General features: G+C 47.3%; 2 protein-coding genes across 3 annotated transcripts; both read left to right on the top strand.

Annotated features, from left to right (window-relative positions):
• The first annotated feature begins 4770 nt into the window (after positions 1-4770).
• Positions 4771-13668, top strand: PDCL2 (phosducin like 2). 2 transcript variants are annotated; one of them, XM_038769306.1, is made up of 6 exons: positions 4771-4872; positions 7329-7449; positions 7972-8062; positions 8693-8836; positions 11626-11834; positions 13392-13668. In XM_038769306.1, exons 1-6 carry the CDS (start codon positions 4867-4869, stop codon positions 13586-13588), a joined length of 768 nt encoding a protein of 255 aa, XP_038625234.1. In that variant the 5' UTR covers positions 4771-4866; the 3' UTR covers positions 13589-13668. The 2 variants fall into 2 exon arrangements, with proteins under 2 accessions (XP_038625234.1, XP_038625235.1); XM_038769307.1 differs by having other exon boundaries at positions 4777-4872; positions 7326-7449.
• Positions 13669-25421: 11753 nt separating this feature from the next.
• Positions 25422-115779, top strand: CLOCK (clock circadian regulator). The gene is made up of 24 exons (XM_038769294.1): positions 25422-25490; positions 46982-47076; positions 52933-53108; positions 62050-62174; positions 72684-72774; positions 76715-76774; positions 78605-78753; positions 81303-81394; positions 83692-83781; positions 86076-86196; positions 88897-89010; positions 89167-89285; positions 90750-90832; positions 91477-91583; positions 95779-95926; positions 98160-98235; positions 101048-101189; positions 107089-107189; positions 107653-107742; positions 110015-110173; positions 111321-111521; positions 112087-112292; positions 114926-115163; positions 115602-115779. The coding sequence occupies exons 5-24, from the start codon at positions 72728-72730 to the stop codon at positions 115761-115763; spliced, it is 2505 nt and encodes an 834-aa protein (XP_038625222.1). The 5' UTR covers positions 25422-25490; positions 46982-47076; positions 52933-53108; positions 62050-62174; positions 72684-72727; the 3' UTR covers positions 115764-115779.
• The last annotated feature ends 7240 nt before the right edge of the window (positions 115780-123019 follow it).

The following is a 123019-nucleotide window of genomic DNA, read 5'->3' as shown; positions in this document are numbered from 1 at the left end:
GTGGAAACAGCCCTGACGTGGGTGTCGGAGGACCTGGGTTCTAATCCTGGCTCTGCCACTTACCTGCTGTGTGACCTTGGTCAAGTCGCTTAACTTCTCAGTGCCTCCATTTCCCCAACTGTAAAACGGAGATTCAAAACCCATTCTCCCTCCTACTAAGATTGCGAGCCCCGTGTGGGACAGGGACTGTGTCTGACCACATTAACTTCTATTTATCCCAGTGCTTGACAAATACCATCCACACAAAAAAACAACCTACTGTTTTTGACTGAAAAACCACCAGAAAATAGGAGCAGTGAGTACTGTAGCAGCTACCAAGGCAATCGCCCGCTGGCTTATATCACAGCACTGGCATTCTGCTGCGGTCACTTGGGCAGTTGATGGGTTTCGTACTTAAAATTCACATGTGCGATTCACAATGTGCAGGATCTCTGGCCTAGCAAGAACAAGACCGTCGAGGGATGAGAGATTTGCAAGTGACATTGTGCAAGCCTCTAGAACCACACCATAATAATAATAATAATGGCATTTATTAAGTGCTTACTATGTGCAAAGCACTGTTCTAAGCGCTGGGGAGGTTACAAGGAGATCAGGTTGTCCCACAGGGGGCTCACAGTCTTAATCCCCATTTTACAGATGAGGGAACTGAGGCACAGAGAAGTGAAGTGACTTGCCCAAAGTCACACAGCTGACAATTGGCAGAGCAGGGATTCGAACCCATGACCCCTGACTCCAAAGCCCGGGCTCTTTCCACTGAGCCACGCTGCTTCATGTGGGTTCTAGTCCAGAAGTCTTAATTTTTAAGTCTACCTGTCATTAAGTCTACCCCTCTCCATCCCCCCCTTTCCTCCTTCCCCTCCCCACAGCACCTGTATATATGTATATATGTTTGTATGTATTTATTACTCTATTTTATTTGTGCATATTCTATTCATTTTATTTTGTTAATATGTTTTGTTTTGTTGTCTGTCTCCCCCGTCTAGACTGTGAGCCCACTGTTGGGTAGGGACCGTCTCTAGATGTTGCCAACTTGGACTTCCCGAGTGCTTAGTGCAGCGCTCCGCACGCAGTAAGCGCTCAATAAATACGACGGAATGAATGAATTTACATCATGAGCTTTTCATTACTACGCTCCAAGCGTCCGGGAAGGTGCCAGATAATCAGATCTGGCTCACACTCTGCCCACTCCTAAGAGGGTGGGAGAGTGGGTGTCTTCATCCCCATTTTAGAGATGGGGAAACAACTTGCTACTTTCCCAAGGTCACACAATGGGTCACAGCAGAAGTGGAACTAGTAGTAGTAGAAATAGTATTATGTGCTTTCTATGTGCAGAGCACCGTACTATTTCCTCCGCCAAGCTCGCTCTCTTCCTCCCTTCAAGGCCCTACTGAAAGCTCACCTCCTCCAGGAGGCCTTCCCAGACTGAGCCCCTTCTTTCCTCTCCCCCTCGTCCCCCTCTCCATCCCCCCCGTCTTACCTCCTTCCCTTCCCCACAGCACCTGTATATATGTATATATGGTTGTACATATTTATTACTCTATTTATTTATTTATTTATTTTACTTGTACATTTCTATCCTATTTATTTTATTTTGTTGGTATGTTTGGTTCTGTTCTCTGTCTCCCCCTTTTAGACTGTGAGCCCACTGTTGGGTAGGGACTGTCTCTATGTGTTGCCAATTTGTACTTCCCAAGCGCTTAGTACAGTGCTCTGCACATAGTAAGCGTTCAATAAATACGATTGATTGATTGATTGATTGATTCATTCATTCATTCAATTGTATTTATTGAGCACTCACTATGTGCAGAGCACTATACAACAATAAACAGACACATTCCCTGCCCACAACAAGCTGACAGTCTGGACGGGGGAAACAGCTTGGCCTAGTGGCTAGAAAACAGGCCTGTGAGTCAGAAGGACCTGCGTTCTAATCCTTGCTCCACCACTGGTCTGCTGTGTGACCTCGGGGAAGTCACTTAACGTCTCTGGGCTTCAGTGACCTCCTCAGTAAAATGGGGATTAAGATTGTGAGCCCCAACGGGACTGTAACCAACCTGATTAGCTTGTATCTACCCCAGCACTTAGAATGGTGCTTGACACATAAGTGCTAAACAAATACTATTATTACGTTATTATTATTATTATTACATTATTAGTAGTAGGAGTAGGGATAGTATAAGTTGCTTTCAGTGTGCAGAGCACGGATCCAAGTGCTGGGAAAGAGTACACAGATGGGAAATAAACACAGACTGGAATATAGGCGTCTTTCCTGTCAGTCCCGTGCTCCTGGTTGGGGGAACTGGATGGGAATTGCACACAGTAAGCGCTCAATAAATACCACTGAATGAATGGGGGGTGGAGGAGGGTTTTTTTTTTGTGTGTGTGTGTGTGTGTGTTGTTCAGCTCTGCGGAGCTGCAAAGGGCAAGAGCCTATTTTATGCCGTCTTCAGGATGGGTGGTCCATTATTTCCTGCAGAAGCTTAAATTTAATAGAGAATAGGTAAAATAGTGAAGGGGAGGATGGAATGGGGCAGGGTAAAGCTTTTTTCCCCCACCTCAGGAGTGCAAATGAGAGAGGATTGGGCACCACCACATTTATTAATAATAATAACTACGGTATTTAAGCAGCACTTACTATGCGCCAGGCACTGTACTAAGCGCTGAGGTGGCCACAAACAAATGGGGTAGGACACAGTCCCTGTGGGGCTCACACTCTCAATCCCCATTTTACAGAGGAGGGAACTGAGGCCCAGAGAAGTAAAGTGTCTTGCCCAGGGTCACACGGCAGACATGCGCGGAGCCGGAATTAGAAACTTGGCTTAGCGGAAAGAGCCCGGACTTGGGAGTCAAAGGTCATGGGTTCTAATCCCGGCTCTGTCGCTTGTCAGCTGTGTGACCTTGGACCAGTCACTTAACTTCTCTGTGCCTCAGTTACCTCATCTGGAAAATGGAGATAATAATAATAATAATAATGGCATTTATTAAGCACTTACTATGTGCAAAGCACTGTTCTAAGCACCGGGGAGGTTATAAGGTGATCAGGTTGTCCCACGGGGGGCTCACAATCTTAATCCCCATTTTACAGATGAGGTAACTGAGGCACAGAGAAGTTAAGTGATCTGCCCAAAGTCACACAGCTGACAGTTGGCGGAGCCAGGATTCGAACCCATGACCTCTGACTCCAAAGCCCGCGCTCTTTCCACTGAGCCACGCTGCTTCATCTGCTCACAGATGAAGACTGTGAGCCCTATGTGGGATAACCTGATTACCTTGTATCTACCCCAGTGCTTAGAACAGTGCTTGGAACATAGTAAGCCCTTAACAAATACATTATTATCATCATCATCAATCGTATTTATTGAGCGCTTACTATGTGCAGAGCACTGGACTAAGCGCTTGGGAAGTACAAATTGGCAACATATAGAGACGGTCCCTACCCAACAGTGGGCTCACAGTCTGAAAGGGGGAGACAGAGAATAAAACCAAACATACTAACAAAATAAAATAAATAGGATAGATATGTACAAGTAAAATAAATAAATAAATAGAGTAATAAATATGTACAAACATATACACATATACACAGGTGCTGTGGGGAAGGGAAGGAGGCAAGATGGGGGGGATGGAGAGGGGGATGAGGGGGAGAGGAAGGAAGGGGCTCAGCCTGGGAAGGCCTCCCGGAGGAGGTGAGCTCCCAGCAGGGCCTCGAAGGGAGGAAGAGAGCTAGCCTGGCGGATGGGCAGAGGGAGGGCATTCCAGGCCCGGGGGATGACGTGGGCCGGGGGTCGATGGCGGGACAGGCGAGAACGTTATTATTATTATTATTATTATTAACCCATGACCTGTGACTCCCAAGTTCTATCCATTTAGCCATGATACTTCTCATGGTAGGAAAAAACCCGACAAGGCCAAAAACCCCTATCAGGTAGAACAGGTAGCTAGGGACGAGCCTGCTGGAGTAACACAACCAGTAGGAACTGCGCATGCGACAGGTGTAGACGGGACAAGGTGTGGACGGGACATCATCATCATCATCAATCGTATTTATTGAGCGCTTACTATGTGCAGAGCACTGTACTAAGCGCTTGGGAAGTACAAATTGGCAACATATAGAGACAGTCCCTACCCAACAGTGGGCTCACATGGTGTGGACGGGACAAGCCAGGTGGTACATCCCGCCCGGAGCCCGGATTGACTCCTTGTCCCCCAGAAGGCACGTGACCCAGGCCGCGAGCACCTGTCCTGCGCCTAGTGTGACTTGCCCAAGGTCACACGGCAGACAAGGGGCAGAGCCGGGATTGGAACCCACGTCCTCTGAATCCAGGGCCCCGTGCTCTTCCACTAGGCCGCACATTTGGCTTCTGACGTGTGGTGTTTAAACGCGGAAACGAGATTTGAAACAGCGCCTGGGGACGCTTCTTAAAAGTTTCGCGCCTCTGGCCAAGGTCTGGCCAGGCGAAGCAGCGTGGCTCGGTGGAAAGAGGCCGGGCTTGGGAGACAGAGGTCATGGGTTCTAATCCCGGCTCCGCCAACTGTCAGCTCTGTGACTTTGGGAAGTCACTTCACTACTCTGTGCCTCAGTTTCCCCATCTGTAAAATGGGGATTAAGACTGTGAGCCCCACGTGGGACAACCTGATTACCCTGTATCTCCTCCAGTGCTTAGAACGGTGCTCGGCACATAGTAAGCGCTTAACAAATACCGTCATTATTATTATTAGCGCGTGCCTTCCACCCACCCACTGTTTTCCTGACAATTCTAAACGGTTTTAAACGGTTGAGGCCTTAGGGTTTCTCGCTTGCCTCAACCTCACCATTTCCAGCGGGGAAGGGGCGGCTGGAGACCCTCCTTGTCAGAGACCGGGACGATGCAGGTGACGGCCCTGGCCTGGGGCGGACAAGGACCCGTCGTGCCCCACGTTCTCAGGGGTTTGGGGGGAAAGAGGGATGATCCCCTTTGGTACGAGGTGTGAGGGGAGAGGAGCAAGGCAAGGGAAGAGTATTCTGCTTTTAATGGGTTCTAATTAGAAGGTCATGGGTTCTAATTCCACTTGTCTGCTGTGTGAGCTTGGGTGGGTGACTTCACCTCTCTGGGCCTCAGTACCCTCCTCTGTCAAACGGGGATTGAGACTGTGAGCCCCACGTGGGGCAATGGACTGTGTCCAACCCAATTTGCTTGTGTCCACCTCAGTATTTAGTGCAATGCCTGGCATATAGGAAGTGCTTAATCAATCAATCAATCAATCAATCGTATTTATTGAGCACTTACTGTGTGCAGAGCACTGTACTAAGCTAGAGACAGTCCCTACCCAACAGTGGGCTCACAGTCTAAAAGGGGGAGACAGAGAACAAAACCAAACATACTAACAAAATAAAATGAATAGATATGTAAATAAATAGAGTAATAAATATGTACAAACATATATACATATATACAGGTGCTGTGGGGAAGGGAAGGAGGTAAGATGAGGGGGATGGAGAGGAAGGAAGGGGCTCAGTCTGGGAAGGCCTCCTGGAGGAGGTGAGCTCTCAGTAGGGCCTTGAAGGGAGGATACCATCATTATTATTATTTAATTGAAAAATCGGACCCACCCATCTATCTCCCCGGGACCCCAACACTGCCCTAACTAATCATAATAACAAGGAAGAATTAGAGTTGTAGTGTTTGGAGTTTTTCTTCACCTCTACAAAAATAATAATAATAATAATATAGTATTTGTTAAGTGCTTACTATGTGCCAAGCACTGTTCTAAGCACTGGATAGATACAAGTGAATCAGGTTGGACACAGTTCCTGTCCCACATGGAGCTCACAGTCTTCATTCCCGTTTTCCAGATGAGGTAACCGAAGCCCATCATCATCATCATCAATCGTATTTATTGAGCGCTTACTGTGTGCAGAGCACTGTACTAAGCGCTTGGGAAGTACAAGTTGGCAACATATAGAGACAGTCCCTACCCAACAGTGGGCTCACAGTCTAAAAAGAAGTGAAGTGAAGTGACTTGAACAAGGCCACACAACAGACAATTGGCAGAGCTGGGATTAGAATCCCTGGCCTCCTGATTCCCGAGCCCAGGCTCTATCCATTAATCCGTGCTGCTTCCCTTCCTCTAGGCTGTAAACTCATTGCGGGCATGGAATATGTGTACCAACAATTATACTGTACTCTCCCAAGAGCTTGATACAGTGCTCTGCATGCAGAAAGCCCTCAATAAATACTCTTTATTGATTTGTAAGCGATTACTATATGCCAAGCACTGTGGTAAGCATTTGAGTGGTGTCAGGATAATCAGATCAGATAAAATCCCTGCCCAAGTGGGGCACACAATCTAAGTGGAAGAAGGAGAATAGGCATTTCATCCTCATTTTACAGATGAAGAAACTGATACCAAGAGCAGTTTTGTGACTTGCCCAAGGTCACACTGCAGGCAAGCGGTCAAACCAGGATTATTTATTTATTTTATTTTGTTAATGTGTTTTGTTCTCTGTCTCCCCCTTCTAGATTGTGAGCCCACTGTTGGGTAGGGACCGTCTCTATATGTTGCCAACTTGTACTTCCCAAGCACTTAGTACAGTGCTCTGTACACAGTAAGCGCTCAATAAATACGATTGATTGATTGATTGATTGATTTGACTTTTACCAAGGCCAAGGGCCTAACCTACACCCCTTTAAGAAGCCTCGAACAAAGCGAAATGAAATAGTTGCCTCGTTTGTAAAATGGCGCTATGATCCTTGAGCACCTTCCCTTTTTGATTGTGAGCCCTGGATTATCTTGGATCTCTCCCTGTGCTTAGCCCATAGTATGGGTCTAGTAAATTCCAAAATTATTATTATTATCAGGTTATCTAGTAAAGTTGTGGTTGATTAGAACCATGCCTGGGTTTGCTAGGAGGGAGGGGAAGAGAAATTAGAAGAAATGGAAAAGGAATAGGACATAGTTTGGGCGGGAGGGGGTTGGAGGGGTATTACTGGAAGGAGCAACTGATAGTATCACTATCAATGAATATATCATTTCTCTTGCTGTGAAATTGTAAAAAATTAGTTTGTATATTTTAAAAAATAAGTACTATTTTTTAAAGATATTTTTGATATTTAAGATATTTAAGAAATATTTAAGATATTTTTGTGTGCTAATCGACATTTAGAGAGAATAAATGTAAACAAAACCCCCTGTTTTTGATTGGTAAAGCATTTAAAATGCTAAAATTATGTTTTAACTGTTGCTAAAAGGAGTACTTTGGTAGTTTCAAATCAGCTGAGCCCCATGGGGGAGAAAGTCTTAATCTGCACTGGATCAATCAGGTGATAGCTTTTTCATTTTCAAAGTAGGATCCCAATGAAGATACAGAGTGGAACGATGTATTAAGAAACTTTGGGATCCTTCCCCCTAAAGAAGAAACAAAGGACGAAACGGAAGAAATGGTTTTACGTTTACAGAAGGAAGCAATGGGTACAGTCGAATTGCTTGAACGCCCAGTTTTCCCTTAGAACGTGAGAGTTGTCTTTCCTGCAAAACCCCGCATGAAGGGAGACCCAGCTGACATATTCACTTCAACAATGTTTCCTTCGAAAGGAAGGAAAAAGGGTCTCCTCTGATTTGGATGAATACTCTGTAAATTCCCTAAAAAGAACTTAATTCTACTCAGATACCAAATCATTATGATCATTCCATATGTTTTGAGCTTATTATACAGTTGTGATCTTTTCTCCCAAATATGGATCGCATTAGCCATCCATGGTTATGGGACAAGAATGCTCTGAAGCATTTTTTAGGCTGGGTGGAGCAGGCAAAAGTAAGCCTGGCAGATTAGAGTTATGCCCCTTTGGGCACTGTTTTCTGCACCTAATAATGATGGCATTTATTAAGCGCTGGATACCACCGCATACTTGCCGTGGGATGGGCGTGAGATCTGGCTCCCTCTTGGTCTAATTGGGGATTAACCTATTTTCTTTTGGCTTGTCACACATCCAGTTAAACCCTATGAAAGAATGTCCTTAACGCAGTTAGAAGAAGCGGAAGATGAATTCGATGAGGAAGATATGAAAGCACTTGAAGTGTATAGGTACAGTAAGGCTCTCTTTCTGTGTTTACAGCAGAACCTAGGCTGGTTTTCAGGCGGGTCTGGGGAGGGAGTGAAAGGCAAATCTAAGCAAACCCTCATGGCCCCACTGTTGGGTAGGGACTGTCTCTATATGTTGCCAATTTGTACTTCCCAAGCGCTTAGTACAGTGCTCTGCACATAGTAAGCGCTCAATAAATACGATTGATGATGATTGATGATGGCCCAGTGCAGTACATCTAGCACTTATCTTCCTAGCTTCATCTTCCCACTAAAATCTCTCCTGCATTTGAAACCCATTCCTTTGTTCTTCAATTTGCCCTCCCTCAGTGGAAATGAAAAACATGCTCACCATCATGTGTATAATCACCCTCATAAGGCAGTTACTTTGTTTCCCTGGGGCCCAAATACTTATATTCCTCTAAAAACCATACTGTCTTCGCCATCATAAAATGCTTTCTGACACAGCGCACCGTTTTAACCTAAAAGCAGGTTAAAATGAAGCCAGGCCTGGTAAGATCATGTTAGTAAACACTTAGTTCTTAGTTATTTTTTAAAATGTTTAGTCATGAAGTCAGAGAATCTTCTGAGCAGGATTGTAATAGTTACTTTACGCTTCCATTGGTTCATTAGACAAAGAAGGATGCAAGAGTGGAAAGCTCTTCAGAAAAGACAAAAATTTGGGGAACTGAGAGAGATTTCAGGCAATCAGTATGTCAGAGAAGTCACAAATGCCGAAAGTGATCTGTGGGTCGTGATTCATCTGTATCGGACAAGGTAATTACTATTCTATTGATATTCACTGATTCCTCCCAGTTTCCTTTCATTCTTGAGGGAACACGAGGGTGGGAAAATGAAATCAATTGATTTTAGATTTAGGATACATATTGTGTTTTAAGAAAGATCTGTTTGCTTGTAAACAACAACAAAACCCCCCTAACTTTACTATAGACAATCCATGTTGAAATTCCTGCCCAGAAGCAAAATGTTTTGTGACAGATTTCCTTGAAGGGCAGATGCAAATTTTGAACCTATCGGGTTTATCAGTGGAAAAAAAAATAGAAACATAAAGCCCAGCAGATTGTTTCCCGAGACTCTTTTCAGTCACCTCACGACTTGAAACCTAAATGTGGCAGTGCCCCTTCAGCAGAAAAATCAGAATGTCAAACAACCGGCTGCCGTTTTTGAGAAACCAGATGTGTAGCCCGAACGCACGCTTGAGCGGGGCTTCAAGTCGCAGTCCGTTTGTTCCCCCGCTGTTGGAAGACGAGTGATCCGCACCCAGATCGGCCCAGGATCAAACCCCAAGGTTTTAATGGGCGGCCAGATCCACGATATCCCTTTCTTTCCATTGCACCACCCCTCTCCTACCGGGCCCCAAGCTCTAACTGGCACAAAGCACAGCTCTGCTTTTCAGACAGCTGGCAGAGTGGCAGCCCCACAGAGGTAAAAGAACATCCACTTAATAACTCTGGTATTGTTAAGTGGCCACTAAGTGCTAAGCATGGGGTAGATACGATATAATCAGTGGAGACTCAATCCCTGAGCTACATGGGGGCTTCCCATCTATTTTTACATTTGAAGAAACGGAGGCACAGGAGGCCCGTGGTAGAGCTCTGCAACCTAGTCCCCTACGCATTTCAAATTGTACTTCCCAAGTGCTTAGTACAGTGCTCTGCACATAGTAAGCGCTCAATAAATACGATTGATTGATTGATTGACTGATTTCACTAGGCCAGGTGGTCTCCGCATCTCCCGACATATTTTCTTTTCCCTCCCCTCTGCCCCTCTACCTGGCCTTCCTCGGTCCCTGACACCCTTAATCTGTCGCAGTTCTCAGTGAAATGTGCCACCCACCTTGATGTTCTTTGGTGCTTGGGGAAGACCCGGGGATTCCTGGCTGTCCCGCACCCTAGGGTGAGGGCACCCGTTTGGGTCAGGCCCTCTGCAAATTCAGGGAGACCCAACAGGAGAAGGGCAGTTTCAAGGACTTTGGCCACCAATTGGTTGCGACCAACTCTCTCCCATCCCTCTCCAGCATATGGAGCCCAGTCCCCTCTGGCCTCTCGGCCTCCAGCGGAGTGGCCAGTCCAGTGCTATGGAGTCTGGTAGTGGCCCTCGCCCTGAAGAGCTGGCCAGTCCGGGGCCGATGGCTAGCGGGAAGTTTCCAATCGGAGGGAGGAGGGGCAGAGAAGCACAGGGATGGTGGTATCATTGGGCCCAGCTGGAAGCCCCCCTGCCTGGAAGGGAAACGGGAGGACCCTTAGAGGCCAGGAACAGTAACCAAGCGGAATCCTGGAATAGGGTTGGCAGAAGAAGGGTGACCCCGGGGACCGCAGAGCTCGGGCATCCAGCCGGGGAAGAAGGTTGGAGCCAGCCAGGGAGAGAGAGGGGGGAAAACCCAGCCGGCTGAGAAGCAGCATGGGTTAGTGGATAAAGCATGAGCTTGGGAGTTAGAAGGTCACGGGTTCTAATCCCAGCTCCGCACTTGTCTGCTGTGTGACCTTGGACAAGTCACTTTGCTTCTCTGGACCTCAGTTACCTCAGCTGTCAATTGGGGAACAAGACCGTGAGCCCCACATGAGACAGGGACTGTGCCCAACCCGATTTGCTCGTCTCTACCCCAGCACTTAGTACAGTGCCTGGTGCTTAACAAATACCATAATTTTTACCATCCTGGCATCCGGTCATTTGTAGAGTTTTCCGGCCTGTCTTCCACTCTCCAAACGTGGGCCATCCCCTCCGCCAGGGTCCAGGGCTGTTTTCCGAACCACTGGGGTGTGGGTGGAGAGATGGGGTGGCAAGTGGAAAGGGGAATGGGGGTGGTGCTCACGTGGCACTGACTTCCAAAAAGAAACAGAAAGAGCTGGAGCGTGGTTGGGGGAGAGGGGACAGTGGAGAAATGGGAGGTGGATCCCTGCTCAGAAAGGGAGGGGGAAAGGTGGCAGGGAGGAACTTGATTTACCTGCAGCGAAGGGGTGAAACATCGGGGTTGGGGTTTGTGGAGCTTGGTGTCCATAGCAGATAATGCCAGACTTCTCCCTGGGGTCCACATAATAATAATAATAATAATAATAATAATAATAATAATAATAATAATAATAATAATAATAATAATAACAATAGCATTTATTAAGCACTTACTATATGCAAAGCACTGTTCTAAGCGCTGGGGTAGATACAAGGTAATCAAGTTGCCCCACGTGGGCTCACAGACTTAACCCCCATTTTCCAGATGAGGTAACTGAGGCACAGAGAAGTGAAGTGACTTGCCCAAAGTCACACAGCTAAGTGGCGGAGCCGGGATTTGAACCCATGACCTCTGACTCCAAAGCCCGGGGTCTTTCCACTGAGCCACACTGCACATCTTTTGGGGATGGGGTGCGGTCTGTAAACCACCCCCATACTGAGATATTCACTTTGGGGACTTACTGGAAGTACTTTGAATCCCTTTAGAGATTATTCTTTTTTAAGTGCTCAAGTAACTTTTTCTAAGCTTTGTTTTCACAAGGTTTCCGCTTTTTTTGCATAATGCCGAGTTGTTCTTTTGCATCTGTCGTTTTTAGCATCCCCATGTGTTCGTTGCTTAATCAGCACCTCAGTCTCCTAGCAAGAAAGTTTCCAGAAACCAAATTTCTTAAAGCCATCGTGGATAGCTGTATTGAACACTACCATGACACCTGCTTACCCACAATTTTCATCTATAAAAATGGTCAGATCAAAGGCAAGTTCATTGGCATTAATGAATGTGGAGGAATAAATCTCAAACTAGAAGGTAATGCTGATGAAAATGTGTGTGAAAGCATTATTTTTAAAATGTCATTTCTCATTCGGGTGTAAAAAAAAGTACTGGGTTCTTTTTTGTTTTTGTTTTAATGTAGTAATGTCTCGGTTACTGCCCGATAATGCTCCTTGGGACCCCAGAATGATTTACGACACAGCCCTTTTCCATCAGGATGAAAACGACTACACTAAATATACATTTTGCCATGCTGGCACGTACTTGAAAAGGAACCGTTCGGCGGGTTGAATTGATTTATTTGACAGTTGTGTGGTTGGCTGGAAAAATCAACCGTGTCGTTTTTATTGGAAGTTTTTCAAAGACGATTGGGCTCCCTGGCCGGGATGAACGCTCACTCAACCTCCTTGTTTATTCATTCACTTTGTCAACGCTCCTCCGAGGCCAGCCGCAGCGGCCAGTGATTTGATCGGGATGAGGAGGCTGGAGTTGGGAATGGTAGAAAGAGTGGGGGAGGAAAGGACGGACTCCTCTCCTTTCCTCATTCTTCTTCCTCTGTCTCCTCTTCCTGGTTTTTATTCTCATTATAAATTCAGCAGCAGGGGCATGTCTGGGATATTGGAGAGCCATACCTAATCCCTTGGAGAGCCGTCTGGTTCCCCAAAGGAGTTGAATGGAGGTTATGAGTTCATCGGGCAGAGGACTCTTGGATTTTAAATTCAATATGATGCCCAGCCCATCAGTTTTCATTAACTGTTAACTAATAATAGCAACTCGGACACAAGTTGGGGCAGGCCAGCCCAAAGGGAAGCAGAATCGGCCATTATCTAATGAACCCGGGCTGGGGAAACAGCCAATTTGGATCATTCCTAAATTACCTAGATGATCTTTTAGGCTGGGTAGAGATAGCCTGTTGGTAATGGAACTTGTAATTTTTCCCTGTCTCTGTTCTTAATTACAATGCCATAGTCTAGTGGATTACTGCCTACTGGTTGCTCATGTCCTCTGGAAAGTGAAATTTAAAGCAGACAATTATGTAGGAAAAATGGATGCAAAAACAAGCCTCTAACTATAACAATTTCAAATAGTGTGCATTAATAAAGTGAGGTGGGAATTGAACTGCTATTCTTATCCCCACAGCACCTGTATATATGTTTGTATATTTATTACTCTATTTATTTATTTATTTTACTTGTATATATCTATTCTATTTATTTTATTTTGTTAATATGTTTTGTTCTGTTCTCTGTCTCCCCCTTCTAGACTGTGAGCCCACTGTTGGGTAGGGAACGTCTCTATATGTTGCCAACTTGTACTTCCCCAGCGCTTCGTACAGTGCTCTGCACACAGTAAGTGCTCAATAAATACGATTGATTGATTGATTGATTGATCATGAGGATCTGGGCAAATAATTTCCTTGCTTACTGCAAGATCAGTATATTTCTTCCCAGCTGAATTCCAGTATAGCCTTAGATATGTTACCCCATGCCAAATGTAATCTTTGACATTTTTATTGTATTTTTCATCTGGTTTATTTCTGGGTATATTATTCATCTGAGTATGTACATACGAAGATATTATTTGTTGTTACAGAACTTGAGTGGAAACTAGCAGAAGTCGAAGCGATCCAAAGTGATTTGAAAGAGAACCCCAGAAAGGATTTGAAAAAAAACTTTCAACAGGATTTTGAAGAGGTGTTATCGTCAATTAGAACCACTTCTATTTGTGATGACAGCAATAGCTCGAGCAGTGAAGATGACACCAAATGTTACTTCGGCAGAAATATTTAATAAATGCTTTGTGGCTTTATTATGTGAAATTAAAAGTACACAGCAAGCTCCAGGTCATATCAGTGCAAGCAGAGCTGTATTTCTTTTTCTCTTCGTATTTATATGCTCAACTCAAAGTGTCATTGACCTAATGAAACTATTTGTAGGGGAGGGTCCAAAAAATTCTTCACACCAGGAAAGCCGTTCAATGTCCTGCTCAATTTATGTTGGTTTCCTGATGCTTCTAGTGACATTCCCTCCCTTCTCTCACCTCCACAAATAAGAGAATCCCCCTGCACCAGGACTCAAAAAGCAGGAAAAGTTTATTAAGTTTTAATTAAAGATCATCTGAGGCCTGATGGTCATTTGCTGTAATTCATGAAATGTGAAAAAAACACAGTACTGGGAGTCAGGGGATCTGGGTTCTAGTGCTGGCTACACTACTCGCCTGCTGGTTGACCTTGGGCAAGTCATTGAACTTTTCTTTCCCTCAGTTGGCTCATCTGTAAAATGGGGATAAAATAGCTGCCTTCCCTTCTGCTTAGGATGGGAACAAATTGTCGTCCAGGGACTGTGTCTGTTCCGATTATTTTGACTCTCCCCCAGTGCTTGGCACAGAGTAGACACTTACTAAATACAACCATTATTACCCATTATCTACTTAAGTGTAGAGGGAGCCATGATTTTTTTTTGACCATCCTTCTCAAAAACATCTTTATCCTGTAATCATAAAATGCAGTCTGAAATAGCTAAAAGTGAGAGTTACCGTCCCCGACTTAAAGTCTCACTGCAGGACTGTTGTGGGGGCAGAGGACACAAAGGTGAGCCCGCTGTTGGGTAGGGACCGTCTCTGTATGTTGCCAACTTGTACTTCCCAAGCGCTTAGTACAGTGCTCTGCACACAGTAAGCGCTCAATGAATACGCTTGAATGAATAAAAGCGTAAGCAAGTTCTTCACCTCTTTGCGTCCTATCCAGGCAGAGGTGTTTTCAATCAAGAATACTTCAATCAAGAGTACTTATTGAGCTATTATGCACAGACCATCATCATCATCATCAATCGTATTTATTGAGCGCTTACTATGTGCAGAGCACTGTACTAAGTGCTTGGGAAGTACAAATTGGCAACGTATAGAGACAGTCCCTACCCAACAAAGGCTTGGGAGAGTAGAATATAACAGATTTCTCTATATGTTGCCAATTTGTACTTCCCAAGCGCTTAGTACAGTGCTCTGCACATAGTAAGCGCTCAATAAATACGATTGATGATGATGATGATTTGGTAGCCATGTTCCCTGCCCACAGTGAGCTCACAGTCTAGGGGGGCTTGCTGTAGCATTTTAAGTCACGGAGTGAAAACACACATTAAGGCAGGCCGGCCTAATGGGACCACGAGTCAAGAGACCTAGGTTCATTCATTCAGTCGTATTTATTGAGCACTTAATGTGTGCAAAGCACTGTACTGAGTGCTCAAGAGAGTATTATATAACAATAGACACAGTCTCTGCCCACAGCACTTCTACAGTGTAGAGTTCTAGTGCTCTGCACACAGTAAGCGCTCAATAAATACGATTGATCGATTGATTGATTCTAGTCCCAGGGATGCCACTGGTCTAACAACTTCCCCGGGCCTATTTCCTCATCTGCAAAATGGGGATAAAGACCCCTGTCCTCCCGACTTCTTAAAGTATGAGTCACGTGTGGGACGGGGATTGTGTCCATTCTGATTGTCTTGTGTATGCCACAGTGCTTAGTACAGCGCTTTGGCCCAAGGAAATAACAATGATATGAACTATATGTGAAGCCTTTTTGCCTCTCCCTGTTTTACTCCCAACTTTGGTGAACCATCTTCCTCTGTCTTCTCCCTCTCAGCTGGACGTGAACCTCAGGAAACAGGTTCTGAATATCTTTTTGCCAATAGAGGTGTGAGGTTTCCTTCCTACTGTATTTCAAGGAAAAAAACAACCTAGAAAGAGTATGCAGAGATAAAAAAAAAAAAACTGGGCAGGCATCTGGTTCAGAATTCCCTAATTATATAACTGTAGCCCCATCTACTGCTCTATCTGAATGAATCAGCTTTATTTTACCAACCGATTGAGTTCTTACAGAAAAGATCGCATTATTATTGTTGTTATTATAGTATTTGTTAAGCGCTTACTATGTGTCAAGCACTGTTCTAAAGCGCTGGGGTAGATACAAGATAGTCAGGTTGACACAGTCCCACAGGGGACTCGCAGTTTAATCAATCAATCAATCAATCAATCGTATTTATTGAGCGCTTACTGTGCGCAGAGCACTGTACTAAGTGCTTGGGAAGTCCAAGTTGGCAACACATAGAGACAGTCCCTACCCAACAGCGGGCTCACAGCCTAGAAGGGGGAGACAGAGAACAAAACCAAACATACTAACAAAATCATCATCATCATCAATCGTATTTATTGAGCGCTTACTATGTGCAGAGCACTGTACTAAGCGCTTGGGAAGTACAAATTGGCAACACATAGAGACAGTGGCTACCCAACAGTGGGCTCACAGTCTAAAAGGGGGAGACAGAGAACAAAACCAAGCATACTAACAAAATAAAATAAATAGAATAGATATGTACAAATAAAATAAATAAATAAATAGGGTAATAAATATGTACAAACATATATACATATATACAGGTGCTGTGGGGAGGGGAAGGAGGTAAGATGGAGGGGATGGAGATGGGGAATAGAATAGATATCTACAAGTAAGATAAATAAATAAATTTAAGTAAGAAGGGGAACCGGTATTTAGGCCCCATTCGTAGTTGAGGAAACTGAGGCCAGAGAAATTAAGTGACTTGCCCAAGGTCACACAGCAAGCAAAAGGCAAAGCTGGGATGCATATCCTACTGAAGGGAAACCTTTCTAATGGGAAATGTAGTGATTTCCCCCTTCTTTCGCACATCTAGGGAGGTGTGATGTTTGCCATGGATTGTTCTTGCACAGAAAGGAGTTGAATTATAGCAGATCTTAGCAAATTTGAAGAGGTGGAAGTTGGCCTAGTGTCCGGATTTCCATCAACAGTGCTCTGCGGCGCGAGCACCGGAGTGAAAGAAGGGAGCCATGAAGGTGGTACGAGATCAACGGAGGGATGGGGTGAGGTTGATGGAGAGAGAGATGAACAGGGTGTGGATTTGTGCCTCAAAAAGAGAGTTGGCAGGGAGTCTAGGTGGGGCATGGCGACTGGGGTTAAATGAAGCGCTCTGCACATAGTAAGTACAGTGCTCTACACACAGTAAACGCTCAATAACCATGAATGAATTAATGGAGGGAGGGGTGGTCTAGAGATCAGAGTCATCTGTTTGGAGCGTGAACAGTTTTGCAAGTCCTCTTGACTGTAAGCTCACTGTGGGCAGAAAACGTGTCTACCAACTCTGTTATTTTCTTCCAAGTGCTTAGTACAGTGCTCTGCACATAGCACTCAATAAATTTGATAGATGGAGGAGTTTTATGGTATTCATTACAGCGCTTATTATGTGCCAATCAATCAATCATATTTATTGAGCGCTTACTGTGTGCAGAGCACTGTACTAAGCACTTGGGAAGTACAAGCTGGCAACATATAGAGACAGTCCCTACCCAACAGCGGGCTCACAGTCTAAAAGGGGGAGACAGAGAACAAAACCAAACATACTAACAAAATAAAATAAATAGAATAGATAGGTACAAGTAAAATAAATAAAGGAATAAATAGAGTATTAAATATGTACAAGCGCCAGATACTGTACTAAGTGCTGGGGTAGATACAAGCCAATCAGATTGGACACAGTCCATGTCCCACATGGGGCCCACAGTCCTAATCCCCATTTTGCAGATGAAGGAACTGAGGCACAGAGAAGTGAAGTGACTTGCACAAGGTCACCCAGGAGACCAGGGGCAGAGCTGAGATTGAAACTCAGGTTCTTCTGAGTCCCGGGTTGTGAATGCTGAAACGGTGGCAGGATGCTGTGGTCAGAGTGGTATTTTGGAATGAAGTAGGACATTTTACAATGAATTGTGATGATGAGATCCAGTGAGTGTCCAAAGTGTCAAGTGAGTGAGGTGGGGTGGAGAGAGAGGTCAGCAGTGCCTGGCATATAGTAAGCGCTTAACAAATGAGTCAAGAGTTTCTGTACATTCATTCATTCATTCAATCATATTTATTGAGCGCTTACTGTGTGCAGAGCACTGGACTAAGCACTTGGGAAGTACAAGTTGGCAACATAAGGAGACGGTCCCTACCCAACAAGGGGCTCACAGTCTGGAAGGGGGAGACAGACGACAAAACAAAACATATTAACAAAATAAAATAAATAGAATAGTAAATATGTACAAGTAAAATAAATAGAGTAATAAATCTGTACAGATATATATACAGGTGCTGTGGGGAAGGGAAGGAGGTAGGGCGGGGAGGTGGGAAGGGGGAGAGGAAGGTGGGGGGGCTCAGTCTGGGAAGGCCTCCTGGAGGAGGTGAGCTCTCAGTAGGAGGCCTTCTAAATCTACATCTACATCTAAATGTTTATGTGGGCCCTGTATATATGTATATATGTTTGTACATATTTGTTACTCTCTTTATTTATTTATTTATTTATTTTACTTGTACATATCTATTCTATTTATTTTATTTTGTTAGTATGTTTGGTTTTGTTCTCTGTCTCCCCCTTTTAGACTGTGAGCCCACTGTTGGGTAGGGACTGTCTCTCTATGTTGCCAACTTGGACTTCCCAAGCGCTTAGTACAGTGCTCTGCACACAGTAAGTGCTCAATAAATACGATTGATGATGATGATGATACAGCCTTGCACAGTATTGATGAGGGATTTCCCCATATTTAGTTTCTTTGCAAAAGCATCAGAGAACTATCAGCAGAGGAGAAGCAGTGTGGTCTAGTGGAAAGAGCACAGGCCTGGGAATCAGAGTTGCCGAGTTCTAATCCTGGCTCGTCCACGTTCCTGCTGGGTGACCTGGGAAAAGTGACTTAACTTCTCTGGGCTTAAGTTCCTCATCTGTAAAGTGGGGATTCAATGCTCGTTCTCCCTCCACCCTGTGGATGCTGTGTCCTGATTGTCTTGGTTACTCCAGCTCTTAATGCAGTGCTTGGCACACAGTAATCAATCAATCAATCAATCAATCGTATTTATTGAGCGCTTACTATGTGCAGAGCACTGTACTAAGCACTTGGGAAGTACAAATTGGCAATACATAGAGACAGTCCCTACCCAACAGTGGGCTCACAGTCTAAAAGGGGGAGACAGAGAAGAAAACCAAACATACCAACAAAATAAAATAAATAGGATAGAAATGTACAAGCAAAATAAATAAATAAATAAATAAATAAATAAATAAATAAATAAATAAATAAATAGAGTAATAATAATAATAATAATGATGATGGTATTTGTTAAGCACTTACTTTGTGCCAGGCACTGTACTAAACAGTGGAGTTGGTTACAAGCTAATCAGGATGGACACAGTTCCTGTCCCATGTGGGGCTCACAGTCTCCATCCCCATTTTACAGATGAGATAACTGAGGCCCAGAGAAATGAAGTAACTTGTCCAAGGCCACACAGCAGACAAGCGGCAGAGGCGAGATTAGAACCCATGACCTTCTGGTTCCCGGGCCCGTGCTCTGTCATCATCATCATCAATCGTATTTATTGAGCGCTTACTGTGTGCAGCGCACTGTACTAAGTGCTTGGAAAGTACAAATTGGCAACATATAGAGACAGTCCCTACCCAACGGTGGGCTCACAGTCTAAAAGGGGGAGACAAAACCAAACATACTAACAAAATAAAATAAATAGAATAGATATGAACAAGTAAAATAAATAAATAGAGTAATAAATATGTACAAACATATATACATATAACATACATATATATCTGTCCCACTATGCCATGCTGTTTCCCCTTAACAAATGCCACAATCATTATTATTATTATCAGCTAATTACCCGAGTCCTATTGTTTAAACACAAATCAAAACACAAACCCATGTTTAAAGACATACTGTACCTAAAAGGTCCTTACTGTTTAGATAAGAATTAAGCTAATGCTCCACCTTTCTCCTTTTTAATATGTGAATACTCCTAAACACACAAACACACCTCTTTTTTATGGTATTAAGTGCATCCTATGTGCCAAGCACCACTCTAAGCTCTGGGTAGAGACTTTAACTTGTCTCTACTGTGCTAAGCACAGTGCTATGTGCTATGTACTGTGCTATGCATGTATGTATGCACACAAATATATACATACACAGAGTCTCCAGATCATATGACATCCAAGGGCACAGGGTGTGTAACTTCAATGCATTCACCACTTTATTGGCTCACACTTCTCCATTTCTCTCCCTGGGCGTCTTCCTCCTGCCCCTACCTCTCTACTATCTGTCTTTCGACCATGATTAGTTTGAGGGACAAAAGAATTTAGGCTCAACGTTTTATAGAATGATTTTGAGCTCTTCAATTAAAGTTCTTCGCCTTTGAGGAAATTTTCGAGCACTGATGTGGACAGGCTCTTAAGATGTTCTGCACGGTGCTCCTAATCTCCTCTTTTGAAAATCTTTTTATTTTCATCTGAAGGAAATGTGAGACAGGGAGGATGGAGGTGATAGGTAGAGGCGGGGAGATGAGGGATGGCAGTCAGTGGGTGAGGTTAAAAGAAGTGAAAAGGAGGCGAGAGAAAAGAAATATCACAAACAAGTAGAAATCTAGGCCACGCTCATCTCCAAATTCACCCCAGAGTCTTACTGTGCCAAGTATGTTTTACTCTGAATGCTTCCCTTTTTATTATTTAAAAAAGGGCAGTCACCGAATGGAATGTGTTTTAAAATTAGGCTATTCATTCACGGGGATTGATCAGTGCTCCGTTGTCATTAAAGTCAGGAAGTATGCCTTCCGCAGTAGTCAAGATGAATTCCTGCCTGAGATAAATAATGGTAATTTAAAGATCTTTAATCCTTTGCAGATGCCGGTTCACAACATAAAACCACAACATCGTTCAACCCAATAGGAAGTTTACCCTCAATAGAGACCTTCCGGTAAAATAATAGAGATGTGGAAACAGAAGGGTACGAATACAGCACAAAATGTACCATTGCTAACATCTATCTAGTTCCTCGCACCTACACGTTCACAAGTGCAGAAAACCCAACTGAATATGAAAAATACCGCGTTTGAGTCTTCCACTCATAGAAGGGAGATCAAATTGCATAAAGCAAGTCTCCCCAACTGTCGGGCCTCCTTAGGTCCCTGCAAGAGAACAGATAAGGAAGCTCACTTACCTTTGCTTTCTTTTAGGGATCCGAGGGCCCTCTGCATACAGGAAAATATGTTGCTCATACACACACATCTTCTGCACGTGCAGAGATTTATTTATGTGGTCTGGAACAAATACAGTCGGGTGCGCTTCTGCAACTGAATGCTGGATGATAAATAAATAATATACAATAAATAATAATAATAATAATAATAGTAATAATAATATAATAATAAACAATAATAATAATAGTGCCTGATAAGCGCTTTCTATGTGTCAAACACTGTTCTAAGCTCTTACAAGTTGATTAAACTGGACCCAGTCCCTGTCCCCCATGGGGCTCCCGCTCTTAATCCCCCATTTTACAGATGAGGTAACCGAGGCACAGAGATCTCTGAGCTCGAGATGTGGCAGGGGTGATGACGGTTTGCACCGAACCATTCACACTCCTTGACTGGTCCCTCCGTGCAGGAAATAAGCAAATAAAATCGCTTTCAGGGGAACATATTCCCCCATATGTTTGTAGTATATTCCACTTAAGGCAATAATTGTGATATTATTCTAATCCTCACATAATCTAATCTATCCCTTCCCCACAGCACCTGTATATATGTATATATGTTTGTACATATTTATTACTCTATTTATTTATTTATTTATTTATTTTACTTGTACATATCTATCCTATTTATTTTATTTTGTTAGTATGTTTGGTTTTGTTCTCTGTCTCCCCCTTTTAGACTGTGAGCCCACTGTTGGGTAGGGACTGTCTCTATATGTTGCCAATTTGTACTTCCCAAGCGCTTAGTACAGTGCTCTGCACATAGTAAGCACTCAATAAATACGATTGATGATGATGATGATGATAAAAACTTCATCTCAGCGCCCGCGAAAAATCCAGGAATCAGGAGGTCTCGGTGTTTAACATGGAGTTCAAAGGGAAGCAGCGAAACAGCTTCGCCTAGTGAATAAATTCAGAGTAAATTCAGGCCCCATCTTACCTCCTTCCCTTCCCCACAGCACCTGTATATAGGTATATATGTTTGTACATATTTATTATTCTATTTATTTATTCAATAGAGCACAGGCCTGGGATTCAGGCCCCATCTTACCTCCTTCCCTTCCCCACAGCACCTGTATATAGGTATATATGTTTGTACATATTTATTATTCTATTTATTTATTCAATAGAGCACAGGCCTGGGATTCAGGCCCCATCTTACCTCCTTCCCTTCCCCACAGCACCTGTATATATGTATATATGTTTGTACATATTTATTACTCTATTTATTTATTTGACTTGCACCTATCTATTCTATTTATTTTATTTTGTTAGTATGTTTGGTTTTGTTCTCTGTCTCCCCCTTCGAGACTGTGAGCCCACTGTTGGGTAGGGACCGTCTCTCTATGTTGCCAGCTTGTACTTCCCAAGCGCTTAGTATAGTGCTCTGCATCATCATCATCATCATCAATCGTATTTATTGAGCGCTTACTGTGTGCAGAGCACTGGACTAAGCGCTTGGGAAGTACAAGTTGGCAACATATAGAGACAGTCCCTACCCAACAGTGGGCTCACAGTCTAAAAGGTTGGCAACATATAGAGACAGTCCCTACCCAACAGTGGGCTCACAGTCTAAAAGGGGGAGACGCACACAGTAAGCGCTCAATAAATATGATTGATTGATTGATTGATTGATTGACTGATTGATTCAGAAGGACCTGGGTTTTAATTCCGGCTCCGCCACTTGTCTGTCCACCTTCACTTCTCTGGGCCTCCGTGACCTCATCCATAAATGGGAATTAAACTGTGAGCCCCATGTGGGACGGGGACTGTGTCCAACCTGATTAGTTTGTATCTACTCTGTCACCCAGTACAGTGCCTGGCACACTGTAGGCGCTTAAGAAATACCATTAAAAAAAAAAAAGGTCACATTCTCTTTAGGGGAACACGGCCTGCCCTTGGACAGAGCTTTCACCCTGTCAGGATGAGAGAATCAAGAGCTCAACATGTCTCCCCCTTCTAGACCGTGAGCCCACTGTTGGGTAGGGACCGTCTCTATATGTTGCCAACTTGGACTTCCCAAGCGCTTAGTACAGTGCTCTGCACACAGTTAGCGCTCAATAAATACGATTGAATGAATGAATTCTCCTCCGGTCACGTACTCGGACCCCAGAAAAATCTCCCAGCCTCCACCTAAGCTGCACCCCCTCTCTCAAAATTAGAATCAAGGAGCTCCTCTAGACTGTAAGTTTACTGAAGGCAGGGAAAATGTCTACTATCTCTGTTATACTGTACTCTCCCAAGCACTTAGTACGCTGCCCTAAGACTGTGAGCCACCCGTGGGACAACCTGATCACCTTGTAACCTCCCCAGTGCTTAGAACAGTGCTTTGCACATAGTAAGTGCTTAATAAATGCCATTATTATTATTATTCTCTGTGCCTCAGTTCCCTCATCTGTAAAATGGTGATTAAGACTGTGAGGCCCCCGTTGGACAATCTGATCTCCTTGTAATCTCCCCAGTGCTTAGAACAGTGCTTTGCACATAGTAAGTGCTTAATAAGTGCCATTATTATTATTATTATTATTATTCTCTGTGCCTCAATTCCCTCATCTGTAAAATGGGGATTAAGACTGCGAGCCCCCCATGGGACAACCTGATCTCCTTGTAATCTCCCCAGCGTTTAGAACAGTGCTTTGCACATAGTGAGCACTTAATAAATGCCATCATCATTATTATTCTCTGTGCCTCAGTTCCCTCATCTGTAAAATGGGGATTAATCAATCGTATTTATTGAGCGCTGTGTGCAGAGCACTGTACTAAGTGCTTGGGAAGTACAAGTTGGCAACATGTCTCTAATCCAACAGTGGGCTGATCTCCTTGTAATCTCCCCAGCGTTTAGAACAGTGCTTTGCACATAGTAAGCGCTTAATAAGTGCCATCATCATCATTATTATTCTTCTCTATGCCTCAGTTCCCTCATCTGTAAAATGGGGATTAATCAATCGTATTTATTGAGCGCTTACTGTGTGCAGAGCACTGTACTAAGCGCTTGGGAAGGACAAGTTGGCAACATATCTCTAATCCAACAATGGGCTGATCTCCTTGTAATCTCCCCAGCGCTTAGAACAGTGCTTTGCACATAGTAAGCGCTTAATAAATGCCATCATTATTATTATTATTATTCTCTGTGCCTCAGTTCCCCCATCTGTAAAATGGGGACTAAGACTGTGAGCCCCCCGTGGGACAACCTGATCACCTTGTAACCTCCCCAGCGCTTAGAACAGTGCTTTGCACATAGTAAACGCTTAATAAGTGCCATCATCATCATTATTGTCATTCTCTGTGCCTCAGTTCCCTCATCTGTAAAATGGGGATGAAGACTGTGAGCCCCCCGTGGGACAACCTGATCTCCTTGTAACCTCCCCAGCGCTTAGAACAGTGCTTTGCACATAGTAAGCGCTTAATAAGTGCCATCATCATCATTATTATTATTCTCTGTGCCTCAGTTCCCTCATCTGTAAAATTGGGATGAAGACTGTGAGCCCCCCGTGGGACAACCTGATCTCCTTGTAATCTCACCAGCGCTTAGAACAGTGCTTTGCACATAGTAAGCGCTTAATAAGTGCCATCATCATTATTATTATTATTCTCTGTGCCTCAGTTCCCTCATCTGTAAAATAGGGATGAAGACTGTGAGCCCCCCCGTGGGACAACCTGATCTCCTTGTAATCTCACCAGCGCTTAGAACAGTGCTTTGCACATAGTAAGCGCTTAATAAGTGCCATCATCATTATTATTATTATTCTCTGTGCCTCAATTCCCTCATCTGTAAAATGGGGATGAAGACTGTGAGCCCCCCGTGGGACAACCTGATCACCTTGTAACCTCCCCAGCGCTTAGAACAGTGCTTTGCACATAGTAAACGCTTAATAAGTGCCATCATCATCATTATTGTCATTCTCTGTGCCTCAGTTACCTCATCTGTCAAATGGGGATGAAGACTGTGAGGCCCCCGTGGGACAACCTGATCTCCTTGTAACCTCCCCAGCGCTTAGAACAGTGCTTTGCACATAGTAAGCGCTTAATAAGTGCCATCATCCTTATTATTATTATTCTCTGTGCCTCAGTTCCCTCATCTGTAAAATGGGGATGAAGACTGTGAGCCCCCCGTGGGACAACCTGATCTCCTTGTAACCTCCCCAGCGCTTAGAACAGTGCTTTGCACATAGTAAGCGCTTAATAAATCTTATTATTATTATTATTCTCTGTGCCTCAGTTCCCTCATCCCACAATTATTATTATGGCCTCCCCCCCGCCTGACAGGACGAGGCCTCGGCAGCCGGCCGTTGCTCGCGCATGCGCATCCCCCCCTCCCGGTTTCGTGAAGGACGCATGCGCACGGTGGAGGACGGGTGGGGGGGAGGATGGCGCACGCGCAGTGGGCGAGGCAGCCACCTCGCGCTCGGCCTGCGATTTAAAAAAAAAAAAAGAGAGAGCGGCTCCCTTCGGCGGCGCGTGCGCACTGGCGGGTGCGCGCATGCGCGGAGGAGGAGGAGCGGGATGAGGCGGGAAGGGACGGGAAGGGACGGGACGAGGCCAACAGGGAGGCGGGGCGGGGGCGGGAAGAAGCCGGAGGAGCCGCGAGGCGCACGGTGAGGGAAGGCGCCGGACGGGAAGGAGGGAGGGAAGGAGGGAAGGAGGGAGGGAGGGAGGGAGCCGCCGAGTCAGGGAAAACCAGCAGGGGCTGAGGCGGAAGGTCGGGCCATGGCGAGGTCGGGGGGCAGGCGAGCGGCAGGCCACCACTTCTCCTCAGGAACACGCTAGGCCCCGGACCCCACCCCCGGGGACCATGTAAGCCTCGCACACCGGAGGCGCCCAATAAATACCAACGGATCCGAGGGCTCTGTATAGACGCAGAGATGGATTACTCTGTTTTACTCCCACATATCTACTTTATTCTGTTAATATGTTTGGTTCAGTTGTCTGTGTCCCCCTTCTAGAGTGTGAGCCCGCTGTTGGGTAGGGGCCGGCTCTAGGTGTTGCCAACTTCCCAAGCGCCTAGTAATAATAATAATAATAATGGCATTTGTTAAGCGCTTACTATGTCTAAGCGGGATGTATTTATTACTCTATTTTACTTGTACATATCCACTTTATTCTGTTAATATGTTTGGTTCAGTTGTCTGTCTCCCCCTTCTAGGCTGTGAGCCCGCTGTTGGGTAGGGACCCGCTCTAGATGTTGCCAACTTCCCAAGCGCCTAGTAATAATAATAATGATGATGACATTTGTTAAGCGCTTACTATGTCTAAGCGGGGTGTATTTATTACTCTATTTTACTTGTACATATCCACTTTATTCTGTTAATATGTTCTGTTCTGTTGTCTGTCTCCCCCTTCCAGACTGTGAGCCCGCTGTTGGGTAGGGACCGGCTGTAGATGTTGCCAACTTCCCAAGCGCCTAGTAATAATAATAATAATGATGGCATTTGTTAAGCGCTTACTATGTCTAAGCGGGATGTATTTATTACTCTATTTTACTTGTACATATCCACTTTATTCTGTTAATATGTTTGGTTCAGTTGTCTGTCTCCCCCTTCTAGACTGTGAGCCCGCCGTTGGGTAGGGACCGGCTCTAGATGTTGCCAACTTCCCTAGCGTCTAGTAATAATAATAATAATAATAATAATAATGGCATTTGTTAAGCGCTTACTATGTCTAAGCGGGATGTATTTATTACTCTATTTTACTTGCACATATTTACTTTATTCTGTTAATATGTTTTGTTCAGTTGTCTGTCTCCCCCGGCTAGACAGTGAGCCCGCTGTTGGGTAGGGACCGGCTCTAGATGTTGCCAACTTGGACCGTAGGCGTCCAATAAATAGGAACGGATCGGAGGGCTCTATAAACGCAGGGATGCATTACTGTATTATTTTACTTTCTCATATTTACTTTATTCTGTTAATATGTTTTGTTCAGTTGTCTGTCTCTCCCTTCTAGAGTGTGAGCCCGCTGTTGGGTAGGGAACGGCTCTAGATGTTGCCAACTTCCCTAGCGTCTAGTACTACTACTACTACTACTACTACTACTAATAATAATAATAATGATGATGGCATTTGTTAAGCGCTTACTATGTCTAAGCGGGATGTATTTTACTTGTACATATCTACTTTATTCTGTTAATATGTTTGGTTCAGTTGTCTGTGTCCCCCTTCTAGACAGTGAGCCCGCCGTTGGGTAGGGACCGGCTCTAGATGGTGCCAACTTCCCAAGCGTCTAGTAATAATAATCATAATAATAGTAATAATAATGGCATTTGTTAAGCGCTTACTATGTCTAAGCGGGATGTATTTGTTACTCTATTTTACTTGTACATATCTACTTTATTCTGTTAATATGTTTGGTTCAGTCGTCTGTCTCCCCCTTCTAGGCTGTGAGCCCGCTGTTGGGTAGGGACCGGCTCTAGATGGTGCCAACTTGGACCGTAGGCGCCCAATAAATAGGAACGGATCGGAGGGCTTTATATATGCAGAGATGTATTACTCTGTTTTACTTGCACATATCCACTTTATTCTGTTAGTATGTTCTGTTGTCTGTCTCCCCCTTCTAGGCTGTGAGCCCGCTGTTGGGTAGGTACCGGCTCTGGATGGTGCCAACTTCCCAAGCGCCTAGTAATAATAATAATAATAATAATAATAATAATAATAATAATAATGATGGCATTTGTTAAGCGCTTACTATGTCTAAGCGGGATGTATTTATTACTCTATTTTACTTGTACATATTTACTTTATTCTGTTAATATGTTTGGTTCAGCTGTCTGTCTCCCCCTTCTAGAGTGTGAGCCCGCTGTTGGGTAGGGACCGGCTCTAGATGTTGCCAACTTCCCAAGTGCCTAATAATAATAATAATAATGATGGCATTTGTTAAGCGCTTACTATGGCTAAGCGGGATGTATTTATTACTCTATTTTACTTGTACATATCTACTTTATTCTGTTAATATGTTTGGTTCAGCTGTCTGTCTCCCCCTTCTAGACTGTGAGCCCGCTGTTGGGTAGGGACCGGTTCTAGATGTTGCCAACTTCCCAAGCGTCTAGTAATAATAATAATAATAATAATAATAATAATGGCATTTGTTAAGCGCTTACTATGTCTAAGCGGGATGTATTTATTACTCTATTTTACTTGTACATATCCAGTTTATTCTGTTAATATGTTTTGTTCTGTCGTCTGTCTCCCCCTTCTAGACTGTTAGCCCGCTGTTGGGTAGGGACCCGCTCTAGATGGTGCCAACTTCCCAAGCGCCTAGTAATAATAATAATGATGATGACATTTGTTAAGCGTTTACTATGTGCAAAGCACTGTTCTAAGCGGGATGTATTTATTACTCTATTTTACTCGCACATATCTACTTTATTCTGTTAATATGTTTGGTTCAGTTGTCTGTGTCCCCCTTCCAGTCTGTGAGCCGCTGTTGGGTAGGGACCGGCTCTAGATGTTTCCAACTTCCCAAGCGCCTAGTAGTAATAATAATAATGATGGCATTTGTTAAGCGCTTACTATGTCTAAGCAGGATGTATTTATTACTCTATTTTACTTGTACATATGTACTTTATTCTGTTAATATGTTCTGTTCTGTTGTCTGTCTCCCCCTTCCAGACTGTGAGCCCGCTTTTGGGTAGGGACCGGCTGTAGATGTTGCCAACTTCCCAAGCGCCTAGTAATAATAATAATAATGATGGCATTTGTTAAGCGCTTACTATGCCTAAGCGGGATGTATTTATTACTCTATTTTACTTGTACATATCTACTTTATTCTGTTAATATGTTTGGTTCAGTTGTCTGTCTCCCCCTTCTAGGCTGTGAGCCCGCTGTTGGGTAGGGACCGGCTCTAGATGGTGCCAACTTGGACCGGAGGCGTCCAATAAATAGGAACGGATCGGAGGGCTCTATAAACGCAGGGATGCATTACTCTATTATTTTACTTTCTCATATTTACTTTATTCTGTTAATATGTTTTGTTCAGATGTCTGTCTCCCCCTTCTAGACAGTGAGCCCGCTGTTGGGTAGGGACCGGCTCGAGATGGTGCCAACTTGGACCTTAGGCGTCCAATAAATAGGAACAGATCGGAGGGCTGTATATAAGGAGGGATGTATTACTCTATTTTACTCGCACATATCTACTTTATTCTGTTAATATGTTTTGTTCAGCTGTCTGTCTCCCCCTTCTAGACAGTGAGCCCGCTGTTGGGTAGGGACCGTCTCTCTATGTTGCCAACTTCCCAAGCGCCTAGTAATAATAATAATAATAATGGTATTTGTTAAGCGCTTACTATGTCTAAGCGGGATGTATTTATTACTCTATTTTACTTGTACATATCCACTTTATTCTGTTAATATGTTTGGTTCAGTTGTCCGTCTCTCCCTTCTAGACTGTGAGCCTGCTGTTGGGTAGGGACCGGCTCTCTATGTTGCCAACTTCCCAAGCGCCTAGTAATAATAATAATAATGGTGATGATGCCATTTGTTAAGTGCTTACTATGTGCAAAGCACTGTTCTAAGCGGGATGTATTTATTACTCTATTTTACTTGCACATATCTACTTTATTCTGTTAATATGTTTTGTTCAGTTGTCTGTCTCCCCCTTCTAGAGTGTGAGCCCGCTGTTGGGTAGGGACCGTCTCTCTATGTTGCCAACTTCCCAAGCGCCTAGTAATAATAATAATAATAATGGCATTTGTTAAGCGCTTACTATGTCTAAGCGGGATATATTTATTACTCTATTTTACTTGTACATATCCACTTTATTCTGTTAATATGTTTTGTTCTGTCGTCTGTCTCCCCCTTCTAGACAGTGAGCCCGCTGTTGGGTAGGGACCGTCTCTCTATGTTGCCAACTTCCCAAGCGCCTAGTAATAATAATAATGGCATTTGTTAAGCGCTTACTATGTCTAAGCGGGATGTATTTATTACTCTATTTTACTTGTACATATCCACTTTATTCTGTTAACATGTTTTGTTCAGTCGTCTGTCTCCCCCTTCTAGACTGTGAGCCCGCCGTTGGGTAGGGACCGGCTCTGGATGGTGCTAACTTGGACCGTAGGCGCCCAATAAATAGGAACGGATCGGAGGGCTGTATAGACGGAGGGATGCATTACTCTATTATTTTACTTTCTCATATTTACTTTATTCTGTTAATATGTTTTGTTCAGTCGTCTGTCTCCCCCGGCTAGACTGTGAGCCCGCTGTTGAGTAGGGACCGGCTCGAGATGGTGCCAACTTGGACCGTAGGCGCCCAATAAATAGGAACGGATCGGAGGGCTCTATATATGCAGAGATGTATTACTCTATTTTACTCGCACATATCTACTTTATTCTGTTAATATGTTTGGTTCAGTTGTCTGTGTCCCCCTTCTAGGCTGTGAGCCCGCTGTTGGGTAGGGACCGGCTCTAGATGGTGCCAACTTGGACCGTAGGCGCCCAATAAATAGGAACGGATCGGAGGGCTCTGTATACGCAGAGATGTATTACTCTCTTTTACTCGCACATATCTACTTTGTTCTGTTAATATGTTTGGTTCAGTTGTCTCCCCCTTCTAGACAGTGAACCCGCTGTTGGGTAGGGACCGGCTCTAGATGGTGCCAGCTTGGACCGTAGGCGCCCAATAAATAGGAACGGATCGGAGGGCTCTATCTATGCAGAGATGTATTACTCTCTTTTACTTGCACATATCTACTTTATTCTGTTAATATGTTTGGTTCAGTTGTCTGTCTCCCCCGGCTAGACTGTGAGCCCGCTGTTGGGTAGGGACCGGCTCTAGATGGTGCCAACTTGGACCGTAGGCGCCCAATAAATAGGAACGGATCGAAGGGCTGTATAGACGGAGGGATGCATTACTCTATTATTTTACTTTCTCATATTTACTTTATTCTGTTAATATGTTTTGTTCAGTTGTCCGTCTCCCCCGGCTAGACTGTGAGCCCGCTGTTGGGTAGGGACCGGCTCTAGATGGTGCCAACTTGGACCGTAGGCGCCCAATAAATATGAACGGATCGGAGGGCTCTATATAAGGAGGGATATATTACTCTATTTTACTTGCACATATTTACTTTATTCTGTTAATATGTTTTGTTCAGTTGTCTGTCTCCCCCGGCTAGATTGTGAGCCCGCTGTTGGGTAGGGACTGGCTCTAGATGTTGCCAACTTCCCAAGCGTCTAGTAATAATAATAATGATGATGGCATTTGTTAAGTGCTTACTATGTGCAAAGCACTGTTCTAAGCGGGATGTATTTATTACTCTATTTTACTTGCACATATTTACTTTATTCTGTTAATATGTTTTGTTCAGCTGTCTGTCTCCCCCTTCTAGACTGTGAGCCCGCTGTTGGGTAGGGACCGGCTCTAGATGTTGCCAACTTCCCTAGCGTCTAGTAATAATAATAATAATAATAATAATAATAATAATAATAATAATAATAATGGCATTTGTTAAGCGCTTACTAGGTCTAAGCGGGATGTATTTATTACTCTATTTTACTTGTACATATCTACTTTATTCTGTTAATATGTTTTGTTCAGTTGTCTGTCTCCCCCTTCTAGACTGTGAGCCCGCTGTTGGGTAGGGACCGGCTCTAGATGGTGCCAACTTGGACCGTGGGCGTCCAATAAATATGAATGGATCAGAGGGCTGTCTATACGGAGGGATGTATTACTCTATTTTACTTGCACATATTTACTTTATTCTGTTAATATGTTTTGTTCAGTTGTCTGTCTCCCCCATCTAGACAGTGAGCCCGCTGTTGGGTAGGGACAGGCTCTAGATGTTGCCAACTTGGACCGTAGGCGCCCAATAAATAGGAACGGATCGGAGGGCTCTATATATGCAGGGATGCATTACTTTATTTTACTTGCACATATTTACTTTATTCTGTTAATATGTTTTGTTCAGTTGTCCGTCTCCCCCTTCTAGACTGTGAGCCCGCTGTTGGGTAGGGACCGGCTCTAGATGTTGCCAACTTGGACCGTAGGCGCCCAATAAATATGAACGGACCGGAGGGCTCTATAGACGCAGGGATGCATTACTCTGTTTTACTTGCACATATTTACTTTGTTAATATGTTTTGTTGTCTGTCTCCCCCGTCTAGACTGTGAGCCCTCTGTTGGGTAGGGACTGACTCTAGATGTTGCCAACTTCCCAAGCATCTAGTAATAATAATAATAATGTTGGCATTTGTTAAGCGCTTAGTATGTCTAAGCGGGATGTATTTATTACTCTATTTTACTTGTACATATTTACTTTATTCTGCTAATATGTTTTGTTCTGTTGTCTGTCTCCCCCGGCTAGACTGTGAGCCCACTGTTGGGTAGGGACTGGCTCCAGGTGTTGCCAACTTGGACTTCAATCAATCAATCAGTCAATCGTATTTATTGAGCGCTTACTGTGTGCAGAGCACTGTACTAAGCGCTTGGGAAGTACAAGCTGGCAACATATAGAGACAGTCCCTGCCCAACAGTGGGCTCCCAAGTGCCTAGTAATAATAATAATAATGATGGCATTTGTTAAGCGCATACTATGTGCAAAGCACTGTTCTAAGCGGGATGTATTTATTACTCTATTTTACTTGTACATATTTACTTTATTCTGTTAATATGTTTTGTTCTGTTGTCTGTCTCCCCCTTCTAGACTGTGAGCCCGCTGTTTGGTAGGGACCGGCTCTAGATGTTGCCAACTTGGATTTCCCAAGCGCCTAGTAATAATAATAATAATGATGGCATTTGTTAAGCACTTACTATGTGCAAAGCACTGTTCTAAGCGGGATGTATTTATTACTCTATTTTACTTGTACATATCTACTTTATTCTGTTAATATGTTTTGTTCAGTTGTCTGTCTGCCCCTTCTAGACTGTGAGCCTGCTGTTGGGTAGGGACCGGCTCTAGATGTTGCCAACTTGGACTTCCCAAGCACCTAGTAATAATAATAATAATAATAATGGCATTTATTAAGCGCTTACTGTGTGCTAAGCGCTGGGGAGGTTACAAGGTGATCAGGTTGTCCCCCGTGGGGCTCACAATCTTCATCCCCATTTTCCATTCATTCATTCATTCAATCATATTTATTGAGCGCTTACTGTGTGCAGAGCACTGTACTAAGCGCTTGGGAAGTCCAAGTTGGCTACATCTAGAGACGGTGCCTACCCAACAGCGGGCTCACAGTCTAGAAGTCCAGTCCTGTAGTCCTGTATATATGTATATATTTTTGTACATATTTATTACTCTATTTTACTTGTACATATCTATTCTATTTATTTTATTTTGTTAATATGTTTGGTTTTGTTCTCTGTCTCCCCCTTCTAGACTGTGAGCCCACTGTTGGGTAGGGATGGTCTCTATATGTTGCCAACTTGTACTTCCCAAGCGCTGAGTACAGTGCTCTCTCTGCACACAGTAAGCGCTCAATAAATACGATTGATTGATTAGAAGGGGGAGACAGACAACAAAACAAAACGTGAGGGAACTGAGGCCCAGTGAAGTGACTTGCCCAAAGTCACACAGCTGGCAAGTGGCACACAGTAAACGCCCAGTGAATACGATTGAATGAGTGAATGAATATGTTACCAACTTGTACTTCCCAAGCACTTAGTATAGTGTTCTGCACACAGTAGGCGCTCAATAAATACGATTGAATGAATGAATGAATATGTTACCAACTTGTACTTCCCAAGCGCTTAGTACAGTGCTCTGCACACAGTAAGCGCTCAATAAATGCCATTGAGTGAATGAATGAATGAATTGGGGTCCCCAAAAATCAGACCATTATCCTTTCAGCTTTCGGGGCATCAGTCGGGTCGGGCTTTGGTTTTGTTTCGGGACATCTGACGGTTCCGTAGCTTCTTTAGTTTGCCCCCACTCTAGGCTTCTGTGTCTCCCCCCACGAATCTAAAGGCTGCTCTTAAAAACAAAAAATGGGTGCTGCTTTTTTTTTTACTAAAATGGGACTTCTGTGATTTGGCCGTTGTGTGGTCTGGTTGAGAAACTTGTTGGGTTGAAAAGGAACAACCTGACGTCCCCTACAACATGGGAACCGTTAGCTGGAGAAAAGACGGGCCCCCAAGACCGGTCGGAATAAAGTTTGAAAGTTGGATTCCGCTGTCTTGGTTTCTTCAGCATTTGGTCGCTTTCTGCCGGCCCCGTTGCATGGAGGATTCCTGTTCACTCTTGGTAGTTTTGATGGCTTTAGAGGAAAAATACGGCCCGTTTGCCCCCTCATGAGGTGTCTGACTATTGCTGAAGGTGGTTAAAGATAGAGAGGGACCTAGGAAGGGGCAGCTCTTGGGCTGTCTGGTGTTTTGAGGGTGTTTCTTCACGGTCAAAATAAGCATATTTTGGTGGAGATGAACTGTCATTTATTGTTCTGCTTTCCTGGGGAGTTATTTTACTAGTTCCTAAAATCGAAGGAAGGGAATCTTACTTCCAGATTCATGATAGATTTTCAAATGGTTGCCGGTTCCTTTGTAAACAGTACATCGCACCCCATTTCTCTTTGCGGGCTGTTTCGTGACCAGATGATTCTCTTGAATTGGTACTAGTGACTGAAAGAGGTTTATATTTAGTATTTAGTTCAACCTATCCTTTCCTCAAGAGTTGTTGTTCTCCGTGCATCATAGGTTGACCTGATCAGACAGGCCTATGTCTGGTCTTTTCTAGATGTGAGGAAATTGATGCCTGGTAAAATGAGTGCCTTTCATAATAAGTCCAGAATTAGAGTATTGCCCAGTTATACTGAAGTTCAGTTTGTGGAATTTAACTGTTTTGTAGCTGATGGATAAAATTGTTAGAAAGTCACATCTGAGCATTACTAAATAGGCTCAGTCAACCAAAGTAACCGTTGGAAAGTTAGTTTTGTTGAGAGAAGCACATTTTACACCAAGGGATGGGTTCAACTTCTGTAAAAATTTTCCACTTAAAGATAGGTTTATGTTGTCACCTCTGCCACCTTGTTCCCTTATTGTGGAATATGGAAAAATAGAATTGATTCCTCTCTACGTGGGAGTTCAACTTTCTCTGGAGGACAGTATGAAATCAGTGCCCACCAGGTCCTGGGCTCTGTGGCTTTTCTGCCTCGGCCTTTAAAAATAAGATCATTTCTAACAGTAATGCGCCCACGAGGTTTTGTTCCAGGCTGAGGTGAGACAGGACCAGAGCTAGAGTTTTGCATCCGTCAGTAGTAGTAATAATAATAATCGTTGCATTTGTTAAGCGCTTACTGTGTGCCAGCCGCTGTACCGGGTGCTGGGCTGGATACAGGCAGATCAGGTTGGACACACGTGGAGCTCACAGTCCCTGTCCCACATGGTGCTCACAGTCTCAATCCCCATTTTAGAGATGAGGGAACTGGGGCTCAGAAGAGTAAAATGACTTGCCCAAGGCCTCACAGTAGACAACTGGCAGAGCCAGGATTAGAGCCCATGTCTTCCGATTCCTGGGCCCGGGCTCTATCCGCTATGCCATGCTGCTTCTCTAGTATTGACTGTCTACTATGTGCAGAGCTCCTTCTAGACTGTGAGCCCACTGTTGGGTAGGGACTGTCTCTATATGTTACCAGCTTGTACTTCCCAAGCGCTTAGTACAGTGCTCTGCACACAGTAAGCATTCAATAAATACGATTGATTGTAGTGGGGGAGTTAGAAGACGTGGTTCCTGCCCTCAGGGAGTTTACAATCTGGGGAATCAGAGTAATCTGGAAGGTCTGTTTCCAGGTCCCCTTAAATCAATCAGTGGTATTTATAAAGTGCTTACTACGCGCAGAACACTTTACTAAGCTCTTGGAAAAGCACAGTACTACGGAGTTAGCACGTTTCCTGCCCACAGTGAGCTTACAGTTTAGAGAAAGAAAATATGTCTGGCATCTGGGAGGACAGGTTGGGTCCAGAGCTTCACTGTGGGTTTAGATATGGGGGTAAGTTGGTTGAGGGCATTAAATACCCCTTTTAATACTCCTCACCTCCTTGAGCAGAACTCACCCCTCAGGGCGGCCCTTTACTTACCTGGAGCCCCTGGCATTCTCTATAATGGCTCTGGAGCCTGGCCCGGGGAGTGGGTGACAAAGCGGGGAGTGCTGGCTACCCAAGAATAAGCTGGGTCTCTGACGCTCAGAGTTGGGGGGTCCTTTGGCCCGGCAGCCCACCAGGTGGTTCATGTCGGTCAAGAGGTTCCCCTGAAAAACAGGTTTAATCAGTCAATCTGTGGTATTTATTGAACAATTACTCTGTACGGAGCACTGTACTAAGCGCTTGGGAGAGTGCAGTACAACAGAATTACAATTAGCAGATACTTTTCCCGCCCTTCACGAGCTTCCAGGATTTTGCCTTCCAAACGTCCTCATCTCACATTACCCTCTCCTTAGATTTTAACGCACACACCGGCAGACAAGCACACTCAGACACAAAGGCAGGCGAAGACAGATAAGACCTGTGTGTGTACGAACACTCACATGGATGTGCAAACACATATCTGTTCACATATGGAGGAAGCCCCTGGCCAACTGGCACACACGGTAGCAGGAGGGCCCTTCTGCCAACTTTCACAGTCTTGCAGCAGTTGGCAAATGTTTGTGTGTGACGGCGGGTAGGAGGGAGTTAGAAAAGAGTGGGAATAGGACTGGGGGGGAAGGAAGAGAGAAGGAGCTACTTTAAGGACTCCCCTTCCTCATCTCCTACCTCAGGCAACCCAGGACCAGGCCAGCAGCATCAGGACAAGATGATGATTGAATCTGAATTTGATTCTTTTTACCCTCCTGCCCCCAAAGCTCTTCACGCTCCCCCAAATCTTGTCAGGGTGGGGTTGCTATCTAAGCCCCTGTGCTTCAGGGTAAAACTGGGCAGAATGGTGTGATGGTGGTCTTTACTGGCCCTTGAAGACCGTTGAACTATTTATCCACCTCTCCTCAGTTGCGGTGATTCAGGGAAAGCTCACGCCCTGTCGAATGAGGGCAGCCCCAACTTTTATCCCTTCAAAGGAAGAGTTACCGGGGTAGAATTTCAGAATACTCAGCGGTGATTTGAGTACCATCTTTTCTGTGTTCTACTCTGCCAGAAAGCTTTTCAGCACCTCTTGGCTGACACTCAAGTCGGATTATTCTTTTATTTCATTGGGCAGACTTTGAAGGTCTGATAATTTGACATTTAATTAACAGTGCAGCGCCAGCTCATATTTTCTCTCCATCAGCCCACCAGCTCTGAAAAGCCCCTACCGACTACCTTTTTTTAATGCTTTGAGAGAGAAAGGTAAACGCAGCTCTGGGGGTATCTTTCAAAAAAAATATAATAAGCAAAATGATCGGTCCAACTCCTGAAAGCTGTGGACTGCTCTCCATTGAACAGGTAGTGGAGAGGCCTTTTTTCACATGGATGGGTTTATGGATGGACTCTCCCATGGGGAATGAGCTCGTCGTGGGCAGGGAATGTGTCTCTCCCAAGCGCTTAATACAGTGCGCTGCACACAGTAAGCCCTCAATAAATGTATGTATATATATATATATCTGTTTGTACATATTTATTACTCTATTTATTTTACTTGTACATATCCTATTTATTTTATTTTGTTAGTATGTTCGGTTTTGTTCTCTGTCTCCCCCTTTTAAACTGTGAGCCCACTGTTGGGCAGGGACTGTCTCTATATGTTGTCAATTTGTACTTCCCAAGCGCTTAGTACAGTGCTCTGCACACAGTAAGCGCTCAATAAATGCGATTGATGATAAATACGGTTGAATGAATGAACGAAGGAACGATGGTAGGCAAGCCCTGGTCGTGAAGTTCTGAACTGCTGCAAAGGCATAGATCCTGGTGCTTCAAGGCTCATGCGATGCCCTTCTCACCCTCATCACCCTGCCAGGCAGAACCACTGGGCAGGGAGGAGAAGGTATTGTATGATGCAGGGATGTTCCTCAGAAGTCACTTCACTTCTCTGAGCCTCAGTTTCCTTATCTGCAAATTGGGGATGAAGTACCCTTCCTTCGTCTCTCTTAGACTGTGAGCCGCACGGGGGACAGGGATTGTTTACACCCACCCTCAAAGCCTTATTAAAGTCACATCTCCTTCCAGAGGCCTTCCCTGATTAAGCCCTCTTTTCTCCAGTTTGCTCTCCCTCCTGTGACCTCGCTGCAGTTGGATCTGTGACCTTTGGGCACTTGATATTCTCCCCAACCCCACAATGCTTATTTATATATCTTTAAATTATGTATTGCAAATTACTTATATTAATGCCAGTATTCCCCTTTAGACTGAAAACTCGTTATGGACAGGGAACATGTCTGCTAATTAAATTTATGCTCCCAAGTGCTTAGTACAGTGCTCTGCACATGGTAAGCACTCAAATATCTTTGATAAGGATGACCTGATTACGTTGTATCTATCCCGGTGGTTAGAGCAATGCCTGGCACAGAGCGCTTAACAGTACCACTCTTATTATTATTCTTCATCCGTCTTGTATTATGCCAAGTCGTCTGACCCATAGCAATGTCATGGACACATATTATTCATTTTTAATTTATGATAATGTGTTTTTGAAGCACTGTAAATTTGCAGAAAGTCTCCCGATGACTATTATTGGGGTATTTTATATTTGTGGGGTGCTTCACAGCGACTTAATCCCTTTTTCAGCCATTTTTAAGGTAGCATTCACTGAGGTGAGCTAGGTTGGTGGCAGGGTGATTCTCAGAATGGAAAATTTTATTGCCAAACCAGGCAATAAAGGACCAGAATTAAGACCAGAATTTAGGTGGATTTTATCTCCTTGACTCCAGCCCACTAAATAAGCTACAGGGTCCCGAACGTTTGTGAACTGCAGTAGCCATATACCCCTTTGTTTTTTAAGTTTTATCAGCAAAACTGTGTAAAACTCAGGGTTATTTGGTTTTTTTTGGTGAATGATTGTTGAGTGCTTTTGATCGCAAGGCTTTATTGGGTGTTATGGTGTCCTAATTAGAGGGTGATTCATGGTTTATTTCACTAGGCACAATTGCATTTAATTGTTCTATTTAGAGTGCTTGAGTAGTAAAAATATGTGCTAATTTTATACCCCCTCAGGCACCTAGGCAAGCAATTGTTTGTGTTGAATTTATGATTCTTAAAGGAGAAAAAAAATCAGGGCAGTGTAAATACAGGTGTTGAAAGTTCTGAGTTTTCTAGGTGATTCAAATAAATATTTCAGTTATTCTACAAGGATTAGAATACTAAGTACTAACGTCAGTCTATTAAAAATGCAGTCATTGACAATCCTGGCTGTTATGTGACTTTGGGCAAGGCATTTAACTTATCTGTGCTCAGTTTCCTCATCTTAAAATAGGGATTAAATACCTGTTCTCCCTCCCTCCTTACAATGTGAGCCCCATGTGAGACAAGGACTGTCTGACCTGAATGTCCTGTATTTACCCCAGTGCTTAGATCAGTGTTTGGCACCTTAACAAAAACCACTATTATTTATTTATTTATTTATTTATTTTACTTGTACATATCTATTCTATTTATTTTATTTTGTTAGTATGTTTGGTTTTGTTCTCTGTCTTCCCCTTTTAGACTGTGAGCCCACTGTTGGGTAGGGACTGTCTCTATATGTTGCCAATTTGTACTTCCCGAGCACTTAGTACAGTGCTCTGCACATAGTAAGCGCTCAATAAATACGATTGATGATGATGATGATGATATTAATAAAATAATCCTTTTCCATGATAGTTCTGAGTGTAGTGCTGGGATTTATTTCATTCATTCAATTGTATTTATTGAGCACTTACTGTGTGCAGAGCACTTGTACTAAGGGCTTGCGAGAGTACATTACAACAATAAACCATCACATTCCCTGCCCTCAGTGAGCTTGCAGTCTAGAGGGGGAGAGACAGACATCAGTACAAATAAATAAATAAAATTACAGTTATATACTTAAGTGCCCTGGGGCTGAAAGAGGGGAAGAGCAAGTCCGTCAGGGTGACGCAGAAGGGAGCGGGGGATGAGGAAAAGAGGTCTGGGAAGGCCTCTTGGAGGAGATGTGCCTTTAATCAGGTTTTGAAGCAGGGGAGAGTAATTGTCTGTCGGATTTGAGGAGGGATTTGAGGAGGGAGGGTGTTCCAGACCAGAGGCAGGATATGGGCCAGGAGTCAGCGGTGAGATAGGTGAGAAGGAGGCACATTGAGTAGGTTAGCACTAGAGGAATGAAGGGTACTGGCTGGGTTATAGAAGGAGAGAAGGGAGGTGAGGTGGTGGACTGTTTTGAAAACCAGTCGTGAGGAGATTTTTTTTTTTATGTGGAGGTGGAGTATTTTGGAGTATAGGATGCTGGAGTATTTTGAGGAGCGGGGTGATGTCTCCCGAACATTTTTGTAGAAAAGTGATCCGGGAAGCAGAGTGAAGTATGGATTGGAGGGAGGAAAGACAGGAGGCTGGAAGGTCAGCAAGGAGGCTGAGGCAGGAATCCAGGTGGGATAGGATGAGCGATTGTATTAACATAGCAGTGGTTTGGTTGGAAAGAAAAGGGTGGGTTTTAGCGATGTTGTGAAGGTGGGACCGACAGGATTTAGTGATGAGTTGAATATGTGGGTTGAATGACAGAGAGGAGTCAAGGATCAATCAATCAATCGTATTTATTGAGCGCTTACTGTGTGTAGAGCACTGTACTAAGCGCTTGGGAAGTTCAAGTTGGCAACATATAGAGACAGTCCCTACCCAACAGTGGGCTCGCAGTCTAAAAAGGGGAGACAGATGCTGCCAAGGCTATGGGCTTGTGAGACAGGAAGGGTGGTGGTATAATCTACAGTGATAGGAAAGTCACGGGAAGGACAGGGTTCAGTTTGAGGTGACAGAACATTCAAATCTACTGAGATTTATGGGGGAAAATACCTTTTCATTAGCAGTGCTAAATAAAATTTTCAAAATCTTAAACTTTATCTTAGAGTATAGAACTTGTACAGCTTTTTCCATAAAAATGGAGGCACCACAAATCCTAAGTATATAGTGTTAACCAAGAATAAAATGTTTGTTATATGTATATTTTATAGAGGGGAAGGGAGGTGACAGTTGTATTCTATTAGTGAAGATCTGCATTCATTCAGTCATTCAGTCATATTTATTGAGTGCTTACTGTGTGCAGAGCACTGTACCAAGCGCTTGGGAAGTACAAGTTGGAATCTTTTTGGACAAGTGCAAGTTGGACATCTGAATGACTGGCAATTTCATCATGTTTTGTTCTCTGTCTCCCCCTTCTAGACTGTGAGCCTGCTGTTGAGTAGGGACCGTCTCTATCTGTCACCAACTTGTACTTCCCAAGCGCTCAGTACGGTGCTCTGTACACAGTAAGCGCTCAATAAATACGATTGATTGAATGAATGAATGAATGGTAGACGGACTAGGTTCTGGGGCTTTTTGGTGATCCCATCTGATAATGGATTAGGCTTGTAGGAAATGCAGAAAAGTGGTGAAGCTGGGATTATACAGACCCAAGCGCCTAGGTGGAAAGAAAAGGGAGGGCGGACAGGTTGAGGAAAGGAGAGGTTAGCCAGAGAAGGCTTCTTGGAGGAGATGTGGTTTTAATAGAGCTTGGAGATGGGGAGAGTAGTCGTCTGTTGTATAAGGAGGGAGAGGATTTCAGGTCAGAGGGAGGATGTGAGCAAGGGGGCTGATGGTGAGAGAAACGAGATCAAGGTGCAGTAAGTAGGTTGACGTTAGAAGAGTGCCTTGTGGGGGCTGGGTTGGAGTGGGAGGTGAGTGAGATCAGGGAGTAGTTGAAAGAGCTGCCAGGTAACTGGTATTTGTTAAGCACTTATTATGTGCCGGGCACTGTTCTAAGTGCTGGGGTAGATACAAGGTAATGGGGTTGGGCACAGGTCCCGTCCCATATAGCGCTCACAGTCTTGATCCCCATTGTAACCCGCATGAGGTTACTGAGGTCCAGAGAAGCCAAGTGACTTTCCCAAGGTCACACAGCAGAAGAGCGGCTGAGCTGGGACTAGAACCCAGGTCCTTCCAACTCCCAGGCCGGTGCTTTATCCACTAGGCCACAGTGCTCATCAAGGGCGAGCAATGTATCTACTAACTCTGTTATTATTGGACTCTCCCAAGTACTTAGTACAGTGCTGTGCTCGTAGTTAGCGCTCAATCAATACAATTGATTGGGGGACAGCCCTCAGCTTTGTGTGATCATCTTTGACCGTGTTTGCGGCTTCCTTGGAGCAGGCTGGTGTGTGACCTCTGACTTGCAGGCTTATCCTCTGGCTTGTAGCTCTTCAATGGCTTTTCCAAATCAATCAATCGTATTTATTGAGCGCTTACTGTGTGCAGAGCACTGTACTAAGCGCTTGGGAAGTACAAGTTGGCAGTCAGCTGCCTGAGTTGCAGGTGTTACGTTCTGTTGCACTGTACTCTCCCAAGCACTTGGTACAACATTCTGCCCATAGTAAGCACTCAATAAATGCCATCGATTAATTGACTGCACTCAGCAATGCCGGGTGACCAACTCCCCCAAGGAATGTGGACGATGTTTGGCAATTCTAAAGGATGGGAAATGGGTCTCATCATCTGTTTCCAGGGCTCAAGTAGCATCTTTAAGCACGGTTGTGTCTAAAAGGCTGAAGAAGCTCTATTCTGTGCCACTGCTTGCTTTATCCTGCCAGTGAATAAGTGGGTCAGTCCGGGTACCTTTGGTTAGAGACTGGGTGTGCAATAGCAGCGTGGCTCAGTGGAAAGAGCACGGGCTTTGGAGTCAGGTCATGGGTTCAAATCCCGGCTCCGCCAGTTGTCAGCTGGGTGACTTTGGGCAAGTCACTTAACTTCTCTGGGCCTCAGTTCCCTCATCTGTAAAATGGGGATTAAGACTGTGAGCCCCACGTGGGACAACCTGAACACCTTGTATCCCCCCGAGTGCTTGGAACAGTGCTTGGCACATAGTGCTTAATAAATGCTATCATTATTATTATTATTATTAATAGTATTCATTCTTAATTTAGTTTGGAATTCAGTGGATGTGATGGAATTGGAAGCAGAAATTTGTACCCTGTATCTTTGCATTGTGGAAATTGCCATCTAAGGTGGAACCATGAGGCGTTGTCTGAATGTTTAGATCCTTATTGGATGTCAGACTAAAAAATCCTCTCAGGGTTCCTCTTGAGCCTTATTTTTTTAGGAAAAGCTGTCTTGATCCCAGAGCACTTTACCTAAAAGTAGAAGCTTTTGCTATCCAGACAAATTTCCAGTTTGGGTAATCTTTTTTTTCTTTACTTTTGCTTATCCAGAATTCCCCCACCTCTTTCAATAGGAAACATTAGCTCACTGCTGTGTTCTGTCATCCCAGAGGTGATCTTTCATTATGGAGGAGTAAATGTGGTACCATCCCTCTGTTTCCAGTGGGTTATAGGTTTGGGTGATGTGGTCCAAATTCGGTGGAATTGGTTGTGAACCATGGTAGATGTGTCCTTGGGGACTTCCATAAAGAGCCCTCATGGAAATTAAACAGGAATGGAAAAGGTTAAGGGCAGTGGTTCTCCAAAGAAGCTGCCGGTAGAGATGGAAACTGGGATGGATGTCAGGGAAGAGGAGGTCTGTGAATTTAAAGAACTTCCTCAAGGAAAGGAAAAAGAGTTGGCAGTTTTCAGCCGCTCCCATTTTCCTTTGCACTAGGCCAGCAGCGTCTTTGGTGAGACCCGAGGAAAACCTGTTGGGAAGCCCAACACCGCATATCACAAAATGCTTCAGTAGGAAACTCATGGGGCCATCGCTCCTGAATTTCCCCCACCTTGTGAAACTCACTGATAAATTCACTCCTTTCCTAGAACAGGAATGAATTGGCAGAGTAGTGTTTATTGGCGAGCTAGTGCAAATTAGAGGCAGGTGTCAGTCTTCACTTGCCGAGAGAATTTTGGCACCGGCAAAATAATATTTGATTAATAGATGGAAGTGAATGTCTCCCCTGAGGGTGTTTGCAGTTCATTAGGCTTGTTGGGTGTTAGGCATGCATAGGGGATGAAGAAATCACTTTGGGACCATGCTGGTCTTGAAAAATATTTGTATTCGAGGCTGCTGGGGTCTGTGGGCTAAAGGTGAGTCAGTTTCTGGAGTCAGCGGAAGGACTGCTGTTCCCTTTTGGATGACCAGGGCTTTTTCTTGAACATCAAAAGGTCAGATCCTGGAGATCAAAAGCACTTCACCTGCTGCTGCTCCTCCTCCCGCCGGTGAAGCGAAATGGGGGAAGGTGTGAGCGTGGTGTGAGATGAAAAGTCGTACTGATAATAACTGTGGTATCTGTTAAGCGCTTACTATGTGCCAGGCACTGTACTAAGTGCCGGGTGGAGACAAGCCAACCGGGTTGGACACAGCCCCTGTCCCACATGGGGCTCACAGTCTCAATCCCCATTTTACAGATGTGGTAACTGAGGCTCAGAGAAGTGAAGTGACTTGCCCAAGGCCACACAGCAGAAAAGTGGTGAAGCTGGGATTAGAACACATGACCTTCTGATTACCAGGCCCGTGGGCTCCCCATTTGACAGATGAGGTGACTGAGGCACAGAGAATAATAATAATAATAATAATGATGGCATTTGTTAAGTGCTTATTATGTGCAAAGCACTGTTCTAAGCGCTGGGGGGGATACAAGGTGATCAAGTTGCCCTGCATGGGGCTCACAGTTATCATCCCCATTTTACAGATGAGGTAACTGAGGCTCCGAGAAGTTAAGTGACTTGCCCCAGATCACACAGCAGACAAGTGGCAGAGCCAGGATTAGAACCCAGGTCCTCCTGACTCCCAGCCCTATGCTGTATCATTATTCATTACCCAAAGTTTTGTGGTGCTTAGTACAGTGCTCTGCACACAGTAAGCGCTCAATAAATACAATTGAATGAATGGTGGAGAGGGGGAGGAGGAGAAATGTTTTCCTGCTCGTGGGCTCCTAAGAGTGAACTGTTTGGTTGAAGAATCTTTAACTCCATTTTGTGTTATCAGTCAAATTAAATATAAGCCAGCTAACTATTTCCATTCACTTTAAAAGAACAAGGCCGGGATGAAGTAGAGGCTGATGTCACAAAAGGAAGACGGCTGTATGAGATATTGTCGGAGCCTCAACCATTTTCTCTTTGTAATACCGATTCCCTCTGGCCGCAATTAAGGGGGTCGGCTTCAACCTACTGGTTGAAATGCGGCAGACGCAATAGAGAAATGGCGAAAATGAGAAAACGTTCAATTCGTGAAGGGATTGTGAACAGGGAAAGGTAATTTATGCCATGGAGTCCAGGCTCGATGAGCTTGGGTGTTTGCGATTGAGGTTTTTATTCATGGTTTTGGTTCTGTTAGTCAATGGTATTGAACAGATGCTGTTTACAGGGCCCCGTCCTGACTGCTTGGGAGGGTACAAAGAGTTATCAGACAAGATACCCGCCTTCAAAAGAATGAACAGTCTACTGTGGGAACAGCACTGAACTGAGCACTTAGGGTACTTCATGAAACTATTATTGCAAAAAAGGCAATGAATTGACCTCCTCCCCGTTCCACTTTTGCTCTTCTTACCCCATCCCTTCTCATCTTCTAAAAACCCTTAAACCCATTCCTCTCCCTCCCAGATGCCATTCCCACTAAAAAACCCTTAAACCTATTCCTCTTCCCTCCCTGACTCCATTCCCACTAAAAACCTTTAAACGTATTTCACTCCCTCCATTCCCCCTAAAAACCCTTAAACCTATTCCTCTTCCCTCCCTGTCTCCATTCCCACTAAAAACCTTTAAACGTATTTCACTCCCTCCCTGACTCCCTTCCCACTCAAAGCTCCTCCTCTAGATTAGAAGCTCCTTGTGGACAGAGATCAACTCCATGGTAGTGTTCTTCCTGAAGCATTTAATCCAGGGCTCTGCCTACAGTAAGCACTCAGTAAATACCACTGATTGATTGGCTGATATCGCGTAGCATTTAATTGACAAGCATTTTGTACACCCCGGGTGTTGGGGCTAGGCAGAGTCTCTGAGAATATGGAAGCAGTCAGTACCAGTACATTCAGTTTTCCTATAATGTGGGTTTTCATTAAATATTTTGGATAGAACTCTAGGTGAATTATTTTGCACACCCCAGGTGTTGGGGCTAGGCAGAGTCTCCGAGAATATGGAAGCAGTCAGTACCAGTACATTCAGTTTTCCTATAATGTGGGTTTTCATTAAATATTTTGGATTAGAACTCCAGGTGAATTAGGGAATGTTGCCCCCCTGCCCCCCAACCCACATGTTTGTGCATAGTAAGCTTGTTTTGAACAGGGAACAAGTCTGCCAACATTGTTGTCTTGTACCCTCCGAAGTGCTTAGTACAGTGGCTCTGCACAGAGTGAGTGCTCAGTAAATACCAATGATGATGGTGATCGGATAATCAGTGCTCAACAAATGCCAGTGATGATGATGATCGGATAATCGGTGTTTTTTGAGTGGTTGTTGTGTATGTGTCCCTGTGCTAAGCGCTTGGAAGAGTACATTAGTTAGAAGACAAGAGACCTGCCCTCAAAGAATACAGCACTGTACTGAGTGCTTGGGAGAATACAATAGAGTTAGAAGACAAGATATCTGCAATCAAAGAATTTACAGTCTGCTGTCGGTATAGCACAGTACTGAGCACGTGGGAGACTTACGATAGAGTAGGTGGGCACGATCTCTGCTCTCAAGGAGTGTTCAATCTAGCGGGTAAATAAAATAAATCAGTTGTGGGGAAAGGACAGGAAGTCACTGTTCTCTCTCTTCATGTACTAGGGAAAAACGTCAGAAAGTTTTTCCCCCACTTTCCCTACTTCCCCCTTTCCCTTCCTTAAAAAGAGCTAAACTCACAATTTGTTAGATAGGGACCCATGATTTCATGACAAAATTTTATTCCTCTGTATTGACACGTGTTAAAAATAACCTGCTTCTTGTCTTTTAACTGAAATCCCCACACTGACTCAGAAGATACTGCTAATCCTTTTGGCATTTTTTGTGTTTTTAATTAGAGTATGTCGGATGTGGGGTAACAGCTTTTGCAAAGCGCTCTCCGTTTTGACAAGTGCTTTTTGTTCCCTTTCATTATTTATTCTCCACAACTGCACTCCAAGGTAAATTAGAGTTATTACTCCTTTAAGGACAGTTTCCCTTTTGTATTGCAGATACTGAAGTTCTCAAGCAGCATTCTTTATCATCCCATTGTAAGGAGCCCCTGGAAAAATTGCTGCGGTGGTAAAGCTTGGAACCTCAGAGCTTGGTGAGTTTCTCTGGATCCTTGAACTTCCGTGGCCAGCTAAGGAGTGTATCCCCTTTTGGGATTTAGTCATTTGATGTTTTTTTTTTTGTTATTGTGGTTTGTTTTTATGGTGTTAAGTGCTGACTTTGTGCCAGGCGCTGTACTAAGTGCTGGGATAGCTGGGGTAGGGGAGACTATGGTCCACTCTCTGTCTCTCCAGGTGGATGGTGTCAAAGTGACAGCTCAAAGTGAGCTCATGGTATTGAAGGGGCCCCCGAGTGCTAATTACAGTAATAAACCCTCGCGGGAGTAAAGTGGAGGGGGAATAATTTATATTAATGGCCACCTCCCCCTCTAGACTGTAATCTCGTTGTAGGCAGGGAATGGGTCTGTTGTATTTTATCCTCTGAAGCTCTTAGTACCCAGTATGCGCTCAATAAATAGGATTGATGGACTGATTACAGCAGGAACCGTGTCCCCATCTTTTTTCCGACGTGCTACATACCACGATGGTATCTGCTCCCAAGACCAGTGACTGTCACATGGCTCAAAGATGCTTTTTGGCAAATCAGCCAAACAGTAGCATTAATTTTTAAATTATAGATTATACATGACCTATATTAATGTCTGTCTCCCCTTCAGGCTCTAAGCTCATTGAGGGCAGGGAATGGGTATAACAACTCTGTGATATTGCACTCTCCCAAGTGCTTAGTATAGTATTCTGCACTCAGTAAGTGCTCAATAAATGCGATTGATTGCTCTGCACATAGTAAGCACTCAGTAACTACTGTTGATAGATTGATTGAGCCCCTGGGGCAGAGGATTGTGCTGAGCCCTTGGGAAAGAAAGACCAAGAGAATCGGTAGACAGTAGCCCTGCGCTCAAGGAGCTTCCAGTGGAAGGGAGCAGGCAGGCCTTGAAAGGCTCGCCTTTGCCCGTTCTCCCCTGGGCCACTGTGCCTCGGGTCCCCTTGCAGCCGCTCTGCCTTGCGGTCGTTGGCTCTCGCCCCAGGCCCACTGGTTTGGGCTTGAACTGTAGCGGCAGAATCCTGAGAGCCCGTCGAGGGCGGGCCCAGGGGTGTTGAAGGATCCTGGCCGTGCCGATGAAACCGCTAAAGTCACCAGAGACCGCCTGTCCTAGCCCACACACTTGGCCCATCTGCCACCAACCTAGTTCTCGAACCCCCGTCTCTTTTCTCTCGCCGTCGACCCCTCGTCCGCATCCTCTCTCCGACGTGATTCCCCTCTCCCCTTCACATTCTACAGACCACCACTCCTCCCATTTTCAAAGGCTTACTGACATCACATCTACTTAGAGAAGCAGCGTGGCCCAGTGGAAAGAGCCCGGGCTTTGGAGTCAGAGGTCGTGGGTTCAAATCCCGGCTCCGCCAATTGTTAGCTGTGTGACTTTGGGCAAGTCACTTAACTTCTCTGGGCCTCAGTTACCTCATCTGTAAAATGGGGATTAAGACTGTGAGCCCCCCGTGGGACAACCTGATCACCTTGTAACCTCCCCAGCGCTTAGAACAGTATGTTGCACATAGTAAGCGCTTAATAAATGCCATCATTATTATTATTACTCGGAGAGGCCTTCCCTCACTAACCTCTCATTTCCCCATCCCTTCTGCGTCACCTGTGCACTTTGTCGCTCACCCCACTCTCACAGCACGTATGTCCATCTCCTTCTACTCTGCCACTTCCCCTGCCTGTCATTTATTTTATTGCCCGTCTCCCCTACTAGACTGTAAGCTTCTTGAGGTCAGGATCGTACCTACCAACTCTGTCCCCAGAAGCGCATAGTACCCTCAGCAAGGGCTCAAAAAATACCGACGATCGATTGATCAGACGGGTTTCGGTTGACTCCACAGGACCAGTCAGCTCATAACATAGTAAATTTAGAATGTGTAAGTTTCTCTGGGCAACAAGATAACGGGCCCCAGAGTACAGCTTTTTACTGGCATGGAGCATTTCCATAAGGTTAGTGACTAATCCTGAGTTTAAGTCTTGGTGCTGTCCTCTGCAGTTCTGACAGACTGAAAATTTATTCCAATGTGTTCAAGAGCACTTGTTCTCACTTAGGGCGAAGTTGGTGTAAAATCTTTGGCTTTTAAAAATAACACCAGTTTTCCTTCCCAAAACACATTTTTGTTACTCTCGAAAAGGAGGGTAGTTTTACATCCAGGAAAGTCACTGGGGTACATTTATTGAATGTTTTTAAAAAACGATTAGACTACCTTTTGTTTTGAAATGGCTCGTGTAAAATGTGTAGCAAATTAAATATTGAAGATCTGGAAAAATCCACTCTGAACAGTAATAATAATGATCGCACTTGATAAGCACTTCATTCAAGTCATTCAATTGTGTCTGAGTGTTTGCTGTGTGCAAAGCACTGTGCTAAGCACTTACTCTATGTCAAGCACTGTTCTAAGCGCTGGAGTAGATGCAAGCTAATCAGGTTGTACACAGTCCCTGTCCCACATGCGGCTCAAAGTTTTAATTCCCATTTTGCAGATGAGTTAACCGAGGCACAGATAGGTGAAGTGACTTGCCCAACGTCACACAGCAGACTTGCGGCCGACCTGGGATTCCTTCCGACTCCCAGTCCCGTGCTCTATCCCTTAGGCCGAGCTGCTTCCCAAGTACAAAGTAGCAGCTTCCTTTGAAGAATAATAGCTGTTGTCTACTTATCACCCAATCCCTGAGTAGTCCAACAGGGAGGGAGAAAAGGGAATAAGTGAGGTAAAGACAAGGCCAAAGAATAACAAGTTCAGATTGCAAATCACCCCAGCAACGATGGAGCAGGTAGAATCTGTATTTCGACCCTCACGACTTTCACTCTGTCCTCTGCCACCTGCTCACAGCTGTTTAGATGGAGGAATTAGAGCAGAATTGTCCCCCTTATCGCATGCTGTCCTTCCTCTATCAAACCGGGGAGTGGACATTGGATTCTGTCAGCTTCACAAGACGTGCAAAGTTGGGCACTCCTAAGGAACGCCGACCAACCCGACACTCAGTAATTAGAAAAGGTGTGTGTGTATATATATATACACGTATATAAAGGTGTCAGGAAGAACCTAGAAATCTAGGGGACAAGACACAAACCGGGCCAGGCCCTGAAAATAGCTGCCGCAGCAAGGATCTAAAGGCCTTTCTGTGTGGAAGGGATTTTGAGTACGCGAAGCTCCACCCACAGATAGCTAATACCAGTGATATTTATAAAGCAAACACCCTTAGCCGGGCGGCATTTCACGTCCACGCGCCTGGCAGCGCCTGAGGTTTGGACACAGCAGCCATCTAAACCCCGCAATCATCCAACCCGGGCTCCTCGGGAACACAGGGGATGGGAAGGGCGACAAGGGAAATGAAACACAGAGGAGCCGGTGGTGGGGAGCGGAGGCTGGGTTGAAGGCAGGAGTGAGTCAGGGTTTGGGAGGGAGGGACCACTGTCTATCCCTTGAACTCTGAAGGCCTAAAAACGGGAAAGTGGAGCATTTTCGAAGGGCAGCAGTGAGCTCTTTTCATTTTAAAATCGAGGAAAGAATGAACTCTGCCGGTTATCCCTGTCGTCATTATTTTCAGGGAGAGAACAGAGTGCTGATTAATCACTCTGGCTCTCGGCGTTTAAACGGTTGGACAGAAAGGAAAGGGAAACGGCAAATTCTGGGAGACAGTGTCCAGTAGCAGCAGGCTGACTAGACTTTTAGACTGTGAGCCCATTGTTGGGTAGGGACTGTCTCTGTATGTTGCCAACTTGTACTTCCCAAGTGCTTAGTACAGTGCTCTGCACACAGTAAGCGCTCAATAAATACGATCGATTGATTAGACTGTTCCCCTCTTTTCCGGAGAAGTTTGGACCGAGGCAGACTGGTCATAGATGCATTCTCCCTTCTGCGTCATCCTTGTTCTTGGACTGGTACATTTTATTCACCCCACCTTCAACCTCGCAGCTCTTATTTCTATATCCATTCATTGATTTATTTCTATTAACGTCCGTCTCCCCCTCAGACTGCAAGCTCCTTACGGGCAGGGAACGTGCCTACCAACTCTGATACGTGGTACCCTCCCAAGCACTCAGTACAGCGCTCCGCACACAGTAAGCGCACAATAATTACAGTTCATTCATTCAGTCGTGTTTATTGAGCGCTTACTGTGTGCAGAGCACTGTACTAAGCGCTTGGAAAGTACAATTAGGCAACAGATAGTGACAACCCCTACCCAACAACGGGCTCACGGTCCAGAAAGGGGGAGACAGACAACGAAACAAGTAGACAGGTGCCAATACCATCAAAATAAATAGAATTATAGGTATATGCACATCATTAGTGAAATGGAGTGATAAATATGTACAAATAGACACCAGTGCTGTGGGGAGGGGAAGGGGGTAGGTCAGAGGGAGGGAGTGGGGGCAATGGGGAGGGGAGGAGGAGCAGAGGAAAAGGGGGGGCTCAGTTTGGGAAGGCCTTCTGGAGGAGGTGTACAGTTGGTGGATTGAGGTGACCGGAGCGATCCGTCACCTAAGCCGCCCCCGAGAGAGTGAATGCTCCGCTCTCTGCTTTTTCGGCCAAGCTCAGTTTCAGCCGCGTTGAACTCGCTTGGCCTATTTGGCTCCCGGAGGAGGTTGGCAGTTTCCCCAAGTTTTAATGGGTCAAAGCAACTGATCCCATTCCTTTTTATAAAGTCAGCACGGTGAGGAGCGCGGCGCTTCTGGCGGAGACGTTCGAACCCGCTCTGTGACCTCCCGGATGAGCGAACTATGGCCATTAAAGCCGAGTTGTGAGTTTGGCCCCGTTGGTTGGAAATCAGCTCCCGAGCCAGTTCCAACCTGCCATCTGTTCATATTTTTACACACCGCCGAACGATCGAGTTTCCAGGCATATCCAGGGGATTTTTCCAGCCCTAGTGGTAATTCTGCACTTTTGTTTGAAAGAGTCGCATCTGTCTGCCTCTCTGTTTCCACGATGCTCCTCACGGACCTAAATAGGCCAGCCACCGCAACCCGCTATTGAGGCTGGGACTGAATTCACCCTCCCCATGTCCCCTCCCGTCCGGCCACGGGGCGTCTTATATGTATATATGTTTGTACATATTTTTTACTCTATTTATTTGTACATATCTATTCTATTTATTTTATTTTGTTAGTATGTTTGGTTTTGTTCTCTGTGAGCCCCATGTGGGACAAGGACTGTCTGACCTGAATGTCCTGTATTTACCCCAGTGCTTAGATCAGTGTTTGGCACCTTAACAAGAACCACTATTATTTATTTATTTATTTATTTTACTTGTACATATCTATTCTATTTATTTTATTTTGTTAGTATGTTTGGTTTTGTTCTCTGTCTCCCCCTTTTAGACTGTGAGCCCGCTGCTGGGTAGGGACTGTCTCTATATGTTGCCAATTTGTACTTCCCAAGCGCCTAGTACAGTGCTGTGCACATAGTAAGCGCTCAATAAATACGATTGATGATGATGATGATGCGTCCATATGTGACAGGGGCCGTCCTGTGAAGACAGTTGCCGAAGGAGGGAAATGTGTCAGTTTTCATTCATCGTGCTGTGAAAGTATGAGGCTCCGGCTATCCCGAAAAGCAACCAGCTGGCATCACCGTCGCCGTTCGGGAAGCAGACTGCCTGATAGGCAGCCCAATTCCTGGGGCATGGGGAAAGCCATAATGACGATTATAATAATTGAATTTTTAAGCGCTTACTATGTGCCAGGCACTGTACTAAGCGCTGGACATCGGACAGGGTCTGCGTCCAACCTGATTTGCTCGTTTCCACCCCAACACTTGTATCCACCCCAGCCTGGTGCAGAGTAAGCACTTAATAATTGTGGTATTTGTTATTATTAGTAGTATTATCATTCGTCCCCGTTTTACAGATGAGGGAACCGAGGCGCAGAGAGGTGACTTGCCCAAGATCACATAGCAGACAAGTGGCCGAGCGGGACTGGAACCCAGATCCTTCTGGCTCCCAGGCCCGTACTCGAGGCCAATGAGTCAGCAACTTGGAAGAGACTGGAAGGGAAAAGAAAACTCGGAAATTCTCGTCTTGTTGGTGAGTATCATATTTATGTGTATATATATATAAAATAGATAGATATACGTGTCTATGTACTAATAACAATAATGGTATTCGTTCAGTGCTTACTATGCGCCAAGCCCTGTTCTAAGCCCTGGGGTAGATATGAGGTAATCAGGTTGTCCCACGTGGGACTCACAGTCTTAATCCCCATTTTACAGATGGGGATATTATCTATATTATGTCTATATTAAGCACTTACTAAGTGCCAGGCACTGTAATAATAATAATAATAATAATGGCATTTATTAAGCGCTTACTATGTGCAAAGCACTGTTCTAAGCGCTGGGGAGGTTACAAGGTGATCAGGTTGTCCCTTGGGGGGCTCACAGTCTTAATCCCCATTTTCCAGATGAGGTAACTGAGGCAAAGAGAAGTTAAGTGACTTGCCCAAAGTCACACAGCTGACAAGGATTTGAACCCATGACCTCTGACTCCAAAACCCGGGTTCTTTCCACTGAGCGACGCTGCTTCTCCTAAGCACAGTAGAAACAAGTTAGATTGGACACAGTCCACACACGGGGCGCACAGTCTTCCCCCCACATTTTACAGAGGAGGGAACTGAGGGCCAAAGAAGCCAAGTGACTTGCCCAAGGTCACACAGCAGGTGAGTGGCGTGGGCAGGATTAGAGCCTGGGTCATCTGGACAGCCCAGGCCCAATCAATCAATCAATCAATCGTATTTGTTGAGCGCTTACTGTGTGCAGAGCACTGGACTAAGCGCGCCTCCATCATCATCATCAATCGTATTTATTGAGCGCTTACTGTGTACAGAGCACTGTACTAAGCGCTTGGTACGCTGTACTAAGCGTGCTAAGCGCCTCCAGGAGAACGGGACCCCCCCCCCCCCCCCTTCTACACTGTGAGCCCACTGTTGGGTAGGGACCGTCTGTAGATGTTGGCAACTTGTCCTTCCCAAGCGCTTAGTCCAGTGCTCTGCACACAGTAAGTGCTCCAGAAGTACGATTGAATGAATGAATGAAGAAGGGGATCAGTCTACTGAGAGCTCACCTCCTCCAGGAGGCCTTCCCACGCTGAGCCTGTATATATGTATATATGTTTGTACATATTTATTACTCTATTTATTTTACTTGTACATATCTATTCTATTTATTTTATTTTGTTAGTATGGTTGGTTTTGTTCTCTGTCTCCCCCTTTTAGACTGTGAGCCCACTGTTGGGTAGGGACTGTCTCTAGATGTTGCCAACTTGGACTTCCCAAGCGCTTAGTCCAGTGCTCTGCACACAGTAAGCGCTCAATAAATACGATTGATTGATTGATTGATCGATCTGACTCCCAGGCTCGGGCTCTCGGCTTTTTGGTAGTTGGCTTTTTGGTCATTTTAACAGCTCACGAGCTTTTTCTCAGCAAACAACTCTCTGTCTCGGAACCAGGCCTCCCTTTCTTCATTTGAACACCACCAGCCTGGACTTTTCTCCAGCAGAAGAGTGATTAGAGAACCCCAGTCAGGCGACGCCCGATGTAAACGATAGCCGTGATTCCTGCCAAGGTCACCGTCAATCGCCCTAGGAAAGGAGAAATGATTTCCAGTGTTAATCACGTGCCACAGAGCACGTATCCACTCATTCAGTCGTATTTATTGGGCGCTTACTGTGTGCAGGGCACCGTACTAAGCGCTTGGAAAGTACAATTCGGCAACATATCGAGAGCGTGTACGTACTCCTGGATAAGCCAAAGGGCTTGGCAAGCAGTAGCCTGCCGGCAGAACAGAGAGTTGTCGTCTCTGCTTTGTACTAGGTAGAACCGACACGGTCGAAACGCGTTTGAAGTGGATTTGCCCGAGACCAGCCTGTCCTTCAGCAGGAGTCAGGATTAGCGAGATGTTTCTACTTACTTACTTACTTACTTACTTACTTACTTACTTATTTATTTATTTTGTTATTCATTTATTTATTTATTATTCATTTATTTATTCATTATTCATTTGTTTATTTATTATTCATTTATTTATTTATTATTCATTTATTCATTCAAGCGCTTAGTACAGTGCTCTGCACATAGTAAGCGCTCAATAAATACGATTGATTGATTGATTATTCATTTATTTATTTATTATTTATTTATTTTTTAATCTATCTATTTTCTTATATTTATTTATTTATTTATTTATTATTTATTATTCATTCATTTATTTATTTGTTCATTCATTCATTTATTCATTATTTATTTATTCATTCATTCATTTATTCATTTATTCATTCATTCATTCATTCATTCATTCATTCATTTATCTATTTATCTATCTATCTATCCATTTACTTATTTATTTATTTATTTATTGCTTTATTTATTTATTTATTACTTTATTTATTTATTTATTTATCTATTTATTTATTTTTTAATCTATCTATCTATTTATATTTATTTATTTATTTATTGTTTATTTATTATTCATTCATTTATTTATTTGTTCATTCATTCATTTATTCATTATTTATTTATTTATTCATTCATTTATTTATTCATTTATTCATTCATTCATTCATTTATCTATTTATCTATCTATCTATCCATTTATTTATTTATTTATTTATTTATTGCTCTATTCATTTATTTATTTATTACTTTATTTATTTATTTATTTATCTATTTATTTATTTATTTTGCTTATGCCTATCTTTTTTAGATACCTTTTAGACTGTGAGCCCACTGTTGGGTAGGGACTGTCTCTGTATGTTGCCAACTTGTACTTCCCAAGCGCTTAGTACAGTGCTCTGCACACAGTAAGCGCTCAATAAGTACGATCGATGATGGTGATATCTATTCTATTTATTTTATTTTGTTAGTATGTTTGGTTTTGTTCTCCGTCTCCCCTTTTTAGACTGTGAGCCCACTGTTGGGTAGGGACTGTCTCTATATCTTGCCAGCTTGGACTTCCCAAGCGCTTAGTACAGTGCTCTGCACACAGTGAGCGCTCAATAAATACGATTGATTGATTGATTGATTGTTTGGAACTCTTTGGATTATTAGTAGGTTGGCGGGTGGGAGTCAGAGGGGAGATATACGTATCTATGTAATAATAACAATAATGGTATTCGTTCAGTGCTTACTATGCGCCAAGCCCTGTTCTAAGCACTGGGGTAGATATGAGGTAATCAGATTGTCCCACGTGGGACTCACAGTCTTAATCCCCGTTTTACAGATGGGGATATTATATCTATATTATGTCTATATTAAGCACTTACTAAGTGCCAGGCACTGTAATAATAATAATAATAATAATGATGGCATTTATTAAGTGCTTACTATGTGCCCCTCGCCTCTTACTGCACACAGTAAGCACTCAATAAATACAGTTGAATGAATGAATTTTTTTTTAAAATTGGAAAGAGAGAAGGACTCGCCCAGCAGGTCTTTTCCGTTGAAGCCTGTAGACCTATGAGATTCAATTCAGGAGTTTTTTGTCTCTCTTTCTTTGCCTCCGCTTTCTTCCCCGGCATTTATTGCTCTCCCTCCCTTGAGACTTTGTGGCCAGAGCCAACTTGACTGTGGGAAGAGCTGTCTCCTCTTAAAACCGAGAAGCGCTTGTTGGCACAGGTGCCATTGGGGAAGCTGATCTAGAAATTAGTCGTGGGTGGTCTGGGTTTGGTCCAGGATTCCCAAGCCATAAAGCAGAGTGGCTACTACAATAAGCGCTTAGTGCTTTGCACTCAGTAAGAGCTCAATAAATATCATTCATTGATTGACTCGGGGAAGATTTGGCTAGTGGCGATAGATGAGCAAGGCACACCAGTAGATATGGTGGGGAGAGGGCTCAGATGGGGTAGCTAGAACAGACTGAGGAGAAGCACCGTAACTTAGTGGATAGAGCCTGTTTCTGGGAGTCAGAAGGACCTGGGTTCTAATCCTGCCTCCGCCACTTGGCTGCTGCGTGGCCATGGGCAAGTCGATTCACTTCTCTAGGTTTCAGTTACCTCATCTGTTAAATGGGGATTAAGACTGTGAGCCCCCCCCTTGTTGGGTAGGGACCGTCTCTTTATGTTGCCAGCTTGTACTTCCCAAGCGCTTAGTACAGTGGTCTGCACACAGTAAGCGCTCAATAAATACGATTGAATGAATGAATGTGGGATAGGGACTGTGGCCAACTTGATTTGTGTGTAGCCTGTTGCTTAGTGCAGTGCTGGAACCATAGTTAACACTAAGCAACTACCACAGAAAAAAGGAGACTCAAAGCAGGGAGAGAAGCCAGGCAGATTTTTTTTTCCTGAATGGTATTTGTTAAGCGCTTATCGCGTGCCGGCCACTTTACCAAGCACCGGGATTGGACACGATCCCTGTCCCACATGGGGCTCACAGTCTGAATCCTCATTTCACAGATGAGGAAACTGAGGCCTAGAGAAGTGGAGTGACTCGTCCAAGTCACGCAGCAGACAAGCGGCGGATCAGGGATTAAAACCCAGGTACTTCTGATTCCCAAGTCCGGGCTTTATCCACGCTGCTTCTCCAGATTTCAATCCTGGGAACAGTTCCTGGGTCGGCACTGCCGTGATATTAATAAGGGACGCCCGTAAGGTTTGGAAAGCTTGGCTCCCTTAGTTTGGTTTCACTTAGGACTTGGGAAGTGCATGTTCTGTTTTCAGAGACAGAATGTTCCTCTGGGAGAGTTTCTTTCCTCTCTGCATCAAAGCGGCATTTGAGTTCTCTTTTGGAAGCCTTCAGAGCCCTCCCAGCCCGTGCTCCATAATCGGTTTCGACCCTACAGAGGTTGGTTGTGAAATTTTCCCCATCACAGCCCTCTGTAAAAACCCGGATGAGGATTTAGTTTCCCAATACAAACGCCGGCCATCCAACTTCCGCCCTCCTCTCCGTACAGACGCATAAACCTAAAGCCCTAAATGATCTCAAATATGATCTGAGCTTTTAAGTAGGTCAGCGGGCCACTGGGTTATTAGACCAAAAAAGAATGAGTCGTCATGGCTGCCTGTCGTCTTATAACCAACTGCGTAGTTTGAGGAATGCCGTTCCTTTGTGTCGTTAATGTTTGAGGCAAAGTCCTCCTCTCCTCTTCTCCCACTTCCTTCTGCTTTGCCCTGACTTGCTCCCTTCATTTATTCCCCCCTTCCAGCCCCACCGCACTTATTCATTCATTCAATCGTATTTATTGAGCGCTTACTGTATCTGTGTGCAGAACACTGTACTAATCAATCAATCGTATTTATTGAGCGTTTACTGTGTGCAGGGCACTGTACTAAGCACTTGGGAAGTACAAGTTGAGCGCTTGGGAAGTACAAGTTGTAGGGACGGTCCCTACCCAACAGTGGGCTCACAGACTAGAAGGGGGAGACAGAGAACAAAACAAAACGTATTAACAAAATAAAATAAATAGAATAAATATGTACAAATTAGAGTAATAAATACATACAAACACATATACATATATACAGGTGCTGTGGGGAGGGGAAGGAGGTAAGGTGGGGGGATGGAGAGGGGGAGGAGGGGGAGAGTTATTCATTCATTCAATTGTATTTATTTAGCGCTTACTGTGTGCAGAGCACTGTACTAAGCACTTGGGAAGTACAATCAATCAATCAATCGTATTTATTGAGCGCTTACTGTGTGCAGAGCACTGTACTAAGCGCTTGGGAAGTACAAGTTGGCAACATATAGAGACAGTCCCTACCCAAAAATGGGCTCACAGTCTAGAAGGGGGAGACAGACCAACAAAACAGAACAAGTAGACAGATGTCAATGCCATCAGAATAAATAGAATTATAGCTATATGCACATCATTAATAAAATAAATAGAATAGTAAATATGTACAAGTAAAATAAATAGAGCAGTAAACCTGTACAAACGTATATACAGGTGCTGTGGGGAGGGGAAGGAGGTAGGGCGGGGGGGATGGGGAGGAGGAGAGGAAAAAGGGGGCTCAGTCTGGGAAGGCCTCTTGGAGGAGGTGAGCTCTCAGTAGGGCTTTGAAGGGAGGAAGAGAGCGAGCTTGGCGGATGTGCGGAGGGAGGGCATTCCAGGCCAGGGGAGGACGTGGGCCGGGGTTCGATGGTGGGACAGGCGAGGACGAGGCCCAGTGAGGAGGTTAGTGGCAGAGGAGTGGAGGGTGCTCTATCTGTAATTTATTTACTAATGTATGTATGTTTATTCGTGTCCGTCCCTCCCCCAACTAGGCTGTGAGCAGGGAATGTGTCTTTTGTTGTAGTGTGTGTACTCTTCCAAGTGCTTAGTACAGTGCTTTGCACACAGGGAGAGCTCAATAAATACGGTTGAATGAAGGAGCGTGTGTCACGTACTCTTTTCCCATGCCCAACCTGTGGGCGTATGAGCAATTTCCACACCCTCCAGCCAACACCGCGCCCCTTGGAAACGGCTCCCCAGTTGTGTCGCCGCACCTCCAGCCGACCATGCGCCCAGGATCGGGACCAGCTGGGTAACGTGGGCCTCGGGGTTCTGAAAACCAGTTTGCGACCTTTTAGACTGTGAGCCCACTGTTGGGTAGGGACCGTCTCTATATGTTGCCAACTTCTGCTTCCCAAGCGCTTAGTCCAGTGCTCTGCACACAGTAAGCACTCAATAAATACGATTGATGATGATGATGACCCCGGGCGAGGCTGCTTCTGAACAGCGGCTCTGCCTGGTGCCATAGTGCAGCAGACATTTCCAGCCGGGAAGGAGCGAGGAACCCCACTTTTTGGATTTTTTTGCTGTACGTCAAGCACTGTTCTAAGCACTGGGCAGGTTGGACACAGTCCTTGTCCCACGTGGGGCTCACAGACTAAGTAGGAGGGAGTAGGATTTAATCCCCGTTGTACAGTTGAGGAAACGGAGGCCCGAAGAAGCGAAATGACTTGCCCAAGGTCACTTAGCTCGCCTGGAGCTGGCTGGCTACCCCGAATTAGTCCGCCTCCGGGAAGTGATCGTTCCCCAGTTTCGTGTGCCGAGCCTTCTGCAGAACGGAATCAGACCCCGCTGTCAGAGTCCTGCTCTGTTCTTCTCTATTTCTACTGTTATTTGTTATTTGAATTTGTTATTCTCTGTTCTCTCTATTACCTTTGAAAACCACGGGGACTTTTCAGCTCCCACTGTAGCTTTGGAAATATCGAGACGCACCCTGGGCGATTCAGAAAGCAAGCAAGTTTCTTATCGCTGTGTCTCTGGTGTCATAATAATAATAATGGCATTTATTAAGCGCTTACTATGTGCAAAGCCCTGTTCTAAGCGCTGGGGGGATACAAGGTGATCAGGTTGCCCCACGGGGGCTCACAGTCAATCACCATTTTACAGATGAGGTAACTGAGGCACAGAGAAGTTAAGTGACTTGCCCAAGGTCACACAGCCGGCAATTGTCGGAGCCGGGATTTGAACCCATGACCACTGACTCCAAAGCCCGGGCTTTTTCCATTGAGACACGCTGCATCTCAGAACCCTGCCAACTATGGCATGTAGGGATGTGTGTGTGTGTCTGTGTATACACATACAATACTGCTTTGACTGGGGTATGGATTTTTAGGGTTTTTCCTGATTTAGCCTGCTTTCTGGCATTTTCTAAACAGATGATCAAACACCCTCCCCGCCCCTCAAATTTGGATTTTAAAAAGTATCGAGTTTTTTTCCCTTAATACTTTTACCAACAGATGATCAAACACCCTTCCCGCCCCTCAAATTTGGATTTTTAAAAGTATCAAGTTTTTTCCCTTAATACTTTTACCGCTGACCCACATATGGGAAAGCACGATCCGACAACTGAAAGATTTGGTGTCTGTAAAATGGGCAGTAAGAGCACAGGCTTGGGAGTTGGAAAGACCTGAGTTCTAATCTGGGTTTCACCCCTTGTCTTCTGTGTGACCTTGAGCAAGTCACTTCACTTCTCTGTCCTTCAGTGACCTCATCCGTAAAATAGGGATTAAAAATGTGATCCCCATGTGGGACAGGGACTTGGTCCAACCTGATTAGTTTGTATCCATCCCAGTGCTCAGAACAGTGCTTGACACACATCATCATCATCAATCGTATTTATTGAGCGCTTACTACGTGCAGAGCACTGTACTAAGCGCTTGGGAAGTACAAATTGGCAACATATAGAGACAGTCCCTGCCCAACAGTGGGCTCACAGTCTAAAAGGGGGAGACTGAGAACAAAACCAAACATACTAACAAAATAAAATAAATAGGATAGATATGTACAAGTAAAATAAATAAATAAATAAATAGAGTAATAAATATGTACAAACATATATACAGGGTACAGGGTATATATATACACAGTAAGCACTTAAGTACCATCATTATTATTATTATTATTATACTTTCTTCCCTCATTTCCCCACACTGGCAAGAGCCTGGAGTTTCTCTGGATAACTCAGAGATCCAGATTCTCAGTATCCTTCTGGGGACAGTATGGAGAAATGGGATTTGCTTGCGGCAGAAGCTGGATTTGGGTCGCTTTGGCATTGCTAAAGTGTGCCGGGAAAGCCTTGGGGTCGAGGGGACGTTTAGCTGTTTGTCCTTCGCCAACGCTAGAAAGCCGTAGATGGAAAAAATGTTGACCGTGCAGATTGATTGCCAGTAAATCCAGAAATGGAAACTCGGATAAAGCCCAGAATTTCTGAAATCTTTGAAACTTGTGTCAGTTTTTACCCAAATTTACAAAAACAACCCTGCATCATTCTTTTTAAGCCCCTCCTTGTAAGAGCCGTGCATTCGATTGCTATCGTCCGTGTGATTTCTTTCTTTTTGGAAGTACAAAACTTCATTTTTCAAGGTACTTTCTCAACTCCAGATACATTGAAGCCTGTGAAAACTACTGTAGCTTCCCCTTTTAACTTTGCATAGTCTATATGCCTGTGGCCATTTCCATCCCAGATAGTAGTGTTTCGGCATGATACCCCTTTGACATTGCCTCTTTGCTAATATTGTTTGCTCTGCTTTTGTTTTCTTTTTTAGGGTATCAGATGTTGATGCTCTGATAGAAAGAAGGCTCCTTGAGCCGACGTGTTTCTGACTCATTAAATTTTAAAATTCAAAAAGTGCAAGAAGAAAGATCCAGTGTGATTATGAGACACAGCTTTGTAAGTAGGCTATCTTTTTTTCTCTACCAAAGAGAAAATTTGTATCATTAAACAGCTTTTCTGTTTGCCATTCAGCCTGTGGAATTTGTTTTTCTAAATATTGTGCAGGCCTGACTGGTAAAAGGCTGGATACAATATAAATTGTATTAAGGAAATATTTGACTCTAGCAGAATCGAGTCTCCCTGCGTTCCTCTTAATTCCTAAATGTACACATTTGAAACCTGCGCCTTGTCATGAACGGAATTTTCCCAAGCTTTGTCAGAGTTCTGTTTTGGTGTTTTTTTTCAGGAAATGAAGAAAGTGTCATGTTTTCTTTAAAACCGTGTGTAGTATTAAGCTTCTTGTTGATTCTGTAGAACTGTGGTAACTCCTTGCACTTGCTGACTTGAGAAAACTGACAGTAGGTTTATTTGATAGCCAGTAGTTGAAACTGCGTGTTGTACAATTTCGCGAGTAAAGAGTGTGACACTGTGAAATTACCTGCCATTTTCCTCATTTACTTAAATATACAGTGTGACTTAAGTAATTAATTACTCCCTCTCACAGCTCAAACGGGATGGTTACTTATATTGGGAGGAGTCTATTAGAAACTCGCCTCGCTCTTGAGATACTGTAATTGGGCACCCTCTAATTTCAAAATGAGCTTTTTAGGGGATGTTATCTGTCATTCCCAATAAGCCGCTCAATCAGTCGTATTTATTGAGTGCTAACTGCAGTGCAGAGCAGTGTACCGAGCACTTGGGAGAGGATAGTATAACAGAGTTCCTTGCCCACAAGGAGTTTACAGCCTGGAGGAAACATTAAACCGTAGAAGTGAAACAATTTTCTGAAACATTGAGCCTATTTCCAGGTTTCAGCATCTTGATGTGACGGAGGACACTCCACAGTGTTCGACAGAATGGCGCTTCAGGTGCTCCCAAAGCAGGGGATGAGCACCTAGGCGGAATATCCCACCCACCACGCAGCTGGGCCCTTTTCTTCCTTCGCCAGCAGTGATGGATAAAGTGCTGTCACTCTGTCTTGACTGTTTCCTTGTCCATTCTGTCTAGATTTTCTCGTCATTTGTTAGCTGCAATCAAGATGTAGGCCGAGATGGAGGGGAAGCAGTGCGGCCTAAAGGGGATAAAGCCCGGGCCTGGGTTCTTATCCCGGCTCTGCCTGCTGTGTGACCGTGATTTCTCTGTGCCTCAGTTTCCTCAGCTGCAAAATGGGGGGTTCGTTGCCTGCTCTCGCTCCTGTTCAGACTCTGATCCGCCAAGCTAGCTCTCTTCCTCCCTTCAAGGCCCTGCTGAGAGCTCACCTCCTCCAGGAGGCCTTCCCAGACTGAGTCCCTTCCTTCCTCTCCCCCTCGTCCCCCTCTCCATCCCCCCCATCTTACCTCCTTCCCTTCCCCACAGCACCTGTATATATGTATATATGTTTGTACATATTTATTACTCTATTTATTTATTTTACTTGTGCATATCTATCCTATTTATTTTATTTTGTTAGTATGTTTGGTCTTGTTCTCTGTCTCCCCCTTCTAGACTGTGAGCCCACTGTTGGGTAGGGACTGTCTCTATATGTTGCCAATTTGTACTTCCCAAGCGCTTAGTACAGTGCTCTGCACATAGTAAGCACTCAATAAATACGATTGATGATGATATTGGACAGTGGCTGTATTCAGGTTAAGGAACTTGTATCTACACCAGGGCATAGAACAGTGCTGATAGCAAATACCGTTAAAAAAAATAATATCTGGGTCTGTTGCCCAAAGAGAAATAATGGAGAATATTTTCACAGCATGAGTCCCGTCTCTTCAGGTTTTGGTCCCTTCTCCTTCTCCCCTGGCTATGAAAAAGCTCCAAATCAGAGCGGAGAGAATCCCACATTGTTCATATATATGTCTGTCTCCCCCTCTAGATTGTAAGCTCGTTGTGGGCAGTGAATGTGTCTGTTTAATGTCTAGTGTACTCTCCCAAGCGCTTAGCACGCAGTAAGCTCTCAATAATATGATTGAATGAATTAATGAATGAAAGTGCACTGCGCAAACCACCAGCACTAGTAGCAACTCTGTCGCACAAGTTCTCTGTCAATCCATCAGTGTCAGTGGTATTTATTCATCATCATCATCATCAATCGTATTTATTGAGCGCTTACAGTGTGCAGAGCACTGTACTAAGCGCTTGGGAAGTACAAATCGGCAACAGTCCCTACCCAACAGTGGGCTCACAGTCTAAAAATTTATTCAGCACCGCCTGTGGTCCAAGCAGTGGATTGAGGGTCCTCGGTCATCTCTTCCTACGGGACCCTCCATGACAGGCATCAAATCAGTCAATTATATTTAGCTGGAGCATACTAAGTAGCTGCCCTCCTCCAGTGTCTTTGAAAACATTGCGAGCCCCTTGGGAGACAGAGTGTCCAACCCAATTTGCTTGTATTTACCCCTAACGGGCCTTAACAAATATCACTACTATAATAATAATAACAATAATAATAATTATTATTATAGTGAAACAGCCACCGACTAAGCTCCTTGAGGGCAGGAATTCGTCCGCCAACCCCGTTGTATTCTTCCAAGCTCTCGGTGCGGTGCTCTTCACTCTGTAAGTGCTCGATAGGTATCACTGATTGATGGAAGTTTGTAATTTAGCAGTATTTTATGAGACTGACTATCCAAGAAGTATTTCTTTCTGTTCATGTGGACCATAGGAAAGAGAAGAATGGGAACCTTGACTTCTGTTATATGTTGCCAACTTGTAGTTCCCAAGCGCTTAGTACAGTGCTCTGCACACAGTAAGTGCTCAATAAATACGATTGATTGATTGATTGATTGTTAGGGTAGAAAAGTTTACTGGTTTACTGATGTGTAAAATTCTTTTTTTTTTTTTTAAAAGGCTGGTGGCAGTATTCCCAGAATGGCTTCCTTGTATTTAACTGTTTACCATTCTCCCAGCTGGCAAGCACTTCACAGATGATCAAAGTTGATGGCTAATTTACAATTTATTGAGGCCTTCAGCATATTCATAGCTTTCCGTAGACAGTTGCCATCATCCGGGAGCTGTAGTTCAGATAATCTTGGGAATTGGGGGGAATTGCTTGCTTATAGGCAAGCAGTTATAGTCCCTGGGTAGGGACTGTCTCTATATGTTGCCAACTTGTACTTGTACAGTGCTCTGCACACAGTAAGCGCTCAATAAATACGATTGATTGATTGATTATAGGCCCGCTTACCCAATCTGCCTGTAAGCTCTAGATCATAAGCTCATTGTGGGCAGGAAACACATCTGCCAACTCCGTTGTAGTGTCCTCACGGGAAGCAACATGCTGCCTGGTGGATAGAGCTCAAGCCTGGAGTCAGAAGGACTTAGGTTCTAAACCCGGCTCTGCCATTGTCCGCCGTGTGACCTTGGGTAAGTCATTTCACTTCTCCATCCTCCTCAGTTACCTCATCTGTAAAATGAGGATTAAGACTCTGAATCCTATGTGCGACAGGGACTGTGTCCAACCCAATTACCTTATATTCATTCAGTCAGTCGTATTTATTGAGCGCTTACTGTGTGCAGAGCACTGGACTAAGCGCTTGAGAAGTCCTAGTTGGCAACACATAGAGACGGTCCCTACCCAACAGCGGGCTCACAGTCTAGAAGGGGGAGACAGACAACGAAACAAAACATATTAACAAAATAAAATAAATAAATAGAATATGCACAAGTAAAATAAATAGAGTAATAAATCCATACAAGCATATATACATATATACAGGTGCTGTGGGTAAGGGAAGGAGGTAAGGCGGGGGAGATGGAGACGGGGAGGAGGGGGAGAGGAAGGAGGGGGAACTGAGGCACAGAGAAGTTCATTCATTCAGTTGTATTTATTGAGTGCTTACTGTGTGCAGAGCACTGGACTAAGCGCTTGGAAAGTCCTAGTTGGCAACACATAGAGACGGTCCCTACCCAACAGCGGGCTCACAGTCTAGAAGGGGGTGACAGACAACAAAACAAAACATTAACAAAATAAATAAATAGAATATGTACAAGTAAAATAAATAAATAGAGTAATAAATCCGTACAAACATATATACAGATGCTGTGGGGAAGGAAAACAAAACATATTAACAAAATAAAATAAATAAATAGAATATGCACAAGTAAAATAAATAAATAGAGTAATAAATCCGTACAAACATATATACAGATGCTGTGGGGAAGGAAAACAAAACATATTAACAAAATAAAATAAATAAATAGAATATGCACAAGTAAAATAAATAAATAGAGTAATAAATCCATACAAACATATATACATATATACAGGTTCTGTGGGTAAGGGAAGGAGGTAAGGCGGGGGAGATGGAGAGGGGGAGGAGGGGGAGAGGAAGGAGGGGGAACTGAGGCACAGAGAAGTTCATTCAGTTGTATTTATTGAGCGCTTACTGTGTGCAGAGCACTGTACTAAGCGCTTGGAAAGTCCAAGTTGGCAACACATAGAGACGGTCCCTACCCGACAGCAGGCTCACAGTCTAGAAGGGGGAGACAGACAACAAAACAAAACGTATTAACAAAATGAAATAAATAAATAGAATATGTACAAGTAAAATAAATAAATAAATGAGTAATAAATACATACCCCAGCCTTTATTACAGTGCCTGGCACATTGTAAGCACTTAAATACACTAATATTATCATCATCATCATCATCATCATTAGTCTTACTCTCAAGGGCTCAGTACAAATGCTCTGCATGCAGTATATGCTCAATAAATAAGATTGATTGATTGCTTGGCAGATAACCTTGATTGCTTGGCAGGGAAGCAGCGTGGCTTAGTGGAAAGAGCCCAGGCTTGGAGGTCAGAGGTCATGGGTTCTAATCCCAGCTCCTCCACTTGTCAGCTGGGTGACTTTGGGCAAGTCACTTAACTTCTCTGTGCCTGTTACCTCATCTGTAAAATGGGCATTAAGACTGTGAGCCCCACGTGGGACAACCTGATTACCTTGTATCTACCCCAGTGCTTAGAACAGTGCTTGGCATGTAGTAAGGTCTTAACAGATACCATCATTATTATTATTATAACCTCCCTTTTTTAAGGTATTTGTTAAGTGCTTACTGTATGCCAGCCACTGTACTAAGCATCATCATCATCATCAATCGTATTTATTGAGCGCTTACTGTGTGCAGAGCACTGTACTAAGCGCTTGGGAAGTACAAATTGGCAACATGTAGGGACAGTCCCTACCCAACAGTGGGCTCACAGTCTAAAAGACTAAAAGCACTGAGGTAGGTCCAAGTTAATCAGGTTGGACACAGCCCCTGGCCCATATGGGGCTCCCATTTTACAGATGAGGTAACTGAGGCACAGACAAGTCATCATCAATCGTATTTATTGAGCGCTTACTGTGTGCAGAGCACTGTACTAAGCGCTTGGGAAGTCCAAGTTGGCAACGTATAGAGACGGTCCCTACCCAACAGTGGGCTCACAGTCTAAAAGGGGGAGACAGAGAACAAAACCAAACATAAAATAAATAGAATAGATATGTACAAGTAAAATAAATAGAGTAATAAATATGTACAAACATATATACAGGTGCTGTGGGGAAGGGAAGGAGGTAAGATGGGGGGGGATGGAGAGGGGGACGAAATGATTTATCCCTCTAGATGCCCTTTATAATGATTTCTGTTTTGCAAATGCATTTGAAAATAGGCCCATGCCCATGAGGTTCAGAAGAGGGTTGGGGCACAGCTTTCCTCCGTTGTCATGAGATCCCAATGTGGGGCATACTCAGCTGGGGAGTTTCTCCCCGGGGTGCTCCAGAGGTCGAGTTTCCGACCCAGATGGGTTTTTAATTCGGAAAAGTAACTTCATCCTTTACGCTCAGGGAACTTTAGGTTCTGGTAACGGAGGACTCCTCTCCTTCCAAGCCTGGAGAGGAATGTTAGCATGCGCTCATCCTCCAATTCCTCCCTGTGACAGTCCTCTGCCCTCACGATGGGGCTTCTTCTCGTGGCCATTTCAGGAGGCTCTGGTTCCAGAATTAGTTTCCTCGTGCGCCCTCGGCCTTTATTTGTATTTGAGAAAATCCCCCGTTGGCTCCGAGGCAGTAGGTTTAGCTGGTGCCCAACTGACCCGCTTTAAGGGACCGGATCCCAGATAGTCCATTTGACCGCCTCTGCTCCGCCGCCCTCCGGGACCATTAGCCGAGGCTCCTACCTGCCAGGAAATGAAAAACAGTCGATTCCGATCCACCCAGCCATCTATCTCCTGATGGGGTTAGCTGTCCTTAACAATCAAAAAGGACGCTCTGGGGGTGCGGGGGTGAGATCTTAGTCACGGGCAGTGACTGAAGAGATAGTTTCTTCCCCGCTGTAAAAATGCACATAAAAATCTCTGCTCAACGAGGATGCCGATGGGGGCTGCTCCCCGCAAGGCATCGCTGCCACTCCCATCATCCAGAGACCAGCTTCATCATCATCATCATCAGTCGTATTTATTGAGCGCTTACTATGTGCAGAGCACTGTACTAAGCGCTTGGGAAGTACAAATTGGCAACACATACAGTCCCCACCCAACAGTGGGCTCACAGTCTAAAAGGGGGAGACAGAGAACAAAACCAAACATACCAACAAAATAAAATAAATAGGATAGATATGTACAAGTAAAATAAATAAATAGAGTAATAAATATGTACAACCGTATATACATATATACAGGTGGCCCGTTGGCCCATTTGGGCCCGTTTGGGTCAGTGGCGGGTTGCCCGGAAGGAAGGGTGGGTCCTTGATTGGCTGCTACAGTGCTACAGTACAGTGTTACAGGGCTCTGCACATAGTAAGCGCTCAATAAATACGATTGATTGATTGCCACCCTAGTGGGGTTGAGCCGCGCTGAACCATCCCCACCCTCTCTCCCCTCCCTCTAATTAATTGATTTCATCATCATCATCAGTCATATTGAGCGCTTACTGTGTGCAGAGCACTGTACTAAGCGCTTGGGAAGTCCAAGTTGGCAACATATAGAGACAGTCCCCACCCACCAGTGGGCTCACAGTCTAAAAGGGGGAGACAGGGAACAAAACCCAACATACTAACAAAATAAAATAAATAGAATAGATATGTACTAGTAAAATAAATATATAAATAGAGTAACAAATATGTACAAACATATATGCAGGTACATATTTTTATTAAGGTCTGCCTCCCCTCTAAGTAAGCTTGCTGTGGGCGGGGAATGTGTCTGTTATATCGTACTCTCCTAGGTGCTCAGTACAGTGGTCTCTGCCCACAGTAAGTGCCCAGTAAATACGATTGACTGACTGACTCCTGCCCCTTGGCCCCCAACACCCATCGTGTCTTCTAGACTGTGAGCCCGCTGTTGGGTAGGGTCTGTCTCTATGTGTTGCCGACTTGGACTTCCCAAGCGCTTAGCACAGCGCTCTGCACACAGTAAGCGCTCAGTAAATACGATTGATTGATTGACTGATTGTGCCAGGCGGCTGGAAGCATTGCGGGCCGGGAAGGTGTCTTGTTATATTGTTGTGTTGTGTTCTCCCAAGTGCTCAGTACAGTGCTCTGCACGCGGTAAGCGCTCAATAAATAGGGCCTGCCGACAGACCGACCGACTGGAAGGGATAGACGGGCTGTGTTTGTGGAACCAAGCCTGTCTGGGTGGTCCGCTCAGCTGCAGCATCACAGGACCCTCCCTTTCTGGAGGAAAATGGACCTCAGAAAGCGTTCTTTTTTGCCAAGCAGAGCAGGCCAACGAGGGGCGCGGGGGATACGGATGCGCCTGGAAACAGACCCACGGATCCCCCTGCCTGGAATAGGCTGGCTCGGAAAACCCAAGAGTTGGGTGAAAAAAGGAGGAAAAGAATCTGGAAAAAAGTGGGGATGCTCTTTGGGAAGGAATTTCGCCTTGGTAGCAATAGGGGAAGCAGCGTGGCTCGGTGGAAAGAGCCCGGGCTTTGGGGTCGGAGGTCAGGGGTTCAAGTCCCGGCTCCGCCAATTGTCAGCTGGGTGACTTTGGGCAAGTCACTCCATCATCATCATCATCATCATCAATCGTATTTATTGAGCGCTTACTGTGTGCAGAGCACTGGACTAAGCGCTTTGGAAGTACAAATTGGCAACATCTAGAGACGGTCCCTACCCAACAGTGGGCTCACAGTCTAAAAGGGGGAGACAGAGAACAAAACCAAACATATTAACAAAATAAAATAAAAAGAATAGATATGTACAAGATAGAGTAATGAATATATAATTAATCAATCAATTAATTAATCAATAATCAATTAACTTCTCCGGGCCTCAGTTACCTCATCTGTCAAATGGGGATGAAGACTGTGAGCCCCAGGTGGGACAACCTGGTCACCTTGTACCTTCCCAGCGCTTAGAACAGTGCTTTGCACATAGTAAGCGCTTAATAAATGCCATCATCATCATCAATTTGCAAGTGGGCAACGCTGACCCCAGGGTAGCTTAGGAAGCAGGGCGGCCTAGTGGAAAGAAGCACGGGCATGGGACTCAGAGGACCTGAGTTCTAATGTGGGCTCTGCCGCTTGTCTGCTGTGTGACCTTGAGCAAGTCATTTCCCTTCTCTGGGCCTCAGTTACCTCATCTGCAGAATGGGGATTCAGCCCCTGTTCTCCCTCCTGCTTTGACTGTGAGCCTCACGTGAGTCCTGATGACCTTGTATCTACCCTAGCGCTTAGTCCAGTGCTTGGCACGTGGCAAGTGGTTAACAAATAAGAAGGGCTACGACATTATCTAGTGGCTAGAGCCCAGGCCTGGAGGTCAGAAGGACCTAGGTTTTAATCTCGGCTCTGCCGCTCGTTTGCTGTGTGACCTAAGGCAAGTCCCTTCACTTCTCTGGGCCTCAGTTACCTCATCTGTAAAATGGGGATTGGTACAGTGAGCCCCACGTGGGACAGGGACTGTGTCCAATCTGATTAGCTTCTATCTACTCCAGAGCTTACTACACTCATTCATTCAGTTGCATTTATTCATCATCATCATCATCAATCGTATTTATTGAGCGCTTACTGTGTGCAGAGCACTGTACTAAGCGCTTGGGAAGTACAAGTTGGCAACGTATAGAGACAGTCCCTACCCAACAGTGGGCTCACAGTCTACAATGCCGGGCACAGAGAAAGCACGTAACAAGTACCATCAAAAAAAAATCATCATCCTTATTATTATTTTTAGCCTGTAGAGTGGAGGCATGACAATGGAGCACTAGTTCAGCGGGCATCCTGCAGGAAGCATAGTGTATCATCCCGACAATGTGCCTGGACTAGTGTGATCAATCAATCAATCAATCGTATTTATTGAGCGCTTACTGTGGGCAGGGCACTGTACTAAGCGCTTGATGTGTGTTGTTTCACATGAATCGTTCCCCCATCCTGGGCCCCCAGGAGGAGAAATTTTCCTTTTAAAGGGGGCCATGCTTTTCATTCTTCAAGTTCTCTCTTTCTCCCCTTCTTTTTTAAATTACACCATTTAGTTAAGTTCCTCTGAGCCCTTTTCTGATTGAGCTCAGTAATCTTTTCTTGGTGTACATGAATGCTTTGATCTTAATCTTTAAAGGGGGCAATCCAAGCTTTTTTCTTCTTCTCTGCAGAAAATGTCAAAGTACTTTTTGTTTCTTCGGAACGTATTATTGACGACTCGCTACACTTCCCAGATTGCCCTTCCCAGCCATTGCGGTTCTTTGCCGTTTGGCTTCCGATGCCTTCATTATTTTTTTTTTCCCTGCTTAAACTTAAAAAGAAACTGGGTTTGAGTCAGGGCATCTCATCAGTGACTACTCATGGAGGTTGAGGCAGTTAAACATCTTCTAACTTGTGACTCTGGAGCATTAAAAACATTTCTCCCATGGGATGCAGTGACCTGCAAGAGGGTTTGTAAGGCAGATAGGCCAGCGCTTAGAACAGTGCTTTGCACATAGTAAGCACTTAACAAATGCCATTATTATTATTATTATAGGTGGTGTTATAGGAACAGTTACTGGCTGGTAGGTCATTCTGGCATCTCGCGTTTTCAGAGAGACAAACATTTATTTGGAGCTTGGGGGTCACTACAGCAGAGGGGATCTTGCCATCTTCCCTTTTAGACTGTGAGCCCACTGTTGGGTAGGGACTGTCTCTATATATTGCCAATTTGTACTTCCCAAGCGCTTAGTACAGTGCTCCGCACATAGTAAGCGCTCAATAAATCCGATTGATGATATTTTTAGTGAGCCGGGTTACTAGAAAAGGGTTTTTTATTGTTGTTCCTGAACAGTGAGAAATAGTCATCTTAGTACCTGAAATCAGAACTCTTCTAGAATCTGCATCCTAGCAGAATGGCCGGTTTGTAGCACCAGTGTGAGAAAATGATTTTTCTACTCTTCAGTTACAGATGGGAAAAAAAAAATAACAAATCCTTTTTAAATGTGGATTAGTAAATGGTAGGGAGAAGGTAACTTTTACTCTGCAACATTGAACGTATTAAAAAAAAACTAACGCCTGTCTCTCTTGTTTCTGTTCTCATCCAGGCGGACGTACAAATGTCTACCACAAGATTAAAGTGCCGCATGGTATGTTCTCTACCGTGAGCTGTCGTAAAATGAGCTCAATTGCAGACAGGTAGGTCGCAAGACGTGATTTGCCCTACGTCGGATTGTTTGTGGATTTCGGTAGTTAAGAATCAGAGGAAGAATTTAAGACTTTTGATATATTGTCCTCTCCCAAGCGCTTTGGACAGAGCCGCACACAGTAAGCACTCAGTAAATACGATTGATTGATCGACTTACCAGCCCTCTGGTAAGCGTGATGGAAAGCTGGCAAAATTGATTTTATTTTTAATCCCAGTATTTGGGGGGTCTTGGGTGCCAGTTTTCTGTGGGTTCAGCCCATTGCTATTCTGTCTTTCTTTCCCTCATTAAAGCGAGACTCTCTAAAGAATCCATAACAAGTGAAGAGCTATGGGAGCATTTGCCGGCGGAAGACCTGGGATTTCCCAAAACGGGCAGGTCACCGCATTGGGAAGGAATCTTTTAGACTGTGAGCCCACTGTTGGGTAGGGACTGTCTCTATATGTTGCCAATTTGTACTTCCCAAGCGCTTAGTACAGTGCTCTGCACATAGTAAGCGCTCAATAAATACGATTGATGATGATGAAAGGATGCCGTGGGGCTTCGGTCTGCGACAGGCCAGGCAGGAGAAGTTCTTGGTCTCAAGATGTGAGCCTACTGTTGGGTAGGGACTGTCTCTATATGTTGCCAACGTGTACTTCCCAAGCGCTTAGTACAGTGCTCCGCACACAGTAAGCGCTCAATAAATACGATTGATGATGATGACAAGGTTTTCTGCCCTGGCGTCTGTGGCCGGCAGCAGACGGGGCCGAGGATCACCTGGGAAATCTTGCAAGTAGCCGACGCCGTTTCCTCAATCGCTCAATAATATTTGAGCACTTCCCATGTGCAGAGCACTGTACTAAGCACTGGGGAGAGGACAGTACTGTTGTACTGTTGAAAGTACATGTACGGTACAGTACAACAGTGTGGGGCATTGCCCCACAGAATTTATGAACATATACGGAATTGCCTGGCTCGGTGGAAAGAGCCCGGGCTTTGGAGTCAGAGGTCATGAGTTCAAATCCCGACTCGGCCAATTGTCAGCCGTGTGACTTTGGGCAAGTCACTTCTCTGGGCCTCAGTTCCCTCATCTGGAAAATGGGGATTAAGACTGTGAGCCCCACGTGGGACAACCTGATCACCTTGTATCCCCCCCAGCGCTTAGAACAGTGATTCATTCATTCAGTCGTATTTATTGAGCGCTTACTGTGTGCAGAGCACTGTACTAAGCACTTGGGAGGTACAAGTTGGCAACATATAGAGAGGGTCCCTACCCAACAGCGGGCTCACGGTCTAGTGCTTTGCACCTGTATATATATATATATATATATATATATATATATATATATATATATATATATATATGTTTGTGTGTATTTATTACTCTATTTTATTTTGTTAATATGTTTTGTTTTCTGTCTCCCCCTTCTAGACTGTGAGCCCACTGTTGGGTAGGGACCGTCTCTATATGTTGCCAACTTGTACTTCCCAAGCGCTTAGTACAGTGCTCTGCACACAGTAAGTGCTCAATAAATACGATTGAATGAATGAAAGTAAGCGCTTAACAAATACCATCATTATTATTATTATTATTATATCAATGTCTGTCCCCCCCTTTAGACTGTTATCACCTCATGGGCAGTGAACATGACTACTAGACTGTACGCTTGTTGTGGGCAGGGAATGGGTCTGTTATATTGTACTCTCCCAAGCTCCCAGTGCATACAGTAAGCGCTCAATAAATACAAATGAATGAACGAATGAGTGAAGAATTCACAGTCACATTCCCTCCCTCCTAAGTGGTATTTGTTAAGTGCTTACTACGTGTTAAGTAGTTATAGTTATTCTATTTATTTTATTTTGTTAATATGTTTTGTTTTGTTCTCTGTCTCCCCCTTCTAGACTGTGAGCCCACTGTTGGGTAGGGACCGTCTCTATATGTTGCCGACTCGTACTTCCCAAGCGCTTAGTACAGTGCTCTGCCCACAGTAAGCGCTCAATAAATACGATTGGTTGATTGATTAAGGACTGGGGTAGATACAAGATAATCAGGTTGGACATAGTCTCTGTCTCCTATGGGGCTCAGAGTTTTAATCCTCATTTTTCAGATGAGGCAACCGAGGCCCAGAGAAGTGAAGTGACTTCCCCAACGTCGAACAGCAGGCACGTGGCCGAGCCGGGGTTAGAAGCCAAGTCCTTCTGACTCACGGGCCACAGTCAGGGCTCCAGAGGGCCTGAAAATGGGAAAAGAAGATCAAGCTGTGTTGGTGTTATGGAGCTTGATGCCCTGTCCAATTGCCAGGAAATAAAGAGAAATGCCCTGAAGTCCAATAGTCTATCCCATTGTAGTTTAATAAACTAAGTTGCCCGAATTCAGCTGATATGGGCTCAGAGAACTGTTCTCTGAAGGCAAAAACGCTCTGAAAACTGTGAACGGACTTTGCCGTAATCAACCAATCAGCGGTATTTATCAAGCGCTTTCCGTGTGCAGAGCCCTGGTCTAAGCGCTTGGGAAAGTATCGAATAATGGAGTTGGTAGACCCAGTCATGGTCCACAAGGAGCATAAAGGCTCCAGGGGAAGATAGACATTGAAATGGAATCAAATAAATAAATAAAAGGAATTGCAGATAGGGGAAATAGTGTATAAGGGTATTTACATAGGCGCTGTCGGGCTTGGGTGAGTTCAAAGTCTTTACATTTAGTGGGGTACTTAAACTAATATGATTTTACTCTCACTTATAATTATTTATTTATTCATTTGTTTACCTCATTTATTTACCTCGCTGATTTCCTACTACAACCCAGCTCATTCACTTCACTCCCACCAACCTAGTCCCTGTATCTAGATTTCATTTCTCTCGCCACCTTCCCCTTGCCCATGTTCTGCCTCTGGTCTGGAACTCCCTTTTCACTTCATACCAGTCAGAGAATCACTCTCCCCAATCAATCAATCAATCCATCGTATTTATTGAGCGCTTACTGTGTGCAGAGCACTGTGCTAAGCGCTTGGGAAGTACAAGTTGGCAACACAGGTGGCTCCCCACCTTCGAAACCTTCTTAAAATCCTATCTACTCCGAGGCTTTCCCTGAAAAAGCCCTCATTTCCCCCAGTCCCCCTCTTCCGCGTCACGCAACGTGGCCTAATGGAAAGAACCCAGGCCTCAGAGTCAGAGAACCTGCTACTTATTTGTAATAATAATAATAATAATGATGGCATTTATTAAGCGCTTACTATGTGCAAATCACTGTTCTAAGCGCTGGTTTGGTGTGTAACCTTGGACCGGTTCCTTCACTTCTCTGTGCCTCAGTTCCCTCATCTGTAAAACGGGGATAAGGCTGTGAGCCCCACATGGAACACGGACTGTGTGCAACCTGATTAGCCTGGATCTACCCGAGCGCTTAGTACAGTGACAGCTCTTGGCAAATACTCTTGGAAAAAAATCCTTGCACTTAGATTTGCCCCATATATGAACATATACGGAATTTATGTCAATGTCTGTCTCCCCCTCTAGACTGTTAGCTCCTTGTGGGCAGTGAACTTGACGACCAGCCTTGTTATACTGTACTCTCCCAAGCACTTAGTTCAGTGCTCTGCACAAAGTAAGTGCTTAATCAATTCAGTTGATTGATTATATTACTCATCCACATACCTGCCCATGTGGGACTGTGTAGAAAAGGTGCACTATGAACATAGCACAGTGTCTGTATTTTTTAAATTCACTCTACAAGAATACAAGCTAAGCAGTCAGTTCACTCTCTACAAGAATACAAGAAGTCAGTTAAAGGGTTTTAATTGGGGCAGCAAGATGATTTTGTCAAATTAAAATGCCCTATGTTTGATATGATGAGATAGCTCTGCACAGCCAAGAACATCCATGTACTGAGTAGATTATCGTGGGTGCACAGAGAGGACCTTATTGTGCTTTAATATTTCACTGCTCTCTTGCAGAGATGAAGGTAGTATTTTCGACGGGCTGGTGGAAGAAGATGACAAGGATAAAGCCAAAAGGTAGCTTTGTTTGACTTCAGTAATTGTGAATCAGTTGTATTTGCACACCCACTGTGTGCAGATCATCATCAATCGTATTTATTGAGCGCTTACTATGTGCAGAGCACTGGACTAAGCGCTTGGGAAGTACAAATTGGCAACACATAGAGACAGTCCCTACCCAACAGTGGGCTCACAGTCTAAAAGGGGTCCTTTTTCTAAGCTCTGTGGTTAGCCTCAGCAGCAACGAAAGACTCTTCCTCTGTCCTCAGAGAGCTTACAGTCTGAACGGCGAGTTAGGCGGATGCAAACAGTGGGAGCAGGAAGACGAATAGCAGAGTAATAGCACCGGTAGGATGAAGCAGCGTGGCTCATCGTCATCATCATCAGTCGTATTTATTGAGCGCTTACTGTGTGCAGAGCACTGTACTAAGCGCTTGGGAAGTACAAGTTGGCAGCATATCAGTGGAAAGAGCCCGGGCTTTGAAGTCAGTGGTCATGGGTTCAAATCCCGGCCCCGCCAGTTGCCAGCTGTGTGACTTTGGGCAAGTCACTTCACTTCTCTGTGCCTCAGTTACCTCATCTGTAAAATGGGGATTGACTGTGAGCCCCCCGTGGGACAACCTGATCATCTTGTAGCCTCCCCAGCGCTTAGAACAGTGCTTTGCACATAATGAGCGCTTAACAAATGCCATCATTATTATTATTATGAAATAGACAAGTAGCGTATGAAGGATCTACGTGCTAAGCCTTGGGCAAGCCATGTAACTTCTCTGTGCCTCGGTTTCCTTATCTCTAGAGTGAGAATTAAATTCCTGTTAGTAGTAGTTATAGTACTTATTAAGCCCTTACTGTGTGCAGAGCAATGTAGTAAATGCTGGGAAAGAGTACAACGGTGGGAATTCTCCCTCCCCATTCAACTGTGAACCCCATGTGGTGTCCGATTGGATTGTAATAATAATGATGGTATTTGTTAAGCGCTTACTACGTGCCAAGCAATTGTACCTACCAGTGCTTGGCACATAAGAAATACCACGCTTTTGATTACTAGGTAGAAGTGGAGGGGTGAGAGGCAATAAAGGCAGATTTAAAAACACAAAGAGAAAGATCCCTGGAATAATAATAATAATGATGATGGCATTTGTTAAGCGCTTACTATGTGCGAAGCACTGTTCTAAGCGCTGTGGGGGGTACAGGGTGATCAGGTTGTGCCATGTGGGGCCCACAGTCTTCATCCCCATTTTGCAGATGAGGTCACTGAGGCTCCGAGAAGTTAAGTGAACTTGCCCAAGGACACGCAGCAGACGTGTGGCAGAGCCGGGATTCGAACACATGACCTCTGACTCCAAAGCCCGTGCTCTTTCCACTGAGCCACGCTGCTTGAGAGACACCAGGAATAGGACACCCAGGGATATCTAAGGGGCACGTCTACCCCACCAGACTATAATCCCATTTTTAAACATTTTCTACAATGCACGCGTCTTAATAATTCAGACCGAAGCCCCCGTTGTCTGAATTAGTGAGGTTTTGCAGCTACCCATGGATCGGCCTCTTTCACGGACGCTGTTAGGGAATTAGCTCTAGAAGACGGTTGCGGATTTGGGCATCCTCGCTTTAACCCACTGACCGCCAAAGCCGTGTCCTCGGCCTGAACGGTTGGACCAGGGACGGCCCGAGTTGAGATCTCTGCCCCGTTAAAGTGCCCGGTGACGTGAACGGGCAAATATTTGCTTTTACTCGATTTGTGCCGCCAGAAGTCCCGCCAGTTCGGCCGAGAGCCAGCGCGGTGAGACGCTCCCCGTCTCCCCTCGCCGGCTGACGTGTTTCCCACCCCCCACTTCGTTTTCCCAGAGTGTCTAGAAACAAATCGGAAAAGAAGCGGAGAGATCAGTTCAACGTCCTTATCAAAGAACTGGGGTCCATGCTCCCGGGCAGCGCTCGCAAGATGGACAAGTCCACCGTTCTGCAAAAGACCATCGATTTCCTGCGGAAGCACAGAGGTGACTGTGGCGCGGGACCCGATGTTTTCCCTTTGAAAGCATCCTGGGGGTCCGCGTCCTTCTGTCTGGGGGGGCCTCTGGGTGCATCAGGGTGGGCTTCATTTGCTAAACCGTTTCTGGCCCTGCGAGGCGGGGGAGAAGACGAAGCGGTCTGGAAAATGCTTCCTCAGCTGCCCACGGTGGTGGGGAGTCTACCTCGGCAGGCTGCATTCCTGATTTCGTTCACTCTGCCCCTGAGCAAAAGTAAATTTTGTTTGAGGGTAATTAGCGGTGAGACACTGAGCCCGTAAGAGCCCAGGAAGAGAGAGGTTCGGGGAGAAAAACATTAGTCGAAATGGATTTTATACTAAAGAATGGAAGGTGATGAGTTGGTTGCATGCGGTGCCCCCCGACCTCGCTAATGCCAGCACAGTTCTGTTGTCAGAGGGATATGTATATATGTTTGTATGTATTTATTACTCTATTTATTTTCTTTGTACATATTTATTCTATTTATTTTATTTTGTTAATGTGTTTTGTTGTCCGTCTCCCCCTTCCAGACTGTGAGCCCACTGTTGGGTAGGGACTGTCTCTATATGTGGCCAACTTGTACTTCCCAAGTGCTTAGTACAGTGCTCTGCACACAGGAAGCGCTCAATAAGTACGATTGAATGAATGAATGGGGTGGCTCTGGTGGCCGCAGTTCGGATGGTCCGGCCCCAAGCTCGGGCGGTGGGCCCTGGGCCCCTGACTATTCATTCTACTTCTCTGGTATTCAGCCCTCCGCCCCTCCACGGTCTGTGTGACGCTATAATAATAATAATAATGATGGCATTTGTTAAGCGCTTACCATGTGCAAAGCACTGTTCTAAGCGCTGGGGGGGATACAAGGTGATTAGGTTGTCCCACGTGGGGCTCGCAGTCTTAATCCCCATTTTACAGATGAGGTCACTGAGGCTCGGGGAAGTTAAGTGACTTGCCCAAGGTTACGCAACAGACAGGTGGTGGAGCCGGGATTCGAACCCCTGACCTCCGACTCCAAAGCCCGGGCTCTTAGGAGAGTAAAGCCAACCTGCAAAATACCCCCTGAACCAAAAGGCTCATTAGAACCAGCTGAAGGGAAATCCGGATGGTTGGTTTCTCTGGACAAGGTGTTTTAGGTACTTCCCAAGCGCTTAGTACAGTGCTCTGCACATAGTAAGCGCTCAATAAATACGATTGATTGATTGATTGATTGATTTCAGGGCAGGGCCGGTGTTAATTCTGAAAATGAGGGTTGGGCTTGGGGATTCCTGTGCCTTGCTTTTCTAAAAACACGCTTGCCACCCTGGGGGATGCGTGCGTGAATTAAAAGTGGGATTCCTCCAAAGAGCAGCTTCCGTTAGTAGTAATAGTCTGTATTACTACTACTACTACTACTAATAATAATAATTTTGGTATTTGTTAAGCGCTTACTATGTGCAAAGCACTGTTCTGAGCGCTGGGGAGGATACAAAGGTTGTCCCAGGTGGGGCTCACAATCTTAATCCCCGTTTTCCAGATGAGGGAACTGAGGCCCAGAGAAGTGAAGGGACTTGCCCAAAGCCACACAGTGGACAAGCGGCAGAGCTGGGATTCGAACCCATGACCACTGAGAAGCAGCGTGGCTCAGTGGAAAGAGCCCGGGCTTTGGAGTCAGAGGTCGCGGGTTCAAATCCCGGCCCCGCCAATTGTCAGCCGTGTGACTTTGGGCAAGTCTCCTAACTTCTCTGTGCCTCAGTTGCCTCATCTGTAAAATGGGGATGAAGACTGTGAGCCCCCATGGGGCAACCTGATCACCTTGTAACCTCCCCAGCGCTTAGTGGCTCAGTGGCAAGCGCCCGGGCTTTGGAGTCAGAGGTCACGGGTTCGAACCCCGGCTCTGCCAGTTGACAGCTGCGTGACTTTAGACGAGTCACTTCACTTCTCTGGGCCTCGGTTCCCTCATCTGTAAAATGGGGATTAAGACTGGGAGCCCCCTGTGGGACAACCTGATCACCTTGTAACCTCCCCAGCGCTTAGAACGGTGCTTTGCACATAGTAAGCACTTAATAAATGCCATTATCATCATCATCATCATTAGAACAGGGCTTTGCACATAGTAAGCGCTTAATAAATGCCATCATCATTATTATTATTATTATTATTGTTAATTGCTTACGGTACGAAGAACACTGCTGGGAGGGAATGCAGAGGTGGAAGCCGTTAGTTCTGATTGGCACTAGAATTCCCATTCTTCCCAGTCTGCTTGTATGGATCCAAAGGTCGTCTCTTCCTTACAAACCTATCAGGCTGGTCTCATCCACTCCCAACCGAGCAAACCCGATGGATGTGATGAGCTCCTTTTCATGAATGGCACTGCCTGGGCACGGTGGGCACAGTCGTTAAAGAATGAAAAGTTTGGTGAAGCCGGTTTTTGACCCTTTAATTGCAAAATTAACGCCCTGTTTCCCACCACGGTACTAGGGAATTTCGGGGACATCGAACTACTGTTCTCACTAGCGTTTATCCTGGAAGCGAAGGGTTGACGGGTCCCGCTGTTGTGTTTTCAGAAATCACCGCACAGTCAGATGCCAGTGAAATCCGACAGGACTGGAAGCCTACATTCCTTAGTAATGAAGAGTTTACGCAGTTAATGTTGGAGGTACATTGTGGTCCGTCTCTGGGAAAATGGCCTTATCCTCAAAAGGGGAACGGAGGGAAAAACGACGGGATCGATCTTAATTAGCAACCGTAAGGTCACGGGAGCCCGGTTGATTCCCCTGAAACGAGTTGGTTGCATGCTGTGCCCCCCGACCTCGCTGATGCCAGCATAATGCTGTTGTCAGAGGGATATGTATATATGTTTGTATGTATTTATTACTCTATTTTATTTGTACATATTTATTCTATTTATTTTATTTTGTTAATATGTTTTGTTGTCTGTCTCCCCCTTCTAGACTGTGAGCCCACTGTTGGGTAGGGACCGTCTCTATAGGTGGCCAACTTGTACTTCCCAAGCGCTTAGTTCAGTGCCCTGCACACAGTAAGCGCTCGATAAATACGATTGAATGAATGAATGGGGTGGCTCTGGTGGCCGCAGTTCGGATGGTCCGGCCCCAAGCTCGGGCGGTGGGCCCTGGGCCCCTGACTATTCATTCTACCTCTCTGGTATTCAGCCCTCCGCCCCTCCACGGTCTGTGTGACGCTATAATAATAATAATAATGATGGTATTTGTTAAGCGCTTACTATGGGCACTGTTCTAAGCGCTGGGGGGATACAAGGTGATCAGGTTGTCCCACGCGGGGCTCACAATCTTAATCCCCATTTTCCAGATGAGGGAACTGAATCCCAGAGAAGTGAAGTGACTTGCCCAGAGTCACACAGCTGACAATTGACGGAGTCGGAATTTGAACCCACGACCTCTGACTCCAAAGCCCGGGCTCTTGCCACTGAGCCACGCTGCTTCTGCGTGCTATGTGCGCAGGCAAAATAACATTGTCACCGTGTGCGATTTTTTTGCGAGGGGGCATCTCTCAACCGCCCCCCCGAAACCGCCGGAAACCCTTAGAAACATTTAATCCGGAAGTTGATGGAGGTTCCGAGAAGAGAGGGGAAGTTTACAGCCCCGACAGCGGGGTCCAGCACCAGACGACACAGGGGAGCAGAACTGGACTACCGCAGTTAGTAGCTAACACTACCACAGTTAGCCCCTCTGAGAAGCAGTGTGGTCCAGTGGAAAGAGCCCGGGCTTTGGAGTCGGAGGTCGTGGGTTCAAGTCACGGCTCCGCCAAATGTCAGCTGTGTGACTCTGGACTTCATCACCATCATCGTCAATCGTATTTATTGAGCGCTTACTGTGTGCAGAGCGCTTGGGAAGTCCAAGTTGGCAACATCTAGAGACAGTCCCTACCCAACAGTGGGCTCACGGTCTGAAAGGGGGAGACAGAGAACAAAACCAAACATATTAACAAAGTAAAATGAATAGAATAGATATGTACAAGTAAAATAAATAGAGTAATAAATATGTACAAACATATATACGGGTGCTGTGGGGAAGGGAAGGAGGTAAGATGGGGGATGAGGGGGAGAGGAAGGAAGGGGCTGAGTGTGGGAAGGCCTCCTGGAGGAGGTGAGCTCTCAGTAGGGCCTTGAAGGGAGGAAGAGAGCGAGCTTGGTGGATGGGCAGAGGGATTGGGGGCATTCCGGGCCCGGGGGATGACGTGGGCCGGGGGTCGACGGCGGGACAGGCGAGAACGAGGTACGGGGAAGAGATTAGCGGCGGAGGAGCGGAGGGTGCGGGCTGGGCTGGAGAAGGAGAGAAGGGAGGTGAGGTAGGAGGGGGCCAGGGGATGGATGGACAGCCTTGAAGCCCAGGGTGAGGAGTCTCTGCCTGATGCGCAGATTGATTGGTAGCCACCGGAGATTTTTGAGGAGGGGAGTGACATGCCCAGAGCGTTTCTGGACAAAGACAATCCGGGCAGCAGCGTGAAGTATGGATTGAAGTGGGGAGAGACACGAGGATGGGAGATCAGAGAGAAGGCTGATGCAGTAGTCCAGCTTATGTGTAGTTTCCAGTCCCTTAGACGGTGGAAAGAAGAATCTGAAAATGGAAACGTGATCTTTGGGACCACTGATTAATGGTCAGGGATCTACACGTGCTTACGACTGTATTTACAGTAATGAAACTAAAAGGCAAAGTCATAGCGGGAGTGGGGAAGGATTTTCTCTCGCACTGTACACACACTCAGTAAAAATTATTTTAAATGAGAGGAAGAGAGGTGTTAACAGCCCTAGACATTAGCTGTAATTAGAGGGAGTTCTAATATTCTGATATTAGAGGAAGTTTTAGTGTGGCAATAAAGGGACCTTGTCCTTCATCTGGAGAAGAATATAGGTTTTGATTTGTCATGTCCTGTTTTTTTCTCTTTCGTTTAACTGCCCATTATGTTTAATTTCAGGCTCTTGATGGTTTTTTTTTAGCAATCATGACAGATGGAAGTATAATATACGTGTCTGAAAACATAACTTCATTACTTGAACATTTGCCAGTAAGTACAAAAAAAACCCCATCCTCTAAGAAATCGGGCCAGGTTTTCCGATGGACTGCACTGCTAGAACCCAGCAGAAAATAAAATGCGGTATTGATTGGGAAAAGTTCTCAAGAAATTGAGGAGGGTAAATCAGGCTCCACAGGTAAAAGAATGGAAATTCAGAGTGCATCTAATTTATAGTGTTACCTTATTTAAGCCGTGGAATCACCCAGAGTCTTTTGCCTCAATTTGGACAATGACAATAAGAAGACCAGTCAAAATAAGAACTGGATAAAAATCATGCTAAAGCTCTCTGCAGGCCTAAGGGGCGGCAGAATGGACTGGGACTACTGTTTGAAGTTGTGGACAGGGAACGTGTCCGCCGATTCTGTTGTATTTTACTCTCCCAAGCGCTTAGTACAGTGCTCAGCACACAGTAAGCGCTCAATAAATGCAACTGATGGATAGTAATATTAATTAAGCCCAACGTTCTCAGTGATTCTAGACTGTGAGCCCACTCTTCTAGACTGTGAGCCCACTGTTGGGTCTCTATATGTTGCCAACTTGGACTTCCCAAGCGCTTAGTACAGTGCCCTGCACACAGTAAGCGCTCAATAAATACGATTGAATGAATGCTTATTTTCTGGGAGGGAGTTAAGTTGCCGTGAACTGCAGCACCTCCTTGTGGACTGAAAGAGTTAATGCGCCTTCCATCATCATCATCATTATCATCAATCGTATTTATTGAGCGCTTCCTGTGTGCAGAGCACTGTACTAAGCGCTTGGGAAGTACAAGATGACAACATATAGAGACAGTCCCTACCCGACAGTGGGCTCACAGTCTTCCAAAGTGCCTAACTTAGTGCCTGGTATAATAATAATAATAATAATATTAATAAGGATTGTGGTATTTAAGTGCTTTCTGTGTGCCAGGCACTGTATTAAGTGCTGGGTCGGATACAACAAATCGGATTGGACACAGTCCGTGTCCCTCACAGGGCTCCCAGTCTCAATCGCCGTTTTACCTCCGAGGTAACCGAGGCACAGAGAAGTGAAGTGGCTTGCCCGAGGCCACACAGCAGACAGGTGGCAGAGCTGGGATTAGAACTCATGACCTTCTGATTCCCAGGCCCGTTCTCTATCCGCTACGCCAAGACTTTTTTTTTTTTCTTAAACCCGGTGGCAAATTTCTTTCCATGTGTTATTCTCCAGTTCGTAGTTACTCGACAGATCTTAGTTAGTTTGACTGAAACCATTTGAGGGCAACAGATGGAAAAGTCTGTTGGGAAGCAAAGGCCGTGGGGTAAAACTTGGGGAGCCACCTGGGACGAGGCCCGGGAGAGAGATGGGGAGTCAAGTTCGAGGACACACATCCCCTAGGCTGACAGCCCCGTATCCCCTTCCCCAAAGGGGGACACGGGGGCTCAACATCCGCTCCTCCGAGTCAATCAATCAGTCGTAATTTTTGAGCAATTACTGTGTGCAGAGCCTTGAGCCCGATCGGCTTTTGAATAAATAGCACGATACCACCTCTTCCGGAGGTGGTGTTTTTGTTCTCGGGGACCTCGAGTGAAGGGGCTGGAGGATGGGTGGTTCTAAGGTACCACGGCGTTTTCCCCCCACAAATTCCTCTGTCATTGTTAAGACCGCCTGCGTCCTTGCCGCTCATTGTTATTTTTCTGAATCCTAAACCGTAAAAGGGGCAAACACCCAAAGTGCCGTTCAGTACAGCACAAAAAGGCCGACTCAGAGCTGGGTAGGAGAGCGACAGCACGACTTGTCCTTTGCCTCGTGCAGGCTCCCGTCTGTTTCCTCTGCTCTGAGTCCCCCGTGGCCAACTTGTGGATAATAAATAACAGTAATGATAATAATCAGTGGTATTTTTCTAAGCCCTTCCTCTGTGGCAAGCTCTGGGGTAGATGCAAGGAAACAGCCAACACATAGTCCCTGTGTCAGGATCCTGTCACCATCTAAAGGGAAGGGAAAATTGGTATTTCGTCCCCCTTGTACAGAGGAAGAAACTGAGACCCAGAGAAGTTGTGACTTGCCCAAGGCCACACAGCAGGCAAGGGGCAGAGACGGGATTAGAACCCAGGGCCTCTGACTGTCAAACCTGGGCTCCTTCCACCAAGCCACGCTGACGGTGCTCAACCAGAGCAGACTCAATGTTGTAGGAACAGTGTTTCCTAATTTTTCCATCATGTTCTATCCAAATTGCTTAGTGAAAACCGTGGTAAAGCAAAATGACTGTACAAAACTTGGGAATATTTCTAAATGCCTAAACCTATCTCACAACCTTTTTTCTTTTTCAGTCTGATCTTGTGGATCAGAGTATATTTAATTTCATCCCAGAGGGGGAACATGCAGCAGTTTATAAAACATTGTCAACTCATCTGTTGGAAAGTGATTCATTGGCCCCAGAATATTTAAAATGTAAGTGACCGGTCTTCTATTGTTCATTCATTCATTCATTCAGTCGTATTTATTCATTCATTCAGTCGTATTTATTCATTCATTCATTCAGTTGTATTTATTGAGCGCTTACTGTGTGCAGAGCACTGTACTAAGCGCTTGGGAAGTCCAAGTTGGCAACATATAGAGACGGTCCCTACCCAACAGCGGGCTCACAGTCTAGAAGAGTGAGCCCGCTGTTGTTGTGACCTAGGGAGAAAAATGTGTTCTGTTTTTACAGAAGAGTTAAATTCAGGACAAGCGTAAAGGTCTATTTTATAACAGTAATCGTGGTGTTGGTTAGGTGCTTTCTAGGTGCCAAGCTCTGTACTAAATGCCGAGGTAGGTGCAAGATCATCAGGTCCCACCATGAGACTCACAGTCGAAGTAGGAGAGAGAAGAGGTTCCAAATCCCCATTTTGCAGATGAGGGAACTGGGGCCCAGAGAAGTGAAGGGACTTGCCCAGGGTCACACAGGAGACAAGTGGCCGAGGCGGGATTAGAACTCAGGCCCTCCAGCTCCCAGACCTGTGCTGTATATCCACCGGGCCGCACTGCTTTACAGTTAAGAACGGTAGCAGCAGCGAATGAACACCGCAAGCCCCCGCAAAGAGGCTCCGTCTTCCTCTGTGGGTCTCCCATCTCATCATCATCATCATCATCAATCGTATTTATTGAGCGCTTACTGTGTGCAGAGCACTGTACTAAGCGCTTGGGAAGTATAAATTGGCAACATATAGAGACAGTCCCTACCCAACAGTGGGCTCACAGTCTAAAAGGGGGAGACAAAGAACAAGACCAAACATATTAACAAAATAAGATAAATAGAATAGATATGTACAAGTAAAATAAATAAATAGAGTAATCAATATGTACAAACATATATACAGGTGCTGTGGGGAAGGGAAGGAGGTTAAATGGGGGGGATCATCAATTGTATTTATTGAGCGCTTACTATGTGCAGAGCACCGGACTAAGCGCTTGGGAAGGACAAGTTGGCAACATATAGAGACGGTCCCTACCCAGCAGTGGGCTTACAGTCTAAAATCCCCTTCGCGATTGGCGTTCTCTCTGCCAGGGTGAAGCCGCGGGCAGTCGGCCGGGTGGGGCTGTACCAACCGTGCCCGAGTGGGAATGGAGCTGGGGTTCATCCTCCTCGAGACCCACCTCTGCCCAGAGGCTGGGAGGGGGCAATAATCCGCCGGGACGGTGGTGTTACATCACCACCAGAGCCGGTGACACCTAGACGAGAGCTGGGGCGGGGGGAATCCAGCCCCGTATGGATGGTCTCCCTCCCTCGGGTCAGCTACGGATGCCCCCACCTGCCACCGTCTAAAGCCCTTTTTAGGGCGGGTAGCGACGAAGTCCCGGAGGACTGGCATTTCGGGAAAAGAATTTGGGCGGCTTTGGTTGGGATGATCAGGTCCGTCTGTGGAAAGCGAAATGGATCGCTCCCCTCGGAATCTGCTCTGGGGCACCGGTACTTCCCAAGCGCTTCGTACAGTGCTCCGCACACAGTAAGCGCTCAATAAATACGATTGAATGAATGAACGTGGGACAGTTTTCAGCTTGGACAAGCCGAGCTCGGCGTTGTAACGTGAAATGCCGCTGGACGAAACGAAATGGTTGTATTTTCCACCGCCCTTTTAAAACGCTCCCTCCGGGATTAACGTGAAAGCGCACCGAGGGAATGTAAAATTAATCACCGCGACCCGAGTTTGGTACACGCAGGGCCCGGAACGCGCTTATCAGTTGGGATCATCATCAGTCGTATTTATTGAGCACTTACTGTGTGCAGAGCACTGTACTAAGCGCTTGGGAAGTACAAGTCGGCAACATATAGAGACAGTCCCTCCCCAACAGTGGGCTCTCACAGTCTAAAAGGGGGGGACAAAGAACAAAACCAAACATACTAACAAAATAAAATAAATAGAAGAAATATGCACAAGCAAAATAAATAAATAAATAAATGTATGGCGGCGAAAATGACGGCGGGAAAACCGACAGAAAAGCACCACCCCAAGCGGTCCATTACTTGAAAATCCTAGGAAAAATTAGTTGGGTCCTTTTAAAATTAGGTCTCATTTAAAACTGCATTATAGTCAGTTTTTTTTTTTTTTAACTGTGCGTTTTTAATGGAAAAGCGATTTGGTCTCTCTTGATGAAACTATTTCATCAAGATGAAACTTGATGAAACTCTATTTTATTTTGTTAGTGTGTTTGGTTTTGTCTCCCCCTTTTAGACTGTGAGCCCACTGTTGGGTAGGGACTGTCTCTATATGTTGCCAATTTGTACTTCCCAAGTGCTTAGTACAGTGTTCTGCACACAGTAAGCGCTCAATAAATACGATTGATGATGATGATGATGATGACTGTCTCTATATGTTGCCAATTTGTACTTCCCAAGCGCTTAGTACAGTGCTCTGCACACAGTAAGTGCTCAATAAATACGATTGATGATGATGATGACTGTCTCTATATGTTGCCAATTTGTACTTCCCAAGCGCTTAGTACAGTGCCCTGCACACAGTAAGCGCTCAATAAATACGATTGATGATGATGATGATGATGAAACAACTTGGTAAGAACGTGACACATTTAAGTGTCCCTTGAATGAGAGTGTTTTCTAATTGCGTGGGCAGCTCCATCACGTAAATAAATAGGATTTTTGTTTCATTTCAGCCAAAAACCAGCTAGAATTCTGTTGCCACATTCTGCGAGGGACAATAGACCCTAAAGAGCCATCTACATACGAATACGTAAAGTTCATAGGAAACTTCAAGTCCCTGAACAGTGGTACGTTGATTTGCGACTGCAGATTGCTGCTTTATCAGGGTCGTCTTTATTTTTATGCTCAGAATTGTCCCCTGAACCTGTGTTGCTAAGCAACAGCCAAGGGAGAGACGGTAACGAGGTTAACTGTGGTGTTCTGGATTTGTTCCTCGCACGCAGTGTCCAGCTCAACGCACAACGGTTTCGAAGGCACCGTACAGCGGTCCCACAGACCTCCGTACGAAGACAGAGTGTGTTTCGTGGCAACCGTTCGGTTAGCTACCCCTCAGTTCATTAAGGTAAATTTGGGATTCTCCCCCCGCGCTCCCGACCTCCGGTAGATTTCGGTCTTCCGCCTCGAAAGGGCCACGTTTCCTTTGGTTTTTCCAGAATGCCAGGCTTCTCACGGTCCCTTGCGGTCCGTATGGCTGGTGGACCATTAGTGCACGATAGTGCGCGGCGGGGAGGAAGGCCTTTAAATCGTTTATTTGCTTAAATAAATCATTTATAAATCATAAATATTATGATTTAAATCATAAATATTTATAAATCATAAATCATTTATTTAAATTTATTTATTTATATCCCGGGGGGAGAGGGGCGGGCTGTGCATCAGTGGTTCTCAGGTGCCTCCCTCCCCAACCCCCGGGTCCATTCCATCATCTCCGGCCCGTTGCCAACCCAAAAAGGAGGGCAAGACACCCCCAAACACACACAAACACGAGGAGCAGGAGCTAGCAACAGCACTTTTATTTGCCCAGGAGAGGCGGAGGGGTAAGGGGATGGGAAGACGGGTGGCTTAGGGTTAAGGGAGGAAAAAAGGAGCAGGGCATCCACCCCATGCCTCTCGCCTCTCTCTATAGAGACAGTCCCTACCCAACAGTGGGCTCACAGTCGAAAAGGGGGAGACAGAGAACAAAACCAAACATCCTAACAAAATAAAATAGATAGAATAGATATGTACAAGTAAAATAAATAAATAGAGTAATAAATATGTACAAACATATATACATATAGGCAGCTTCACCCCATGCTCGTTCAATTGCATTTATTGAGCGCTTACTGTGTGCAGAGCACTGTACTAAGCTCTTGGAAAGTACAAGTCGGCAACATACAGAGACAGTCCCTACCCAACAGCGGGCTCACAGTCGAGAATGGGGAGGCAGACAACAAAACAAAACGTGGCCAGGGGTCAAGTCATCGGAACAAATAGAAGTAAAGTTAGATACACGTCATTAACAAAATCAATAGGACGGTAAATATGTGCAAGTAAAATAAACAGAGTAACAAACCTGTACAAACGTATATACAGGTGCTGTGGGGAGGGGAAGGAGGTAGGGCGGGGGGGATGGGGAAGAAAGGAAAAAGGGGGCTCTGTAATAATAATGATAACATTTGTTGAGCGCTTACTATGTGCAAAGCACTGTTCTAGGCTCAATATTATGTTGCCGACTTGTCCTTCCCAAGCGCTTAATTCAGTGCTGTGCACACAGCGCTCAATCAGTACGAGCCCGTTGTTGGGTAGGGACCATCTCTATACGTTGCCAACTTGTAACAATACTAATAATAACAGCAATAATTCCACTTATTAAGGGCTTACTACGCGCAAAGCACCGTTCTAAGCTCTGGGTAGGTTACGAGATAAGCAGGTTGTCCGTTCACGTAGCCCCGGGGACGGACGCGCCCCCCCCTCGCTCCCTCCTCCCGCCGAGTGGCGAGTGACTCGAGGTATCCCGGTGTCTGTTTGCGGTGTCCGTTGGCAGGAAATGTGCACTGTGGAAGAACCCAACGAGGAGTTCACGTCGAGGCATAGCCTGGAGTGGAAGTTCCTCTTCTTGGATCACAGGTGGGTGCCTCGGTGCCGCAGCCCTACCTGGCCGTAGTCTTTCAGTCAGTCAGGCGGTTGTATTTAGTGAGCGCCCACCGTGTGCGGAGCACTGTACCTCGCGCTTGGGAGAGTACGGTGCGGCGGTAGAACAGTCACGCTCCCTGTCCGCGACGAGCGGACAGTAATGGATCAGATCAATCAATCAATCAATCGTATTTATTGAGCGCTTACTATGTGCAGAGCACTGTACTAAGCGCTTGGGAAGTACAAATTGGCATCACATAGAGACAGTCCCTACCCAACAGTGGGCTCACAGTCTAAAAGGGGGAGACAGAGAACAGAACCAAACATACCAACAAAATAAAATAAGTAGGATAGAATCCTATCAGATGGGTGGTCTCTTTGGGGAAAAAATGGAGGCGGCCGTCATCGAAGAATAAAGGCTTCAGTGAAGCTGCCCTCATCATCATCAATCGTATTTATTGAGCGCTTACTGTGTGCAGAGCACTGTACTAAGCGCTTGGGAAGTACAAATTGGCAACATCTAGAGACGGTCCCTACCCAACAGCGGGCTCACAGTCTAAAAGGGGGAGACAGAGACTGGGATTGTTTTTCACTGGGGCAGGAAAGCGACTGTTTCTCTCTTTTTTTATGTAACCCAGGGCCCCTCCCATAATAGGATATTTACCATTCGAGGTTCTGGGCACCTCAGGCTACGATTACTATCACGTGGATGACCTGGACAATCTGGCAAAATGCCACGAGCACTGTAAGTAAATATTTCCGTTTCCCGCCGCCTGCTTTACCGGGATTTTGGGGAGAGATGGTACCGTGCTGCCCTCTCAGTGGGCATCTGAGAACCTGTGCCCTGGGCTGCCCTGTGGTATGGCGGATCCCCAGGTGGCTCCAAGGGCGGGACCCCCTAGTAGTTGCAGGGCCCACCGGGACTCTGCCAGTCTCCGAGGGCAGTGCCCGCTAGGAGCCGGTCCCGGAGCTAGCGATGGTTCAGAGCGTGCCCCGGTGGCTGGGAAGAAGGAATGGAGCGGATGCGTCTCCGACCCGCAGGACGGAGTTTCTAACCCACCGGAAATCAGGACGAAACTTCCCGGTGGCCGAGGCGGAAAGGGCCGGTGGTTCTGCAAAATCAGGAGGAAAGTCACCCTTAGAGGTAACGACAAAAGCCGCCACCGATCCAGGATGGGGCAAAGACCCTCCCCGTTCAGCAGGAAGGGACAGGAGGGATGGTTAAACCGGCAGTCAGAGCTGCGTCAGCGATGGGTGGCGGCCAGTTTCCGAACAGTCCAGTGGGATGGATCATCGTCATCATCATCATCAATCGTATTTATTGAGCGCTTACTATGGGCAGAGCACTGTACTAAGCGCTTGGGAAGTACAAATTGGCAACATATAGAGACAGTCCCTACCCAACAGTGGGCTCACAGTCTAAAAGGGGGAGACAGAGAACCAAACCCAACGTACTAACAAAATAAAATAAATAGAATAGATATGTACAAGCAAAATAAATAGAGTAATAAATATGTACAAACATATATACAGGATCACCCGCAGCTTGACCGACAAGAGTTGGGAAGGCCCCCTTTCCCCTGTCACGTGCTTACCACTCCCTCATCAGCGGGCTAGGCCCCATTTTGGGCACCACGCTTGAAACTGGAAGGAGAAAAGATGCACGGGATCAAACGGTCGATCAATCAGTGGTATTTACTGAGCTCTTATTGTGTGCAGAGTCTTTCTGGTGGGAGTTGAGTTGAGCTTCCTGTTGTGACGGCGAGATTCGGGACAGCTTGGGTTATCTATTTATTTTACTCGTGCATATTTACTATTCTATTTATTTTGTTAGTGATGTGCGTAATAGCTATAATTCTATTTATTCTGACGATTTTGACACCTGTCTACGTGTTTTGTTTTGTTGTCTGTCTCCCCCTTCTAGACTGTGAGCCCGTTGTTGGGTAGGGACCGTCTCTATCTGTTGCTGACTTGTCCTTCCCAAGCGCCTAGTCCAGTGCTGTGCACACAGTAAGCGCTCAATAAATACGATTGAATGAATGAATGAATGCAGAGCACCATACTAAGCGTTTGGGAGAGTACGGTAGACCGGAGTCGGTAGACCCTTACCCTGCCCAAGACAAGGTCACGGTTTAGAGGGAGATCCAACGGAGAGTTTAGAGACCGATTGAAGGGTTGGAACGAGGTGAAAGGGTAGGGACTGTCTCTATGTGTTGCCGACTTGTACTTCCCAAGCGCTTAGTACAGTGCTCTGCACACAGTAAGCGCTCAATAAATACGATCGATTGATTGATTGAGGTTGTTTCATCTGGAGAACAGGAGGGTCGGGGTCCCTGAAAACCATCTTCCCACACGTGTGGGTGTTTATGTCGGGGGGGGGATGCCAGCCTGCCATCCTCCAGAGCCACCGAGTGTGGGCCGGAGGACCATTGTCGTTCTTTATCATATTTGTTTAAGCGCTTACTATGTGGTAGGCACTGTTTTAAGCACTGGGGTAGAGACGAACTAATCAGGTTGGACACAATCCGTGTCCCACACGGGGCTCACAGTCTCAATCCCCATTTTACAGATGGGGTAACCGAGGCCCGGAGAAGTTGAGTGACTTGCCCAACTTCACACAGCAGACAAATGACAGAGCCGGGATTTGAAGCCAGGGCCTGCTGACTCCCAACCCCTGTTCTATCCACTAGACGATACTACTTGGGTGGAAATTTAAGCAGGAGGGATTTGGTTTGGACGTAGGAAGGTTTTCTTGAGACTCTCACAATCACCCAACAGGAGAATAGGCTGCCACAGGAGTTTGGCATCTCTAACCTGGAGACACTCCACTGGGATGGACTGATTATTCCTTTATTTATTCAGTCGTGTTTATTGAGCACTTACTGTTCAGAGCACTGTACTAAGTGCTTGGAAGAGTGCAATACAACAATAAACAGACGTATTTCCTGCCCACGATGAGTTTACAATCTGGAGGCGAGGAGAGAGACATCAATACAACTAAATAAATTATAGATATGTACATAAGTGCTGTGGGGGTGGGAAAGGGGGGAGAAAAAAGGGGGCAAGTCAGGGCGACGCAGAAAGGAGTGGTAGAAGAGGAAAAGGGGGGCTTAATCTGGAAAGCCCTCTCGGAGGAGATGTGCCTTCAATCAGCGGAGAAGAGCGAAGCGAAGAGCGCTTGCTCTTGCTGGCTTCACTTGGGGAGAGTGATTTTCATTTTAAAAATAGGGAGGTTTGGGGGTTTTGGATTAAAAGCCTTCTACAGTTGTTCCTTTTTTTATGAGGACTAGATAGAGAAAAAGGGAAAGGATTGTGCCTTCAATCAATCGGAGAAGCAGCGTGGCTCAATGGAAAGAGCACGGGCTTTGGAGTCCGAGGTCATGGGTTCGAATCCCCACTCCACCACATGTCTGCTGTGTGACCTTGGGCAAGTCACTTAACTTCTCTGAGCCTCGGTTACCCCATCTGTAAAATGGGGATTAAGACCGTGAGCCCCACGTGGGACGACTTAATCACCTTGTATCCCCCCCAGCGCTTAGAACAGTGCCCTGCACACAGTAAGCGCTTAACAAATGCCGTTATTATTATTATTATTCAATAAGGCTTTGAAGAGGGGAAGAGTAATTGTCGGATTTGAGGAGGGAGGGCTTTCCAGGCAAGAGGCGGGAGGTGGCCTAGGGGTCGGCGGCGAGATCGAGCCACAGTGGGAAGTTTAGCACTAGAGGAGCGAAGTACGCAGGCTGGGTTGTGGGAGAGAAGTGAAGTCAGGAGCGGGCGAAGTGGTGGACTGCTGTGAAGTCAATGGTGAGGAGTTTTTTGACGTTTAGGTGGACGGGCGGCCACTGGAATTTGTTGAAGAGCGGGGTGACACATCCTGAACGTTTTGGTCGAAAAATGATCCGGGCGGCAGAGTGAAGTGTGGACCGGAGTGGGGAGAGACAGGAGGCAGGGAGGTCAGCAAGGGGGCTGATGCGGTAATCCAGGTCAGACGGGCAAGTCACTTAGCTTCTCTGAGCCTCAGTTGCCTCATCTGTAAAATGAGGATTGAGACTGTGAGCCCCACGTGGGACAACTTGATCCCATTGTATCCCCCCAGCGCTTAGAACCGTGCTTTGCACATAGTAAGCGCTTAACAAATGCCGTCATTATTATTATAGGATGAGTGATCAGATTAAGGTCGTAGCAGTTCGGATGGAGAGGAAAGTAGAGGGTTCGCCACTCACCTGCCTGGAGCCGGGTGGCTGTCCCCGATGACCTCTCATCCCAGCTCCAGGATTCTTAATAATTAGAGGGGAGCTGAGGCTGCCGGGAGCGGCAGGTACGGCCACGCTTTGCTCTCCGCTCTTAGAGTCCCTGCTGAGAGCTCACCTCCTCCAGGAGGCCTTCCCAGACTGAGTCCCTTCCTTCCTCTCCCCCTCGTCCCCCTCTCCATCCCCCCCATCTTACCTCCTTCCCTTCCCCACAGCACCTGTATTTATGGATATATGTTTGTACATATTTATTACTCTATTTTACTTGTACATATCTATTCTATTTATTTTATTTTGTTAGTATGGTTGGTTTTGTCCTCCGTCTCCCCCTTTTAGACTGTGAGCCCAGTGTTGGGTAGGGACCGTCTCTATATGTTGCCAACTTGTACTTCCCAAGCGCTTAGTACAGTGCTCTGCACATAGTAAGCGCTCAATAAATATGATTGAGTAGAGTCGGTGATGGAGATCGGCGACGCGACCCCTCGAGCTGATGACAGGTGTGGCAAATAAAGGGCTCAGGCACCACTTGAGCCCCTGTGGGGTGGCTCCTGGGCTTGACAAGAGATTACTTTGATGTCAGGGAGAGGCCCGGTCCCGGAGATTTAATCAGGAAGATTGGTCTCTGAGTGGCAGCCGGTTCCGTGTGCTGCAGTTGAGTGCGAATCAAGACCTCTTTTGTTTGTGTTTCAGTAATGCAATACGGGAAAGGCAAGTCGTGTTATTACAGGTTTCTGACAAAAGGACAACAGTGGATTTGGCTCCAGACCCATTACTACATCACCTACCATCAGTGGAATTCCCGGCCGGAGTTCATCGTCTGCACGCACACGGTAGTGAGGTAAGAGCCCCGTACCCCGGGGACGAGGCGCCGTGGTTTCCGCTAGCGTGAAAAGGCCGACTGCGCCCCGAAGACGTCGTCACCCTGGGCATTTTCAGTGCAAGACTTGTTTGCATAGCTGGTAGTGAGGGAACTGTGTCGAAGCCACAGATATCGGTGAGGAGCGACCCGTCAATCGTTTGTATTTATTGAGCGCTTACTATGTGCAGAGCACCGTACGAAGCACTTGGGAGAGGACAGTATTGCCGACTTGTACTTCCCAAGCGCTTAGTCCAGTGCTCTGCACACAGTAAGCGCTCAATAAATACGATTGATTGATTGATATAACAGCCAAGTCCACTCCAGGGACCCTACCGTCCGCCGGCCAGAGTGGGCTGCTTCGGCCCCTGAGGGGCTCTCGGACGACCATCACTCTCCCCATCCTTTGCTGTGCTAACCTCCTCTGAACCGGGAGCCACTCAGGAGCCCGACGGGAGAGGTGATGGGAAGAAGGATCTGGGTTCCAGTTCTGAAGGAGGTCGGAGCCAGCCCGGGCCTGAGCTCAGCCCCCGGACCATTTGTCAGTGGGCACTTGGCTCCTGCCGTCCCCCAGGCCCACTGCCATCCCTTTTCCCACGCCTCACCAGTCAGGAGTATGTACTGAGCTCCTATTGCATCCAGAGCACTGTACTCTGCACATGGGAGCGGACAACAGAGTTACCAGACATGATCCCGTCTCCCCCTTTTAGACTGTGAGCCCACTGTTGGGTAGGGACTGTCTCTATATGTTGCCAACTTGGACTTCCCAAGCGCTTAGTACAGTGCTCTGCACACAGTAAGCGCTCAATAAATACGATTGGATTGATTGATTGATTGATTGATTGATTGATGATCCCTGCCCTCGGTTCCCTAGCAGTCCAACGGGGAGGTGTACTGAAATGCAGGGAGGAACAAGTAATGTGAGCCCACTGTTGGGTAGGGACTGCCTCTATATGTTGCCAACTTGGACTTCCCAAGCACTTAGTACAGTGCTCTGCACACAGTAAGCGCTCAATAAATACGATTGATTGATTGATTGATGATCCCTGCCCTCGGTTCACTCACAGTCCAACGGGGAGGTGTACTGAAATGCAGGGAGGAACAAGTAATGTGAGCCCGCTGTTGGGTAGGGACTGTCTCTATATGTTGCCAACTTGGACTTCCCAAGCGCTTAGTACAGTGCTCTGCACACAGGAAGCGCTCAATAAATACGATTGATGATGCTGAAGTAATAGAGTATACAAGATTTGTCCCAGAGTGCTTCCTGCTTCCAAGCCTGGGGGTTCCTCGTTCCTATTTAGCTGCTAACATTTTGCATCATTTAGCTCAATCAGTCACGCTTATTGAGCGCTCATCGGATGCAGAGCACTGTACTAAATGCTCAGGAGACTACAACAAAGTCGGTGGACACGTCCCGTGCCCACAGAGAGCTTACAGTCTTCAGTCAGTTATGCTGTTACTCTTAGGTACCGTGAGTTTACATCCTCGTGAGTTCCAAGCCAAATATTATTATTATTATTATTATTAATATTATTTGTGAGAGGTGGATTTGCCTTAAATAGGATTCCTCTCCCCTTCCTCCCCCTCCCCATCCCCCTGCCTTACCTCCTTCCCCTCCCCACAGCACCTGTATATATGTTTGTATGTATTTATTACTCTATTTATTTATTTTATTTGTACATATTTATTCTCTTTATTTTATTTTGTTAATATGTTTTGTTTTGTTGTCCGTCTCCCCCTTCTAGACTGTGAGCCCGCTGTTGGGTAGGGACCGTCTCTATATGTTACCAACTTGGACTTCCCAAGCGCTTAGTACAGTGCTCTGCACACAGTAAGCGCTCAATACATACGATCGAATGAATGAGTGAAAAGGTGGCATGTGGAGTGCAGGTATAAAAAGCCTTACCAATTCCTTCAGGGATTTGCTGAAGCACTTTTGCCAGCTTGTCCTTTTTTTTATTTCTTGGTTTTTGTTAAGCAATTACTGCGTGCCAGGCACTGTATTAAGCACTGGGATAGAGGAAAATCAGGTAGGCCACAGTCAGTGTCCTGCATGGGGCTCCCAGTTTTAATCCCCATTTTCCAGCTGAGGTAACTGAGGCACAGAGCAGTTAAATGATCCGCCCAAAGTCACACAGGCCACGCTGCTTTTCTCTTGAAACCAGGGCCAGTAGTGCACCCCGTCGACCCTGACGCGTGAACTCTTCTTTTTCAGTTACGCAGAAGTTAGAGCAGAAAGGCGACGAGAACTCGGCATCGAAGAGTCCCTTCCCGAGATAGCGGCGGACAAAGTGCGTTTCTGAGCATTCCCGGGACTTCTGTGGGGAAGTCGGCCAGGTTCTCGCTCAGCCGGTTTCACTGTTGCGAGGGGAGACGGGTCCTCACCAGGGGAGGCTCCTGGGGAGGAGATGCGAATGATTTGGACTCAGGACCCGCTGGCGGGGTGGGAGCGGCTGGGCGGGCCGGGATGCAAGGGGAGATTGAGTCACGGGGGTCAAGGGAGGGTTTGGAGGTACCTTCCCGTCTCACAAGCCCGCAACCTTGGTGTCATCCTCGACTCCGCTCTCTCGTTCACCCCTCACATCCAAGCCGTCACCAAAACCTGCCGGTCTCAGCTCCGCAACATTGCCAAGATCCGCCCTTTCCTCTCCATCCATACCACTACCCTGCTCATTCAAGCTCTCATCCTATCCCGTCTGGACTACTGCACCAGCCTTCTCTCTGATCTCCCATCCTCGTGTCTCTCTCCCCTTCAATCCATACTTCATGCTGCTTCCCGGATTATCTTTGTCCAGAAACACTCTGGGCATATCACTCCCCTCCTCAAAAAACTCCAGTGGCTACCAATCAATCTGCGCATCAGGCAGAAACTCCTCACCCTGGGCTTCAAGGCTGTCCATCCATCACCTCGCCCCCTCCTACCTCAACTCCCTTCTCTCCTTCTCCAGCCCAGCCCGCACCCTCCGCTCCTCTGCCACTAATCTCCTCCCCGTACCTCGCTCTCACCTGTCCCGCCATCGACCCCCGGCCCACGTCATCCCCCGGGCCTGGAATGCCCTCCCTCTGCCCATCCGCCAAGCTCGCTCTCTTCCTCCCTTCAAGGCCCTACTGAGAGCTCACCTCCTCCAGGAGGCCTTCCCACACTCAGCCCCTTCCTTCCTCTCCCCCTCGTCCCCCTCTCCATCCCCCACATCTTACCTCCTTCCCTTCCCCACAGCACCTGTATATATGTATACATGTTTGTACATATTTATTACTCTATTTTACTTGCACATATCTATTCTATTTATTTTATTTTGTTAGTATGTTTGGTTTTGTTCTCTGTCTCCCCCTTTTAGACTGTGAGCCCACTGTTGGGTAGGGACTGTCTCTAGATGTTGCCAATTTGTACTTCCCAAGCGCTTAGTACAGTGCTCTGCACATAGTAAGCGCTCAATAAATACGATTGATGATGATGACCTCCAGGTTGGGGTGAAACGGGGACGGTGACAGCCTCCGTTGATCCCAGAGAGGATTTTTCCCCGAGGCTTCCCTAGTCCTTGGAGCGTTTTCAGCCGGAATTTCAGCAGGCGGACCCGGGGGGAAGCTCAGCACGCACGTGGGTGGGCTCGGATCAGAACCGTTCCTGCCTCCCTTTCCCGAGCCCCAAGTGCCCGCACCAACCAGCCTGGAAAGCCAGAGCGATGCATTTCCCACGTCCTCACAGTCGGATCGGGTCGCGCCCATCTCCCGGGCGCCCTGTAGCGGGTCATCATCATCAATCGTATTTATTGAGCGCTTACTGTGTGCAGAGCACTGTACTAAGCGCTTGGGAAGTACAAATTGGCAACATATAGAGACAGTCCCTACCCAACAGTGGGCTCACGGTCTTAAAGGGGGAAGGGGTCATTGTTGAGGTGGAAACGACCGGCTGGAGAAACCGCCCTGCCTCCTCCTCGCGGGTCCAGGGCTGTGCAAAGGGACCCATCCTCTCCCACCCCTCCGTTCCTCGCAGAGGCTTGGGGGGCTAGTGCCCTCAGGAAATGGCCACAAACCAGCTGCAAGAATCGGGGTCTTTGTTACTACTTCAGTGCTGGACCATGAAAGCATGGGCCTTGGTTTTGTGTTGCTGCTGTTGTTTTCTGGGGTTTTGGGGGTTTTTTTTGAATATCGTAAAGCCAGCTCAAGCAGTGTTGGGCCCAATAGCTTGGTGAGGAAAATGAAGCGAGCGTTAATGCGTGGGCAGGTACCCCTTGCCAGACCGATTCACATGTAGTTTGATATAATAATAATAATAATGATGGCATTTATTAAGCGCTTACTGTGTGCAAAGCACTCTTCTAAGCGCTGGGGAGGTTACAAGGTGATCGGGTGGTCCCACGGGGGGCTCACAGTCTTAATCCCCATTTTCCAGATGAGGTAACTGAGGCCCAAAGAAGTGAAGTGACTTGCCCAAAGTCACACAGCCGACAGTTGGTGGAGCTGGGATTCGAACCCATGACCTCCGACTCCAAAGCCCGGGCTCTTTCCACTGAGCCACGCCGCTTCTCTGCGTAGCAGCGTGGCACAGCGAAAAGAGTCTGGGTCTGGAATTCGAGGGGACCTCGATTCTAATCCTGGCTACTCCACGTACCTGCTGTCATCATCATCAGTCGTATTTATTGAGCGCTTACTATGTGCAGAGCACTGTACTAAGCGCTTGGGAAGTACAAGTTGGCAACATATAGAGACAGTCCCTACCCAGCAGTGGGCTCACGGTCTAAAAGGGGGAGACAGAGAACAAAACCAAACATGCTAACAATAATACGTGCAAGTAAAATAAATAAATAGAGTAATAAATATGTACACACATATATACATATATACAGGTGCTGTGTCACCGTGAGCAAGCCACTTCACTTCTCCGTGCCTCAGTTCCTTCATATGCAGAATTGGGGATTCGATACCTATTCTCCCTAGCCTGTGAGCCCCATGTGGGACCTGATTGTCTGGCATTTACCCTGTGATTAGTACAGTGTTTGGCACATAGTACGCGCTTAACAAATATTATTATTATTGTTATTATCTGAGGGGTTGGGAGGGAGCCCGTATTTCAGAAATCATCATTCTCTGTCCCCCCCGCAGAGCCAAGACTCCGGGTCTGAGAACCGAATCAACACGGTCAGTCTCAAAGAAGCTTTGGAAAGATTTGATCGCAGTCCGACCCCTTCCGCCTCGTCCAGGAGCTCTAGGAAGTCATCTCACACTGCGGTCTCAGACCCTCCTTGTAAGTGCACCAGGATGAAAGCAGTTTGTCTTGAGTATCTGTCAGGGCCTGAGGAAACTCTTCAGGTTTGTCTCGGGTATCAGTCAGGGCCGGAGGAAACTTCAGGGAAGGAGAGCTTTCCTCCTTGTAAGTGCACCAGGATGAAAGCAGTTTGTCTTGAGTATCTGTCAGGGCCTGAGGAAACTTTTCAGGTTTGTCTCGGGTATCTGTCAGGGCCGGAGGAAACTTCAGGGAAGGAGAGCTTTCCTCTGATCATTTTCAGACTCTGATAGTTTCACGACGGTTATGAATTTCGATGCTTCCTTAAAGATCTGGGGCTTGGTCTTGAGTATCTGTCAGGGCCTGAGGAAACTCTTCAAGTTTGTCTCGGGTATCTGTCAGGGCCTGAGGAAACTTTTCAGGTTTGTCTCGGGTATCTGTCAGGGCCGGAGGAAACTTCAGGGAAGGAGAGCTTTCCTCCTTGTAAGTGCACCAGGATGAAAGCAGTTTGTCTTGAGTATCTGTCAGGGCCTGAGGAAACTCTTCAAGTTTGTCTCGGGTATCTGTGAGGGCCGGAGGAAACTTCAGGGAAGGAGAGCTTTCCTCGAATCATTTTCAGACTCTGACAGTTTCACGACGGTTATGAATTTCGATGCTTCCTTAAAGATCCGGGCCTTGGTCTTGAGTATCTGTCAGGGCCTGAGGAAACTTTTCAAGTTTGTCTCGGGTATCTGTCAGGGCCTGAGGAAACTTTTCAGGTTTGTCTCGGGTATCTGTCAGGGCCGGAGGAAACTTCAGGGAAGGAGAGCTTTCCTCCTTGTAAGTGCACCAGGATGAAAGCAGTTTGTCTTGAGTATCTGTCAGGGCCTGAGGAAACTCTTCAAGTTTGTCTTGGGTATCTGTCAGGGCCGGAGGAAACTTCAGGGAAGGAGAGCTTTCCTCGAATCATTTTCAGACTCTGACAGTTTCACGACGGTTATGAATTTCGATGCTTCCTTAAAGATCCAGGGCTTGGTCTTGAGTATCTGTCAGGGCCTGAGGAAACTTTTCAAGTTTGTCTCGGGTATCTGTCAGGGCCTGAGGAAACTTCAGGGAAGGAGAGCTTTCCTCTAATCATTTTCAGACTCTGACAGTTTCACGACGGTTATGAATTTCGATGCTTCCTTAAAGATCCGGGCCTTGGTCTTGAGTATCTGTCAGGGCCTGAGGAAACTCTTCAAGTTTGTCTCGGGTATCTGTCAGGGCCGGAGGAAACTTCAGGGAAGGAGAGCTTTCCTCGAATCATTTTCAGACTCTGACAGTTTCACGACGGTTATGAATTTCGATGCTTCCTTGAAGATCCGGGGCTTGGTCTTGAGTATCTGTCAGGGCCTGAGGAAACTTTTCAAGTTTGTCTCGGGTATCTGTCAGGGCCTGAGGAAACTTCAGGGAAGGAGAGCTTTCCTCGAATCATTTTCAGACTCTTGACAGTTTCATGACGGTTATGAATTTCGATGCTTCCTTAAAGATCCGGGGCTTGGTCTTGAGTATCTGTCAGGGCCTGAGGAAACTTTTCAAGTTTGTCTCGGGTATCTGTCAGGGCCTGAGGAAACTTTTCAGGTTTGTCTCGGGTATCTGTCAGGGCCGGAGGAAACTTCAGGGAAGGAGAGCTTTCCTCCTTGTAAGTGCACCGGGATGAAAGCAGTTTGTCTTGAGTATCTGTCAGGGCCTGAGGAAACTTTTCAGGTTTGTCTCGGGTATCTGTCAGGGCCGGAGGAAATTTCAGGGAAGGAGAGCTTTCCTCCTTGTAAGTGCACCAGGATGAAAGCAGTTTGTCTTGAGTATCTGTCAGGGCCTGAGGAAACTCTTCAGGTTTGTCTTGGGTATCTGTCAGGGCCGGAGGAAACTTCAGGGAAGGAGAGCTTTCCTCGAATCATTTTCAGACTCTGACAGTTTCACGACGGTTATGAATTTCGATGCTTCCTTAAAGATCCGGGGCTTGGTCTTGAGTATCTGTCAGGGCCTGAGGAAACTTTTCAAGTTTGTCTCGGGTATCTGTCAGGGCCTGAGGAAACTTTTCATGTTTGTCTCGGGTATCTGTCAGGGCCGGAGGAAACTTCAGGGAAGGAGAGCTTTCCTCCTTGTAAGTGCACCAGGATGAAAGCAGTTCGTCTTGAGTATCTGTCAAGGCCTGAGGAAACTCTTCAAGTTTGTCTCGGGTATCTGTGAGGGCCGGAGGAAACTTCAGGGAAGGAGAGCTTTCCTCGAATCATTTTCAGACTCTGACAGTTTCACGATGGTTATGAATTTCGATGCTTCCTTAAAGATCCGGGGCTTGGTCTTGAGTATCTGTCAGGGCCTGAGGAAACTCTTCAAGTTTGTCTCGGGTATCTATCAGGGCCTGAGGAAACTTCAGGGAAGGAGAGCTTTCCTCTAATCATTTTCAGACTCTGATAGTTTCACGACGGTTATGAATTTTGATGCTTCCTTAAAGATCCGGGGCTTGGTCTTGAGTATCTGTCAGGGCCTGAGGAAACTTTTCAAGTTTGTCTCGGGTATCTGTCAGGGCCTGAGGAAACTTTTCAGGTTTGTCTCGGGTATCTGTCAGGGCCGGAGGAAACTTCAGGGAAGGAGAGCTTTCCTCCTTGTAAGTGCACCAGGATGAAAGCAGTTTGTCTTGAGTATCTGTCAGGGCCTGAGGAAACTCTTCAAGTTTGTCTTGGGTATCTGTCAGGGCCTGAGGAAACTTCAGGGAAGGAGAGCTTTCCTCTAATCATTTTCAGACTCTGACAGTTTCACGACGGTTATGAATTTCGATGCTTCCTTAAAGATCCGGGCCTTGGTCTTGAGTATCTGTCAGGGCCTGAGGAAACTCTTCAGGTTTGTCTCGGGTATCTGTCAGGGCCGGAGGAAGCTTCAGGGAAGGAGAGCTTTCCTCGAATCGTTTTCAGACTCTGACAGTTTCACGACGGTTATGAATTTCGATGCTTCCTTAAAGATCCGGGGCTTGGTCTTGAGTATCTGTCAGGGCCTGAGGAAACTCTTCAAGTTTGTCTCGGGTATCTGTCAGGGCCGGAGGAAACTTCAGGGAAGGAGAGCTTTCCTCGAATCATTTTCAGACTCTGACAGTTTCACGACGGTTATGAATTTCGATGCTTCCTTAAAGATCCGGGCCTTGGTCTTGAGTATCTGTCAGGGCCTGAGGAAACTTTTCAAGTTTGTCTCGGGTATCTGTCAGGGCCTGAGGAAACTTTTCAGGTTTGTCTCGGGTATCTTTCAGGGCCGGAGGAAACTTCAGGGAAGGAGAGCTTTCCTCCTTGTAAGTGCACCAGGATGAAAGCAGTTTGTCTTGAGTATCTGTCAGGGCCTGAGGAAACTTTTCAGGTTTGTCTCGGGTATCTGTCAGGGCCGGAGGAAATTTCAGGGAAGGAGAGCTTTCCTCCTTGTAAGTGCACCAGGATGAAAGCAGTTTGTCTTGAGTATCTGTCAGGGCCTGAGGAAACTCTTCAGGTTTGTCTTGGGTATCTGTCAGGGCCGGAGGAAACTTCAGGGAAGGAGAGCTTTCCTCGAATCATTTTCAGACTCTGACAGTTTCACGACGGTTATGAATTTCGATGCTTCCTTAAAGATCCGGGGCTTGGTCTTGAGTATCTGTCAGGGCCTGAGGAAACTCTTCAAGTTTGTCTCGGGTATCTGTCAGGGCCTGAGGAAACTTTTCAGGTTTGTCTCGGGTATCTGTCAGGGCCGGAGGAAACTTCAGGGAAGGAGAGCTTTCCTCCTTGTAGGTGCACCCGGATGAAAGCAGTTTGTCTTGAGTATCTGTCAGGGCTTGAGGAAACTTTTCAGGTTTGTCTCGGGTATCTGTCAGGGCCGGAGGAAACTTCAGGGAAGGAGAGCTTTCCTCGAATCATTTTCAGACTCTGACAGTTTCACGACAGTTATGAATTTCGATGCTTCCTTAAAGATCCGGGCCTTGGTCTTGAGTATCTGTCAGGGCCTGAGGAAACTTTTCAAGTTTGTCTCGGGTATCTGTCAGGGCCTGAGGAAACTTTTCAGGTTTGTCTCGGGTATCTGTCAGGGCCGGAGGAAACTTCAGGGAAGGAGAGCTTTCCTCGAATCATTTTCAGACTCTGATAGTTTCACGACGGTTATGAATTTCGATGCTTCCTTAAAGATCCGGGGCTTGGTCTTGAGTATCTGTCAGGGCCTGAGGAAACTCTTCAAGTTTGTCTCGGGTATCTGTCAGGGCCGGAGGAAACTTCAGGGAAGGAGAGCTTTCCTCGAATCATTTTCAGACTCTGATAGTTTCACGACGGTTATGAATTTCGATGCTTCCTTAAAGATCCGGGGCTTGGTCTTGAGTATCTGTCAGGGCCTGAGGAAACTTTTCAAGTTTGTCTCGGGTATCTGTCAGGGCCGGAGGAAACTTCAGGGAAGGAGAGCTTTCCTCCTTGTAAGTGCACCGGGATGAAAGCAGTTTGTCTTGAGTATCTGTCAGGGCCTGAGGAAACTTCAAGTTTGTCTCGGGTACCTGTCAGGGCCGGAGGAAACTTCAGGGAAGGAGAGCTTTCCTCGAATCATTTTCAGACTCTGACAGTTTCACGACGGTTATGAATTTCGATGCTTCCTTAAAGATCCGGGGCTTGGTCTTGAGTATCTGTCAGGGCCTGAGGAAACTTTTCAAGTTTGTCTCGGGTATCTGTCAGGGCCTGAGGAAACTTTTCAGGTTTGTCTCGGGTATCTGTCAGGGCCGGAGGAAACTTCAGGGAAGGAGAGCTTTCCTCCTTGTAAGTGCACCAGGATGAAAGCAGTTTGTCTTGAGTATCTGTCAGGGCCTGAGGAAACTCTTCAAGTTTGTCTCGGGTATCTGTCAGGGCCGGAGGAAACTTCAGGGATGGAGAGCTTTCCTCGAATCATTTTCAGACTCTGACAGTTTCACGACGGTTATGAATTTCGATGCTTCCTTAAAGATCCAGGGCTTGGTCTTGAGTATCTGTCAGGGCCTGAGGAAACTCTTCAAGTTTGTCTCGGGTATCTGTCAGGGCCTGAGGAAACTTTTCAGGGAAGGAGAGCTTTCTTCTAATCATTTTCAGACTCTGACAGTTTCACCACGGTTATGAATTTCGACGCTTCCTTAAAGATCCGGGGCTTGGTCTAGCTACTGAGTAGAGAGCAGATACTCGGCTAGATTGTAAGCTCCTTGAAAGCAGGGATCAATCAGTCATATTTACTAAACACTCTCTGTCTGCAGAGCGCTACTAAGTGTTTGGGAGAGTGCAGTCTAATGGAGTCGGTAGAAATGTTCCCCGTCCACGATGAGCTTACAGTCTAGAGGGGAAGACAGACGTGAATATGAATCGGTAAATGACGGAGATGTACGGAATTGCTGTGAGGCTGAGGAAGGGGTGGATGTAGGGTGGAAATCCGAAAATGAAGGCGGCACGGAAGGGAGTGGGAGAAGAGGAAATGAGGACTAAGTCAGGGAAGGCCTCTCGGAGAAGTGCTGTCAAGGCTTCGAAGGTGGGGAGAGCGATTGTCGGATGTGAAGAGGGAGGGGGGTCCAGGCCAGAGGCAGGCCTGGGATCGTGTCGACCAAATCTGCCGTATTTGAATTCCCCCACATGCTTAGTACAGTGCTGTGCACACAGTAAGCTCTCAGTAAATACCATTGATTGGTTGGTCGAGATGCCCGTTGGAAGATAACCAACTCTTTCAAACCACACTTAGAAAGAGCCCACCACCTTCCCGAACCCAAATGACTTTTCCGGAATAAAAAACTCTTTAAAAAAAAAAAAATCAGTTGGGTTTGAGATAAGTTCCCCGTGCTCCGCCCCCCCCGCCCCCAATTAGAAGATGGTTGAAATGCCCCTTGGAAAGCCCTCCCAGCCGGGAGGAATTTCCGCCGCTGCTTCTCCCTTATCCTTCTGTGATTTGGCTTCAGCGACCCCCACCAAGGCCCCGGCGGCCCCGAGCACTCCCCCGCGCCAGCAGGGCCCGGGACCGGAGAAGACGGCGCGCCGACGGTCATCGCTCAGCAGCCAGGTAGGCCGACGTCCAGCCGGGGCCCGTCGCCCTGTCGCGGGAATCCTCCAGAGAGCCGGGGGGCCCTCCCGGGCATTCATCATCAATCGTATTTATTGAGCGCTGACTGTGTGCAGAGCACTGTACTAAGCGCTTGGGACGTACAAATTGGCAACACATAGAGACAGTCCCTACCCAACGGTGGGCTCACAGTCTAAAAGACTTTAGACATTTGGCCCTCGGGGCAAAATGACCGCGTCTTGGACGGCGAGGGCAGGGGAACACGTGGGCCGTCGGAGCTGGTGCGGGCGCGCGGTTTTGTTGGAAGAGCCCACTGTTGGGTAGGGACCGTCTCTAGATGTTGCCAGCTTGTACTTCCCAAGCGCTTAGTACGGTGCTCTGCACACGGTAAGCGCTCAATAAATACGATTGAGTGAATGAATGAACCAGCGGATCTCACCCCCTGGGTGTTGTGTTTTTGTAGTCCATAAGCTCCCAGTCCGTGGGCCAGCCGCTAGCCTCGCCAGCCATGTCCCAGGCTCCTGCTTTCCCGACCCATCTGGGCCTCTCCCAGGTAGGCCTTGGATGGGACAGGGAGGGGGTCCGGGGGGAACTGTTTCGGTCGCTCCGAACGGAAGCCGGGGCGTCTGCCCGGCGATCCGATGTCCAAGGCGATGGGGCCGTTAGTTCCATCTTCTCCAGTTCCAGAGAAGAAGAATGATGGTAATAATCCCGGTACTTGTTAAGCGCTTATCATCATCATCATCATCAATCGTATTTATTGAGCGCTTCCTATGTGCAGAGCACTGTACTAAGTGCTTGGGAAGTACAAATTGGCAGCATATAGAGACAGTCCCTACCCAACAGTGGGCTCACAGTCTAAAAGGGGGAGAGAGAGAACAAAACCAAACATACTAACAAAAGAAAATAAATAGAATAGATATGTACAAATAAAATAAATAAATAGAGTAATAAATATGTACAAACATATATACAGGTGCTGTGGGGAAGGGAAGGAGGTAAGATGGGGGGGATGGAGAGGGGGACGAGGGGGAGAGGAAGGAAGGGGCTGAGTGTGGGAAGGCCTCCTGGAGGAGGTGAGCTCTCAGCAGGGCCTTGAAGGGAGGAAGAGAACTAGCTTGGCGGATGGGCAGAGGGAGGGCATTCCAGGCCCGGGGGCTTATGTGCCGTGCACTGCACTAAGCCCTGCGGTAGATCGTGGTCATCATTATTATTATTATTATTATTAATATTATCATTGTTGTTATTTAAGCTCTTACTGTGTGTCAAATGTTGCTCTAAGCACTGGGGTAGAATCAGGTTAATCAGATTGGACACACTCCCTTTCCCACGTGGGGCTCACAGTCCAAGCAGCAGGGAGTAGGATGTCATCCCCATTGTACTGTTGAGGAAAATCGAGGCATAGAAAAGTGAAATGACTTGCCCAGAGTCACACAGTAAGCAGTTGGAAGAGCTGGGATTAGAACCCTATGGCTCCCATTTCATTCATTCAGTCGTATTTATTGAGCGCTTACTGTGTGCAGAGCACTGGACTAAGTGCTTGGGAAGTACAAGTTGGCAGCATATAGAGACGGTCCCTATCAATCAGTCAATCAATCGTATTTATTGAGCGCTTACTGTGTGCAGAGCACTGGACTAAGTGCTCAATCGTATTTATTGAGCGCTTACTGTGTGCAGAGCACTGGACTAAGCGCTTGGGAAGTACAAGTTGGCAGCATATAGAGATGGTCCCTACCCAACATGGGGCTCACAGTCTAGAAGACCTGTGCTCTTTCCACTAGGCAGAGTGTGAGCCTGTTGTTGGGTGGGGACCGTCTCTCTATGTTGCCAACTTGTACTTCCCAAGCGCTTAGTCTAGTGCCCTGCACACAGTAAGCGCTCAATAAATACGATTGAGTGAATGAATGAATGCTTCAGGATAATCATCCTCATTCGTATTTATTGAGCGCTTACTGTGTGCAGAGCACTGGACTAAGCGCTTGGGAAGTACAAACTGGCAACATATAATCAAAGATAATCATCAATCGTATTTATTGAGCGCTTACTATGTGCAGAGCACTGTACTAAGCGCTTGATAATCAGGTCACAGTCCCTGTCCCACTCAGGTCTCAAGTTCTAAGTAGAAGGGAGGTGGATGTAATCCCCATTTTTCAGCTGAGGAAATGGAGGCACAGGGAATTTAAGTGACTCGCCCAAGGTCACCCAGCTGGGTCTCGCCCCACTCCCTGAACAAGCAGGGGAGGAGAGGATGGGCAGGCCTTCAGGATGGAGCTGTTGCGAGTGTTGGGATGGGGAGATAGGTGCGTAGCCCATCGTTGGAGGATGGACGGGGGGGGAATAGTTCCTCTCTTCCCACCACCAGCCAGAAAAGTCAGCGCAGGATGGGGGCTCGTCACAGACCCTGTCCTCTCCCAGCCAGCGTGAGCCCTCCTGGCTGTGTGTCTGGGTGACCTGGGCTCCGGGACCTTCGGCCCCTTCCCCCCTCTGCCCGCCCCGAGGCCCTCAGTCCCTGTAACACCTTCCCGGGACCCTTGCAAACCCCCAAACCCCGCCTCACGCCCACCCCCGCCCTCCCCTGCTTGAAGTCTTCGAGCCTGTGAGCCCACTGTTGGGTAGGGACCGTCTCTAGATGTTGCCAACTTGGACTTCCCGAGCTCTTAGTACGCTGCTCTGCACCCAGTAAGCGCTCAGTAAATACGGTTGAATGAATGAACGGGCATCTGGCGGGGCAGGGCGAGCAGCCGGTTCTTCCCGTCCCCCATGTCTGAGGTTTTTTCCCGCGCTGAAACGTACGCGTCTCTCTCTGGCACCCGGCGGCACATCAGCCCGCGTTCCAGTTGTCGGCGCAGATGGGGGCCATGCAGCACCTGAAGGACCAGCTGGAGCAGCGCACGCGGGTCATCGAGGCCAATATTCACCGGCAGCAGGAGGAGCTGCGCAGGATCCAGGAGCAGCTGCAGATGGTCCACGGCCAGGGGCTGCAGGTAGCGGGCAGGCCTGCCGGACCCTTCGGGGTGGCGGAGGGGAGACGAAAGCAGATGAACCGGCCCCCCGGGCTTCCCTCGGGGGAGCGGAGCCGCTTCCGACACCCTGTACCCTAGCGGAGCTCGCTCGTAGCCGGCCGGAGCGTGCCCACCCGGCGGTTGCCCGGCAAAGTGATCCCGAGCAGCAGGGACGGCACCCCGTCGCTCGGCTCGGCCGGACGGCGCCGTTGGAATGGCAGGCTTCCCACTGGGCCAGCGGGGTGGGGGATGCCCAAGCAGTAGGAAGTGGGAAGCAGGGGGGGACCCAAAGGCCCACCCACTTGCCCCCTGCCCAGCCACTGGGCTTTGCAGTGGGCAGAGATTCCGGGTGCCCTGTGGGACGAGGCCGAGACTCAGCTCAGCCAGAGGTGGCAGGAAGAACCGGCCTCTCCTAGAGAGGCCGTCGCCAACTCTGAGCCAAAGCGAGTCCGGCCAACAGCTGCCGGATGCTGGGACAACTCTGACCGGGAAACCCGGGCCCCCGCGCCCTAGCCTTCCGTGCTCACGGACTTACGGGGGGTGGCAAAGAATCACCAAACTGACGGCCGCCAAAGCCACCTTCCCTGAGTTGGAGTGGGCGGCTGCCCACCCATCTCCTCCACCCCGGGCCTAATGGAGGCAGAGCCGGCGGGACGCGAGGCACTCACGGAAGAACCCCGTGGTGGTCCCTTTTCTGCCCACTGGCCCTCATCAGTCCAGCGGGATACTTCCTGAACTCCCAGATTCCCAGGCTGTTTCAGAGATCCGATCCAGACCCCGGACGTACGCCCGGAGTCGGGGACCACAGCTTTGTCCCTGACTGGGAAGCTCTGAGCTTATCCCTCCCGCCGGGATGCCGGCAACGAGAGGCCGGGGAAGTCACAGAGGGGGGTGGTGCCAGGCCGGTCGGAAAGGAGTCCCCATGGGGGCACCAGGAGCCCGAAGGGGGTGGTGGCCGGTCGGTGGGCAAGGCGGTTCTTCCAGCAGACTGGGCGATAGAGGAGCACCGGTGTCGTTACCTTACCGTGCTCATAACCACTGCTTCGGCCCCAACTGGGTCTGCTCTTGCTGACTCCATCTTGAGCGGTCCGCAGACCGTCTCAGATCCGTTTGGGGCCTGTCGTTTAAGATGTTCCTGCAGCAGCCGGCCCCTGGATTGAACTTGGGCTCCGTGCACCTTTCCTCGGGGAATTCCTCGGGCGGCCAGCCCCTCGCGGCCATCAGCCTGCAGGGCCAGGTCATCCAGGGCAACCCTGTCCACGGCAGCACCGCGCAGGCCCCGGCACAGCCGCCGCCGCCGCCGCCCCCCTTGCAGGCCCCCGCGGCCCAGGTAAGGCACGGTGTCCGGCCGGCTTGGGGGAGCGCTGAGAGAGAGTGAGGGAAAGCCCGTTTTTCGGAACCATCGGACACCGAAATCAAGTAGTCGTGGTAGAAAGTTACTGCCTGAATCGCGGCAGTACGTTTGGGAGCAAGAGGCAGCGTGCCTGGCACCCTGGGGGTGAGGGCGAGGAGACGTGCTTGGGGGTGGGGACTTCCCGGAGCCGGGCAGAGGGTCCCCGGGTCCTTTCGAGAGATGCCAACCGGTTGGCTGGCAGGGCAGGCACCCGCCAGGGCCAGTGGCGTGACCCGCTTGGGCGTCCCTCATCCCGGGCAGGCCCGGCTCCGGGGAAGCGGTTATTCAGGATTAGCCGCCGCCTCAGCACCCTTCCGGAATGGGTCGGGTGGCTTTGTTCTTGCAGCTTCAAGTCGGATGCTCCTTGAGGGCAGGACCGTGTGCCTGGCCGTCGCACTCCCCAAGCATTCAGTACAGTGCCTTTCGCTCCGCGAATGCCGTGGACCGACTCGTTCTCGCTTTGCCCGCGCCTCACCGGCCTGCCGTCCGTCCTCTTTTCCAGCCGAGTCAGCAGAGCGTCCTCGGAGGGCCCAGTCAGCCAACATCCCTCCCCAGCCAGAGCCCCGGCACCCTGGCCGCCCCGTTGTACAACACTATGGTCATCTCCCAGCCTGCGGCCGGGAACGTGGTCCAGCTGCCCAGCGGCATTCAGCCCAACAGCAGCCCGACCGCGGCCGTGACCGCTTTCGCCGCGGACAGGCCGATAAGGTAAACCATCGCTCCCCTAGAACCGAAGGAAATTTACGGGGGCCCCGTTTATAAAAACGCCCAGACACTGGGCCGACAAGATCGGGCCTGGACCCATCCGAAGCTCGTAACCTGAGGGAGAGAGGAGCGGGGATCTCAGCCCCGTTTTACAGATGGGAAAACCGAGTGAAGCCCAGTGAGGTTAAGTGACCCGACCTGTCTCTATATGTTGCCAATTTGTACTTCCCAAGCGCTTGGTACAGTGCTCTGCACATAGTAAGCGCTCAATAAATACGATTGATGATGATGATCTATTCTATTTATTTTATTTTGTTAGTATGTTTGGTTTTGTTCTCCGTCTCCCCCTTTTAGACTGTGAGCCCACTTTTGGGTAGGGACTGTCTCTATATGATGCCAATTTGTACTTCCCAAGCGCTTGGTACAGTGCTCTGCACATAGTAAGCGCTCAGTAAATGCGATTGATGATGATGATGCCCAAATCAATCAATCAATCGTATTTATTGAGCGCTTACTATGTGCAGAGCACTGTGCAGAGCGGCCCAGCAGGCAGGCAGCGGAGCCAGAACTACCAGCCAGGGCTCCTGACTCCCAACCCTCTGCTGCAACCACGGGGCCACGCGACCTTCCAATGAGACTTTTTCTTTGGCGTAGTCGCGGGCGAAGTGTTTTTAGTGGGGTTTTTGAACAACCGGGGAATTTCAGGAGAAAAGAGGCCTTCAGAGGCCTGAGAGGGGCAAAAGTTCCCGACCCTGGAATCTCTTTTGAGAGGAGAGGGTACAGCTTTTTAATTGGAAGAATCATTTTGGCCGAAGAGGCCCGTCAGAGGAAGCTGGGGGCCGAGGCAGCCGGAACCCCCGCACCTCGGCTACGGCGGCTCCTTCTCGGCCTCCACGCCGACGGGCACTGGTGGCCCCAGAAGATTTCCCCGCTGGCCTCCTCGGCCACCCCCCTTACTGCCCCCGAGGCCCTAAGCCGGGTCGGTTCTGCCGTCTCTGGAGGAAGCGTCCCCGGGACCCAGCCACGGGGCAGAGGCTGAGAAACTAGAAAGCCACGGCCCGCTCGGGACCCGGGGAGGAGGCCAGGACTGCAAAGGCCCTTGTACGGGATAGCCAGGGGAGGGCCGGCTAATCAATCAATCAATCAATCGAATTTATTGAGCGCTTACTGTGTGCAGAGCACTGTACTGAGCGCTTGGGAAGTACAAGTTGGCAACATATAGAGATGGTCCCTACCCAGCAGTGGGCTCACAGGCTAATGGTGCCGGAATCACCCGTGTGTCCCCCCCTGCATTGGGGTGTGTGTGTGTGACAGTGTATACGTATGTGCACATGCAAGCGTGCAAGCATGTTCCTCGCTCCCCTTAAGTGTTGTGAGGCTTTTGGGTATTTTATTGGGCCACAGCGTGACGTGGCACACTGCTAAACCCTCCGGTACTTTTCCCTCTAATAATAATAATAATAATGATGGCATTTGTTAAGCGCTTACAATGTGCAAAGCACTGTTCTAAGCGCCGGGGGGGGATACAAGGTGATCAGGTTGTCCCACGTGGGGCTTACAGGCATCACCCCCATTTTACAGATGAGGTAACTGAGGCTCCGAGAAGTTAAGTGACTTCCCCAAGGTCACACAGCGGACATATGGCAGAGCCGAGACTCGAACCCATGACCTCTGACTCCAAAGCCCGGGCTCTTTCCACTGAGCCACGCTAAATGCCAGGCTTCACACTCCCACCAGACTCCCCCTGCCCACCCCAAGATGCTTGGAGTCCGGGCCCCAGCTGGCAGATGAAGTTTAGGCCATTCATTCATTCACTCAATCGTATTTATTGAGTGCATACTGTGTGCAGAGCACTGTACTAAGCGCTTGGGAAGTCCAGGTTGGCAAAATATAGACAGTCCCTACCCAACAGCGGACTCACAGTCTAGAAGGGGAAGACGGAGAACAGAACAAAACATATTAATAAACTAAATAGGATAAATATGTACAAATAAAATAGAGTAATAAATCCGTACAAACATATATACATATATACAGATGCTGTGGGGAAGGGAAGGAGGTAAGGCGGGGGGGATGGAGGAGGAGAGGAAGGAGGGGGCTGAGTGTGGGAAGGCCTCCAAAATCTGGCTCTATGGATCGAGGAGCAGTGTGGTCTAGTAGCTGGAACACAGTCTCGGGAGTCAGGAGGACCTGCGTTCTAATCCCCGTTCCGCCACTCGTCTGCTGAGTGACTTTGGGCAAGTCGCTTCACTTCTCTGGGCCTCAGTTACCTCACCTGTAAAATGGATGGGGAGCCCCCCTTGGGACATGGACCGTCCCATCCTGATTAGCTGCATCCCCCCGCCAGCGCAGGGCCTCGCACATAGTAAACCCTTAACCAATACCGTAAAGAAGTAATTGAGGGAAGAGAAAAATGTTGGCATCTCAGTGCTTGTTTTTCTGCGTCTTTCTGTCGGTCCGGTTATAGCTATAATCCTGAATTTCCCCGAACCCGGGGTCCTGGGAAAGAAATGGGAACGGGGAGGGCCCAGGGAACCCCGTCTAGCTTGGGTCCGGCTGCCAGGAAAGAGGCCGGGGCCGGGGGGGGTGGTGGGCGTTCGGCTCCTCAGCTCGCTCCCGCTTCGTCCCCGGAACAGGTTTTCTCCAGGGCAGCAGCTGGTGACCAAATTAGTGACGGCACCCGTGGCGTGTGGCACAGTCATGGTGCCCAGCACCATGTTCATGGGGCAGGTGGTCACCGCCTATCCCACGCTGAGCGCCCCGCCGCCGCCCCCGCCCACGTTGGCCCTCCCGCCGCAGCCGCACGGCCAGCAGGACCCCCAGCCGCAGACCCCGGCCCAGCCCCCCGCTCAGCCCCCGCCCCAGTTCCTCCAGGTAACCCTCGCGAAGGAGCCACTCCCGCCACCCCGGGGCCCCTTGGCTCGTCCCGCCGGGCCACCGGCCCCTGCTCCCCGGGGGTCTCGGAGCCAGGCTGGGGGGCGGAGGGAGGCGGAGAGAGGGAAAAGGGAGTCCGGGGGCCCCGACCGGGACGATGGATCTGAGGGACGGCGTCTTGGCCGGGAACTGGGGCGCGGTGGGACAAGAATTACCTTGCCTGCCTTCGGCCTGGGCAGAGGACGGACTCTCCCTCCCTGTCAGAGAGCACCCCCGCATTGGGGGCGGGAGACAGGTTGGCCCCTATTGAACAGTCGAGGGAGACGGACACCGCGGGCCACGCTTTGGCCACACACACGGGCCTCCGGACCCCTGGAGAGGCGGCGCTTTCCGCCTGCAGCAGGGCTGAGTGATCTCGTGTTTTTCCTTGGTTCGCAGACATCCAGGTTGCTTCCTGGAAACCCTTCAGCTCAGCTCATCCTCTCTGCTGCTTTCCCACTGCAGCAGAGCCACCACCATCACCAGCAGCAGCAGCAGCAGCGCCTGGCCCGCCATAGGACTGACAGCTTGACAGACCCTTCCAAAGTCCCGCCCCAGTAGCCCGCGCACCCCGGGAGGAGCCCCCAGCAGCAGGAGGAGACGATCCCGGCCTGCCGGGCCGCGGGGTGGTGCGGCCCAGTCGCGGCCGCGGGCCGGAGGGACCCCTCCCTGCCCCGGACGGCAGGCCGGTTCCGACGGCCGGGGCCGTCGCCGTCCGCGGGCCGGCGGCCCCGTCCACCGTGTGGATGCCCGGCCGGCGGCCCCGTCCGCGCGGAGCCCATTGACGCATCTGACGGTAATGCCAAGAATACAGTCCAAGAGGCTTTCTCCCCTCCTCCCCCCGGCACTTTTCAGATGACGACGGCGATGGGGCGGGAGGTCTTTCCAGTCGGCCGGAAACCCAAGCCCGGATGCTGTGTAAAATACTGCGTAAATGTGTGGATAAAAGGAGAGCGCGGGAGCAAGGGATTTTATACGCTGCATGAAAACGTAACCCGTTCTTCGTCGGTTTGAGTACGTTTCCCCGAGACGACCCCCGCCTCCCCGGTTTACAACACGGCGCGGCGTCGCTTCCCCTCCTCCGGGGTTACAGTGTTCAGTCCGTCTGTCGGTCCGTCGGTCCGCCCTCCCTCTGTGCCGTCGTCGCGTCCCGTGCGGTGTCGTGTGCCGCTGCTGCAGCAGAGTCTGGTGTCCGGGTTCGGTTATTGGGGCGGGACGAGTCGGACGGGCCGCGATCGCCCGGTACCGTCAGTAGGACGGAGCTGGGGTAGCGGGACCGCGAGGGTGGGGACCGGCCTCCCCGGGGCCACCGCTTTCTATTGGTAGGCGGCCCCCGGGGGAGATATTGATGTCAAAGGGTTTTTTTGTTGTTGGTTTTTTTTAAAAAAAAAAAAAGTCTATGAAAGTAATTTCAAGAATGTTTCAGCCGTAAGAGTAATTTGCACAAAGTTCGTACATTTTAGGCACTTTTTAACCTCCGCGGCGGGAGCCGTAAGTTGTTCAGAATTCATCAGAACCTCTTTCCTCTCCTTCACAGCTTCAGTGTTCCTTTTAATCCGAAATGATTCAGGGTCGTTTGGGAAAAACAGAAACAAAAAAAAAAAGACAAGAACAGACGAAAACCAAAACCCCAGTGCCTTGATTTTGCTTCAGGTGATGATAACGCTGACCATCTCCAACTCTGTCGTCTCTGACTCCGTAGCCATTTTACAGTCCGGAAGCCTCCGTCCGTTTTTAACCAAACACGTGGGCGTCAGGTTAGTTCTCTCTCCGTGCCAAGTTTGCGAGCCGGCCGCCCGCCTGCTTCGAGCCCGAGGTCAGGAGAGGTTTGAATAGGGTCACCCACCCTCCTCCCTCGCCGCCACGATCATTTATCCCATCCAGAAATTCCTCGGCGCCACAGGCCAAGATAGGAGAGCGAGGGGCGAGCGTTTCTGGGCCGTGGACTTGCCGGTCGGACACCGGAGCCGGCTAGCCGGGCGAGGGGCGGGTGTCCATTTCAGGACGGGCTGCCCAACCTCTAACTCACCCCGGGACCTAAGACTCCGGAAGGCAACGGCGGGCGCTACCGCAGGTTTCCGAATTCCAGCAGAAACCACGTACTCTTTTAAATTTTTAGATTTTTTTTGACGGTACTAACTGATGAGAACCACGTCTACCGAGCGAAAACAAGCTAGGAAAGAAACCGAAATCTGGTGCAGGGAGAGTTGCCAGAATCGCCAAACGATTCCCGCAGGAGGGCCAGAGTCACCCCGTCAGACCGCCGGGGTGGCCGGGCAGAGCGATTGGATCGGATTGCGGAGAAGCGAAATGGGGTGGGGGGCAGTGGGCGGCTGCGGGGGAGACCCCACCGTGACGCCGGGACGTTCCCCTCCGGTCCCGCGTGGTCCGTGCTTTCCCGATGGTGGGCGTCGGGGCCGCCGGTGACCCACAGTTGGCCGAGGTGGGAATGGATTTAAGACAACCAAAGAGCGTGGGTGCAGGACCCGGTTCCGATACCGATACGTAACATATCACAGATCCCTGCCCCGCCGTGCCATCTTTAGGAGGGGGTTCTGACCTGGCCACGTCCCGATGGGATGGGCCTCTCGGGGGGCTTAGGAAGTGGATGTATGTCCTCACGTGCCCGGACAAAATTGATGGTTTAGAAGATTTTAGATTCATTTTCCCTCCCCAACCCCCGTTTAACGCCCGCTTGTCACGGAGGCGACACGGGGCGCGGTCCAGCGGGCTCATGCGGTCGCTCGACGACAGGCCCGGCTGGCACTGGGGGCTAGGCTGAGCCCAGGCGGTCCCAGAGCGGGGCAAGGGGGAGGTGGGCACGTTCCCTCTGGAGGGTCAGGGTGCCCTGGGTCTGGTGCGGGGGTCTCGGGCCCAGAGCCGGGAGCCGCCGGTCGGACAGGTCATCCTCTGGGCCTGGGGGAGAGCGGAGTGCCCGGGGAAAGTCTTGGGCCCCCCTCGTGACATCAGTTGCCTGGGGGGCTGCCAATCAAGAAGCCTTAGCCAGGTAGAAGAACGGGGGAGACGGTGAACCGAGGAGGGGGCTCGGGCGGTTGATGTTTTTGCCTATCAGAGGGGAATTCCGAGTAACTGGAAAGTGATGCAGGTCCGGGCATCACGGGACAAAGACGAGGGCTTAGCCCTCTCGTCCGCTAGCCCCCCGGGGCGATTTCTTTGGTGACGGTCGCTGACGGGCAAACCCATCCCTCTCCCCGCTCGGGCACAGTCCGGGCCCGGACACCGGACTGAAAGGGCGGAGGGTCCGGCGGGAACGAGGTAGAGCGGGAGGAAAGGAGTCCCAGCGAGAAAACCCGACGGCCCGTCTCCGATCGGGGGCTGCAGGAGGAGGAAGTGGGGTGGGAGAGGGCAGAGTTCTTAAGAAAAGTGTTTCTGAAGTAGTTTCAAAGGAAGAGAACTATTTTTATAGCATATTTAATATATATATATATATATTTGTATGAAACTGAGCGTATAGTCGGGGCGCCTCCGTCGGCCTTGTGGTCTGCTCTCCGTGGCGGGCTCTCTGGAGGGGCCCGGGGGGGGCGGGAAGGATGGCGGAGATGGTTCAGTGGGGCCCCACGCGCCGGGGGCCCCCGACCCCGGAGCATCCCCCGGTCCTGCAGTCTGGAAGTATCATTGGGACCCCGTCGAGCACTTTATTCCAGTACCCACGTGGTAAACGGCTGCTGATCTGAGGCTAAGGGGTTCCTCCCGGAGGGAATACCAAAGGAAGCGTTTTTGCCCCGGGATCCCTGGAAGTGGGGACGGGGGCGTTCAGGGGAGAGATTTTAAGGTGTCAAAACCCATTTGGCTCTGAACCTCTCGAATGTAGTTGGGGGAAGGGGGATCTCCACGTGGGCCGGTCAGGCCCTCTGGGGTCTCCCCCCGGCCCCCAAAGTCCAGGAGGGCTGGGCGGGGAGGGGGCCGTGACAGCACATCAGGCCCGTGTCGGGGTCGGACGGATCGCGGTGGCGGTTTGAAGAATCCCAGCTCGTCTTCAATGTTCCCGGTGTCGTGTCCCGGAACGCCGGCGCGGGATTTTGAGGGTCCCCGTTCGCACTGCGGTCCACCCGGCCCCCCTCCCCACCCCACCGCGAGGCAGGTTGAGCGGACCCCGGACGAGGGAGGGCTGCCCGACTCCCAGGCCTCCCCCCGCCGACCCTCCGGGAAGAGCTGGAGACGATCAAACCGTGCTGAAAGTTATTTATACCGTGTGTTTGAATGTTGAGTAGATCGCAGGAAATGAAAACCAAGGTTGGGTTTGGTTTTTTTTTTTTTTAATTAAAATGGCTTGTCCATGAGACCGTATTGCATAGTTTTTGTTCCTGTCCTGATTTAACACTACATTCCTCGTTTTTCTTGAATAAACTGGTAATTTATAGGCTCCGTGACGCTTGAAGTGTTTTACGCTCTTGTCATCCGCCTGCTTCCTCCTCCCACACCTGCAGCCCCACCGGCCTTGGAACCGCATCACTCCAAGACAAACTCCCAGAGCCATGTAAGTGGTCTGCAAAAGCAGTGATTAAAAAATATATATATTTATGGTATTAAGCGCTTACTATGTGCTAAGCACTGGGGTAGATACAAGGTAATCATGTCTGTGTCCCACGTGGGGCTCACAGTCTTCATCCCCACTTTACAGGTGAGGTAACTGAGGCCCAGAGAAGTCAAGTGATTTGCCCAAGGTCACACAGCAGAGAAGTGGAGGAGCGGGGATTAAAACCCAGGTAGAGCCCGGGCTTTGGAGTCAGAGGTCATGGGTTCAAACCCCGGCTCCACCACTTGTCAGCTGTGTGACTCCGGGCAAGTCACTTCACTTCTCTGGGCCTCAGTTACCTCGTCTGTAAAATGGGATTAAAATTGTGAGCCCCCCCGTGGGACAACCTGATCACTTTGTAACCTCCCCAGCGCTTAGAACAGTGCTTTGCACATAGTAAGCGCTTAATAAATGCCATTATTACTATTATTATTATTATTATTATTATTCTGGCCCCGAGGCCCAAGGTCTTTCCACGAGGCCTCGCTGCCTCTCACCCGAGTTGATTTAATAATAATGACGGTTATTTAATTGCTTACTGTGTGCCAAGGCAGACAGGTGTTGGAAAGGAGGGCCTGTGCCAGAGGGAGGGGTGGCTTTTCTAAATAATAATGATATTATTTAGAAATAAATAAGTTCTTAATAAAAATTAAGCGTTTAATAAATACCATTATTATTATTATTATGTGCAAAGCACTGTTCTAAGCTCTGGTAAATGGGGGCTCACGGAGGCTGGGACCCCGGGGAATGAGCGGGACCCTCCCGGGGTCCCTTGAACGGGACCGCTAGAATGCCTTGATTCCCCATCTTTCTCCCTCATGGCCAAACTCTATCCCGGGAAGCGGGGGGACGGGCTCTGCGGCTCCCTCCGCCTATTTGGGAGACCTGGTCGGGGCAGGGGGGCCTCCCTCATCCAGGGAAGCGCGAAGTGAGGCCGGGGCGTCTCCCCCACCCCCCCGAACCGCCCTTACGTGCTGGACGGGGGCTCGGTGCCTCTCCCTCCAATTCCGCCGTGCCGGTGAGTGACCGCTCGTCTCCCAAGGTAAACCGAGGCACTCTCCTCGGGGAAAGGCACCCAGCTGAGGAGGCCTGGCTGGAGCGCGTACAAGTTGAGCAGGGGATGGCGGGGGAGTTAAAATGGCCTCCCTTTGGGCTGGAAGGGGTCGGCCCCTTCCCCCCCAGCGCGGGATGGTGGCGTCATCATCGATCGTATTTATTGAGCGCTTACGGTGGGCAGAGCACTGTACTAAGCGCTTGGGAAGTCCAAATTGGCAACATACAGAGACAGTCCCTACCCAACAGTGGGCTCACAGTCTAAAAGGGGGAGACAGAGAACAAAACCAAACATACTAACAAAATAAAATGGATATGTACAAGTAAAATAAATAAATAATTTGGCATCTGGAGCAAGGCCAAGCCACGCCACTTAGAAGACGTGAGTACCGTGCTCGCTGCATGGATGCGCACATGCTCGCTCACACCTCACTGCCGGTCCCATACGGTTAGCAAAAAGCATTTCCTCTACGGCCCTTGAGCGGTGACGAGGCCCTGAGCGGTCTGACTTTTTCCTAGTGTTTGGGGTAGCCTGGCATCTCCATCCTACACCCCTCTGTCCCCCAAACTGATTTACACTCCCGGAGGCCGGGCTCAAAAAGAGCCTGAGTGGTCAGGGAAAGGGTTTCTCTCCCCTGTTGGGGCTAAGGTGAAGATAAACCGAAGGAACCGTGATATAAAAGGTGGGGACGTCCACTACAGTGGCCTTCTCCAGTTCCAAGCTGTCCTGTCCGATTATAGCCCCGACCCTTCAGGTCCAGCTGACCTCCACTCCGGCCTGGGGGGCGGCTCTTTGAACAGCCCTGGGCTCCTCCGTCCAGCGTTAACAGAAGGACGGACACACGTATTTTATAAAATTTATAAAATACGAGACCCGGTCGGGGCAGGGGGGCCTCCCTCATCCAGGGAAGCGAGAAGTGAGGCCGGGGCGTCTCCCCCACCCCCCCGAACCGCCCTTACGTGCTGGACGGGGGCTCGCTGCCTCTCCCTCCAATTCTGCCATGCAGGTGACCGCTCGTCTCCCAAGGTAAACCGAGGCAGCAGAGGGGACCATTGTGAAATTTATGGTATCTGTTAAGTGCTGTGTGTCAAACACTGTTCTAAGCACTGGGCTAGATACAAGTTAATCAGGCCGGATAACGTCCCTGTCTTACACAGGGCTCACAGTCGAAGAAGGATGGAGAACATCATCATCATCATCAATTGTATTTATTGAGCGCTTACTATGTGCAGAGCACTGTACTAAGCGCTTGGGAAGTACAAATTGGCAACATATAGAGACAGTCCTTACCCAACAGTGGGCTCACGGTCTAAGAGAACAGATATTGCATTCCCATTCTGCGATGGAAGAACCTACGGCACAGAGAAGGTAAGTGACTTACCCGAGGTCACAAAGCAGGTAAGTGGCAGAACTGGGATTAGAACCCAGGTTCTCTGGCTCCCACGGCCATGCTTTATCCACTAAGTCCCAGATATGGATCCGTCCCCATCCTTGACCTCCAGAGCGCCCGGTGGCACCAGGCATTTTCCACTTGACGTGAAATCATCAGACCCAACCCGTATTTCAGACTCAAATAGAGGGAATCAAAAGGCGGACCTCATGGCTACCGTTCTTCCAAGTCAGCCAGACGGCAGAGGAGGAGGTGGGCATTCCCAAACTCCGCCCCTTCCTGAAAGCCCAATTCCCAGGATGGCTCCCTGCTGCTGCTTCTGCCCGGCCCAAGTTGTCTGTCCCGGCAACCGCTTGCCCAGGTGAAGAAAGGGCCCAGAGAAGCAGCATGGCCTGCTAGTCCGAGGCCCTGGGTTCTAACCCTGCCTCTGCCACCTGTCTGCCGTGTGACCTTGGGCCAAGTCACTTCACTTCTCCGTGCCTCAATCAGCTCATCTGTAAAATGGGGATTAACACTATGAGCTCCATGTGGGATGCGGACTGTGCCCAACCTGATTAGCTTGTACCTTTGCCAGCCAGTGTTCAGTACTCAATCGTATTTCTTGAGTGCTGTGTGCTGAGCACTGTACTAAGCACTTGAGAGAGTACAACAGACACATTCCTTTTAGACTGTGAGCCCACTGTTGGGTAGGGACTGTATATGTTGCCAATTTGTACTTCCCAAGCGCTTAGTACGGTGCTCTGCACATAGTAAGCGCTCGATAAATACGATTGATGATGATGATGATTCCCTGCCTACAATAAGCTCACAGTTTAGCACAGTGCCTGGCACATAGT

Source organism: Tachyglossus aculeatus, chromosome X5, assembly GCF_015852505.1.
Source record: "Tachyglossus aculeatus isolate mTacAcu1 chromosome X5, mTacAcu1.pri, whole genome shotgun sequence".
NCBI classification, from domain to species: Eukaryota; Metazoa; Chordata; class Mammalia; order Monotremata; family Tachyglossidae; genus Tachyglossus; species Tachyglossus aculeatus.
The sequence above is the reverse complement of the archived record's forward strand: the minus strand, read 5'-3'. Positions and strand labels throughout refer to the sequence as shown.

What these genes read in the sequence shown, in the direction of transcription:
- PDCL2 (XM_038769306.1), top strand. An exon ending in AAAGCACTTGAAGTGTATAG is followed by an intron (nt 8,063 to 8,692) that starts GTACAGTAAGGC and finishes TTGGTTCATTAG; the next exon opens with ACAAAGAAGGATGCAAGAGT. An exon ending in AATAAATCTCAAACTAGAAG is followed by an intron (nt 11,835 to 13,391) that starts GTAATGCTGATG and finishes TTGTTGTTACAG; the next exon opens with AACTTGAGTGGAAACTAGCA.
- CLOCK (XM_038769294.1), top strand. Translation starts at nt 72,728, where the DNA reads ATGTTCTCTACCGTGAGCTGTCGTAAAATGAGCTCAATTGCAGACAG. An exon ending in GGCAAAATGCCACGAGCACT is followed by an intron (nt 91,584 to 95,778) that starts GTAAGTAAATAT and finishes TTTGTGTTTCAG; the next exon opens with TAATGCAATACGGGAAAGGC. An exon ending in CCCCGCCCCAGTTCCTCCAG is followed by an intron (nt 115,164 to 115,601) that starts GTAACCCTCGCG and finishes CTTGGTTCGCAG; the next exon opens with ACATCCAGGTTGCTTCCTGG.